The 140,854-nt window shown below is 47.4% G+C and overlaps 8 protein-coding genes across 29 annotated transcripts; 2 read left to right on the top strand and 6 right to left on the bottom strand.

Annotated features, from left to right (window-relative positions):
- The first annotated feature begins 33,942 nt into the window (after nt 1–33,942).
- Nucleotides 33,943–35,633, top strand: HES1 (hes family bHLH transcription factor 1). 2 transcript variants are annotated; one of them, XM_085513085.1, is made up of 5 exons: nt 33,943–34,013; nt 34,057–34,217; nt 34,293–34,388; nt 34,473–34,560; nt 34,885–35,633. In XM_085513085.1, the coding sequence occupies exons 2-5, from the start codon at nt 34,110–34,112 to the stop codon at nt 35,364–35,366; spliced, it is 774 nt and encodes a 257-aa protein (XP_085369211.1). In that variant the 5' UTR covers nt 33,943–34,013; nt 34,057–34,109; the 3' UTR covers nt 35,367–35,633. The 2 variants fall into 2 exon arrangements, with proteins under 2 accessions (XP_085369211.1, XP_015727422.1); XM_015871936.2 differs by having other exon boundaries at nt 33,943–34,217.
- Nucleotides 35,634–43,633: 8,000 nt separating this feature from the next.
- On the bottom strand, nt 43,634–50,763 carry LOC146758854 (uncharacterized). Of its 2 annotated transcripts, none has more exons than XM_085513068.1 (2): nt 50,077–50,763; nt 43,634–49,496 (listed from the first exon to the last, which is right to left on the bottom strand). In XM_085513068.1, the coding sequence occupies exon 2, from the start codon at nt 46,997–46,999 to the stop codon at nt 43,634–43,636; it is 3,366 nt and encodes a 1,121-aa protein (XP_085369194.1). In that variant the 5' UTR covers nt 47,000–49,496; nt 50,077–50,763. The 2 variants fall into 2 exon arrangements, with proteins under 2 accessions (XP_085369194.1, XP_085369195.1); XM_085513069.1 differs by having other exon boundaries at nt 50,147–50,763.
- Nucleotides 50,764–58,016: 7,253 nt separating this feature from the next.
- LOC107318254 (uncharacterized) lies at nt 58,017–61,351 on the bottom strand. The gene is made up of 2 exons (XM_032446600.2): nt 61,213–61,351; nt 58,017–60,906 (listed from the first exon to the last, which is right to left on the bottom strand). Exon 2 carries the CDS (start codon nt 60,903–60,905, stop codon nt 58,491–58,493), a length of 2,415 nt encoding a protein of 804 aa, XP_032302491.2. The 5' UTR covers nt 60,906; nt 61,213–61,351; the 3' UTR covers nt 58,017–58,490.
- A 20-nt stretch (nt 61,352–61,371) lies between these two features.
- On the top strand, nt 61,372–75,017 carry LOC146758853 (uncharacterized). 11 transcript variants are annotated; one of them, XR_014933239.1, is made up of 4 exons: nt 61,403–61,524; nt 61,818–62,232; nt 71,103–72,449; nt 73,835–75,017. XR_014933239.1 is itself a non-coding variant. In XM_085513080.1 (3 exons), the coding sequence occupies exons 1-3, from the start codon at nt 61,512–61,514 to the stop codon at nt 71,198–71,200; spliced, it is 684 nt and encodes a 227-aa protein (XP_085369206.1). In that variant the 5' UTR covers nt 61,372–61,511; the 3' UTR covers nt 71,201–75,000. The 11 variants fall into 11 exon arrangements, 9 of the variants coding, with proteins under 9 accessions (XP_085369206.1, XP_085369207.1, XP_085369209.1 ...); XR_014933238.1 differs by lacking the exon at nt 71,103–72,449 and having other exon boundaries at nt 73,835–74,639; nt 74,739–75,006; XM_085513080.1 differs by having other exon boundaries at nt 61,372–61,682; nt 71,103–75,000.
- On the bottom strand, nt 62,237–64,705 carry LOC107318252 (uncharacterized). Its single transcript, XM_015871868.3, has 2 exons — nt 64,430–64,705; nt 62,237–64,042 (listed from the first exon to the last, which is right to left on the bottom strand). The coding sequence occupies exons 1-2, from the start codon at nt 64,688–64,690 to the stop codon at nt 62,417–62,419; spliced, it is 1,887 nt and encodes a 628-aa protein (XP_015727354.2). The 5' UTR covers nt 64,691–64,705; the 3' UTR covers nt 62,237–62,416.
- LRRC15 (leucine rich repeat containing 15) lies at nt 65,249–69,271 on the bottom strand. Its single transcript, XM_015871869.3, has 2 exons — nt 69,133–69,271; nt 65,249–68,056 (listed from the first exon to the last, which is right to left on the bottom strand). Exons 1-2 carry the CDS (start codon nt 69,134–69,136, stop codon nt 66,357–66,359), a joined length of 1,704 nt encoding a protein of 567 aa, XP_015727355.2. The 5' UTR covers nt 69,137–69,271; the 3' UTR covers nt 65,249–66,356.
- Nucleotides 75,018–79,705: 4,688 nt separating the features above from the next.
- GP5 (glycoprotein V platelet) lies at nt 79,706–84,480 on the bottom strand. Of its 3 annotated transcripts, XM_085513070.1 has the most exons (3): nt 84,326–84,480; nt 83,747–83,893; nt 79,706–82,171 (listed from the first exon to the last, which is right to left on the bottom strand). In XM_085513070.1, exons 2-3 carry the CDS (start codon nt 83,781–83,783, stop codon nt 80,217–80,219), a joined length of 1,992 nt encoding a protein of 663 aa, XP_085369196.1. In that variant the 5' UTR covers nt 83,784–83,893; nt 84,326–84,480; the 3' UTR covers nt 79,706–80,216. The 3 variants fall into 3 exon arrangements, with proteins under 3 accessions (XP_085369196.1, XP_015727192.2, XP_085369197.1); XM_015871706.2 differs by lacking the exon at nt 83,747–83,893 and having other exon boundaries at nt 84,326–84,465; XM_085513071.1 differs by lacking the exon at nt 84,326–84,480 and having other exon boundaries at nt 83,711–83,849.
- ATP13A3 (ATPase 13A3) lies at nt 84,353–136,288 on the bottom strand. 8 transcript variants are annotated; one of them, XM_015871701.3, is made up of 35 exons: nt 136,071–136,156; nt 135,025–135,074; nt 131,985–132,157; nt 118,453–118,546; nt 116,759–116,932; nt 115,819–115,989; nt 115,441–115,511; nt 112,303–112,383; nt 111,134–111,203; nt 110,152–110,286; nt 109,082–109,154; nt 108,211–108,342; nt 107,191–107,370; nt 105,510–105,667; nt 104,690–104,878; nt 104,065–104,126; nt 103,341–103,491; nt 102,784–102,900; nt 101,833–101,850; nt 101,574–101,727; nt 101,360–101,480; nt 100,457–100,581; nt 99,510–99,688; nt 98,915–99,037; nt 98,752–98,831; nt 97,939–97,981; nt 97,736–97,845; nt 96,816–96,912; nt 96,433–96,505; nt 95,439–95,616; nt 94,608–94,795; nt 94,323–94,411; nt 93,830–93,910; nt 90,862–90,951; nt 85,051–89,346 (listed from the first exon to the last, which is right to left on the bottom strand). In XM_015871701.3, the coding sequence occupies exons 4-35, from the start codon at nt 118,501–118,503 to the stop codon at nt 89,149–89,151; spliced, it is 3,762 nt and encodes a 1,253-aa protein (XP_015727187.2). In that variant the 5' UTR covers nt 118,504–118,546; nt 131,985–132,157; nt 135,025–135,074; nt 136,071–136,156; the 3' UTR covers nt 85,051–89,148. The 8 variants fall into 8 exon arrangements, with proteins under 8 accessions (XP_015727189.2, XP_015727187.2, XP_015727186.2 ...); XM_015871700.3 differs by lacking the exon at nt 131,985–132,157 and having other exon boundaries at nt 136,071–136,288; XM_085513060.1 differs by lacking the exons at nt 135,025–135,074; nt 136,071–136,156 and adding an exon at nt 132,998–133,086.
- Nucleotides 136,289–140,854: the final 4,566 nt, after the last annotated feature.

The raw sequence follows: 140,854 nt of genomic DNA, 5'->3' as shown, positions 1-140,854 counted from the left end.
GGCTGGGTGTGGGAGGCCAGCATGGGACTAAGAGCATGTGGGCTGTGTGCAGAATGCAGTCCCAAAGTGGTGCTGCTGGCTTTGGTTGCTGATTTGTGCTTCTGTGCTATGGGGAGCCTGAGCTCACCATGAAGGCTCATTTTTCTATCAGCATCTAAATGTGGCATATAATTTCCCTTATCTGCATGCCGTGTTCAAAACAAACGCACTAATGTATTCTATGTTTCATGGTTCTGAGCTGCCCTGGGGATAATCAAATGCACCTGCATGAGATAAGGCCGCTGGCACTCCTTCCCACCCTTCTCCATTCTAGCTGCAAGTTTCACTGCAGCCACGTTCACCAGTTTATTACTCTCTTAGTTTCATCGCTGTTTCCTTAAAGATTGCTTTTCCATATGGATAGATTAAGTATAAGGTGTTTTTTTTAAAGCTATATGCTCTGAGGAAATATGACTGGCTGGAAAACCCAGCAGAGATAGATGCAATGCTGTGAGTTAGAAGCAGTGCAGGGAGCTGTGCTGAGGTGCCTGCTGCTCCCCACACCACCTGTCCCAGCCCTAATCAAGTTCTTGTGTCAGCCTGTGTCCTGTGGCCTCCCGGCTGCTTTCAATGAGGGGAAATTTGCAGACAAATTCCTGCCAGCAGGATGCTGCACAGTGGGATAAAGATCCCTGCAACCCCACGCAGGTCTGGGGCCGGCATCTCAGCATCCCCATCAGAACATGAAATAGGGCTGAGCTCCCAGCAGCTCTGCAGGCCGAGTGACCAAGGCAAATAAGTGTGTAAGTGGTCCCATATGCCAGCAGTGCCTCGGGAGGACATAAATTGTGCTTTGTGCTCCCAGTCATGGCACTTTGCCCTGCTCCAGAATTGCTCTCTTCTTGTGTTTTTTTAGAGGGGAGCTGCTTCCCAGAAGCCTCACAGCTCCGAGCACGGGACCATCCCCAGCTGTTCACCTGGAGACTGAGCTGCCCTAGTGCAGGGGAGATGGACAAGGTTTGGGGCATCGCTGCAGGTTGCAGCTCAGCCCTTGCAGCCGCCATCCCTTTAGCTGCTCCCCGTCTCCAAATGAAGACTGTAAGTGCAGGATAAACAAAGGATCTGTTCATACGAAGCAAGTTTTGGAGGCAGAAAGGGCTGAAAGGCTCAAGATACGGCAAGGCTTAATGCCGTAAATCTGATTAATCTACCTTGTGACAATCGTAACAAAACAGTGAGGCCCGGAGCCCGGCTGCGGCCTGACCTTTAGCTCGTGCTGAAAGGCAGCACAACGGGGCCCGGGGCTGTGCAGGGGAATGCCCCGGCCTTTTGCTGCTACCTGCTGCTTCCAACAATGCTGCCGAACACAGCTCTTGGGGCGATGAAAAACGCCTTCCTAACGAAGGCCCCTTTTTCTCCTGGCTCTGGATGGGGCCAGCCCCAGGGTGTTGGGCTGGGGCTGAGCCAGCAGTGCTCTTGGTGTCTGAATGGGCACGGAGCAGCCAGCCCCTCTGTCACCACTGTCAGCTTGCAGGGAACCTTGTCTGAGCTGCCCAGCATGGCACAGAGCTGGAACATCCTTTCTGCATCCCCTGAGAAGCACCTTCCGTGATGACCCAAAGAGCACAGGAGCCGACTGGTACCTCTGTCTGAACTGCAGTTTGCTGTTGCCCCATGTCTTCATCCTAGAGACCATTTGTGCTCGTGAGAAATGCCACAAGGGAAGGTTCCCCTGTGTTCTGTGCTCGCTGGAGAGAAATCACTGAGATCTGATGGATAGTGAATTCACTCCTTGACTTCTGCATGCAGACCCAAACCCTGCCCTTTGGCCATGCTGGAGGCACACACTCATGTCAGGATGTGCTTCCTGCTTTCACCTGCAGTCTGCCCACCCTAGTGGGCAGGACTAGCCATGTAGTTGGGTCCTTTAAATCCTGCCTCTAAACACATGGGCTGGTATCTCCTGATACACATCAAAAATAGTTAATAAAGGTATTTTGACTGGGACATCGGCTGCAATTCTTGGTTGGTGAGACCTAATTGCTGACTAAAGCTTCAAACATTGAGTCAGTTTGGAGACAGAGATTGATTGGGGTCACCAGGTTATTCAGAATAAAATCCCAGCCCTTATCTCTGAAATGCAGTGTCCAATTGATTTTCTCTGGGCCATTACACAGCACACAGTGCTGAGTAGCCCAGGCGGGGAGTGGCCAAGTACCCCACTTCTCAAAGTGAATCCTGTGTCCCTTTGAGGGCACTTTGGAAGCATGGCTCTTCTTGGTAAGGACAGAGGGACTGACAGTGAAACCAATGGGGCTGAGTCTCAGTCATTTTCCAAACTTGAGCTGTATCCAGCAGTGTTGCTACCTGCAGGACTGCACTTGCAAGGCACCCAGCCACGTAGGGCTGTGATTAAAAATGCCAACTGTTGCTCAGACATATCAAGCATTTCCATGCAAATTACTGAATTCTATTAATTCCGGCATTCCAGTCTGCAAAACTGGGAAAAGCTTCAGTCTGTGAGCAGAGGAGGCAGAGATGGGATGAGTGTGGTGGAATGCACTTAACAGGAAAATAAAGTTGAAGAGAGCTCTTTGCACCAAAGCTGTGGCTCGTGCTGATTACTCACCGACTCCCAGACAGCTAGAATTTGCCAATCAAATCATTTTTAACCAAATGGGCAAACATCAGCCCTGGCTGCCCTCTCCCACACCACCCAGCATTTTATTATCTATGGCGAAAGCTTCCTTTGGTGTCTCAGCTTCCTCCCCCTGCTGAAACTTGGGGGCATCCTGGCATCCTTTTCTGATGGACAAGTCATCCCCCTCTCCCCTGTCTCTCGTTGGGGCAGCCTTCATGGGGACAGTTTGATGCAGATTGGGGCTGGGAAAGGCTGGAACCACCCCCCTCACCCCTCCAGTGTGTTTTGTTCTGCAGCCCCTAATCCATCCTTGTGTGCTTCTTGCTTTTATGGTCTTCCATGCACTTCACTTTTGGGAAAAGCAGCTTTCCCTCGTGCCTCCATTGATTTACCAGCTCCAGGGTCTCGCTGTTGCCCTGGGTAATTGGCAGCAATGACATATTTGGGCTGGACTTTATTGTATGCATTAGGAAAAGTCAGCAAACAGAGTTGAGTGTGCTGTCAAGTATTGCCTTTCACTTTCTATTGCAGCCGTTTGGGGTCTGTTTTGTCCTTGGACTGAGAAGGCTTCTATTCTGGTGGGGGCTTTGTCTGAGATACGGGAGGTTAGTCTGAGGAGGGATGTCTAAGAGACCCTGCTAATCCCTTTTTACTTTTTGAACAAGAAAGTCAAGTGTTTTTTTTTATAATAATAATAATTTGAGCTAATAAGTAACATGCTGGCTGGAGCTGCAGCTGCCTGGGGTGGAGCAGATTTATTTTCTCCATCTAATTAGGAAGTCTTAGTTAACGTCACACACGTCTCCATTTGCAGTCTTTCTGGAGAGGTTTGGTGTCCTGCAGCTCAGTCTAGGCTCATGGTGCAGGTGTCAGTACTGCCTTGCACCAGCCCTGAGCTTCATCCATTCTCTCTGTTCAGGTTCAGCCCTTGCTAGGCACGATGAGGAGGATGAGGCTCTGGTGTGGCCCTGAGGCAGGACCCCCACCCAGGAACCAGCCCCAGGGCAGCTGGCAAGGGCAGGCTCCTCCTTCTGTGGGTAGAAATGATTGTTTCATTATTCCTTTCATTCCTCCTTGCTGCTTTTCTGCTTCATCAAAATGCATTAGCAAGCTAAATCTCCATCAGGTGGGAACACTGCACTTCCTCTCTGGGGTAACCACTCTTTGAGTCTGTGGGAACATTCAAAGCGTGGTACTAAGTGAAAAATCATACAGGCAAGGAAGGCAAATTCCCCTAACTGTGTCCATTAACAATATTGTGCATCATCTAAATGAAAGAAAAGCTTATAGGCGTAATGGTTTCCTCCTCGCTGATGGGTGCTGCTCAGTGCCAGCTCAGAAGATGAAGCCTAACCTGTTCTGCTCCTGCTCTGCTTTGATGGTTGTTTTGCCAGCACTTCTTTAGGAAAGTGTTCAAATTCCCATAAAATTGATTTCCGGTGGAAGCTGAAGGAAAAAGATCTTTTCTGTTGAGTGATTTTTTCAATAAGATTAACTTCACGAGACCTCAACTTTGGCCCTAACTGGCCTTGACAATGCCTCTCTTTTATGAAGGTGATGCAGCTCTCTATAATTAGCCACGGCTAGTTAATAACTCATCTGTTCATGTCCGAGCCCACAAATGGAAGGTTTCAATGTACAAGGAACCAAGGTTAGGCCAAAGAGGATAAAATCACATCTATTTAAGTTTAATGAATTCCATTTCCATTGTTGCTGCATTTTATTTGGACACTGGGATAGCTGAGTGCTGGGCCCACTTTCCAAAGGGTTCCTTCTTAAATACTCCCAGACCTCTGAGTTGATACAGGATGGCTGAATGTTGACTGGCTTTGAGTAATTATGATTCTTTTTGTATATAACCCATAGCAAGCAGCTGGCTTCATTCCTTGTGATAACCTGCATGTAAGCCAGGTGATGGCATCACAGGCAATCCCAGCCAGTGCTAGCACTGCTTCTAGCAAGCAGGGAGCAAAGGACCTTTCTCCTGGTAAAGCTTTCGTGGCCAGACCCATTTCTGATCATCAGTTTCTCGAACCATCTCAAACTATTACATTCAAAATGAACGTTTAGATTAGATAGCATTTTGAATGTTAATATTCTTGACCAGGATACTTTTGAACTATGTTCCTGTTTGCGTTGCAGTCATTTGACACCTGAAATATGCCTTTCCCATTTTAAAAACTGAAAGAAAAATCATGCTTCAAATTGTACCCAATTTGACCCTTCCCCCAATACTTTCTGCTTCGGCTTTTTGTTGAAAAATTCCCACTGGGCTTTAGTCGTGGGAAAGAATTTTCTCCTTAATGTTGTTTTGGTAAGAAAAAAAAAAATAAATCTTTGTTTGCATGACTAGGTCTCAGTCATGAAAAACTGACCCTAAGAAACACAGCCAAGAGTTTCCTCTGACCGTAGAGAATCACAGTGATGAGATGAGCTATTTGAGAAGATGCGTGCTTGAGCCGAGTGGGACACAGGGGGATCTGGGTGAGAAGGGACCCCTTGGAAGGATCTTGGGTCTTGAATGTGTTTTGTTTAATGTCGAGCACTTGAACCATGTGAGACCCCAAGGGCCGGCACTGTTTGCACGCTGCCCACATGCCCAAGTGCCCTGTGATGCTGCTGAGCAGGAGCTTTCCAAAACAAAACCTCTCCCAGCAGGAGCCAATACTGTCTCTGTACAGGCAGTTTGGGGTTCCTTGCAAATAACGTGCCACGCTTGTCCCATGTCCCCAGTGTCCAGCCCATCCCCAAGCCAGGCAGTCACTTATCAACAGTTTGGATGATTCCTTGTTATTACTCCAGAGCTCTTGGGCTTGCAAAGCTAGACAGGAAATCTTGTAGAAATGGTTTTTCCTGTCCGAAATGCAGCCAGGCCCTTTCTGAGGGCTACCTGGAAATAGCTGGAAGACAATCTTGGCAAAAAAACTCCCACAGCTTGAGCCCTGGATAGGAACTGGAAGTTGGGCAAAGATCTAACCTGGCCTCAGATCTTAGGAAGTTCTGGGGTATGCAACAGAAGCACAAGTACTGCCCCGCTGCTTTAAGCTGGCTTTTCTAGTGAACCTGAGTGACAGACTAACCCAGCTCCCCTTATATCTAGGACATGAGCCTGAGCCCCACTCACCTCGTCTGGAACCCCCCCACCCATGACCCTGGCCTTGTCCACTCCTGTCTTTCCTGCTCCTGTGGAAAACCAGTTTCATTTCCTCATGTAATTGTTCTTTCTCCATCCTGAACTCAGGCTTTTCAGCAGTTTGTTGTTCTGCTTCCCTTTCAGCTCCTCTCTCTGGATGTGAAGGTTTGTCTTTTTGCCCAATAAAACCAAAGCAGCCTTCAAATTGCTCCCCAAACTCCTGCCTATGGTCTGACACCAAGAGGTAAATCTTGTTCCAATTGCAGTCAGCCCTATGGAGGCTGCTGGTTGTTGCTGGCTTTCCCGCTGGAAAATGTTGCATGACTGATGAACAAAAGTCTTGGAGGTTTCAGCCATTTGGCTCCAGTACTGTACCAAGCATGCAAAATCACCCACTGCATTAAGTCCAACCTAAGCAAAGCAAACTGCAGCCTCCATGATTAATATTTGAAGCCACAGAGAGGAAGGAAAAAACAAGAGTTCCGACCTGAATGGTATCTGAACTTGAAAAACGCCCAGCATTCAGCCTTCAAGAGCACTTTTGAAACCTCCCGTAGAGAAAATAATTAAAGAGATGAAAGATACAGTGACTGATAGTAATAAATCACGTGCAGCTGTCTTTGCCCTCTCAGCAAACGTAAATCACTTTTGCCTTTAAAATATGGCAGCAAGCATTCTTCCCAGATTGCTTTGAATTTATTAGACAAGGTCATTAGAAATGTATTAGGGCAAAATCTGAATTTATTAACTGAGTTACTTAATAGCTTAATTGCTCAGCTAGCACCAGCTCTGCGCTGCCTGGTTGAGAGCAGAAGGGAAGAGGGAAGGTGTGTCACCCATCACCGCACCCCACTGCCCGGCCCTGCAGAGACCCTGTGTGCTCCACGGGGTCTGGTTTGACACTTCCTAATTAGCAGCAGGCAGATGTGTTTGTCTCCACAGTAATTGGCTTAACGTTGGCCAGGGTGTCTTTTGAGAAGGAAAAATTTTGTAGGGGCTGCAGCTGGACCATACCAGATCTTGACATGGGCTTTTTAGTGCATGAGTTTTTAGGGGTGGTCATGAAGAATCATAGAACTGTTTGAGTTGGAAGGGACCCTTAAAGGCCATCTGGTCCAACCCCATGCAATGAACAGGGACACCTACAGCTCCATCAGGTGCTCAGAGCCCCGTCCCCATTAACCCCAGGTGTTAACACAAGAAAGAGTGGAGATGACTCCTGCTGAAGTCACTGGGTATTTTGCATTGTAGCAGATGCCATCAGACCCCCAGATCTTTCACTGATGTATGCTTTCTCTTTCTCCCCAATGATAGGTAGCTCCAGAGTAAGGAAGAAAGTGAGAGGTGAAAACATGAAGGTAATGACTGCAGTGACAAACTTTACTGCAGCAACTTTATGGGGGGAAAAATATCTCGCAATCTTTGCTGCACAACAATGTCCCGACAGACATGATGTCATTGCGTCTTAAAAGGTGTTTGAGTTGGAAAATCCTTTCTGCGGTGTTTTAAGGAGCTGTTTAAATGATTAATAAGGTTTATGCGTGTGATTTATTATCTCAGAATAGAAATGTACAGTAGGTATAAAATGTATTTGAAAGGGACGACTGTGTTTATTCATGGTACAGGTGTTATATTCCCAGACATGTATCAAAATAAACATGCTTAGCTGGAAGAGAAGCATGAGGCATCTGGCAGCACATCTGCCTGCACGTGCCCTGACAGTCTGTGGCGGGAGGAAGGAGTGGGTGGGCAGAATGTTGGTTTGGACTCATGCAACTCATCAACTCATGCAAACATGAGATTTCACCTGCACTCGCTGCTCACTGTATCACCCAGAGTGTATTCAATGTGTCTTGTGATTAAGCACATGAATTAAAGCTATGTAAGTGTTGTTTATTATTGCACATCTGAGAACAGTTATCTAATGGACAGTACCTAAATATCCTCCAAACATGGCTTGTTAAAGTTAAATTCTTCTCCCCAGCAACTGCTGGGGGTGAGGCAGCCCTTAGCGGGTACCATTGGCCCCATCTGGCTGTGTGCAGCCCTTCTCTTGTTTCTCTTTCACATTCCTCTTTCCCACATGCAGAGTCTTCCTAGAGGCCGATTTATTCTTTCAGCAAAATCTTTCTGAGCTCGAGTCCTGCGTGTGTTTTGTTTGAGATACTCAAAGAGAAAGCACAGCTTCCTTCATTTCCAGTGGAAGTTTTGCTTATGTCGTTGTCTTCAATGGCAAAACGGACCTGCTCAAACACGGCTTATTTTGTACATCTCTGAATGGCAGGAAATTAGTGGAGATGATTAGCGGTGAGATCAGGACCTCACACGCCGGCTGCGAGATGACTCCTTTGGCTCTTCCCTCACTGAGGCTGCAATCCCCTGCAGCTATATGGATGCTCAGACACTGGCTTAATCCTGCTGCTGCCACCATCTCTCTCAGGGTTCCACATGCCCCATCTCCTCCCCAGGACATACACATGACCCTCAGTGGCGTGCCTCCTGTCCTCCCCTTCATCCCTCATGCCCCAGCCCTGCTTACCACACAGCCCTGTGCAGCGAGTCCTGCACATAACAGCTGCCAGGGCAGCAGAGACTGTAACAGAGGCTGTATTCCTATGAAACCATTCCCTTCTGATGTTTTCCATCCCATCCCTTGAGCATGCACACCAAGCGGCAAAGGGCAAGGGTGAGTGTCCTGGGGGCTGTGGTGCCTCCCTGTGCCCCAGCACTGCTGTGCCCCAGCACTGCTCTGCTCCAGCACTGCTGTTTGGGCATTGCCTGGCATTTCCAACTTTTATTAAAATCAGCCCAAATGGAAATTGCATTCTGCCTCCTCTGGGGTTTCCATGGAGCAGATCTAATTATCTTTCTTTAATAGCGCTAATTGGTGGGCTTAGAGCTGGCTGCTCACCCGCTCCTCTGTTCCCTTTATCCCTCATGCTGCCACGGCCCCTCATGCCGCCTGGGATTTACGCATGGTCTGATGGTTTGAGAAACCACTTTGACTTCTTGCCCTCAATTCGCTCGTGCTACCTGAGCTCCCCAACCTGTTGACAGAGGAGCTTTCCTTTGTCTTTGCAAATTGACACAGCTGCACACTGGGCAAATAGATTCAGACGTTGAGCTTTGGGCTGAATGGATCCTCCAGATTAGCGTGGGGCAGAATCAGCTTTAGAAGGGCTAAGCTGGAGCCAGAGGCAGGAGAATGGAGTGAAGCTCTTTATCAGGATTCACTGCCATAGAAAGGGGCTTCCCGCTCTCCCGGAGATATTTACTTCCCTTCGGGGACAGCATTCCTGGAGCCGATAGCTCATCGTGACCCTGTCCTGGAGTTAATTAGACTACTGTATAATGGGGAGATTCACCCGGAGATTACATGCGGCGATCTCTCACCACACACGCTGTTTGCTGAGCGCTTTGGGGCTCTTGGCAAGCACAAAAGCACAAATGCAAGCAGTGGTGAATTGGGCAGGGAGCAGGGGCTGAGTCCTCCAGCATCCCAGCCAGGCACGCACCAGAGAGTGCAGATTTGGCCACAGAGGTGAAATTAGAAAAGCCAGAGCAATGAAGCAGAACAGACAGGCGATGGTCACTGGTTTTCACTGCAAACTGATGTCTCAGCTCAACACATGGCACAAAGATCAGGCACACAGCCATCACCCGGTGTCTTTTAGGGCTACTTCTTGTGTACCCCGGAGCATATCCTAGGCCTTTTCCTGGTACCAGAGGTCCAAGCTCTGCCATGAATTAAAGCCAGACTGTGCGTGCAAGGGGGAAGGCATCCCTGCCAGGCTGGGGGGCCATCTGCCTGCCCTGCACACTGGGACGGGATCGCCTGGGAGGCAATTAATGCTGAACAACTTGTTAATGATTTTATAGCAGGTTAAAGAAAATGCCCCAAATAAAACTACGGGAGACCCTCTATAACTCTACACGGCTGTAAATATGTATTAACTTAATTACTATCAGCAATTACAACTCAGTTTGGGAACATTTAAAGTAGGTGCACACAAAAAGGGATTATTATCCTTAGAAAATGAGAGTGGAGATGAAAGGGATTTATTTCTCTCTAGCTAATGAGCAGAGGCAGAGGTGCAGGGCAGCATCCCCCTCTTGGTGGTGCTCACGGGGGGGCTCACAAAGCATATGGAGGTGAGAGGAGTGTGGGAGGTCAGGGTGAGGTGCAGGTGTGCCCCCCTGCTCACACTCCCTCTGCCATCAGGGCATCCATCCCAGAATGTTCAGCTACAGCACCACTGTACTGGAGCCAAAGCCTTCCAAGCTGTTGCTTTTACACCACATACTTTGGTTGCACTCTTTCTTCCTGGACATGTAACATGAATGGAGAAGTCCCATCGTTCACCACCGCTGTCTGCCCAGCTCTGTGCCATGTGCGGCTCCCGCTCCAAGCCCAGAGCTGCCTTCTAGGATGGCATCAAGGGTCTCCAGGGTGCCATGGGCTGAGCCTGAAGCTGCTCCCGCTCTTTGGAGATGCAAAGTTCTAACAGTCCCCACCTTTTGAGACCGGGGAACATAGAGGGAGACCTGGTGAGATAAGGTTCTTTGTGATTTCCAGCACTTTTGTCATGCACCGAGGCCTCCAATACAATTGCAATATCCTTTATGGAGCACTCAGGCCAGCCTGGAGCTGGGGGGCAGGAGACTGATCTGGAAAGCATGGGGAGGTGGATAAGGCTAACCGCAGCCCCAAAATGGATAAGTATGACTTCAGATACCTTCTTATTGCTTTGCAAAACACATTTATCTCCAGAGATTATGGCTTTTTCACATATGATCTGCTTTCATTTTCCAATCTACTCATGAGTGCTGAGCTCACACACGTGCAGCCCAGCTTTGCTCTTCATTATTCCTGCAAACTACAGCCTTTCCTAAGGCTCCTGCACTACCTTCAGTAAGAAACTTATCCAAGGAGGAGCCTGGGCTCTGGAGCAGTAGCAACGTATGGATGTGATGGCATTTCCTTCCGAGCCAATAAAAGAAGGACACTTTCCATTCTTTTCTCTCCTTCACACCCCCCTCCTGGAGGAGATATTGGCTAAGACACACAGATGGGATCGTTTACAGTTTATTTTGGAGCTGCCCTGGACCTTTCAGGTTTTGTTTAAATGAGCTGGGTTGTCAGAAAGGCCAGGAGGGGACAGAGGGGATATCTCCCCACCATCCCATCCCATCCCATCCCATCCCATCCCATCCCATCCCATCCCATCCCATCCCCACCAGAACTGGGCTGCTCAAGCTCCCATCTGTAGAGCTGATGGATGGAATGGGACTGATGGCCTTTATGGCCCTACTGGCAGACCAATGGGCACAGCACCCTAAGCACAGAGTAACAGTGGGAAAATCCCCTCGGAAGGGTGGGATGTCTGGAGGGACTCTTGGATTGTTATGCTTTGCTTGTGTAAATACATGCACATGAGCTGAATCAAATTGTGCTTTAAAAATGAAGGTTTGGAGAGGATGGAGAAACCTGCAGCAGGAAACAGCCTGGGAAGCTGCTGAAAGAGACAGGAGGCACAACCCAGGAAGAGGCCATTTCTATTTGCATGGTTTTGGTAAGTCTCCCAGCAAGAAGCACTGATGGAGAGCATGAAATCAGCTGGCAACCATGCAGATCTCTGCTGCTATCTGAAATCTCTGTTATTCTTCAGGAGGGGTGTATGAGAGGTGAGGAGCTGCAGAGTTGTGCCAGGCAGGGATGCCCATGCCCACACTGTAGCTATGGGGTCACCAGCTTCTCCTTTTTGAACAGAGTCCAGCTGGCACCAAGTGGCACTGCTTGTGTGTTGCTGCCACCACACAGAGCCATCCTGGCATCATCCCTGCTGAGCTGTTGAGTGCACAGCGTAGGCTGGGCCCCCAAAGCATCTAAACTGGGGATCTAACCAAACTGTGAGAACAAGTTAGGAGAAAGCAGACAGGGGTGAAGCAGGGCCATGGTTTGGGTGCTCAGGAGGAACTGCTCTGTCAGACTGCCTGGCTGTGGGGCCTGCAATGAGGAGGGGATTTCCCCTCCCTTTGCCTGCTCTGCTGGTCTCAATCCAAACACAACAGAGCAGCAGATACGCATTCCCACCCAGCAGCTGCTGGCTGACCTGTGCGCAGTATGTTGAGGAGCCCTGGCAGCACAGCTCGCACGCAGGGCAGCACGGGGACCTCAGCTGGGTTCTGCTTTGGGGATGCAATGGGACATGAGTGAGCTCTGCAGTGCTCTGCACAGCCTGGGTTGCAGTGCTGGCAGCCAGCTCTCCAGCTCCAAGGAGAACTTAAACAAAGAGAAACCCACACTGGAGAAGCAGCAGCCCTGCAGCCCTCCATCTGGTAACAGAAGTGCAGACAGGGCTATGTTCCCTCTGCATTGGCTGCACAGCGAGAGCAGCTTAGATGAACTCTCCTGGCTGGTAATAAAATGATTTTACATATGTAGGAAGCAGGATGTGCAAAGCCCAGGAGTCTGATCTTGTTTCTGAGATCAAACAGAGTCTTATTGTACAGGGGTGTGGAGCTGATGTAACTGTCTGCTGTGCCGGACACAATCGCCGTGGTTACGCAGCTGGACCGGAATAAAGCAAGTCTGTATCTGAACTCATTAATTTTTACAACCAACTGAACGGCGCTGCTTTTCTTTTGGGGCTTTTTGGTGGCTGTGGGCAGAGGGGTGCCCCCACCACATGGGATGGGGCCGGGCCCCACAGCCTGGGATGTTCCGCAGCCACGCGCCCATCTGTGGCCAGCAGGGAGTGACAGTGTTGGTATGAGCGTGTGGAGCTGCAGCTCTGCCAGCCAAGGGTTATATCAATGTTTCCATTGGAAACCCCCATTTTTCAGGTTTATAGCTTGGCTGTGAATTTGCCCTCCAGGCTGGGCTCTAGCAAGCAAGGAAAACCCGTGGTTTCCTTGTGCAGTATTCCATCTGGCTGGATGCACGCTGCTTCCCAACCTGGTTTGCATGGTGCCCTTCACCCGCAGGCACACCAGGGTGCTTACTGAGCACACAGTGCTCGATGGCAGACCTTTCAGCACACAGCACTGTCAATTGACCAGGATGGTAAATTCTTCCCTAAGAGCTGCCCCTGCCTTCTAACGCAGTAATTGGTGCCATCATCCCATTAAGAAGGCACCCCTTGGAATGACTTCAATTAAGCAAGCTACATAAAATGATTTACATTCCCTCCCTCAGCCACAGCCCTGACCCCAACCTGGCAGTGACTTGCAGGGCATCTCTGCAGCCTCCGCATCCCTGTCTGTGTGCCCCCAGGCCCCACATCCTCCTGCAGTACAGGTGCCCGAAGCCTTGGGTGTCCCAGGCCAGCCCGGCCCAATGGGGCTCTAATACTGCCCCAAACTACTCCCCAGCAGCCCTCAGAGATTGAAGGAGAAGCAGCCCAGCTCCACACTGCCTTCCCAGCGTGTTGGAGTTACCATGGCTAGTTTTCCACTGTTCCCCTTGACCCCTGCAGATTTCCCTTATGAGTTAGTGTCCTGGAATGCCTCTTTATTAGGTGTCTCGAGAAGGAAAGCTGACCTGATGCCAGTGCCCCCACACTGAGGACTTTATTAGTTTTTTAATTTTCTGTCCGGGTGCTCTTGCTGCCTCAAACTTTCCACAGCTGCGAGGATTTATTAACGAAGGAGGCTCATTTGTGTCCTGCCTCCCCTTCCCTTCTACTTCACAAACCCACAGCTCTGAGGCTCCAGGGGGACTTTGTCCTGCGGGGCACAGTGCTGCCCACAGAAAGGGACCTTTGTGCAGCTCCATGGGGAGCAGAGCCCTGCTCATCCCCATTGCCACTGTGCAGGAGGTGCTGCAGGACCCGGGTGGGACATGGCTTCACCATTGTGTGGGGACAAGGGCAGGTACAGTGGAAAAAGCAGAGCAGGACAAGCATTTGTCCATTAATTCAGGGGATAAGGACAATTTAGACCCAGTCAGACTCCCCAGCTGCAGCTGGAAGCAGTGGAGGAGGACACAGCAGGCAGGATGCCTTTAACCCTCCCCACCCAAAACCTAAAATGCACCAATGTGGGAACATGACAGCAGGCTGGTGGGGAGAGTGAGGAAGAGGGGGCTGAGAAGAAAGATGTGAGAAGACACGCTGCATGGGTAGGATGAGTGAGGCTGAAGGAGCAGAGACCCTGCAATATAAACATGCCGCAGGGATGCAGGAGGAGAGGAGATGGACATTTATGGCAAGAGAAAAAAGCAGCAAATATTTATTTGTAGAACAAGTCTCCATGGCAATGACGTGCCTCCCAGCAACTTCCCAGACACGCACAGCCACGCAGCTCAGGCTGTGCTGGGGTCAGCATTTCCACCCATGGTGGCACATCCCAGGGTGCCCAGGGCAGGGGTGGGACCTGGCACACAGAGGGTTTGACCCAACACCTCTAAGGGAAAGACACCGACATCAGGTCCCTCAGATAAATGTCACCGCAGCTAATCTGGCTCTGAACCTGCAGGGCCATAAATCCCATTCTTTTGCTGCCAGATGAAGGATTTGTTCCTGTAACAAGGTGCTTTAACCTCGCTGCGTGCTCATTGTTCTGCCCTCTTTGATTTTACTGTAAATGACTGAATTCACTTTTGATGCGCTGCCAGTGCTCATCGATCGTGGCACCGCGAGGGCTGTGCAATGCATGCCCTGCTGGGGAGGGCTGAAACCCCACACCCCTCTGAGCCCAGCAGAACAGGGGGGCTGCCCCTTCCCATTAACTCCACCAGCAGCTGGACCCCACTCCTGTTTTCCAGCCCGTGTCGCCACCCACTTTTTGTTCCCCATTGCTGGAGCGCTTCCCGGTGCCCAGCAGAGGGTTGTGCCTGCATCCCGCTGCGCAGCTTTGTTCCTACAACCACCTGCCCTGGAAGCACAGGGGATACTTGGGCAGGAAGCTGCAGCCCCACCGGCAGCAAACAATGGGAGGAAACGCACCCTGCATCCCAGCCTGGGAGGGCAGCGTGATGCAGACACAGAGCTCTGCGGGGACAGAGCAGCCCTGCTCGGCGTGTGCTGCCCCTCCTATGGGAAGGGTTGGGTTGAAAGAGTGGGGGGAATGTGGCGCAGCGCCTCTCGTGCATGGCACAGTGCAGGCAGCGTGCTGCAAGGTGCGGTGTGTGCGTGATGCTCGGCGTGGCGCACGGCGTGCAGCACGCTTTGCAGAGCGCACGCTGCGTGTGTGCAGCGCCGTGACCTCTCGCTGCCTCTGGCCCCGAGCGGGGGCCGGGAAGGGAAGCGCTGCCGGTCGCGCTGCTTTCATCGGAGATTTGGAGAGCAGGAGCCTGCCCAGATCCTAATCAGTGTGGGAAAGAAGCGGCCGGACCCGCTCTGGCTGCAGCCTGCTGGAGACGCCTTTTATTTCCATAAACTTTATCGCAGCCCGCAGCCCCTGATACACCGCCCTCCAGGCGGGCGGCCAGCAGCCGCTCACAGCCGCACGCGTTGCCGGTGCTCCCATGGGACGCGCGGCCGCACGCCAGCAGCTCCATCCCCGTGGGAAGGGCCGCGTTGTGCTCCGTGCCTCCCCCGGGGGCAGCGCTGCTGTTGGGTTTGAGGCTTGCTGGGCTTTGCCACAAATGAGTGGTTTGGGCTGCTTTCAGTTTGCTTGTTTCATTTTCTTTTTCTTTTTTTTTTTTTTTACTTTGCTAAAGCAGTTTGGGTTTAGTTTCTGAAGGTTTACATTCTTCTCGAAGCACGGAAAAACCAGGATCTGGGGGTTGTTTGCACGCTCGTTCTGCAGACTGGGAAAGACAAGTTTCCATTTCTGCTTTGCAGTGTCTGGGAGTGAGATCTGTGTCCCTGTGCCACATCCCCCAGCACCTTCCTGCTGCGTGCAGGGGCTGAGGGCACACATCGCTTTTGTACCATCTTGCAGTGATTTATGGCAGCTGTCGTAGCGGTGGCCGCCCATCACCTGGGCTTGGCCAGGATTGGGGACATCTCCCCTTCCATATCCAGCTCTGCTGAGGATACCCAGCCACACACTGTCCCCGCTCCCCTCCAGCCCGTCCCCTGCCCCTCCTGGTGGCTTTTCACCCCATCCCTCCTGCTGCCACAATCCCTGTTCTGTCTGCAGCCTCGTGGCATGCCAACGTGATAAATGCGTTCTCTGTTCTCCGGCACTGGCTGCTCATCAGAGCGCTGGGGAGTAGTTCACAGAGAGCCATTGAGTGCTGTCACCCATCCCACAGCATCGCTGCTGCTGGCATGGGCAGAGCCATGAGACCTCCTAGCACTGCTGTGTGCTGCTGCTGGAAGGGACGAGGTTGGCCCAACGTGTTCGTTCTTGACAAACACGTGTCAGATTGAGTCATCTCTGCTTGCTCGCTGCTCCAAACTCCATCTGGGCACAGCTCCTGCTGCAGCAAAGCCCTGCCCTGGTTGCTGCTGAGCGCTGGTGAAAGCTGCTCACCTTTTGGCCACAGGTAGTCGTGGTATAAGTACTGCGTTTTTTATATAACACTTCATAGCAGTAAGTGTTAGAATCATAGAATGGTTTGAGTTGGAAGGGATCCTCAAGGGCCATCTAGTCCAAGTCCCCTGCAATGGACAGGGACACCTACAGCTCCATCAAGTGCTCAGAGCCCCATCCAGCCTGACCTTGAGTACTGAGGGGCTGTTTCTCCTACTTCTACTTTACTTTTCCTCTTATAGAAGTGTGTTGGGGCTGGGAGTGAACTACGCAGCTGTTACAAACGAGAACCATTCTCTCTTCCAGGCTCAGCAGAAGAGAAGCTTGCAAAGACAAGCCATGACTTCCTGCCCCAGCTCTTGGAAGAACACCCACTTCTTTCAGCAGGAATGCTTTGGTGTTGGATGTTCCAGTAGTGTTCCATATCACCTTTCACATGCAGATCTCTGGGTGCTCTGCTCCTCCTTGTGTAAGACCTTGGCTCTGGGTCCTCACTGTGTTGAAACTGATGGAATTGAAGGGCCCTTTAGGCTGGGAGGATCAGGCCCATGGGAGTGCAAAGGGAAACACCCTGAGTTGAGACTGATTGTGCAAGTCCTTGGAGGGATGCCCAATGTCTGCGTTACTCACCTTGGGTTGCTGGAACACAAGCATGAGGGACTGATGTCTCAAAGCAGAGCTGAGGGCTCACCCAGAGCCTTTCTGGGGTGGTGAGCACTTCTCTGCAGTGATAGTGCTTGCCAAGGTCGTGCCTGTGGCATGAGCTGCCTCCATGTCCCCACCCTGTGGGACATCTCTGGTGTCCTGCTGGCCCCAGGGACACTCTGTGGTTTATGCCTCGTGACCAAGGAGCGTCCTTGAGCCTTCCTCCTGAGGGTTGTATTCTTTAAGATGCTGGCAATGAGAAAACGTTCTCTGTGCCCTTCCCCCAGCTCAAAGCATCCTGTACAAAAATAAAGCACCCAAAATAGCCCTAGACAGTGCTTGACATTTGCCAGACAGCTGCTCGCAGGAGTGCTGCAAAGATTATGGATTGCTGTGAGCTTCCCTCCCGCCGCCCGCGTGTGCCTTGCAACGGGGCCAGCTTCGACCGGACTCTCATGGCCTGAAAAAGGCAGCACAGGGGCAGGGTTGTGGGGACAGGCACTCACCAGGTATGGGCTTGCTTTTCAAAGCACAGCAGCCCCAGTGCAGCCAGGACCTGTCACCCTATGGTAGGCTGCCAAAAAAGTCATCAGGTCAACCCAGGAGCCCTGCAGGGAAGTTGTGGCACAGAGGGGACCTGGGAGGTGACTCAGGTTAGAGCCTTGGCTCAAGCCCTCAGGAGCAGGGCAGGGAGTGGAGGGGAGGGTGGGAGGGAAGCAGCAAGGATGTGCCAAAATCAGCACCTGGGGAAGTATATGACACAGCAGAGTGAGGCCACGGGGAGGGCACGGCATGGCAAGGATTGGAGAAAGGGGCAGAGCATGGCAGGAGGAGGCCTGGAGGCAATTCCAGTACCTTCAATTCAGGTGGACCCATCCTTCAACAGAGTCTGATCTTGGAAGGAGAGAGCACAAGGCATGAGATGAGATGAAATAAGTAGGGGCTTCATGATCTGAAAGTGAGATTTCAGCAAGGCATGAACCAGTGGTTTTATCAGAAACTTCTTAAATGAACACATGTGTTTACAGCCAATGACTCAAAGGCCTTTAAATAGGATAAAAGCATACATGCAAGAAGGAAATGTATTGTTTAGGATTCTTCTTGCATTCTGAGCCCAGTGGTGTTTCCCTAACTCAAGGGATGGATCTCCGCTCATAGCCTTGAGCCTCACACACAACCTCATTATTATTATTTTCCATTTTCATGTTGACCAAATCAAGGTTTCCACGGCGGTGCTGGGAGTTCTCTGCAGGAACCGTCTCGTTCCCTGGGCCATGAGACTAAAGGCTTTTCAGATCTCTGAGAACAGGCATTTTCAAGCTGTTTTCCCGTGCCTGCTGATCCAGTCTGTGCACAGACCCATCCCTGCTGCTCCATCAGCCCACAGCTTTGATGTCGGCAGCCCGGCATGCTCACCTCCAAAGCATTTCCCAGCACATGTCTGGCTGTTTATACCTTCGAGGCATGCAGCCGTTCTCTTCTGTTTAAGGACCGTCTTGACCACATCAGTAGAGTAAGAACTGCTAAAAATAGACGAGCTGGCAAACTTCACGATATGGAAAATGACATGCTTTTGAAATCTCTGGAAAAGAATGGATTCCTTAAAGGATAGTTTACAAATACTGATTTCATTATTTATGGTAGCTGTAAAACAGAGTGCATGAGGAAAGCATCGTCCCATTGAAGCCGGGTGTTACTCATTACATTGGTGTTCGCATTCCAGTGGGTTCCTCTGTTTTCTCCCCTCGCCCTGCCAACGTGTTGTCCCTTACCTTCTCCAACTTTTTCATTCCTGAAGCCTCTGGTAGCCAAGGGAACGTGTTCCTTTCTGTGCCAGCTGTCCTGGTCTTATTGTTTCTTTTAAAAGATTTATTGCATCATTGCTCCCTGCTCCTCTCACTCTTTCCATTGGGGTATTTGTGGACACAGGTCCTGCACCTGTTCCTCAGTCCTCTTCTCCTCCCTGTTCTGCCCTTCCTTGGGGCTCTCCTGCAGGAACGCCGTGGGTTTGTGTTTCACCCCCAGGCCGTACCTTGGGAACACTGAAGCCGTGCCCTGCAGTCTTGGCACAGCAAAAGCAAGAGGTTTCTCAGGAATGTTCTTTAGGGCTCTGGGATCTGCTTCAACTGTTACAGACATGTATAGATGTAGGGCTGTATGTACCCGGACAGAATGTCTGACAGCTCACTGTGACGGCAAGCAAGACCTGTACATTTGAGGCAGAGCTCCCTATGGACAGGGCTGCTGCCCGCGTCTCCTTTGACATTTGCTCCATTCCAGCTGCCCTGGGGTCGTCCCTCTGGGGTTAAGCAGTGCTCCTGGTGCAGGGTTAACGCTGTGCTCATGCGCTCCCCGATGTATTTATAACTTTTACATCCCTCTGACATTTTATGGCCAGACAGCATTACAAGGGATGAGTGCTTTCCATTACGCACTGGGACGAGCTCCCGCTCGCGCCTCGCAGCTCTTATGACATAATGCACAGCCCAGTGGGGCACAGCCTGGGATGCCCCAGCATCAGCATGGTGTGCAGCCAGCCTGCCCTGCTGCTTGTCCTTGGCCCTGTTGTGAGAAATGCCACCTGGATTAAAATATCCATGGAGGGGAAGGTGCACGTGGCCCTGTGGTTGCCCTGGCTTCAATTTCAGCCCTAGGCTCAGCTGACACAGAGACAGCAGAGACTTTGCTCCATCTGGGCACGGGGGAAGTGTGACCAAGGGACAAATGCCACTGTGTGCACACAGACAGCCTGACTGCTGCTCTGGCATGGGTGAAAGAGGTAAAAAGAGGTAAAAGGACAGCACTTGCAGCTCTGCACAGGTCACTGCCTTGGCAGCTACCCCTTGGGAAACATTTTACTCCCGTCTTGTTCCTGCTGGGCAGGGAGCAGAGGTGGAAGCGGGACAAGACCAGTGGCCACCAGGACAGGCAGCCATGGGGACACACACTGCTGAGAGCACACAGCCCCAGACACTGCACCCCGCTCTTCTTTGTAAAGGCTTTTGCAAGCAATGCCCTGGAGCAGAATGAATTAAAGCCTAATAAAGCACTGGTAATTTGCAAACTGGAAATGCTCCAGAGTGCCCAGGACTAATTCATTAAAACCTTCCTCTACCCCTCCCATCCCCTGGCAGGCTCTGGGCGAAGGCTCCAAGCTGTGGCCCCACTGCCCCACACTTCCTTGAGCCACAGCCCCATGCTGTGTGTGGTGGTGCAGGGACTGGCCCCACTGCTGGAACCAAAGCAGGCACCACTTGGCTGAGCTCCTCTGGAGGCAGCAGGTGCCATGAATTCGAGCCTGGTGTCTGAGGGCTCAGGGCAGCTCTGCCATCCCAGCAATGTGCCCACTAAGCAGGGATCGGCAGCGAGCAGAAACGCTATCCAGAGCCATCCAGGGTGGGTGGACAGAAGCTGCCCAAGTCCAGCCCAGCTCCAAGACCCACTGGCATTTTTCGTGCATTGCCAGCCACGCTGTCTGCCTCTCAGCTGACTTCTGCCACAGCTCAGACTGAGGGAGTGGCTGGGCTTCCATTTCCTCACCCCTAATTTCTGAGCCTTCATCTCCTTGTAGGCTTCTCCCTGAAAAACACACACACACTCAGCCCTCATCGCCTTTCTCATGGGATTGCAGAGCTAACTTGCCTTCCCCACATTTGCATCCCACAAATGATGCCCAGCAGATAACCCAGCACGTAAACACAGTCGTTAGTATTTAGGTACATGTACACATGCACACATACACGTTGAGAGGAGAGGTTCTTCCAGTGCAGCTCAACCTCTGCAAAGTGTCCATCAGACCAACTCTCATTTGAAACTGAGCCTCAAAACCTTGGGAGGATTTAGCTGATTCTCATTGAAAATTTGACTGATGTGTTTGGAAAGTGCAACAAAACCCAGATCAGAGGAGGGCTGCACGAGCTGTTTGCTTTTTCTTGTTCATTTCTGGCAAGCAGGAACTGCTGACCCTGAGCTCCTAAGCTTGATTCCTTCACTAAAGGAAATCCAGCAGGAGCTGCAGGACCACCTCTCCGATGCCAAAGCACCAGGCAGCACCTATTGCTGATCAGCATTGAGCTGCAGTGGGATGGCCACACACCTCGGAGATCGGGAGACCTCAGGACTGTCCGCACCCTTCTCTGCTCGGCCATGCTTATGGAGAGCTGGAAGCACTGCAGCAAAGGGCAGGGAACCTAAGAAGCTTTATTTTAATTGATCTGAGTTCACTGAGCCTGCCAAGTTAATGAGTCCCCAGCAAGCAGCTTTAACGAGAGCCCGTGGCAGGCTTAAAGGAACAAGATGAAAATGAGGGCAGAAATAGATGCTTGTCTGCAGAGCCTGATCTGCTGGGGCCAGCGAGGCGAGGAAGAGCCGGCGAGGGCTGGCGGCAGACGCGGGGGCACAAGGCGAATGTGCTGCTTCAGCGCTTTGCATTTCTGCCCTCCCGTCAAGCACAAACCCTGCTCTGCCGGTCCCCTGCCGACCATTAATCCTCAGGGCAGAAGGAAGCGTTGCTCCCACCCTCTGAACCCTTCGGTCCTGCCCAAGTGACAGTTCAGTGCTGGGGGCTGTGGAGAATCCCCCCGTGGGTGGTGAGCGACAGGGATGCTGCTGACCCAATGCCCATCTCCTGCCCGCCCTTATCATCTTTCTCCTGCCCATATCCATCGCTCTTTTCCTGCCCACCCATTGCCCTTCTCCTGCCCACATCGCAGCCCAGCTGAGCACGCGGCTCAGCCCAAGCCGGGCTGACCAGGGCCGGCTCCAGGCACTGAAAGAGACCATTGTCTGCCTGAGGCTTTGAAGATGAAGGCTGTTGTACAAGTGCCAGGTGGCGGTGGGGTGGCCGCGGCCGGTGCTGGGACAGCTCTTGGCTTGTGGGATCCTGCTGTCAGCACCCCACACCCAGCGAGAAAAAAAAAAAAAAAACAAAAAAAACCAAAACAGAACAAAAAAGCGAGTGTGTTTTCTCAAGCCAAACAGGGCTGCAGCCCCCACCCCTCCCGCAGGGCCGTGGTCCCCGTGAGCCCAGCGGGGCTGCAGGCACCGGGGGTGGGGATGTCCCGTGCCACCCGCAGGGCCGGGGCTGGCAGCGGGGCTGTGCGGAAGCGTTGGGAGAAAACACATCGGGGAGGGCGGTGAGCCCGGCTGCTGTTCCTCCCGCCGCACGGCCGGGCCGGGGCAGGGCAGCTGCTGTGAGTTCACTGGAGCAGCACTTTCCCACAGTCTGGAGGAGTGACACATGGCTCTCACACATTCCTGTGCCGGCAGGCTCGGCCGGGCTTGGCGAGGAGTCAAGGCAGACGGAGGGCTGCCGCTGGGAGCTGCTGATTAGCAGGTTCCGACTTTGGCACCAGCCCGGCCCTTGGAGCTCCGGGCGGCTTCGTGCGAGCGCTTAACCCTTCCGACGGCCGGGAGCGATGCCTCCCTCCCGATAGCGTTGATTTCCCAACCCTAGGGAGGCTGCTGAGCGCAGTCCCAGCAAACACCCGCAGCCGCGGGTGGGGGATGTGGGTGCACCACGAGCAATGGTTACGTTTCCCATTCGTCCTCCAGATAGAGGAGCTGGTTCCGTGCCTTCCTCTGCCTGCTGGCTGTGCCTGCTTCCAGCCCAGCCGTGACCTCCCGTAAGGCTGCAAAGAGCTTTCTGCCAAACAGCCGGAGGCGAGCCCGGGATGTCTGGGGGAATGCAGACAATGCAAACGCTCTCTTTTATCTCACCTAGGTTTTTTTTTCCGCTCCTTGCAATTAGCTGCCTGCTCTGTCTGCTCCCCATTTCCCTGCGGTTCCTCCCAGCAGCCCTGCCTCTGAAATGTGTGGAAGGAAAGCCACATCCCCGTGTGCCCTTCGGTTCTTCCAACAGCTCTCCGGTGGCTGTAGGCACTATGTTGGCTGCTGTGGGCTCGGTGGGGCTCAGCAGCACCAGGACCACCCGCACCCTTCCTCCTGCCCTTGTCCCCAGGTGGGGAAACCACAATGCACGGGGCCACAGTTTCAGTCCTTCTGAAACAGCACAGGAAGCAGCACAGCCTAAAACCCTTAAGATATTTGCTTTGACAAGAAACCAGATAGCTGGATCCGTGCGGTGCAAGTACTGCCGACCCACCCTCTTCCCGCACTCAGCCGGTACGTGGCCATCCCAAATATTATTCTTTGGAAACCACTTCCATAGATCAACAGAGGCGTTGCGGCAGAGCCGTGCAGCCGGGGAACCAGAGCGCTGCCACTCGCTGGAGCAGAACAAGCCAGCGAGTCTGCACAGAGCGGGATTAATGAAAGCCAGACCACAAAGCCCATAAAAAACATATTTCTTGCTTTTATTAGACCGATGCAATTGTATGGAAAGAGCAGACAGCCCTGAGAAGCTCAGATCCACTATCATGGACGTTGCCACCACCAACCATGGCATGGGGACACTGCTGCTCATCCCCATTGGTTTGGCCTCATTGGGACAAGATGAACATAAAATATCCCGATGGGGAGGGGAAATGCTCTTCCTGCTATAGGAGACACTCCTGAGTGAGCATCGGCAAAAAAAGGCATCTTGTTTGGGGGGCTCTGCAAGGCAAGATGAAAGGGACAACCTACATATTTCAGCCCAGCCTGCTCCTGATGTGGGAGAAAAGCACAGATGAGAACAGACAGCTTGTTGGCCCATTTTTTTTCCTTAGCAGATTATCTGTGTGAATGCACCATGCTAAGCCAGGAGTGAGGCCGGGATGCCCCCTCCCAGCCCTGCCCCCGGGCACCCTGAGCTGCAGGAGCTCAGCACACTGTGACCGTGGAGATGGCTCTGCTGTGTGCAGGTCCCCAAGCTGGAGGTGAAAGTGCCGTGCTGAGTTTTGCCCCCTGGAGATATGGGACACTGCCTGATGTGGGTCACTGCGTTGGTGACAGACACGGTGCCGTGTGTAGGACAGTGGCAGGGCCATGGCAGCTCCTGTATATGAGTGGATCCCTGCTGAAGGGCAGAATTTGGTGCTGGGTTACCCAGCCCCAGGCACGCACACCAAAAGGAGGCCAGGAGCAGCATGCTGCCTTCAAACAATGCAATTAGAGTATTGTGTTTGGGGTCGCTTTTGTCCCTTTTCGAACCATTTGGGGGCATGTTGTCAAGTCAGAGGCTAAAAGACCCAGAAACGTGCTTAAGCGACCACTCCCCATTCTCACAGAGCCTCAGTGTGACCGTCAGCCCCATCCCCCCCCATACACACACACACACATCCCAACCCCCCCAGCAAGGTCTGCAGGTCAGCACCATCACCGCCCGCCCGGAGCCACCAGGTGAGGCGCGGCCGCGCGTGTGCATGCACCGGGAGCTGTTTGCATATGAAAGTGGCCGTGCGCTCGGCGGGGCTGTATCATTTATTGTATGATCTTATCTGGCGCGTGCCTCAGCCGCCCTTTCCCACACTCTGCATGCTCGGCTGCCAAGGCCCCGGGCTTAGCCTGTCAGCATTACCCGAGCTCAGCAGGCAGGCAGTAATTCCCTGAATAAAGAAAACATTTTAAGGTTTGACAAGTCCAGCATTTGCATGTCTGTTTTCAGAGAAATAACCATCTCGGGGGATTAAGTCCTTCTTTTTCTTTTTTTCTTTCTTTTTTTTTTTTTCTTTTTTTTCTTCCCATCCAGCCCAAAGTATGAAAACATTCTTGACATAGTTGCTTGAAAAAAGGATTTCTATAGAGCAAAATACCTTGCGTCCTGTGTGAGCGCAGCGATTTGCTTTGAAAGAAAAGAAAGGGGGGAAAAAAAAAGAAAGAAAAAGAGCCGCTGCAGCCCAGCGCCGTGTTGGTTTAGGGCGGGTGAAACAGCACCCGAGAGAGGGAGGGTTTGTGCCCCCAGCGCTGCTCCATCCACGCCCCCACCCCAAAGGGAATCCGGGATTTGGGATGTGCCCCGTGTCGCACGTATCCAGAGGGATGGGGATGGAGACCCAGTGCTGGGCACCCCCGGCAGCGCTGCCCCTCGGGTGCCGGCCACGTGCCCGTAGTGCCCAGCTGCCTCCCCCCACCGCCCCCCCGACAAACAGGGCTTTATACTGGGGGATAATGCAGCCTGAGCGCAGGGAGGCTTAAAAAGCAAAAGTGAATCATTTCTCAGTTCTCCTTCCCGTAATCTCTCCTGGTAACATTAATTATGAGTTTGTGCAGCGTGCCCTGAGGCAAGTGCCGCTTTCCCAGGACAATTAAAGTTACTTAATTATTAAAAACCGTGTGTGCTGTTCCTGTGCTCCCCCAGCCCCGCGAGGCGGGCGGGCCGGCTGGCTCACACGCTTTCTCAGCGCTGCGATTGGAGCTTCTGTGGGAAAGTCTGCTCCATTGTAATCCCTCCGGCATAATCCCACAAATCCCAGCCCGGCCCTGAGGGGTGAGCACAGCCCTGGACCGCGGCTCAGACACTCCCCTGGCCTCTCACCCTGTCCCCCGGCACACAGCCCGGTGTTTTGGACTTCCCTACCCAAAGCTGAACCCGAAACCAAGCTCTGCCCCAGCGCTGCGGGCGGTCGGTTGGACTCCTTGAAGTGATGGCTGTAACTGACCCTTGCAGGCGCTGAACGCCAAGGGACCGCAGCCATCCATCAGCCTGACGGGGCGTGAAAGCCATAAACTCTTTGGTGGAGCTGCTCGGGCCCGCTGGGCTGCACTGCGCTCCTGAAATGAGCCCTGTATTTGGGGGCTGGGGTGGGTGCCCACATGGGCACGGTGGCCCTGGGGTGCTGAGGGTCCCCATGCTGTGTAGGATGCCGGGCAGCCAATGTTTCCCCCAAAGCAGCTGTGTGCGTAGGGGCTTGTGATGTGGATCCTGCAGCCCCCAGCACCACAGGGTGATATCATTTCACTGTCCCTTCTGTTCCACCCGCACCCAGCCTGGGGCAACCGCCCTTCAGCACCCTGGGCACAGAGCACATGGGTGGGTGTCATGTCCTTTAGGTGAGGAGCTTCCTCAGGGCGTGGGCTGACGGGCGAGGTGACAAACACAACACAAACCACACGCAAGTCTGGCTGTCCCTCCCTGTCATACACTCGCAGTGAGGCGTGAGTTTGTGGCACCAAGCGAGCTGTGTTGAAAGGGGCCCACAGGGACATGGCACACACAGTGCCCATCCATCACCATCCCTTCCCTTGCATCCCCACAGCCCATCCCCACCATTCATGGCTCTGGCTGCAGCTGTGCAACCCTCTGCCCATCCCACACCCCTGTGCTGTGGTTGACACTGAGAATCCAAGCACACAAGCTGCCTCTGCTGCTCTGTGCCAAAGGTGTGGGCTCTGTGCTCTGTCCCCAAGAGGCCGCTGTCCCTGTCCTCCAGAGGCCGTTTGCTTTATGATCTGTGAACATCAGGAAGAAATGAAGCAGTGGTAGAGAATTCCCTTCAGCAAAGCTTTGATGGTGAAAAATGTGCTGCTGGGCTGTCTGTTCTGCAGCAAGGGGGAAAAAAAAAAGAGAGAATAAAGAAGGAAGGAGGAGGGAGGATGGAGAGAAACCATCTGCTTTTTTCAGAAGATCCTCACACAGCTCCAGCACTGCTCCAGGAAAGCCGCTCCTCTGCCCTGCACTCCTGTGCAACTGTATAGCGCCTGCTGCCCCTGGGTTAACTGGGACCAGGCGCCGTGCTTACGTCCACTGTCACTGGCACAGAGGGCTGTAGGAGTTCTGCACAGGGCACTGTGCATGGAGTGGGCAGTGAACACATCGCTGACAGCCACAGCAGTGCCCGCAGCCCCTGCTCCACGGGGAGAAAAAAGGGGAGTTTTGTCAAGAAGCCGCTGGAGCACAAGGTGGCTGAGTGTGCCCCCATGGGAAGCAGCAGGTGATACCGTGTGCCATGCCTGCCTTGGAAGTACAGACAACTCCTCTCGCCCCAACGAGCCCGGCGTTGTGCCATGGCTATCAGCAGCCCCCTGCGCTTTCATGTCCCTGGCACAGCCCCAGCACAGTGCAGGGGTTATCCGGGCTGCGGTGCGTTCCCACGGGAATAGCAGCGTGCGCTCCCTGCCCTGGTGTCTGTGGGGTGGCACAGGGCACGTGTCACCATACCCCCACCATTGATGATGTGCTTTGAATTGCTGGGCTGGCATGCAGAGCCCACACTGCCAAACGTGCCGGGTGAGCTGCAGTCAAGATGCTGCCCCAGCTCCGATGCAGGGACACCTCTCCCATTGGCGTCAAGGGCAACCCTGGAGGAGCTGCTGTGATTTAAGATGTGAGAAGGTCAAAAGTTTTCTCAAGCGGAGCTGCTATCGTGGAGCCGAACACTTCATCCCCCCTTTTTATCTGCCCCAGTATTTATTGTCCATGAGCAAATACTTGTGTTTTTATAAATTCCTTTAGAATGAATCACCCTCCTCCTGTTTAAACCAGTAAAGACCACATCAAACACTATCACTCCATCTAGAATTAATCATTAATTTGAAGCATTTGACAACATTTTGCCAGCATGATTTTGCTCCCTCCCCAATTAATAGCTATGAATTGCTATACTTCAGTGCTATACTTCAGCACTAACACCTTTGCGGGAAACCCTGGGCATCTCTTCACCTCTCGCCGTGCCCAGAGCTGCCCATGTGCAGCCTCACACCACTGCCCACCCTATGGCCAGGATGGAGTCAGTGGGACATGGCCATGCTCAGCTTCCCTGACCCACAGGCCGAGGGGTTTCCCTGTGGGGAAGCACCAGGCTGCTCAGGACTCTCCTCTCTCATCCCAGCCTCAGCAAACAAAGTTTGAAATCAGGCTGGAATCTGTTCCCAGATGCATGCATGGGGCTTCTACCGACTTCAGACTCCATCCAGCCTCAAAATGCCACATGTAGTACTTTGGTTTTGTTTTCTGCGTGAGGCATGTGTATTGCTAGGACACTGCATTTCATTTAAAAATCACTGCTGACAGCCCTTCTGTTTCCTCAGTTCTTGCACGCTGGGTCCTGCAACACGTCTTCGCTGCCTCTTTGGAGTCAACAGATCAGTGTGGTTTTGCTTCCTTCTCACAAACAAGCCATGAAACGACCTTGATTTTTTCCAATGGCTGTACTTGGACATTTCTTACACTCACTCTGCCGCTGCTTTGCACCCGGTGATGCTTTGTGATCCCACTCACTGTTGCTGCTTTGCGATCCCACTTGCTGTTGCTGCTTTGTGTTTTATGGCAGGGCAATAGCTGGGGCAGTGGGACAATCACAGTCTGTAACAATGTGCCGGGACACCCACATCCCCTCTGCGAGCATCCGTGCCCACTCCTGGCACCTCTCCACTGCCTTTATCACCTTATCAGCCCCTTGAATACACCTTCTTTATGGCGTGTGCCTTTCAGTGGCCCTCCTGCAAGACAATGATGTGCCTTTGATGGTTTGGCCGATCCTGTTTCCTGTATGCTCCGGAGCCTTGTATACATTTAAATTCGACTTGTTAACTTTATAAGGATACTTCAGGCTCGTATTGTACTGAAATTGGCTGGGATCTCTGCATCTCCCTTATTCCCACGTACCTTTTCTTAGAAACGCTTTGTAGTGGCGTTATTGCTGTTGGGAGGTTTGCCTTTAACAGCCTCCAATAAAGATATGAGGCTGCGTGCGGGCAGCAGCTCAGCAACAGTACAGGTGCCTGCAGCATGCTGGGCTGCGGGGGCAGCGGGTGGCCGGGATGTCCCCCAGGTGCATCCCTATGTGCTCTCAGTGCATTTTCTAGCAGTGCTGCCCTGTGGCTGGGCTCGCCACTTGGCTCTCAGTGCTGCTTGTAGGAGGTTTCTGCCTTCTCCCTGTGTTCCCACACTACAGCAGCACAAGAGCAATTTGAAGGTGACTGATGAGCACAGCACCCTTCGCTGCCCAGCAGGACTGTGCCCTTGGAGCCCAATTTCAGGATGTTTCGGGGTTTGGATGTCACTCCATACTGTGTTCCAGATTGCTTATCAAAAACTGCCTCTCACTGCTGGAATCAACGCAAAGTAAAGATTGTACTTGCAAATGTATTTATTCATTATGCTCAGCAATTAACTCTTGGTGTAGGTAATTAAGCTGTCAATTATCCCTTGTTTATAAAATAACAACATCCTTCGAGGGATAATATTTCTATTACAGTAATTAGTAACACATCAGTTCTGCACCAGCACGTAAAGGATTCTCACCTTTTTCTCCTGGCATTGGCTGCCTCAAGAAAAGCAGTTCTGCAGCACAATGTCACTCATCTGGGGATGCATTCGCACGCATGGAGATGGGGCCACCAACCTACACACCATGCGGCCATCCTGATGCTGGCATGGCTGAAGGGCTGCTTTCAGTCCTGCTGTCACTTTGAATAGTTGATATTGATTTTGGGAGTGCAGCACTCCCATTATGCACACATGCAGATATTAGTTAGACAGGCTTATTCTCTCCATGACAGTGCCAAGCTCAAACAAAATTGCTGCTGAGGCTTTATGCCCACACGCAGCTCACACGCTAACTCACCCCTGTGCTGACTCACAGCATCGTAAATAAGAAAGGAGGACCAGCGGGTGGATGCAGTGGGAGCTGCAGGCAGCATGAGTTCAGCCTCCTTTCTTGGGCTGATTGATGGCAAGGAGAGGGAAGTGTGCTGGAAAGCAGGATTGATGGCTGCAGAGGAGCACGGAGCTGTGGGCAGGAGGATTTCAGCGCCCAGAGGAAGGCTGTGTCACCCAGGGCAGGCCCAGGGCAGGGGCTGTGTGCCGCACATGGAGCCATGCTGGCATGCTGGGGGCAGTTCCTCACCACACTGCAGCCCGCCTCCTCCCAGCACAGCACTGTGGATTCCAGCTGCTCGCAGCTGGCTGCAAACCGCACTGTGTGCTGATAGTCCTCCTGGGACGTGGCCCTCTGGGACAGCTTCACAGCTCAGAAACACAACGAACAGTCTCCAGGAAGGGGTGTTTGACATGCAGCCACCCCCCCCCCCAAGCAGATCTGCCCCACAGGCACCGTGACAGCAGCCTCAGGCAGCAGCACAGCGGGATCCCTATAAATAAATACATCTGCTCTTGCTGCCAACACCTTCCACCCACATGGGGAGAACAACAACTGAGAGGTGCTCCTCCATGTGTTTATTTCTGGTTCTCGGTGGGACACGGGTTAACACGGATGTGCTGCCAGCTGGGGCTGCTATGTCTTGCAAAAGGCACTGACTTGTGCTGGAGCAGGGCTGCCCTGGCACGGCCAGCAGGCTGCAAAGTCACGCTCCAGTGAATTCAGGTCATGTCCCAAGGAAAGAGCATCATGGAGTGAAGGATATAAGGCGGCTCACAGACTCTGGCTGGCAATGGCAGTGATAGAGATTCAAGCCCTGCAAATAGGCTGGGGACAAGGGGAAAAGCTGGGGCTGCACCATCTGGTGCCCATTAACACATGCGGCTGCTCCAGAACAACCAGCATTGCGGATATCGCGATGGTTATCGGGGCAGGAAGGGAATTCCCATCCACATGGGTGGCATTTCACAGCTGCCAAAACGCCACCCCCAGCTCCCAGGGCAGCATTTCCCCGGTTCAGCAGGATAGGAGCCTGCCAAGAGAAATCAGCTTGGAAAGAGATCCAGGTACCCTGGCTCTTGTCCCAGAGCCCTCCCCAGGGTAGAGCCACGCAGCAGCCTGTGCCGGGATGGGGAGATGGGAATTGTTTGCTCCCTGCCTGCAGTGACAGAGGAATTTCTCAGGAAAAGACCTGGGGAATGGGCCCTGGTGTCCAGGAGGGAAGGATCTGCTGTGATTCGGGACTGCTGTCTACCCAGGGAGCTGCTCCTGTTGCAATGCTTCTGATGGAAGTGGCTCTGCCCTTTTCACCTTGAGGACCTGCAGCAACACCCCCGAAAGCCTTGCTTTCTCTAGGAGGCTCCATCACGAAGTCAGTTGAAAAGTAACCTTGTCCCAGAGATCTGGAGGTTAAAAAATCCCTGAGACATTCCCCGAAGCTACCAGAGGGCTTTTCTCCCCATGGACTACTGCTGTGAAGTCCCACACTCTGCTCCTGGGCTGGGAGCATGGCATGTGTGCAGGGCTGCCCAGAGGAGAAATGTGCACCAGTGGCAGCTGTCCCCGAGCTGCAGCACTTGTTTTCCAGCCTTTGGGGTGGTGACAACTTCCAATTGTGACCGGGCTAGAATTTCAGCCTGTGACCTGAAGGTGAAAGGGTTGGTATTCCTGGGCTACAACTTGTGTCAGGGCTCTTCCTGTAATACCCCAGCTCTTACAAGCAATTTGCTTTCTATACTTCTTGTAAGCTTTGGATATTAGAGCTCTGGTTCTTCAGACACACGCTTTGTTCTGGTTTGGGTTACACCTCCCAGACCTAAAGGACAGGCGCAGCCAGCTCTGCCACCTTCTCACCTCCCATTGTGCCACACCAGCAGCATGACCCATCTTTATTCCACCTCCCTGCCCCTGAGCCCAGGATCAGCCTAAATTTTCCTGCCAACGCATTTTCCCTTCAAGATGTTCTACGAGTCAGTAATGTCCCAATGAGCCATCCAAAGGTTCTCTCCAAAGACGCTTTGGACAATCCCCAGTTTGTAACCCAAGATTACTGCATGAGCAAAGAGTATGTAAGTGCCAGAGGATCAGAGAACAGGGAACACCCTGTTGCACAAGCAGCCCTTTATCTGGGGATATCTTTCCCTGCTTGATAGCCTTCATGCAGAGCTGGAGAAGCCCTGAGGAGCTGTTCCAGATCCCCCAGCGGTTTCAAGCCTCTTGGACACCTCCTTCCAGCTGGAGCACGGCCTTGGCCACTTCATTTCCAGAAACATCCTCCCATGTAAATCCTCCCCTTCCTCTCCTGATCCCCGGGGAATTCACACGCAGACACGCTTCCGCTGCGGGATCACAGCCCTCGCACGTGCGCGGCGTTTTGCAGCAGGCAGAGACAGGGACTCAGAGCAGGAACACCCGACAGGATGCCCTATAGGACGCGACCTTTCCAAGGCCCCAGCTGGGCTTCCAACAAGCTAAAGCCTCCTCTGGGCCTGTGGCAGGCAGGGACACAGCCTCACAGCCCCCACTTGCAGACTGGGAGCTGTTGCCGGTGGCCAGGGTGCTCCCCAGCTGCCCGACCGGACAAGATTTGGCCTCCCGTAATTACAGCCTGTGATCCCCGCCTGCCCTGCTCCATCCCCATGAGAAACCGACCTGCTGCCAGCAATTAGAGGTGGTTAGCAGCTCCTGGGCTGCCATAAACATGGAGGTAATTGCAGCCTGTTCTCACTCCCAGCCCAGGAGGGACCAGGCTGCCCGGCTTCGCATTTCCTTTGCAAATCCCCATAGGAGGGAGAGCACAAGCTCGAGAATTGCAGTGACCTTCTCATTGTTGTTTTTGTTTCCACAAGTATTAAAAAATATTATCCCATCAGAGAACACCTTCGGCACATCACAAACGTCCTGCAGCTTTCACACTAAGCAGCCGTCTCATATGGAGAGACGACCAAAAGGTGCTCCCCCACCTTTTCCTCCCTTGAGTTTGCCCGCAGCTAATGGAAGCTCACATCAAATATTGCTCATCTGAAGTGAAATCGTGAAGGCCGCTCTTTGTTTTTCCACTCAAAAGACTTGCGACTTTGACGGAGGAGCTGAAAGCAAGCCGGGATTTGTGCTTTTCTGTAGTTTTAAACGTGACACTCTCTTTTATTTATCTTCCTCTTTTAAAACTCCGGTGGCCGTGCAGGAAAAGCCTCTGAGGAGACGAGGGCTTTGCGCCGCTGAGATCTGCAAACATGGCTCTTCTTTCCTGAACTTTATTTTTCTCACGGTCTCTGAAAAGGCGAGATCAGGTGATACGTGTGGGATTGGCCCCGTACAGGTGCAGATCAGGTACTGGAGGAGGTGGAAAAACATCGCTGTGTGTACTCAAAGAGAAGAGAAAAAAAAAAAAGGAAGAAAGAAAAGACAGAGGAGAAAGAGCGAGCACATTTCTGAATAGGCCAGGTCTAGTTCTTGGCAGGATGACTCAGGCTTAGCTGGCAGGCGATGGGAATAGGAGTGTGAGAAAGTCAGTCAAGCGGAGGGAAAAGAAAGATTCAAGTCCCCAGGCAAAATGCTTTTTTTTTCCTTTGCTTTTTTTTTATCTTAACTTTTAAAGTAACCCCACAAACCGTCCTGCCCAGCCGTGGTGGTGCAGGCACAGCTGTGCCAGGGCAGAGCAGCAACACTGAGCTGTGGTTTAGTGCTCGGCTGGGTGCTGGGAGCAGGGCACACACCTGCAGCCACACCAACAGCCAGGGGTGTGCACGGAGCAGTGTGACTGCAGTGCTGTGACCGCAGTGCTGTGACTGCAGCGCTGTGACAACACCTCAGGGCACCAGGCTGGCACCTGGGCACGGCCCTACAGGGTCCTGACCCTAGTGACAGGGCTTACACACAGAATCACAGACTGACCCGGGTTGGAAGGGACCTCAAGGATCATGTAGTTCCAACCCCCCTGCCTGGCAGGGCCACCAAACATACACCTTTACTAGATCAGGTTGCCCAGGGCCCCGTCCAACCTGGCCTTGAACACCTCCAAGGACGGGGCATCCACAACCTCCCTGGGCAGCCTGTTCCAGGGCCTCCCCACCCTCCTAGGGGCTTAGGAACCATTAAAGGCTACGGGCCGCTGTGACAGCGACTGGGCCACCTCGGGATCCGGGCACCAGCACAGGGACAGAGCCCAGCGCACCGTGACAGCCCAGCGGCTGCTGCTGGGACCCGGCCCGTCCCGGCATCCACAGCCGCTTCCTGGCCCCACACCCGGTCCCGATACCCCTCAGGCCGCGGCCCCCCACCGCGCGACTCCCCCACTTCCCGTCCCTCTGCCCCCCGAGGTTAGCGGGCGGGGCCCGGCTGCCACGGGCTCCAATTAACCCGGTAATTAGCGCAGCGCTCCCGTCCCTCTCCTCCGCTCCGCTCCCCTCCCTGTGGCGGCGCCCTGGGGGTTAAGAACCGCGGGCTCCCTCCCTCCCGCCATTGGCCTCCGTCCGCCGCGCGGCCCGCAGCCAATGGGCGGGCGGCGTCCACGAGCGGGGCCGCGTGCGGGCGGCGCCCATTGGCTGGGCGCGAGTGTGGGAACGGCGGCGGGGGACGTTTCACACGAGCCGCGCGCGTGCGGCGCGCGCTATAAGTAGGGGCGGCCAAAGGCGCGCGGCACCGCACGGCGCCGCATCACCGCGCACACAGCGCTGCCACGAACGGGCGCCGAGCCCGCCCGCCCCGCGGGGCCGCCCTCCCTCCCTTCCCCTCCCTTCCCTTCCCCTCCTCCCGTCCCGTCCCGTTGTCGTGCCGCCTCGCGGCCGGCGCTGCCGCAGCACGCACCATGCCCGCCGACCTGATGGAGAAGAGCAGCGCCTCGCCCGTGGCCGCCACCCCCGCCAGCATCAACGCGACGCCCGATAAACCCAAAACGGCGGCGGAGCATCGGAAGGTACGAGCGGGAGGGTCGGGCTGGGCTGCGCTGAGCTGAGCCGGGCCGGGCGCTGACCGCCGCCTCTCTTTGCAGTCATCCAAACCCATCATGGAGAAGCGGCGGCGGGCGCGTATCAATGAGAGCCTGGGGCAGCTGAAGACGCTGATCCTGGACGCGCTGAAGAAGGATGTAAGCGGAGGGGGGGATGCGGGGCGGGGGGAGCGGGGCCGGCCGGCAGGGCAGTGCCGGTGTGAGCCCCGCATGTGCCCGCAGAGCTCGCGGCACTCCAAGCTGGAGAAGGCCGATATCCTGGAGATGACCGTCAAACACCTGCGGAGCTTACAGCGGGCACAGATGACCGGTGAGAATCGGGGGGGGACGGCGGTGATGCTGGGCTGTGCTGTGCTGGGGTTTCCTGCTCTGCTCTGTTGTCTCGGGTGCGCTCCGTGCTTCCCACCTGTGTCTGTGGTGCTGGGTTGGAGCCCTCTGTCAGTGGGCACAAGGGGTGCTGGGTGCTCTGTCCTGGGGGGATCTCTGTTACCTGCCTGGGTCCTCAGTGTTGGGATGCACAGTGCGCTCTGCCCACATCCTCAGCACCCAGGAGCATCCTGCCCGCTCACGGGGCTGTGGGAGCATTGGGCAGCTCGCTGTGTCCCCACTGACGGCCCCGTGACTCTCCCCACAGCTGCGCTGAGCACAGACCCTACAGTGCTGGGCAAGTACCGCGCCGGCTTCAGCGAGTGCATGAACGAAGTGACGCGGTTCCTCTCCACCTGCGAAGGTGTCAACACTGAGGTGCGCACCCGGCTCCTGGGCCACCTGGCCAGCTGCATGACCCAGATCAACGCCATCAACTACCCCGTGCCGCCCCCGCCGCTGCCACCGCCACCCGCAGCCTTCGGGCCACCCCTGGTGCCGCCGGGTGGAGGTGCGGGGCCGCTCCCGGCCGTACCCTGCAAGCCAGGTACTGATGCAGCCAAGGTGTACGGTGGCTTCCAGCTGCTGCCTGCCTCTGATGGGCAGTTCGCCTTCCTCATCCCCAGCGCTGCCTTTGCTCCCGGTGGGGCTGTGCTGCCCCTCTATGGCGGTCCTCCTACGGCTGCCACCACCGCCTCACCCTCCGGCCCCTCACCCGGCTCTGCTGACTCAGTCTGGAGGCCCTGGTGAGGGTGCCAAGCACCGGACTGGACTGAGCACCGCGCCCCGTGCTGCTGGCACGACTGTACATAGGTTATACGTTCATATTGGATTGTGCCTTTGTACCATAGCACTCCCTCCAACAGTGTTTCGTGTTTTACACGAGATCTTTTTTTTCTCCCTTCCTTCCCCTTCCTTATGTGACACCAAAGATTGGGATTTTTTTTTTTAATTTTTTTTTTTTTTTGAATGCTCTTAAAATAAAAAGAGTCTCTTCTGTTTTGGAAGGCCTTTGGAGATACCTGGAGTGCTGCCTGTGTGCTCGGAGGGAGCCCAAGGACTGTGCTGCTGTGGGGCTGGAGCTGTGTGTGGCAGACCCCTGTCCCCTTTGTGTCTTGGGAAATCGACTGGCCCTTTCCATGCCCCTGGGCAGATGTAATTCCTGCTTCCCTGGGAGCAGCCTGGCTGATCTGACCTGCTCAAAGTGTTGTGTTTGCAGAGCTGCTGTGTGCACTGGAGGAGGCACCTCTCAGCTGCTCACGTGCAGTGAAACAGATTGAGCATGGAGCCTCCAGCCCAGACCCCAGGGCCCTGTCCCTGGTGTAAATCACCGGTGCCTGCAGCCTGGTGATTTACAGGAGTGCCTGCCAGTGTCTCGTGTTACAACTGTGGGACAGGCCGGACGCAGTGCTGTGTCTCAGGGCTGACAGGCTGCAGCAGGCGGTGCTGGGTACCACCTCCACCTGGAGCTGAAGGCACGGAGCACGAGTCAGGCTGTGCCGGATGATTAATGCTCTGCATGTGGTTTTGATAGAGTTGGGCATTTCCTCTGCTTTAATATGGAAAACACATGTTGGGGGAGTGAGGTGGGGCTGTGTGGGCTGCCTGCCTCTGTAACTGTGAGCTGCAGCTGACCCTCCTGACTTGGTCATGCCCCATTTCCAGGCAAGATGTGAGCCCTAGATAGGGGCAAGTGGTGGTCTCGGGTTACAGCTCACATCGCCCTTCCTAACAAGTCCTAACTCAGAACGGACAGCTTTAAACCGAGCCAAGATCCATCGGGGATTTCTTCCAAATCCCCCACAGAAGCGTGTCAGGTTCTGCCTGGCTCAGCCAGGTGCTTGGCTGCATCCAGGTGCTGGGGAAGTGCGAGCTGTGAAGTGTGAGAGCAGGCAGGGTCTGAGGGCTCCCCTCTCTGCAGCTTCCTGATCTGAGAGCGCTTCTTGGGATGGATTTTGGAGGGGGAGAGATGTCTGCAGTCTCTGTCTCCACAGGGCTTACAGATGAGGATGTGCTTGGTGATGGCTGTCTTCTGAAAGCAGCTGCAGAGGATGATCTCCCAAGCATCCGGGTGATGACCAGCATTCTCCTCTCCTTTTTGTATGTAGATTCCCCTGCATCTCCCAGTGCCTTTGCTTTTACTACTGCCTTCACTGTGGCATCCAGCAGCCGGGCTTTGTGTATCTGGGGCTGCCTGCCCTTGTGTCACCTCTGCACTGCTGCTGGTGACATGGCAGGACCAAGCCAGCCGTGCTCTCAAGGGGCATTTGCAGGACCTGCCTGCTCGGGATCCGTGTTGCCTGGTGCAGGTGGGAGCTGCATGCTTCACCTCTGGGAACTGTTGCTACTCCAGCTGGACAGGGCTCTCCTGCTGGGAAAGCACATAAAGAGGAGGCTATACAGTGGGCTAATGGACAGTGTATAGATCTGGGAGTGAAAGGAAAGACAAAGTGATCTGCTAATGGAGTTCAGATTGCACATGTAGCCTATCTGCTGTATGCTAGGCTCTGGCTTCTCCAAAGCTTTGTGTTTGCTCAGTCCCACAGCATGTTGACGTGAGAGATCTGCTTGAGTCTGTGTGATTTGAAGGGATCAGAGCCATTCCCAGGAGCTGTGCTCTTGATGCTAATTCACTTAAACCGTGACAAATTTGGATGACAAATGTGGGCCGGGGGTCTGTGGGCCTTTACGTGTAAGAGCTGCCCTTTGGGTACAGCAAACACCTTCATGTGTGTAGGCAGCCCCGTGCCTGGCTCCATCCCACACTGACGATGGCACGTGGGGCTGCTGGTGCTGCACACCTGCCTATGGCCCCCACCGTGCCCTGCTCACCTCCTGCCCACCGCAGCCCTGTCCTCCACCAGGCGCTGCCTGCCGCCCTGGAAACCTGTCATTAAAGTCAATTAACTTTTCCCACACTCCTCACAAGCGGTGTGCAACCCCTCCTCGCTTCCTCCTTGGCTCTTAAGTGCTACCATATGGCACGGGCCCCGCCCCCCCCCCTCCACCCTCCGCGCCCGCCCTGCCTTTGATTCCAGTCAGACAGCCAGAGCTTTATGATTTAAGCCGAGAGAGCCCTCGTACCAAGCCCTGAGCCGCGCTGCGGCCAAGGTGGTTTTTTTAGCAGGCGAGGCTGTTTTCTGGCAGGAAATGAATAGCTCCCAGATGAGCTCAGGAACCTGAGAGGTCGTGAGAAAGGAGCGAACCCCCGGCGCGGTGGCGGCCTGCCAGGCTGCAGGGAGGGGAGGGAGCGCACCCGCGGCACACGAACCCGCTCCGGCCCCTGCTGCCGGCAGCCGCCGCAGCCCCATGCCGGCCGGCCGCCTCCAAGCACTGCCCAATGGCCCCGGGCCTCAGCATCGCTCGTGCCAGGGACCGCCGGCTCTGGGCCTTGGGCTGCTGGCCAGGCCTGTGGCCATGGGGGTTGCGGAGCAGCAGCCTGGCCCGGCAGCGCCATGTGGGGGTGAGGGATCCACAGTGAGGGAGTGGGTGCTCGGGGCTGGGATGTGGCAGCCCCATGGAGGGGCATCCAGGACTGCACGGCCCCACACGGCAGCCTGCTCCTTCCCAGCCCCATGGAGAGGGCTGGGCCTGATCCTGCCCAGCCCCCTGCCATCACTCAGCAAGCCCGAAGCCTGGGCTTACCCCCAGCACCTGTAGGTGGGTGCCCTAGGGTAGGGTGGGGAAGAGGACCTGTGATTTACAGAGGTGACATGTGTTTTACTTAAAACAAGTCAAACAAAAGCCATGGTTTGTTTTGTGGAGCGCAGACTTCCTGGTGGGGTCAGCCCAGACAAATGACTCCACTCCGTTTCATTAAACATTTGTGGCCATCCCCACCATCAGCTGGTGCTGGGGGCCATGTTCCCAGCTGAGCTGGGGCATGGGGGAAGCTGTACATCTGGATGTAAGGGTGCCTGTCCTTGCAGCCCCTGCAGCAGGGAGTGAGGTCAAGATGGGGCTCTGGGAGGATGGAGCTGCTTCTCTGAACTGTCCTGCACACAGATGGGGCTTAGGACAGCCTGGCTGTGTGACAGGGACACACAGTGCCCTGGTACTGGAACAGGGCCACCCCACAGGTCTCCCACCCCCAACAAACACCATCTGACTCTGATGCTGCTGCCAGAACCTTACGCAAAGTCAACCCTGGGCCAGCCCCAAAGCAAAAACTCTGCGGGGTCCTTCCAGTAGGACCTGGGGACAGAGCTACCAGGTCTCAGAGCAAATCCTGCCTTGTTATGCATACGGTGCACTCATACCCTTTCTGAAGACACCCAGCATTTGTTTGGTGCTTTTGGCTGCCATGAGCTGACAAGGTTGGAGGGCTGTCGGCAACGACTTGGGGCTGCAGAAGCTTTTCCTGCTCCAGAAGATGGGCTGCAGTCCTACTCTCTGGAAAACATTATAAGTTCTTGAAACTGTAAAACAATCTGGCTGGTCTCACTGCTGCTGACGTTGAAAATCTGGACAGTGTTTGTACCAAGAGAGGCAGCAGGATGTGAGAACGCATGCCGAATCCTGCAGCTATGTGCCGTGCCTGGCTCAGCTCCGCAGCCCCACTGCAGCCCCGGCTTCTTGGCAGCACCAACACATGCTGGTGCCAGAGGGGAGCCCGTGTGGGCTGGAGCCTGCTGCCATTCCACACCATCTTCCTTTCTCCCACAGTCAAGCTTGCTCCTTGCTGTGGAGTTCTGCACATCCCTTCCCCCAGGGCTGCCTGCTCCTGGCTCCCCCCAAGCTGTCGTTGTGCTGGGAGCAGCAGGGCTGGCAGCCACACAGCTCAGGCTGGTGTTTCTGAGCGGGCTCCAAGCAGCTGTGTCACGGTTTGAACTAAAAATCCACCTGCGTCCGTGACAGGGGGCCGTAGGCCCCGGAGGGGCCCTAGGCCGAAAGGAAAAAATTAATTAGGAAAAGAAAACAGCGGCAACGATCTAAGGAGGCACACTTATTTACTAAATACTATATCGAAATACAGGATAACACAATATAATACAATATAATTGAAATTGAGCTAACGAATCAAGCAAAATAGGAGAGAGAATGAGTCCCGTAACCGAGAGGCCTACTGTAAATCTAGGCGAACGGCTGAAGGCTCCCACACACTCCCCTGAACGCCAGAACTCGAAAGACGTCAGTCTGTTCTGCGACAGAGTTAATATAGAGTCCAGGTCCCGTGACCTATCGTGTTGTTCCCTGGGAGATGTAGTCTTCTTCTGTAAGTTGCAGATTCAGTAAAATTATTCATGCTTAATATGATGTTATGATGTGGAATACTGATAGCAAAAATTACAAAATTATTAAACCATGACATTCCACCCCTTATTCTACATCATTACATTATATTTATACATACTTACACACTTATATGTATAATTGTGAATAATCAGCAACCTTATTTTTTCTCAACAATCTATATTTATTCCATACAAATCCCTAAGTTGAGAACAAAACTCTATAACCTAATTTACTATTTATTAATTTTGAGAAAATGGCAAAACTGCCAGAAAAAGGAAAACATGTCAGCGGTAGAGGGGAAAGGCAGCGCTAGTAGGGCGTCCCCCACATCAAGGTGCACTCATCCTTTCCCAGCCACCACAGCAGATTTCCTTTTGACTTATACTTCTTTCCATGTGTGCTCTACACATGCATGGCCAGTGCAGGATATAGAGTCCAGATGGAAAACTTGCTTACAGAATGCCTAATTAAGGTATATAGAGAAAAAGTGTTTCCTTAACATTAATCCACTCTATCTTAAGTCCTATACCTAATTGAACTATTCTGTACCTAATTGAAATATTTTCTGAGACTCTACCTATATATCTACAGGAAAATCATTGGCTGCACTCCCCCAACATCAAATTCCCTTGTGGTACACATTGAACATTCCCATTTTTGTCCATCACCCACCATGTGCACCCAGGTCCCTGGGCAAAGACAGTACCCCGGAGAGGTTTGCCCTTTCCAGACGCTGGAAGGACCCAAACTGTTTTTCCCAACACACTCTTTATGTGTACTACAGGAACCTTATCTCCCTCCACGGTACGTAGGGAGCTGGATTGGTTAGGACCATTACGATTACTAGATCCTCGAGTGTTGACCAACCAGGTGGCTTCTGCTAAATGGTTCTCCCAATTTTTATACGTTCCGCCACCCATTGCTTTCAACATAGTTTTCAATAACCCATTGAATCGTTCAATCTTACCAGAAGCTGGTGCATGATAGGGAATATGGTAAATCCACTCAATGCCATGATTTTTGGCCCAAGTGGTTACAAGGGAATTTTTAAAATGGGTCCCATTATCTGATTCAATTCTTTCCGGAGTGCCATGCCGCCACAGGATTTGCTTTTCCAACCCTAATATGGTGTTTCGGGCGGTAGCATGGGGTACTGCGTATGTTTCGAGCCACCCAGTGGTTGCCTCCACCATGGTGAGTACATAACGCTTACCATTGCGAGATCGTGGCAAGGTGATATAATCAACCTGCCATGCCTCTCCATATTTATACTTTTGCCATCGCCCTTCCCCCCAAATAGGTTTCATCCTCTTGGCTTGTTTAATTATGGCGCATGTTTCACAATCATGAATAACTTGAGCAATAGCGTCCATAGTTAAGTCCACCCCTCGGTCTCTAGCCCACTTATATGTTGCATCCCTTCCTTGATGACCTGAAGTCTCATGGGCCCACCGAGCTAGGAATAATTCACCCTTGTTCTGCCAGTCCAAGTCTATTTGAGCCACCTCAATTTTGGCAGCTCGATCAACCTGATGGTTATTTTTATGTTCTTCAGTAGCCTTACTTTTAGGCACATGAGCATCTACATGGCGCACCTTTACAACAATGTTCCTTATTCGGGCAGCAATGTCTTTCCACAGTTCAGCAGCCCAAACAGGTTTACCCTTTCGTTGCCAATTATCATTTTCCCACTGTTGCAACCACCCCCATAAGGCATTTGCCACCATCCATGAATCAGTATAAAGATGAAGCATTGGCCACCTCTCCCGTTCAGCCACATCTAAAGCCAGCTGAACAGCCTTTACCTCTGCGAATTGACTTGATTCTCCTTTACCTTCGGTGGCTTCTGCAACTTGTCGTGTGGGGCTCCATACAGCAGCTTTCCATCTGCGATGCTTCCCTACAATACGACATGATCCGTCTGTGAACAGGGCAAATTTCTTTTCGTTTTCTGGTAGCTCATTGTATGGTGGTGCCTCTTTAGCACGTGATACCTCTTCTGTAGGTGGTGTTTCAATTTTTTTACTCTCAGGCCAGTCCATGATCACTTCTAGAATTCCAGGACGGCTGAGTTTTCCCATTCGAGCTCGTTGAGTAATTAATGAAATCCACTTACTCCAAGTGGCATCAGTAGCATGATGGGTGGAGGGAACCTGTCCTTTAAACATCCAGTTTATTACTGGCAAGCGAGGTGCTAGAAGAAGCTGAACCTCTGTCCCAACTACTTCAGAAGCAGCCCGAACCCCCTCATACACGGCTAAGATCTCCTTCTCAGTTGGAGTGTAGCGCTCCTCAGACCCTTTATATGCTCGACTCCAAAATCCTAGGGGTCGGCCTCGGGTCTCTCCTGAGGCTCTTTGCCACAAACTCCAGGTGGGACCTTTCTCTCCAGCAGCAGTGTAGAGGATGTTCTTCACATCCTGTCCCGTCCGTACTGGCCCCAAGGCCACGGCACGGGCTATTTCTTGTTTTATCTGCTCAAAAGCCTGCTGCTGCTCAGGACCCCATGAGAAATTATTCTTCTTCCGTGTTACCTGATAGAGAGGGCTCACTATGTGGCTGTAGTTTGGGACATGCATTCTCCAAAAGCCCACTACTCCCAGAAAAGATTGGGTCTCTGTTTTATTTGTGGGCGGAGACATAGCAGTGATTTTGTCAATCACATCTGCTGGGATGTGACGACGTCCATCTTGCCATTTTATGCCTAAGAACTGGATTTCCTGGGCAGGCCCCTTCACCTTGCTGCTCTTAATGGCAAAACCAGCTTTCAAAAGAATTTGGATTATCTGTTTCCCTTTCTTGAAAACCTCTGCTGCTGTATGGCCCCACACCACAATGTCATCAATATACTGCAAGTGCTCAGGAGCATTACCCTGTTCCAAAACAGCTTGGATCAATCCATGGCAAATTGTTGGGCTGTGCTTCCACCCCTGGGGTAAACGGTTCCAGGTATACTGAATACCTCTCCAGGTAAAAGCAAACTGTGGCCTACATTTTGCAGCCAATGGGATGGAAAAGAAGGCATTAGCAATATCAATGGTGGCATACCACCTAGCTTCTTTTGACTCCAATTCATACTGGAGTTCTAGCATGTCTGGTACAGCAGCACTTAATGGAGGTGTAACTTCATTCAGGCCACGGTAATCTACCGTCAGCCTCCATTCCCCACTGGTTTTACGCACTGGCCATATGGGGCTGTTAAAAGGCGAGTGCGTTTTGCTAATCACTCCCTGATTTTCTAATTGGCGAATTAGCTTTTGAATGGGGAGCAATGAGTCCCTATTGGTGCGGTACTGCCGTCTGTGAACCACTTTGGTGGCAATTGGTACCTCTTGGTCTTTTACCTGGAGCAACCCCACAGCAGAAGGATCATCTGACAGACCAGGTAAAGTTGACAGCTGCTTAACACCATTTGTGTTTACAGCAGCTATCCCAAAGGCCCATCGATACCCCTTGGAATCCTTGAAATATCCCATCCTAAGGTAATCGATTCCCAGTATACATGGAGCCTCTGGACCAGTCACAATAGGGTGCATTCGCCAGTTTTTACCAGTGAGGCTTATTTCGGCCTCCAACATAGTCAATTCTTGGGAACCCCCAGTCACTCCATGGATATAAATTGGTTGTGTCCCTTGGTGACTTGAGGGCATTAGGGTGCATTGTGCACCAGTGTCCACCAAGGCTTTATATTTCTGTGGTTGAGATGTGCCAGGCCACTTAATCCACACAGTCCAGTATACTCTGTTGTCCCTTTCCCCCCCCTGGCTGGGGGCAGGGCCCCTCTATTGTTTACCTCGTTGACTTGCAGCAACTGGAACTCTCCCCCGTTTGGAAGAGTTCACCTTGGTGGTTGTTTTGGATTGTAATTCTTTCACTCGTGCCTGAAGTGCAGAAGTGGATGAGTTATACCACTTCTTTATATCCTCCCCATGATTACTCAAGAAATACAACAAAGCAAAACGTATGGTCTTATCATTGTCGTTTGCTTGAATACGAGGTGTCTTATCGTTGTCATTTGCTTGAATACGAGGACGTCTCTTTTTTATGGTTGAGATTTTCGATGATACAGGTCGAGAGGAACTCATGTTGTTTAGCTCTCTCAATAGGCGATCGTGGAAATCCTGGTTTCCATCATCTGGTACCACCGTGGATTCATCTACATCAGGCACATTAGCCAATTTGTCAATAATATCACTTTGTGTTTCCTCCACTTTGTCTAACCTTTCCACTATTTTTTTTCCCATTTGGACAATGGCTGAAGTATAAAGCTTAACTTCTGTAGCGCTTATAAATAATTCAAGCTCCTGAAGTCTGCTAATTAGCTCATTTACAAGGGGCTTTCTTTCCCCTTTGCCATATACCAATGCAAGTGCACTGGCATGCTTTTCTGGAGCTGCCTTTGTAAAGTCACGCCACATTTGTCGTGGAACGTGGACTGCTTCGGGATCATGTAATTGGTTTGGATTGTTACGATTGAACTGGGGGCTGTAGAGCATTTCCACCAGAGCCCTTTCTCTCAAAAATTGGATACCTTTCTCCATATCAGTCCATTTCTTTTTCTCAGGCTCCAAGTCCCGTTTAAAGGGGAATCTATCTCTTACCGCTATCAACATCCGCTTCCAGAGGGTGTAGGACCGATTTTGGCATGTGCCTATACCTCTGTCCACACGTGAGTCCCTGGAAATGCTACCCAGTTGGCGAGCTTCACTGCCATCGAGCCACGCACTATTGGCACCATTGTCCCAGCAGCGAAGTAACCAAGTGACCATATTTTCTTTTGGCTGACGTGTGAAATCCTTTCTCAGATCTCGAATTTCACTCAGTTTAAAAGATCGATCAATAATGGTCGTAATACTTTGCTCACCTTTTGCTCTATCAGGAGTCCCAGGTGTTAATGTTGGCAGCTGTGTTGATGAGGCTGCCCCATCTATAAGTTTGGACTCGAGAAATTCTCGTAAAGAAAATCTAGCTTTTGGCTCCTCGTCTGACTCTGACCCTGACTCTGACGCTTGTGTTATTTCCTCCAGGCGACCTTCCTCCTTTTTCCTCTCTCCTAACTTTCTCTCTCTTAACTTTCCCTGCTCCTCTGACTTCTTCTCCTCCTCTAACATCTTCTTATACTGCTCTAACAACCTCTGCTCTGCCGACTTCCTCTGGTCTTCTGACTCCTCCTGCTCTCCTGAGTCCCCCTGACCTCCTGAGTCCCCCTGCTCTCCTGAGTCCCCCTGCTCTCCTGAGTCCTGCTCTCCTAACTCCCTCCGCTCTTCTAACTCCTTCTGCATTTTCTCTATCTGAGTTGAAACTCGTTTTGTTTTTCGCCCTCTTACAGGGGCAACCAACATTGTATCTGGTGCCCCCGGTGGTTGGTTAAGTTGGAGTACATACGGTTCAGACTTGAGGGTGTCGCATTCTGCCCTGAGGACGTTATAACTAGACTGGAGGGCGTCGTGCTCAGACTGGAGAGCGTCGTAGTCAGACAGGAGCTCGTCGTACACAGACCGGAGGGTGCTGCGACTGGCTTTGAGGGCGTTGTAGTCGGCCTTGAGGTCAGTGTACAACGAGTCAATAGAGTCATGTTTGACCTGGAGATCGACGCACTTACACAGGAGGGCGCTGTGCTCGGACTGGAGAGTGTCGTGCTCGGACCGGAGGGCATCGCGCTCAGTCTGGAGAGTGTCATGCTCGGACCGGAGGGCATCGCGCTCAGTCTGGAGAGTGTTGAGCTTGGTCTGGAGGGCATTGTGCTCGGTCTGAAGAGTGTTATGCTCGGACTGAAGAGTGTTGTGCTCGGTCCGAAGGGCATTGTGCTCAGTCTGAAGAGCGTTATGCTCGGACCGGAGGGCATTATGCTCGGACTGAAGAGTGTTGTGCTCGGTCTGGAGGGCATTGTGCTCAGTCTGAAGAGCGTTATGCTCGGACTGGAGGGCATTATGCACAGACTGAAGAGTGTTGTGCTCGGACTGGAGGGTGTCGCAGTTGGATTGGAAGGCATCATGCTCAGTCTGGAGAGTGTCATGCTCGGACCGGAGGGCGCTGTGCTCGGACTGGAGAGCGTCGTGCTCGGACCGGAGGGCGCCGTGCTCGGACTGGAGAGCGTCGTGCTCGGACCGGAGGGCGCTGTACTCGGACTGGAGAGTGTTGAGTTGGGATTGCAGGGAGCTTTTCTCATCCCAAAGTTTTTCTGCGTCAGCTCTAAGACTCTCTTTCTCGTACCAGATTGAGTCTCGTTGGTACAGGAGATCTTTTCTCTCAGCTTCAAAAGCTTTTTCTCTCTCTACCTTCTCAGTCCAAAGTTTTTCTGCGTCAGCTCTAAGACTCTCTTTCTCGTACCAGATTGAGTCTCGTTGGTACAGGAGATCTTTTCTCTCAGCTTCAAAAGCTTTTTCTCTCTCTACCTTCTCAGTCCAAAGTTTTTCTGCGTCAGCTCTAAGACTCTCTTTCTCGTACCAGATTGAGTCTCGTTGGTACAGGAGATCTTTTCTCTCAGCTTCAAAAGCTTTTTCTCTCTCTACCTTCTCAGTCCAAAGTTTTTCTGCCTCAGCTCTAAGACTCTCTCTCTCAGGAATGGTATTGACTAAGGCCCAATAAGCATTAGCTAGGCCCAAAATCATTTGTGCCTCCTGAGATCTGCCTGAGCCACAACATTCCTGCCTCAAATATGCAATCAAACTCTCAGGATTCTTCAAGTGTTCAGGAGTGAAGCTCCATAACACTGAAGATGTCTGTCCTTTGAGAATCTCTTCAATTCCCTGCCACTCAGTATTCTCTGGTTCTAGGGAAGACTTCCTCCGGATGTTATAAATCCAGATACTGAGTGAGATTATTACAATAATCAACAATAAGATCAGGGAGAATAAGAGTGTGACCCACTGATCATTCAAAAACTGCATAAAGGATTCATAGAAAGAAAGAGGAGCACGCTTAAAAATCACCATTTCTGTATAATTAGTTGCATTAGTTGCTCCCTCTGGAGCTGTATACAGATACGAAGTGAGCATTGCTAACCATGCTTTCAATTCATTATACAATTGTATAGCTCCATAAGAAAAAGTGGCTAGCTTAAACATGGCCCAATATGTTCGGAGCGTCTCAAAAAAGGAACCAATGGCACACAGTCCCTGGTAAAACAAATTTAGTAGAGAAAACATCTTTTTTCCTCCAATAGAGAGAAAAAAGTAAAAGAAAACAAAGCTCAGCAGTGTTTATAAAATATACCGGAGTATTGGCAGTCCGCCTGGACTTTCAAGGTCAAGCTCGCAGGTGCAGAATCCCAAACACGAGATAGCTCCTTAACAGGGAAAAAAACTCGTAGCTCTGTTAAAAGCTAAAAGAGCAACAGAAGAAAACACAGAAAAACAGCAACTCAATTTGCCCGCATTCTCCACCAAAATCTGTCACGGTTTGAACTAAAAATCCACCTGCGTCCGTGACAGGGGGCCGTAGGCCCCGGAGGGGCCCTAGGCCGAAAGGAAAAAATTAATTAGGAAAAGAAAACAGCGGCAACGATCTAAGGAGGCACACTTATTTACTAAATACTATATCGAAATACAGGATAACACAATATAATACAATATAATTGAAATTGAGCTAACGAATCAAGCAAAATAGGAGAGAGAATGAGTCCCGTAACCGAGAGGCCTACTGTAAATCTAGGCGAACGGCTGAAGGCTCCCACACACTCCCCTGAACGCCAGAACTCGAAAGACGTCAGTCTGTTCTGCGACAGAGTTAATATAGAGTCCAGGTCCCGTGACCTATCGTGTTGTTCCCTGGGAGATGTAGTCTTCTTCTGTAAGTTGCAGATTCAGTAAAATTATTCATGCTTAATATGATGTTATGATGTGGAATACTGATAGCAAAAATTACAAAATTATTAAACCATGACAAGCTGTTAGCACTCGCAGGCAGTGCTGGCACGGGCTGGCTCCCTGCTGGGCCCAGCTGTGTGGGCAGGGGATGCAGGGACAGCCCCAGCAGGACTGGGCCCCCGTGGCCTTTGGACACTGAGTGCATCCCATGCTGCACAGAGCTGCCAGAGCTGGATTGTTGCCTTTTCAGGAGCACAATGAGGTTTATCTGGAGGTGCTGTGGCCCCGGCAGGCTGCGTGCATTGTGTTTGCTCAGCCAGCGGCACGGCCAGAGCGAGGCCGGGTCACGGTGTGCCTCTCCCTGCCCAGCAGCCCCCTCCTTGCAGGATGCCTTGTACAGAGAGTGAGGGCTCCTCATCGCTCTGGAGGAGCTCACAAGCTGGGTCACCATCACCTGCTGCTCTTCCACATTTTACCGAGGGATGGTTTGCAACCAGCCCCTCGTGGCCACCCGTGTCCCTGTCCATAGTGACCACATGTGGGTCACCAGAGCCAGGCTGCAGACAGATGGGTGGTAAGCTGCTCCTTGCTCATCCCTCCTGGCTGCCTGCAGCATTCCCATGCAGGGAGGCTGAGCACACAGCAGTGTGTTCCGCTTATCAGGATCAAGAGGCGGCTTGATTACAGCCAGAAGGGCCTGGCTGCATGAGTACCATGGCAGAAATAACAGGGCAGGTACTTCAGAGCTCTTTAATCTAGCAGGGAGAAGCAAAACACGAGCCGGTTGCTGCACATCTCTCACAGCCTGGGTGATTAGCTCCCCAAGGAGAGGCAGGAAAGCAGAACACCCTCCCATGGGCACTGTATTCTCCACTGGATCATCACCTGCAGCAGTGTATTTTACCTTAAATCTTCACCTCGCTCCAAAATGCTGTTTTATGAGCACATACCTCCTGATGTGATCACTGCTGTCTAAGGGGCCAGACTGGCCCCATCTTCCCCCCACACCTGGCTGCAGGGATCTTTATCCCGCTGCGCAGCAGAGCTCCAGTGTCCTGCTGGCAGAAATTTGTCTGCAAATTTCCTCTCATTGAGAGCAGCTGGGGGGGTGGGGGTGGGGGTGGGACACAGGCTGATACGGGAACTTGATTAGGGTCGGGGCAAGCAGTGTAGGGAGACAGAGGCGGCTGGCAGGGAGCAATGCTCCAGCCCTTAACCTCTCCTCAGGAGCCCGCAAATTATATCTGTTAATGGATCAGCCCCCTGGTATCCTACAAATAAGTCATCTGGCTAAGTGCGTGGCAGGCATTTGTTACATTTTCATCACATTTAATTTATCTTGTGATGAGCGTTAACTCAATGAGTCCCAGGGACAGCAGGTAAAGAGCCATACCAGCACAGCTGGGCAGGAGGCTCCGGCTGCAGAAACATTTTTTCCTGCTTCCTTGTGGAAATGGAAAACCCTCTATGGAATGGGAATGGGAGCCTTTGTGTGTGAGGGACCAAACACCCCCACAGCACAGTGATGTAGTCCTAAGCCCAAGGCTGCAGAGCCCTTTCCCAAAGCTCTGTGAAGGATGTGGCAGCCCTCTCCTGCTGCCTGTGCAGAGCTGGGCATGCACAGAGCTGTGCCATCATACCGTAGCACTGCACTGGTCACCACATCACTGCACTGTGTCACTGTGCCCGCCAGGGAGGCAATGCTGCCGTGGGTCTGGGGCACGCCGGGCAGCTCCCTCGGTGCCAGGAGTGATTTACACAGTGCACCCGGCAGCAGAGTCAATTAAGGTCACATTTCTGTGTCGCTAAACAACAGGCAGCTCTGGGTTCGGTCCCGCTGAAAAGAAAACAAAAGCCACCCCTTGAAATGGGGTCTTTGAGGAGGTTCAAAGGAGCACAGCACAAAGGGCGGGCTTTGTGGTCACCCCTCATCCCGCGCTGCTTCCAGGGCCCTTCCCGACCAGAGACACTGCTAATGTGGCAAGTGGGAGTTTTTAATTGTCCGGCACAAACAATGCTGGCATATTTAGGCCGGCCTCATTACAGAACCATCCAAAAAGCTTGAGAAGCATTCCCACCACTTAGCATAAATAGCAGAAACGCTCTTTCACAAACGGAGCAGGTCCCATCTGCTCCCAGACCATCCTCACCTTGACTCCCAGTGGCACATCCCTGCCCACCACCGCTGCTGGCCCCACTGCTGACACTATTGCTCGTCCCATTGCTTCTGCTACTCCTGGCCCCGCTGCTGTTCCCACTGCCACTCTTCCTGCAGTCCCACTGCTGGCCCCGCTGATGTCCCACTACAGTCCCACCACAGCCCAAGCGGTGCCCCCAGTCCTGCCAGGCTCCTCGCATTGCTTCCACCCTGCACACATCCCTAGGACACAGGCACTGGGGGGGGGAATCCTGTTTACCTGGGGTGGGCCCTGGCAAGAAGCCCCATCGGCACACAGGGATCAAAGCGTGGCGGCTCCTGGTTGATACCTGATCCCGGAGCTGGATGGGAGCCGGGAGGCTGCCGGGTGCCTCCTGCATGCACGGCGGTGTTCGGCTCTCCCTCTTCCCCTCTGCCTCCCTCTGCTTGGAGCCAGTGCACTCCCCACGCCTCACAGTTTATTAAAAATCCGAGGTACCTTGGAAGAGACAACACAATGGTAAACTCGATACAGCTGCCTTGTATTAATGGACTGCCCCTTTTGATTTTCGAGTGGAACTTTTGGCAGAACACCAGAGTCAAAAAGGGAAAATGGTTGTAAAACTCAGCAAAAGGGGGGGGATAAAAAGGGGCTTTGATCAGAAGGGCTTGAAGGTGAACGGCGGCGGTGCTGGCGGTGTGCTGGGGGTGAAGCACGGTGCTGCAGAGGAAGCGGGGCTGAGGGCTGAACGGGTTCAAAGGGCTCCGAGTGAGGAGCAGCACCGGAGGATTATTCACTTTCTATATTTTCACTCCTGCAGCACACATGGGAATCTAATTGGCCGGGACAAGAAATACAGCCAGACAGCTTACAAGCAGGCTGGAGAAGACAGAAAAATATTTGCAGCTGCAAGCCATTAAAGGCAAACCCGGCCTCTCTCCTCCACTTTAATTACCCTTCTGTACGCTTTCCTCTGTGTACCAGTGCTAACGTCAGTTCAAAAACCTTTCTGATCTTAAAAGGCCGAGAGCAGCACCTCGCTGCTCCCAGTGCTGGGCTGTACACAGCAACACAGCATGACATGGCACAGCACGGCACCCCCTGTACCAGAGCCTCTGCATGGGGTGCTCTGAGCTCCATGGGTGCCTGGTGCACCAGTGCCAGCATGGCCAGAACTGCCTGCATTGAGCAGCAAAGAGGGATTTTCTGTCCTTGAATAGCAGTGTGCTGCTCCAGCCCTGTTACTGCTCATTTCCCTTTCCACCAGCAGCAGTGGCACCGCAGATGTTATTGCAGGTGCCTGCTTGTGGCTCAGCACCACCCTGCTGAAACTTAAGCATGGGGCTCGCTCTGTGCCTCTCCTTGTCAGTGCTGAGAGCTGACTTTGCAGCATTTTTAGTCCAACTACAAACATGGGAGAGGTGCACGTTGGCTGAATGGGGCAATTCTTGGTTATTCTGAACCTTCGGTGCAATCCCTCTTCAAATGCATGGAAAGGGATGCTTGTGTCTGGAGAGATTTTACATTTGAGGTTAAAGCCCAACTGTGTCCCTATAGATGAGTGGCACAGAGTGCAGGGATCTGGAGGAACAGCAGAGCTCATCCAGCTCAGCCCCACTTGGCCACTTCCCGGCCCTGCTGAGCCCGGGGCTGGGTCTCCAGATTGGAACCACATTGAAGCACATTTGCAACGAATTAGGCCGGCAGCCAGCAGCTCTTGCTTGGCCGTGTGTGCAGCCAGTCTTTGGGGATTGTCAGCTCCTCCCAGGTTTCCACAGCGGATGTTCCCCGGCCAGAGTGCAGCTGGGCTTTGTGCGGAGCCCAGGAGGAGGGAAGTGCGGGTGGGGATGCACTGTGCTGCAGGGAGGCATGGAATGGGGGTATCACCTCTTCCCTCAAGGTGCATCCAATGTGAATTTGCATCTGGGGGGTACCTGAGAGCAGGGCTGCTGGGAGGCAGTGGGTCAGGGGCAGCGGGTCTGGGGCACAGGACTGCTGTGGGTGTCCATGGCAAGGAGCAGTGCTGGCAACTTGCGTGACAACCTGCCAGGAAAACTGTTCAGATCCTAATTCACATCGTGTTTGTATCGTGTTCTCTTCCTGCTTAAAGAGGCAATATGGGAACCTTGTGAGAGTTGTGTGCTGGTTTGCTGGTTGCTTTCCTGGTCACGCACATCCCCTTAGGAAGCGATGCCACAGTGACAGACACTGGTTCTAAAAATAGCTCCACCTCATCTCCAGTGCCATTTTTTCTAATAACACATTCCCACTTAAATAATAATGCTTAGTGATTAGTGGTGGGTGCATATTAAGCCAAAGGCGGATCAGGAAATTGGGCAGCTTCCTACACACTGCAGCACCACCTTTCTGCCTGCTGTGCCATGATGTGCCGTGCCATGACATACCATGCCGTGCCATGCAGTGCTGACAGCAAGCACATGGAGGGGACACCGCTTGCCCTGCCCAGCTCGGGTGCACCAGCCCTCACACCCAAGGCTTTTCACCAGCCCAGCCTCTGCCATGCCCAGGGGACACCCTGGGGTGCAGCTGAAGCGCTGATGCATGCACAACCATGGCATAGTCCTTAGCCACAGCTGTATGCAGGGGGCCCCAGCAGCACTGTGGCTTTGTGATAAGGCCATGTCTGCTGTGAAATGACCTCGTGTTTCGTGAGCAGGGATATTTATGAAATGACAGACAGCTGTGCTAATCTCTCTCTGGCAAGCAAGGCTCACCCTGCTCTCTTGGGGATCATGCCAGCAGGGCAGTGCCTGGGCACAGACAGGGCAGGCAGGCAGCGGGGGCAGCTGGCAGAGTCCTCTGCTGCAGTGGGGCTCAGTGCCCAGACCCCAAACTCATGTGCTCAGTCGCAAGGCTGTGACACAGCACCGGTGCTTGGCACAGCCCCACTCTGTGATGCCCACACCTTGCTGCTACACAGAGGGGACGGGGGATGCTGCAGCCCCCTGGACAGTTCCATCTGGGGGGTCTGAGCCACCCCTGGTGTGGCACAGCCCCCAGCTCGCTGCCACTCACAACCACTCAGCAGCAGCCTTCCCAACACGGCTCCCCTCGGGTTTTTATCACCCGCATAGCACTGGTGAGGGGAGGGAGGCCACCGCCGGGGAACATCTGGGCTCCATTGCTCATTGTCTGGCAATTAATGTCAGCGCTGAAGACAGAAGGGACGTCAGATATTAAATAAACACGACCGCACTCTGCAGACCAAAACAATCCCACCGGGGGGAAGCACACATGCGCACGCACCAGCGCTGCTGCGGCACAGCACGACCGGGCTGCTGGCTGCACACGTGTGTGCATGGCCCTGCACGCTCACAGACTCCCACACAGCTCAGGTTTCACCTCGACAAGGGCCAGCGGGACAAAAAAAACCCAAAAAAACCCTTTTCCTTTCTTTTTATTTTAGTTTATTTCTTATTTTTTGTTTTTCAGCGAATCGCAGCTGCAAGTGCAGAGACCTCAAAGCTGCTCCTGTGGGGGGTTCTGTGCATCCAATGGCTGGGACAGGATGGTTCCCCCAACTCACCGGGCTGCCTAAGGGCTGCCATCCCCCCGCGGTGCTCCCCACATTCTGCTCCTGCATGGATGCGGATGCATTAGCTCAGGGTCAGACTGGTTTGGGCTCTGGGAGCTTTTGTTCCCCTGCAGAAGCCCCTCTCTCCTCTGCCCTCAGCCCCTTTTCATATGAAGGTCAATGGGCTGATGATTAAGCAGGAAAAGGGCATGAAGAATCAACCAAATTAAATCTTGTGTGCAAACAGGTGGGTGTGAAATTTCACTCAATGGATGGTGTTAGCGGGGACCCCCGGGATCCCGATTTCCCAGGGGAAGGCTGGGCAGCCTGAGGGGGGATTTGCTACAAAAACCCCAGACATGGGAGAATAGAAAAAGCCTTCTCAAAAACCAATATTGACAAGGTCCCTGTGTTTGCACCCCGGCTTTCCCTGGGAGCACAATGGGAGGTGATTGTTCCGGGCGCAGCGGGGAGGGGACGCGGGGAGCTCAAAGGTGAGCGGCCCCCCCTGGCCCCCCAGCCTCAGCCCCTCTGCTTAATCCCCTGCTCGCCAGAGCTTTGAAGTTGCCAGAGGTCGAATATGGGATGGAAATCACGTTATCCGCGCTGCGTGATCACAACGCACTGTGACACAATGCTGCGTCCCCCCGGCGCCACGCACCCAGTGAGCACTGAGATGCACCAGGATCCACAGGGACACGCTGGGACACACTGGGACACGGCAGTTCAGCCCACTCCTATGGCACTCAGCGTGGTGCCTCCAGCACCAGCACATAAGGGAGGACAGGGAGCAGCCTGATAGCAGGAGGTTCATCCCTGGGATTAATTAGCCAAGGCTGCAGTGCACAGCGATGTAAAACACGAGTCCTTTGCTGTGGTGTGGGGCACTGGGGCCATCCTGCAGCGCTGCACATCTTGTAGGCATTAGCATCACGTCAGAGCAGCCTGCACAGAAGGATGTGGGGTTTATGGGGTTGTAAAGTGCCTTGTTCCTGGTGTAGGAACGGCAGGGCTGTTCAGAAATGTGCTCTTGGTGCATGAGGCTCAGGGACCCAAGCAGGGACGAAACATGGGGCTTGAAGGCTCATAGGGATAACATGTTTGTAGTTGTCCTTTTGCAGCCCGGCACAACACCCAGCATTGCATCACTACTGCCTGTCCCAGGTCAGAAGGAAGCTGGGGAAGGTGACTTTGTGGTGGGACAGAAATGTTTAACCATAGATCCAGAGAGCTGAACCAGTTGTGTCACTGAGTCTTCTTCCCATGCAGCTGGTGTCTCACAATGTGAAATATCAGCATGGCATGTGGAAAATAATCTAGTGCAGTTCTATCAGCTGATACAGCTATTTGGTATCACCATGTTTAGAGATCTCAGTCAGGCCCTTCATTCCCATGATTATTCAATAGAAGTGAACCTGTTACCTTCAGCTCTTTGCCTTCAGTGGAACAGCTTTCCAAATGGAGAACTACATCACCAGGAGATGTCTGGGGAGGTCTGACAGGCATTTCCCACTGCAGTCCCAACAAGCAGCCTTATGAGAAGACACTGCCAGGGTGCACAGTGTTCACCAGCTGCAGCTGCTGAGCATCTGTGGGCTCAGAGCCACAACGGCTCTCCTTGCCTGGGGCTGGTGAAGTGGGCACTCATCCCACTGCATGACATGGCATGGCACGATGCAGCATGGCACAGCACGGCATGATGCAGCATGTCACGGCACAGCTGCAGCACAGCCATGTTCTGCATGGCTTTTCCCTTCCAAGCAGCCTTCTGAGAATGCAACTGCTGTGCCCCCATCCTGCAACGGAGCTGAAGATCTAAATAAAGAACTTTTGTCTTTTTATTAAGCATCTTAGGAAACGTGACTATTACATTCATATTATATTTCCCTGTTTTGTACAAACACGTTGAAGTCAGCACTAAGAGGATTACATTTATGGTGCACCAATCTCTGCCCAAATGGGCTGACTAAAGAAGCTCTTGTTAAACAGTATTTTCTCTAATGCCTGTTGCTTTTCTTCCCTGCCACAGTGCTCTGACATCCATGCGGGCTCCCTAAATCCACCCTCCTCGTGAGCTTTCAGATCAGGACTCTTCCTCCCTCTGCCCCCTCCGGATCCTTTAATACAGCTGAAGATGAACATTAGCGCTTGGTTCAACTGCACTGGAAAGGGAAAGGGCAGATTCATCAAAATCTTTATACCTCCATAGAAAAATGTAGCCTTTTGCCTTTCCTCGAGTGAATGCCTTTTCTAGAGGGTATTCATTAGGGCTTGGGTCTGTTTTTGCAGACAGCTCCACAGATGTTGACATTTTTTTTCTTTGCTGGGTTAAGACGCCTTCTATAGGCTTTCATTCTTCATTTGTTACTTCTTTATTATCCAAGGGGGGGTCGGGGGGGCTTTTTTTTTTCCTTTTTTTTTTTTCTTCTTCCTTTCTCCCCGAGGAGTTGACTCGGCTCTCTGAAGAGAGCAGTGCTCCCAGCCTCATTATGCTCCCAGCCCTTTCTCACTGCCACGGGGCCATTGTGGTGAGCAGCAGGTAGTGGTGGCACTGCAGGGTCAGTGCTGCTTTGTGTGCCTGCAATGGGAAGGGTTGGGCGCATGGCCGTACCTGGGCTCCTGTGCCCAGATACTGGGGAAGGATTTGGTAGAGGGCCATTGCCCGGCATAGGGGAGGAAATAACAGTGGAATATAATAAAGGAGGGAGTGATGTGTTGGGACTGCTGGGTATGGTGGGTCCCTGTGGTGACACCGTTGCCTGTAAACTGAGCTGGGATGTGCCCAAACCCCAGTTCCCTAAGGAAATGTGCTGTGTTTCTGGAGATATTTGCCCCAAAATATTGCCAGGAGGGACACATGCATTGGCAAAGGCATCACAGTCCAAGTGGCACTTCAGGGCCCGCGCTAAGGAGCACAGAGGTAATGGTCCCAGCCATTCACAGATGGGCTCATTGTGCCACTGTGCATTATCTTGGGGAAAAGAATAGCTCCAGCTCTGAGAACCTCCTGCCCCGTTCCCACACTGCCCCACATGACAGCCCTAGCTCTGCAGGGCTGCATGGGGCAGCAGCGATCTTTATCCCTCCACGCAGCAGAGCCCCAGCGTCCTGCTGGCAGAAATTTGTCTGCAAATTCCCCCACATTGAAAGCAGCCTCAGACACAGGCTGGAGCGAGGACTTGATTAGGGCAGGGGCAGGCAGCGTGGGGAGCAATGCTCCGGCCCTTAACCTCTCCTTGGGAGCCCACGGAGCTGATGCTGTCACTGCTTCAGGGGCTCTGCTGGAGCACAGCATCTCTGGTCTGGTCGCACTGGAGCAGAGCTGTGAGCACCGGGGTTTACAGCCCAGAAAATCCAGGCTCCAAAGGGCTCTCCCTGACGGGGGAAGGAGGCGTTCCGCCCTGCCCAAGGCCACTTTTATGCCATTGTGCCTTTTCAGCATTGCATTAAGGCGGCCAAAGAAGAGGGATTTTTAATGGTTCCGCGGGAACAAAGCGGGAACATTGGGCCCAACTTCATTACAGAATCATCTGAAACGCTTGAGGAGCGTTTCCCACTAATTATCATAAATAGCCGAAAAAAATCTTTCACTCCCAAAGCAGGTTCCATCTGCCCCGCCGTGTTTTCTCACCTCCACTTCAAACAGCACGGCTGTGCCCCCGCACAAAGGGGAGACCCCATCCCTGCTCCCCTCACACACGGGCACTCTGAAGAAATACAAACAGCCCGCAGATTAACATCACTCCTTTGCACCTTAAACAAACAGGCAGCTTCCGCTCCTCTGGGAGAACCCTGGGAGGATGTGCTGAGCTCTCCCTGCCCAAAGCACGCATGCAGCTCCTGGTGCCCAGCTGTCAGAGGTGTGCTGGGTGCCTGGGAAGGCACAGTCCTGCTGGGATGTTACAGGGCACAGGCTGTAGGGCTGTAGGGCTGTAGGGGTGCTGCTGTCGGACCCACGGACCTGTGGGCAAACACCTCCAGCCTGACCCCATCTTCATGGATAACAATAATTAATAGAGGAGCAGACATGCCTTGTGTCTCCGAAGACCTTTTAAGATGTGATTATGTTGTGCTAATCTCGCCCCCAAGCACTTCCATGTTTAGGCTGCACCAGGCCATTAAATATCGCCAAACCCAAGGAGCCCCCCTGCCATCCCCAGAAGCCGGCCCTTCTTTCAAACCCTCTAAATCAAGCACAGTGTAGAGCCCATATGGGCTGCCAGGAAACATGCTCCCTTCCCTCATCTGCGTCTCATTAGCACAGTGCCAGGCTCCGGGGCTGCACGCTCTGTCCCGCACAGATGTGCTGCCCTGCACTTTCCTCCTGTATTTCACAGCCGTCGTCAAGACTTCAAGGAGCAGCTGAGCAGCAGTAACACTGCACAGGCTCAGCAGAGCGGATATCCAAGTCCCTGGTGCACAGCCACAGGTATGCGTCTTAATGCAAAGCACCATGCTTTGCTCTGGCACAGTGTCAGCAAGAAGCTGCCCCGGGGTCTGGAACACAAGATTTACAATTGCATCTCTATTTTCTCACCATGCTGCTGCCTGCAGGGCATTGCACAGTCCTGTTACTGCCCCATCCTCTGACCACTGGCACCGGCTGGTGACCCCACGCTGCAGTGGGGGATGGAAAACCTCCACTGAAGTGACAATGAGGACAGACCTGGGATGAAAACATTGCTTTGGTTCTGTGCAGTAGAGCTGCTGGGGAGGCTTTAATATTTGCGAACGTGAAGCTGAGAGTGCAGGGAAGATGTCAGAGTATTGTGTGCAGCACTGTTGGCATGTCCTGTGGTGCTGGGCAAAGAAGAAGCTGGGATGCCTTGCACCACACAGGAACCTGCCAGCAATGCGGAGATTCAGCAGGATCCCCACCGGCCTCCAGCCCGTGCCCCGCAGTGGGCACCCCATGGCAGACCCACGGACGGCCCCAGCTGGCCAGGAGCAGGGTCTGCAGCACCTCAGTGCGATGCCTTCTGGCCCTGGTGGTCCCGGACGGCCGTGGGCAAGTGGTGGCAGCCACTGCCTGTGTCGGGATGCCACCTAGTGTCGCTTGGCAGAAGGTCTTATCGGGACGTGACACCGCGCTGACTCCCCAGGCTCACAGCATCTCCAGGCACCGCCTGGGAGGGATTCCTAAACCTCCTGGATCCTGCTATGCCCGCCCCTGGGGGACTGTACCGCTGAGATACGGCTCAGCAGCCCGGCCTGGGTGTGCGGCATCCAGCACTTGGACACTCAGCAGCCTCACTGGTGGCACTGAGTGGTTGTGGTCATGGGCAGCACGGTAGAGGAGGAGGGTGAGCTTCACCCCCAGCAGCACAGCACCCACCTGCAGCACCAGCACTGCCAGCCCGAGGGCAAGGGAGATGCGGCAGTGCCGTGGGTTTGCCCACAGGGAGAAGTCTCTGTGGTGATGCCCACCTGGAGCCATGGATGGGGAGGCTGGATGGGGGCTCGTGTGGCCTTGTAGTGAAGGAACATGGGATGCTGGATTCTCTGTGAGTGATGGAAGAGCAGGAGGCACTTGTTGGGTGGTCGCTGGCCACATGGGGATTGGAATTGGTGAGATGGTGGGAGCTAGAGTGGATAGAGCATGCTCTGAGTTGGTGATGGAGATCTTGGGCAGCACTGCTGGTGATGGGGTGATGGTGGACATCTTGGGTAGCATGGATGGTGATGAGGAAACAGTGGAGGTCTTGGGCAGTCCAGTTGGTGATGAGATGGTAATGGAGATCTTGGGCAGCACAGATGATGATGGGGCAGTAATAGAAGTCCTAGGCAGCACAGCTGGTGATGGAGTAGTAGTGGAGATCTTGGACAACACTACTGGTGATGGGGTGGTGATAGAGATCTCAGGCAGCACAGATGGTGATGGGGTGGTGATGGAGGCCTTGTGCAGTGATGGAGCAGTGGTAGAAATCTTGAGCAGTATGGTTGATGGTGATATGGTGATGGAGTCTTTAGACAGCACTGTAGGTGAAGGAGCAGTGATGAAGCTCTCTGTTGGCATGGTTGGGAACATGAAGGAGGTGGCCACAGGCAGTGGCATGGTAGGCAGTGCCATAATGGGAAAGGCCACTGATGACAGTGTAGTCTGTGCTAGAGCAGTGGGCACATCTTCAGGTGGCAGCAAGGGTGGTACCCCTTGTGATGATGTGAAGTTGAATAGTAGAGATGGGGTGAAAGAAACTGAAGGAGGCAGAGTAGCTGGGCAAATCAACTGGTTTTCCCTCAGTGATGTCACTGTTTGCCCTGCCAGGTGAGGTGGAGTCTTACAGGACACTTGGGAGGACAGTTTAACTTTCTCACTGTTGCCCTGGATCCAGCTGTGCAGGTAACAGAGATTACAGTCACATCTCCACAGGTTCCCACTCAGATACAGTGAACTGAGCCTCTTCAGGGGGTTCAAGAGTCCTCGGGGGATACTCTCTAGCTGGTTCATTCGGAGATTGAGGGTTTTTAGACTTGGGAGAGGAGCAAAGACCTCGGCATCCAGAGCAGAGAGCTGGTTTGTGTCCAGCTGGAGGTCTGAGAGCTTGTTGAGCCCAGTGAAGACCCCCCTTGGCAGGGCTGCTAGCTGGTTGTGGGACAAGATGAGTTTGCCAAGAGATGTGAGGTTAACAAAGATGCCCTCGGGAAGTGCAGCTAAACTGTTGCTGCCCAGGTCCAGCTCCCTGAGGTGTGGCATGGTGTCAAAAAGGCAGCAGGGGAGCTGTGTAATGCGGTTTGAACCTAGGGTCAGCAGCTTCAATCTGTTTAAACCAAAGAAGCTCTGAGGCGGGAGAACCCCGATGAGGTTGTTGTCCAGGAGGAGCTTTTCCAGGTAGGTCAGGTTCCTCAGGAGCGTGGGTGGCAGCACCCTGAGCCTGTTCCTCTGCAGGCTGAGCTCCAGCAGCCCCTGCTGAGCATCCAGCAGCCCCTCTGGCAGGTCCTGCAGCTCGTTCTCATACAGCCGGAGGACTTGCAGCTGGGGCAGTTTGCTGAAGACATCCGCAGGCAGAACGGTGATCCTGTTTCTAGCCAGATCCAAAAATGTTAGATTGGCAAGAGAATCAAAAATACCTTCTGGAAGAGAAGGAATAGCATTGATGTGCAGGGACAGCTCTCCCAGATTCTCCAGCCCTTCAAACAGGCCTTTGGGGATGTGTCTGATGCGACTGTCTCTCAGCTCCAGCCTTTGCAAGCTTGGAAGGTTCTGGAAAGTGCCCACAGCTGGTTCTTCTAAGGAGGCACCAGAGATCTCCAAATCCCTCAGCTTCTCCAAACCATCAAAGGCCCCAGATTCAACTGTCTCAATATTGTTGCCAATGAATAAAATCTTGGTCAGGTTGGGCATGTACCTGAAGGCGCCTTTCCTGATGGCAGTGATGCTGGTTTGCACAAAAATCATCTCAGAAATGAAGGACTTTGCAATCTTTGGAACCTCCTTGACATCATTTTTGGACCCTCTGTAGACCTCCTGGTAATCCTTGGGCGTTTCATATGGATCTGCACCCAGGGTTTGACTTTGGCATTTGTGGGGATGGAAGCAGAGGAAGAAAAGGAAAAGGAAATGCTGGTTCATCATCCTGGAAAAAGGGTTCCAAAAGATGGTTATAAAGAACAACAAAATGTGTGTCCACAGTTCATGAGCCGTGGCACCACCCTGTTGTTCAGCTCTCAGGACCCTTCTATCATGTATCATAATAATAGAAGAAAGAGACCAGCGCTCAGCAGGGCAGTAGCTCACCCATGCAGCGGCAGTGCCAGCTACTTGCAAGCCTTCATGAATAAGCCTTCAGAGACCAGAAGTGGTCCCAGGATCAGAGACACAGGGAAGCGGATCCCCATTACTGCCCCTCCCAGCACATTTTCAAGCATTTCACGTCACATACCTGAGCGCTCCCAGACAAGTCCAGCTGCCGACACACTGCGCTATGCAGGGAGTGAGGCACAGGGCTAAGGGTCCCCTCACCTGGGGGGAAGCTCCTTATCCATGGCCAGGCACGAGGCTTGGCTTTGGGGCTGCTGGGGGAGATAACACCCAGCACAGCACGGGGAGCAGCCCAGGCACTGCTGGTGAGGATGCAGCTTGCTCCCAGGCGTTATCTGCCTGCACCACTTGGCCATTCACATCCAGGGAAACACAAAGTTCTCCAGACCGGCACGGTTTTCCTTCCTCAAGGAGCAGCTGATGTTGCTAACAGGTGCTGCTCCAAAGCCATTTGTTTCAGCCAATAAGAGCGATGAGACCTGTGGTCCTGCAGGGTTCCAGGGCTCTAGGTCCTGGCAGCTAGTTGTGGGGTTGGTGCTGGCTGGAAGCATGAGGAGGGGCCCTGATGGGGACACCGGGGGCTCCTGGCAGGTACAGGGGGGGGCTTGTAGAGGAAGTGCCCTGCTTGATTCGGGCAATTGCTTGTAACGACAAGCAAAGCAATGCTTCTTAGGGTGAACTGCATTTAAACATTTCCTTTTTGGTTTTTGCTTTGCTCTTATTTAGGTTCACTACTGCTTTGCCTGGCTCTGTTTCCAGGCAAATGGCAAAGCACTCCACGTTCTCCCACGCGCCTCACCGCGTTCCGGAGCCGACCCCGATCCACGGTGCCAGGATCGGGGCACGCGAGCAGCCTCCAGCCGGGTTGAGCGTCGCCTTCCTCGGGCTCACCCCGTACTGCCCGCACCCGGACCGCCCCTGCCCGTCGGCCACGAGGTGGAGCCGCAGCACCGCTCGTCTCGGTACAGCCACAGCGCCGTCGGGGCGAAGGGCTCAGCTGGGACCGGGCGCCCGACAGACGCCGGCGGCAGCGCCCGCATGTGCCCAGGCAGCGGGACATCGGGGCACACAGACACGTCCCCACGCAATCGCAGCCGCTTTACTTTATTCGCACTCTGCTCCGGGAAATGGCTGCACACGGGTAATTAATTAATATCTACTTTTTAATGATACTTGAAATACACGGGGAGCGCGTGGCTGGGTGAATAAATACCGGCAGTGCCGCTCCTGGGGCTGGTGACCACGGTGGGGATATCAAAGCAGAACACGTCGTCATTCCCCTGCCTGAAGTGGCTGCACCGTCCCGCTGAGCAGAGTGCCGTGCCCTAGGGCGCAGCAGGGACACCAGGTGACACGTCCTTCTCTCCATCCCACGCCGTGACCAGGACGCTGACCCGCAGCGTGCCGCAGGAGGAGCGCAGCACCCAGTCACCCTGGTGCTCGGGCCCCAGCCGCGCTGCCTCCCCACGAGGAGGAGGAGGGAGGCGAAGGCTGAGCTGCTGGCAGCTCGTGGCGTTGCAGGATACATGCAGGGTGCCCTCAGGGTCGCTGTAGGTGCATTGCCCTGGTGTGTCCTCCCCAGGTGCTGCGTCCCAGCCCTGCTGGCGAGCACACACCTGCGGCTGGAGGGTCACCTCCAGGAGGGGCCGTCCCTCGAGGGCAGCAGGGCCAGTGCAGGAGGCCTGCAGGTGGATTAGGGGCTCGGCAAACACCTGCAGCCAGCTCAGCAGGTAGGCGAGGCGGCAGTCACACACCCAGGGGTTGCTCTCCAGCCCCACACGCACCAGCTCCTCATTGGCATCGAAGAAGCCCGTGGGCAGGTGGGACAGGCGGTTGTGCTCAAGTCCCAGTGATGTCAGGCGGGGCAGCTCATCCAGCAGCCTAGCAGGCAGCGTGGAGAGGTTGTTGTGTCCCAGCTGCAGTGCTGTCAGCTCTGTCAGCCCGTGAAAGGCTGCAGTGGGAAGGTGGGACAGGGCATTGTGCTGCAGCACCAGGCTCTGCAGCGCTGACAGGTTGGCAAAAAGGCCCCTGGGCAGCGTCTGCAGGCGGTTACGGGCCAGTGAGAGGTGCAGGAGGGATGGGGTGCCCTGGAGGAGGGTGGCAGGCAGCTGGGTAAGGCGGTTCCCCTCCAGGCTGAGGGAGGTGAGGTTGGTAAGGCCAGAGAAGGTGTCAGGGGCCAGGCTGCCCAAGGTATTGTGCTGCAGCTGCAGCCGCCGCAGCCCCGCCAGCCCAGTGAAAGCACCAGGTGGCAGCTTTGCCAGCTGGTTGCCATCCAGGTGCAGCTCAGCCAAGTGGATTAGTGTTACAAAGGCACGGGGTGGCAGCTGTGCTAGCATGTTGTCGCTCAGCTTCAGGATGCGCAGAGCAGTGAGTGGGGCCAGCAGCCCTTCGGGCAGCTCAGCCAGCACGTTCTGAGAGAGGTCCAAGGCCTGGAGGCGTTGCAGCGGGTGGAAGATGTTGTGAGGCAGTGCCTCGATCCTATTTCCCCGCAGGCGTAGGTCCTGCAGGCTGCCCACAGCAGTGAAGAGTTCTGGGTGCAGTGAGTGGAGGGCGTTGGAGCTGAGGGACAGCACAGTGAGGCTGGGAAGCCCCTTCAACAGCTCTGGGTGGATGGATTGCAGTGGGTTGCCCGACAGCTCCAGCTCAGCAAGGCCGGGCAGCCCACGGAAGGCGCCAGGCTCCAGCTCCTGTATGCGGTTGTTGATGAACACCAGTTTGGTGAGGACGGTGCTGGGGCCCAGCACACCGCTCCGGATGCGGCTCAGGGCCGTCTCCACAAAGAAGAGCTGTGTGGCATTGCCAGGCAGGCCCTCCGGGATCTCCCTCATCCTCTCCTCTGAGCAGAAGACGCTGGCGAGGCCGTAGCACTGGCAAGGCAGGGAGCAGGGCAGGGGCAGCCCCCAGGCCAGCAGGGCTCCCAGCCCCAGCACAGCAGGGAGCAGCACGCTGCACTGCAGGAGGAGTGCAGCCTCAGCCCCTGCTGCAGGGCAGCTGAGCTGTTGCGCTCCTAATTGCCCATCCAAAGCTTCCTTTTGCATTAAAATTCTGGAGCCTGAGCTCCTGCTAAAGGCACGTGCCTCTAGATGTGCAGGGGCTGAGCTGGAACACCCCACGATGCTGTGCTCATCCTGAGCAGCACAGTGCTGTGATGGGGACACTGCCACACCACAGTGACATCCACCCGGAGATGCCTGCAGCTGGGAGGGTTCTGGCTTTATGGCAGTGCTGCAGGGCAGCGTTGGGCCCAGCCATCCCTCCCAACACCCAACGCATTTCCAGCACTCCCCACCTGCCTTACAGCCCTGTCCTCAGCCCCACAGCCTACAGCTGCCACTTACCGAGAGCGGCATCATGGGGACCACCACAGCAGGGAGCACACAGCCTGCTGCCAGGAGTGAAACTCTCTGAGAAGGGAAGATGTGTCCTGGGGCGGATGTGGAGGCAGCTGACAACATGTTCCTGCTGGGGTGGAGCTGCCCCTTTCTGCTTATCAGCAACAACAACAACCCGTGTCCTTGGAGCGCTCCAAAAGACAGCCCGGCCCTGGGGAACAGAGGTGAATGCACACGTGGTGCAGGGCAGCAGCTACAAGCAGGCATCCCAATGGGGAATCATGGTCATGGTCCCAGCTGTGCCCTGAGGTGGTGGCATCAGGCCCACACAGCATGCCTGCCTTCAGCAGCCCAACAGGAGAGTCCTTGGGCTCTATTGGACTCACTGAGGCATGAGACCAGCAAGAGTTGCCCAGGAGAGGGGACTGGCATGGCACAGTGAAGCAGAGCAGCACCTGGTGAAGGGGAAAAACCTCAGGGCCATCATGGTATGGTTCAGGGGGGCAGGGCCACCGGTGAAGGCACTCTTAGAAGCCCTGCTCTGTGCAGAGGGCTGCAAGGATCTTAGCATTTCTGTCAGGAAGCTTGCCAAGGTCCCTATTAGCCCTCCAAGAGCCATTGTGCTGCCATGGGATGGCTAAGCCCTCCCTCACCCCAGCCCAGCTGGGCTGTGCAGCCATGACACACTCACAGTGTCCCAGCAGCCTGCATGGGCTTATTCTCACTATGAAAGAATTGCTAGAGAGAGGCAGGAAATCAGAGCTCCTCTCCCTGCTGGCTCATACCGAGGGTGCCTCTCACCACAGAGAAGCAAGCAAACAGCTCTTAGATTTGGACAACTGTGCTTTAATGGTCACAGAGTGGTACCGAACAGCCCCAAGGCAGAATCCTGCTTGCAGTTGTTGTGCAGGTCTCAGCGCAGAAGAGCATCCATCCCATCACATACACACAACTGCATCTTTGCTTGTGCCAACACTGGTTTCTGGAGTGGAACAAGCAGCACCACCCACTGAAACTCTTGTCCCATAGTACCATACCCCATACGGCCCAGTGCCACACATGGAGCTGTGGCTGTGCCTTGCTGGTTGGAGGAGGCACAGTAGCTGCTGGGGCAATGCAGTCCCACCTGCCCACAGCCAGACCTTGCAGAGCAGGGCTTTACCCTCCTGCCCTATGCCACCAGCAGCATTCAGGCTGGGAGAAGGCAGCAGGAGCAGGCACAGAGTGGGTACTCTCAGGGCTGGGAACAAGGAGAGGAGAGGGTGCGGCTGTGCTGGGCAGGGCTGCAGTTGGTGGATGCCCAGGGCACACGCAGTCCCGCAGTGCTGCTGGCATGGGAAACACAGGCGTGTGAGAACAAGGACTCTGCTGGGGGCAGAGGAAGATGCTCCGCTCTCGCCGTGCTGCCTGCAGGCAGGGAGGGCAGCGTGGATGCAGCCAAGTCACTGGGGTGTGCCACCATGGAGCGCATCAGGCTCAGAGCCAAGCAGAGGCAGCCCAGCCTTGCAGGGCTGAGCTGCAAAGGCACACACAGCCCTTCTTGGGATGAGGGTGTGTGCTTAGATCCTGGCCCTGTGTGATGGCTTCACACCTCAGCACAGGCTGTGGCTGAGGGCATGGGGCTGGGGACAGCTCAAGGGGATGATGTGAGGTGAGGGAGGGGGAGTCCCAGCACTCTGTGGCCAGGCTGCTGCTCCCTGCTCTGCTACTCAGCACCCCGTACTCTGGCTGCTGGCCCTAAGAAGGGATTGTACATGGAGGCAGGAGGGGCTGGGGACAGGGCAGCCAAGGGGACAGCAGTGGTTGACACCCTGCTTGCAGAGCACGGGCTCAGTGAAGCAGAGCAGCACAGCGGACGTGGCACATGGAGTGATGCTGTCCATCCAGCTCTGGGTCCCTCAGCAGCACCACTGTCCCCAGAGCTCATGGGGAATCAGGCTTCATTGGGTGCTTTCATCCTCATCAGCACCACGTGGCTCTTCTTTCTACAGCCGTACACCACCAGTGCCACAAGGGCACAGAGCAGGGCCACGCACACCAGAACAATGATGGCCCCCACCACTGTGCTCTGCGTGCGCGTCAGCCCCCACCACCCCCTGCCTTCCTCCTCCTCCTCCTCCTCCTGAGACACAGCAGTGGCCGTCAGCGTGGTGGGGGGCCCTGATGGCAGTGTTTCCTGGGAGGGGCGGGCAGGCAGCGGGGTGCTGGGCCGGGCAGTGGGTATCTGGTCCTGCCGCAGCCCGGCAATGGGTGTTCCCCGCAGCGGGGCCGGCTGGGCACACACTGGGGCGCTGTCACCCACCTTGCTGGGGTTGGCCTCCAGCCAGGCGCGCAGGGGCAGGATGGCCTGATCACAACGCCACGAGTTGTTGTGCAGCTTCACCTCCCGCACGGCGGCCAGCGGGGAGAAGATGCCTGCGGGCAGGCTCTCCAAGTTGTTGGCGTGCAGCTGGATGTGCTGCAGCCTCGGAGTGGCAGCGAAGAAGCCGCGGGGCAGCGTCTGCAGGCGGTTGTTCTGCAGGGAGATGTTCTGCAGCTTGGGCATTCCCCCCAGCACTCCAGCATCCAGCCGGCGCAGGGCGTTGGAGTGCAGCGAGAGCTCCAGCAGCTCACCTAGCCCCCGGAAAGCCCCCGGAGCCAGCGATCGGAGCTGGTTCTTGCTGAGCACCAGGAGCTGCAGTTGGGTGAGGTTGCTGAAGACGGCAGCGGGGAGAGCAGCCAACTCATTCTCATAGAGCCACAGCTCCCGCAGGTTGGGCATGGGGCCGAAGGCGGCCGGGGAGATGTCACGCAGGCGGTTGACATGCAGGGTGATCTTGGAGAGGGCACGCAGCGGCAGGAAGATGCCGGCAGGCAGCGCAGTGAGGAGGTTGTTGGAGAGGTAGAGCTTCTGCAGGTTCCCATTGTGCACGAAGAGCTCCGGGGACAGCGTCTCCAGCTGGTTCTGGTGCAGGCCCAGCTCCTGCAGCTCGGGCAGTGCATCAAAGGCACCTGCCGGGATGTGCCGCAGCTGGTTCTCATAGAGCCGCAGCACCTGCAGCTGAGGCAGCCGCTCGAAGGCGCGGGGTGGCAGGCGGTCGAGGTTGTTGCGGGCCAGGTTGAGCTTGGTGAGGCTGGCGAGCTGGTCAAACAGCCCCTCCGTCAGCTCCCGCAGGTTGTTCCCGTGCAGCTGCAGCTCCTTCAGGTTGCTCAGGTGGGCGAAGTGGTCGGGCTCCACGCGGAGCAGCTGATTGCTGGAGAGGAGCAGCGACTCCAGCTTGCCCAAGGGCTGAAAGACCTGCACCGGGAGCTCCTGCAGCTTGTTGCTGGCCAGGCTGAGGTAGCGCAGGTCGGGCAGGTGCTGGAAGGCGTCGGGGCTGACGCGCTGCAGGTCGTTCTTCTCGATTCGCAGCCCAATGAGCAGGGAGGCGTTGCCAAAGGATGCCTCACCCAGCTCGGTGATGCGCGTGTTGATGATCTGCAGGGTCATCGCATTGGCAGGGATGGGGCTGGGCACAGCGGTGATGCCGGCGCCGGAGCACTCCACCTGGGCAGTGCGGACGCACTGGCACTGCTCCGGGCACTGCCCGCAGGCCGGGTGGAAGCCCAGCAGCAGCAGCAGCAGCAGCCACCAACCTCCCTGCTCCATGAGGCCTGCAGTGAAAAGAAAGGAGGAGGATCAGCACCCACCCCAGGATGGGTGCTGCCTTCCCAGGGCCAGGCACACTCCTTCCCAGGAGTTCTAGGCCAGGCAGGGCAGAGCCGGCTGCAGCGCCTTGCTGCCACACCACAGCTATTAGTGGCATCCCTGGCGTGTCCCGCTCCTCCAGCAGCTGCAAGTGTGGTTTCCTGTTTTGCAGTGAGTTTGGTGAGCTGGTCCTGATGCTGCCAGCATCTCCAAAAGGTGGAGAGCCCCAAACCAGCAGTCACCAGCACCAGAAGAGCCCAGGGCTGCCACAGGAGCTACTGGAGGAAAAGGGCTTTGCTATGCCATCATGTATTTGCACACACCAAGGTCATCTCCCCTCCTTCCTGCCCTGGGAGCCCACCCATGGGTACAACCGCAGTCTGTGCCCAGCTGGCAGCTCCCAGTGGCACACGACAGGAGGAAACCTGCGCTTCCCAGGCACAAAGCAGGGCTCAGCTGGGCATGGCTGGGACTACACAGGAGTGCAGGGAAGAGCCTGTTGCTGGAGGGTAGGGAGGAGCCCTCTGCAACCAGCACAGCTTATGGCTCACATATGGAAACAATCTGCATCCCAGAACAGTTTTGTTTATAGCAAGCAGCTTATAAACTCCACCAAACGCTTTGCACATCAAAAGCACAGCTCATGTAACTCCCTGTAAGTAAGCTCACGAAGCATCCAACTGGAGGGCAGTTCAGGAAAGACAGCTGAAAGCAATTTACCTCCCTTTCTCTTTTTAGGGACAAAAAATTGCAGACCAAGGGGATGAACAACCAACCCCTCAGCATCCAAGCGATACTAACCTCAGCCCCCCTCAGCTTCTGTCCCCCCATTTCTCATTCTTTATGGGTTATCAATTAAGAAACTTCGCCCACCTAAATTCAGTTTGTTGAAGAACCCTTGTAGGACAAAAACCTCCTGCTCACCAAAAGGTGCTCAGTGTGCACACCACCCAACAACTCTCCCACCCCTTGGTGATGCTCTGAGGGTCCCTGGGGGTCTCAAGGCCGCGCTGGAGGGGGTTACAGCAGAAGGGAGACTTACCCATGTCCTGCAGCCGCGAGCACTGAGAGAGCACAGCTCCGTGCTGGCAGGAGCGCCGAGTGCGGTTCACGCTTCCCCTCCCAGTATATAACCCGTCCAAATCAATGAATCAGCACAGGGGCAGCAGCAGGGTTACGGAAATCACTGCAGCAGAGCGGCTTCCAGCTCACACTTCCTCAGCAAACACAGTGACTGACTGGGAGATGGAGTGGCTGGGATCTTGCTTGTGAACCCTCTCACTTGAAGACAAGCAGTCGGCCCTGAGAACACGCCGTGCACGTCAGCCAGCACGTTGCGTGCAGCTCAGCCCTGCAGCCCCCCAGCACACAGCCAGGGACTGTGACTCACTGGAGCACCATCCTGCCCCGCTGCTGCCAGCATCACCTCGGTACATCACAGCACCCACCTCACCCACTGCAGTCCCTTTAGGACCTGCAGCTGTGCACAGCCCCCTCACAGCACTGTGCAGAGGGTCTCCAGCCACAGCAGGCAGGGGTGTGTTATGCCTCTGGATTCTGCACAGCTTTGAGGCGCCCCCGGCATCGCTCACCCATGAGGTGTTGGCCAGTGAGGATTGGTGCCCACAAGCACAGCCCCTCTGAGCCGTGGCACATGGTGATGGAGCCCAGCACCACAGAGAGTGGGGAGTGGGGCACAAAACCCTACACCCAGCCCCACTCTTCCTTCAGCCTTACCACCCGCCTGGCTGCCCTGTGTCTACCTCTCCCAGGCAGCCTGATCCAGCAGCAGCCACAAGCAGAAGTTTGAGAGATATCAGCATGGGAAAACCAGCACATGGTGCCTTGTTCTGAGCCAGCAGCAGCCCTGTGCTAACCACGGGGCAGTGGGACTTCCCGGCTGCCTCTAATCTCATCTCAGCCCACCCACGTTTCCGCAGCAGCTCAGGTCCCAGACACCCTAATGAGCTGCCTGAGATGGGAACAGCACAGCGTTGCCTCTGAACACACTCTTCAGCACAACACGGGTGCAGAGTCACTTGTTCTCTGCCTCTCTGTGCAGTGTGCCATGCCAGCTGGGCTGGTGGCACGCAGGGCAAGGAGACCCTGCAGGCTGCAGAGATGAAGAGAGCAGTTTGCAGCTGGACTTGGACTGTGAGAAGAGTGTGGGAGACCTTTCCAGCAGCTACTGCCACATCACATCTAGTGGGTGTTCCCAGGGGGATAAGCATGGGGTCTGGCTGCTGTGGGACATGCTGGGGGTGCAGGCCCCCTCTGTGCCAGGGGGAGCACCCAGCCTGGCTCTGCCCACACAGCATCCTCTGCTGCTCGGCTGCCTGCACCCAGGAGAAAAGCTGGGATGGAAAATAGGCATTTTGAAAACACTGTCCCCAACTGCTTTACTTCTCATGCCTTTGATGCAGCAGATTTTCCCAGAGATGCCATTCCCAAAATAGACTCCCTGCTTCCATGAGTGATGCACTGGGAGGTCAGGCAGTGGCTGGGAGCTGTCTTGCACCCTGGTACAGAGTGGGGCTGGCCCGGCCTTATCGCCCCTTTTCTGCCAGCTCTGGCTGCCCACTGCTAGAACGGCTGGGCTGCTGCCTGCACTGAGTCACCCTCCAGGCACACAGCTTCCAGAGAGGCACATAGAAATCTAAACCCAGTGCGGCTGGAAAAGCACCACCCCGGACCCGGTCTGACAGAGGAATGTCACACTCAGCACCTTCCAAGCAGCGCGGCCCCAGCAGGGGCAGATGCAGCACATGGGGCTGGGGCAGAATGTGACAGCACCCCCCAAACCCTTCTGGCAGAAATGATGCATGCAGGGCATGGTGCACAGGGAACAGCCCTAGGGCACTTCTGCAGGGAAAGCATGGGCAGAGGCTGGCATGGCTGTGCACCCCCTAGCTATAAGCAAGGGAGAAAAGCAGAGGCAGGCAGGGAAGGAGTGCTCAACACCTGGTACCTCCAAGTCCCAACAATGTGATGTCACCATGTTTTGTCTCACAGCCCAGAACTGGGACAGTCCCGGCTGCATCCGTGCTGGCCCCATCCCAACACATTCACACAGCTGGGGCTGCTGGTGCAGCAAAGCTGAGCAGCTCTGAATCACCGAGGGACTCGAGACAGCTTGGAAAAATACAACTCACCGCTAAACTTAGCAGCTTGTGGGCTTGGCTGGAGGAGAGCATTACTCATCTGCCTACCAGCTGACTGCACCATGCTCAGCACCACCGCACAGTGACAGCCCCACCACAGTGCACCCCCCAGCCATGGGGTCCCCCTGGGCTGCAGGAGTTTGCAGAGATGTGCTGCTGACAAGCAGAACCCACAGGAACCTCCTGCTCTGAGCTGCATTTGGTGGAGGGAGTGGACTCCTTCATGCTTCCCACTCTCTCCAGTGCAGGTCTGGGACAGCCCCAGGTATTTTTAACTCTTGCAAACCACCCTCCCTGCTCTGAAAAGCACCCATCTGCCCCCAGGGACTCAGGGTGTGGGGCCAAACCCAGCTGTGTGAAGGAAGGGGAGCAGGGTGGAGAGAAGCAGAGGTCGCAGAATCATAAGACAATTTGAATTGGAAAGGACTCTTAGGTGCCATCTGGTCCAACCCTCTGCACTGAACAGGGACACCTACAGCACCATCAGATGCTCAGAGCCCCATCCAGCCTGACCTTGGGTGTCTTCATGTTTGGGGCATCCACTGCCTCTCTGGGCAGCCTGTACCAGTGCCTCACCACCCTTTGTGCAAACAGCTTCTTCTTCACATCTAGTCTAAACCTCCCCTCTTTTAGTTTGAAACCATTTCCTCTTGTTCTATCCAGACAGCAACCCTGCAATCAATGCATCATGCCAGGAGGGATGCTCTCTTGGGACAGAGAACTGAAGGTCCTCAACACACAGGAGCAGGATGATATAAAGGGGCAGGAGAAGAGCAGTGGGGATGAAGAATATTTCTGCAGAGTGGGATCTGCTTGGGTGCAAGGTGGAAGAAATCAGGCATTAGAGCTGCTGCCTGAAAACAGAGTTCTTGAAAAGGCAGCAGGAACAGGAGGTGCTGGGACAACAAAACACACAGGTTACCACCAAACTAAGCTGCATGAGCTGAAAGTAAAGCTGGAAAAGTCCACAGAGGAGAAAGCTAAACTAATGGTGTATCTGAGTCATGGCCTGAAGCAATGATGGAGCACCTGGTGGGAAGGCAGGGCGAACCCAGGGAGCTCAGCTGAATGCAATGTGCCTGAGTGAATGGAAGAGGTGGAGTCAGGATCCATCCCTTCCCAGACCTCATTTAAGGGTTGGCAGGGGGAAGGTGAGAACAACTCACTGGTGATCTCTGCCTATCTGAGGTTTCTGAAGGTAAGCATCTCTTTTTCATTTCTGTATCTGCTGCATTTGGGCCTTGTTTTCATTTGCTGTAGCCAAGCACCTTGCCACACTACTATTACTGCAGTACTTTCTACCCTATTCTACCCTACCATGCATTACACATGGTGAGCCAGGTTGATACTTATTTATGATGTAGAACCTTAGAAAGGTTACATGTCAGGTAGTCACTGGGACCCTGAATACACCAAAAGAGGAACTCCTGGGGAAGCCCTGGGATTCCTGGATCCCTGTGGCTAAGTGCTGCACAGATTATTGAAGAATGAGGACCTATAAGGGACAATGGTCCCCTTATAATATCTCCTTCAATAATGTTGAGTTAATTAGGACAAAACTTTTTGACAACCAAGGAAAGCAGAGTAGCAGCAGTGGGAAGAGATCTGTAGAATGGTTCAGGAGCTAGAAAAAGGAGGGTAAGACCTGAACATAGCCCATATAATTCCCTTGGATGGCACATGGTGAATGGCAGTGGATTAGAAAACTGGATTAGGTCATGCTGCCCATTTGTGCAGCTGTACCCAATGTTTCCTCACTGATGGACACATTGAATTGGGAGGTAGAAACCTCCTATTGTGCCCATTGTGTCCTAGATTTGGCAAGTGCATTCTTTACTATTCCAGTTCATGAAGAATCACAAGACCAGTTTGCATTTATGTGGGGAGGCAGGCAGTGGACCTTTCAGGTCCTGCTGCAAAGGTACTTGTGTTCACCAATGTGTTGTCATAACTTAGTGGTGAGTGGTGCATGACTTAGCAGAGTGGCATAATCCTTATAACATCACACTGTACTGCTATATTGATGATCTCGTGTTGATGTCTGACTCAATGGAGGCATTAGGAAAGGCAGTAGACTCATTAACTACTTATTTACAAGAGAAAGGGTGGGTTATAAACCCACAAAAAGTGCAAGGACCAGGTTTGTGGTGAAATTCTTGGGTGTAGTTTGGTCAGGAAAGTGCAATAATAGACAAGGTTCAGGTGTTCCCAGTCCCTGCTGTGCTGGGGCAGCTGCAAGAGTTTAGGGGTGTGCTGGGATACTGGTGTTCCTTTATACCCCACCTCATGCAGCTGAGGCCTTTGAATCAACTCACAAAGACCAAAGATGGGACTAGGGGAGAACAGAACAAGTGGCATTGCAGCAAGCAAAGCTGGCTGATAAACAGGCCCAGGCACTGGGGATATTTGATCCTACCCTTCCAGATGTCCATGCAGCTCAGGATGGGTTTGGCTGGAGCTTATGGCAGCACCAAAATGCTTTTTGAACTCCAGTTGCATTCTGGTCTCAGGTTTAGTGTGGAGCAGAGGAAAGGAACAGTGTGACTGAGGAAAAAGTTAATGGGTGCCTACTCTGCATTACAGGTGGAGCCAATAACCCAAACATCTGAACTCATAGCTAAGACCACTTTGCCAGTTCAGGAGTGTGTGAAAGATCTGACCCACCTTCCTAAGACAATGGCACGATGGGTCACCTATCTCAGCCAGAAGAGTAGTTTGTCTTCTTCACCATTGGAAGAAAATCTCCAGAAGATTGTAGCCCCGGTGTTGTGTCACAGCGATGTGCCAGAAGAGACAAAGGTCACTCCATTGGAGAAGAGTCCTGTTCAGGAAAAGAAATATCCCATTCCTGAAGATGCCTGGTATACAGATGGTCCAGCAAGGGTAACCTGAGCAAACACAGAGCAGTAGCACACCATCCCTCCACTGAGACAATCTGGTTTGAAAAGGCCTCCCCCCAACCCACTTTGATACTTGGTATGGTTATGCAGCCTCAGATACCAGGCCAAAGGGTATGGTACAGATGGCTGGGATGTGCCCCAGTACAAGCTGAAGTGTTGATCCAGGACAGGAACACAGCCTGTATCTTGCCATGGAGGGTGGGCCTACCCTTTACTCTGAAACATCTGTGCCTGTATGGGAAACTGTTAATCACAGCCTGAACCTCTGATTAAACCATCTGAAGCAAGTGCTGGGTCAGCTGTGGGAGCACAGGTGAAGGTAATTCAGCTGTGCTCTGGGACGGGGTGCAGCTTGACTCCATCTCTCCTAGATCCCATTTAAGGGCTGACCACCACTAAGGCAGCATCTCCTTTATGAGATTTCTCCTTTGTGGAGTTCTGGTGGTGAGCCTCAGCATTTTCTATCTTGACTGAAGGCCTCAGAGTTGGTGAGTTTTTCCCATAGATACCCTCTGGCATCTATTTACAACTATTCTTGTATTATTCTAACTATATATAACTATTCTTGTGTTATTCTGACTGTACAGTGCCACTCCCTGTGAGTCTCTCTCAGTCCACAGGATTACTGTGAGGAGCAACATGACATCAAGATGCTCCAGTGTTACTAGAAGATCAGTGTGGCACCCCACAGTGGCCTACATGGCACTGATGAATGTGAGCTGAACCTTCCCTGGTCCAAGCAATGATGTGCCTCTGGACAGCCATCAAGTACTGGCCCACAAAGAAACATGAACCTCAACCAAGAACTAATCATTAATCCTCTAATATTTCATCAATTTGCTGCATTAGGCCAATTGTATGTAATGTGAGAGTATACCAGATCACTGTAATGGAAAGGGCTTACCTTCAACCTGCTCAGTTCATGCCATGGTGGGGTGGAGTGTAGCAAAAATGTAAGTCATGGACTGATGATGGTGACTGAGCACCTGGTGGGAAGGCAGGGCCATCTCGGGGAGCTCAGGTGCATGCAGTGTACCTAAGCGACCAGAAAGCAGGATGCACCCCTTCCCAGACCTCATTTAAAGGTTGGCAGTGGAGGCGAGAGCATCTCTTACTGATATCCCTGCCTATCTGATGCCTTCCAAAGGTAAGCAGCTCTTTTCCTTCAGTTCTGTGTCTGCTGTATTTGGGCCTGTTCTCATTTGCTGTAGCCAAAGGCTTTGCTACTCTGCTATTATTGCAGTGCTTTGCATCCTATTATAGCACTACAGATGGACTCCAGGACCCAGAGGCTCAGAGATGCTCCAGGACACAAGGATTTCTGGCAGGGGCCCGAAAGGAGTCACAGCATTACAGAGAGATTTAACAACCTATGCATGAATGTGAGCCAGCTTCTCTCACTCATCATCCCCAACTTGGAACTCCAGCAGATCCACTTCAAGTTGAATCAGGTGGATGATGTCTTGCAGATGATACTGGAGAAAGAACATATGTTGCGATAGTCACATCCCTCCTGCCTCTGTGTCTTTCACACAGTGTTGCTGAAAAATACCTGGTATCTAAAATAATTGGTTTTCCTAATATTGAAAGAAAATATCCTGTCCTGGCTCTGGTGTTCTTCAAAGACCTGGACTGTGGGATAGCACCACTTTACTGATAGCACCAAGCAAAGTGCTGCAGCTTGAAGGAAGAAATGACACCCAGAGAAAGGCCATGAAGATGACCATAGGGCTGGAGCATCTTCCCCTATGCAGAGAGGAAGAGGGAGATGGGTTTCAGCCTGCAGAAGAGAAGGCTACTGGCAGATCTTACTACAGCCCTCTAATACCTGAAAGGAGCTTACAAGGAGGAATAAACTTATTACACTTTTGAAAGTGAATGTTTTTGTTTGTTTTAATTAAAGAGGGGAAGTGTAGGTTAAAAACTAGGAAGAAATTCTTTACTAAAAAGGTGGTATGGGTGTCCCTTCCAACCCAAGTCATTCTGACACTGAGGGCTGAGAACTGGGCTCTCAGAAGAGAGCCTGGAGTTACACAGCTGGGCTAGCAGCAGGACTTGTAGGCTAGAGTGTGTACCAAGGAGTGGAGGAAAGTGCATTTGGCCCTTGGGGATGAATACCGAGTTTCCCTCCCTCCTAACAGAGAAGCACCCACAGCCCTCTCCATAACCCCCACCTGCCCTTTGTGAAATAACCTAGCCAGGACTCAGGCTCTGCAACTGGTTCAGCTCAAGCATGAAGGGCCAGGGCTGTTCACAGGTTCTGACAGTCCATCTGCATCTGCCCCAGGTGTTGGGCAGAGGTTCTACCATCTGAGAACTCATGGGCACTGCAATGAGGGGTATAGCCAGGAAATGGATCTCTCCAGGATGGCACACAGAAGGGGCTGCCCCCAGAGCAGGACTCAAAGCCCCTCAAAGCCAACATTTCTGCATACAAGCTCCAGTGGGGTTGGCAAAGCTGCACAGCACTGCTCCAGGCTGCTTCAAGCGATAGCAGCAAGGCTTGGCCCAGGCCCAGGGTAGTGCTAGCCTGGAAGGAATGCATGGACTGCAGCCAAATCCGCTGTGAGCAGCAACAACTGAATCAGAAAGAACTTGTCCAAGTGGGGTGTGGGTGCTGGGGCAGGACAGGCTGGAGCAGGGCTGAGGGGTGCTCAGTCTGTACCAGCCCCATCCCCAGCCTGGGAAAAAGGCTGTGGAGCTGCTCCCTGCTCCAGGTTTTTATCTTCTAAGAGAAACAAAGAAGGTACAAAACACGAGGATCCTGCAGCAGCAACTGCTCAAGAGAGGCCCAACCTGGTGGCAGCATCCCCAGCTGCAGCTGGGATCATCCTTCCCTGCAGCAAAGCAGGGCTGTGACAGTGCATCCCACACACATGAGGCTGTGTCACATGAGGTTGTGTGAAGGCTCATTGCTCAGAAACACCCAGCCAGGGGATGCAAATTCAGGTTTTGGTTGAGAAAACTGAGACCATTTGCCCATCTCTTGGATGAAGCTTCTGGCCCCTTCCTCTCTTTGAGTTTGTAGATATTTGCAGCCCCAGCACTCATCCCATGTGCACATGGGTTTAGCTCCATCTCTCCTCCTATTCTGTAATCCCTAGGAAATGCTGCATGCTGATATCACAGCTGCTGAATCAGCTGCCCCGGGTGAGATGTGCTGTCCATGGGCTGTGGGGGAGACACGGCCAACTCCCCATCATGTCATCCAGAGGATCCCACGCTCCTGCCTCTCAGCCAGCTCCCACACATGCTCCCACAGCAGAGCACTCCACTGGAGGTCCTGTGGCCAAAGCCTCACAGCATGTTTGCCACCACCCAGCTGCTCCTTGCCCCGGGGACAGGGAGGAGCAGGATGCGAGATGCAGCTCCTGAAGGTGCCAGAGGGCTGGGATGGGAGAGGTACAGCCGTGCTCCGAGTTAGCGGTTGATGATGGTAATGCACCAAGCTTCCAAACAAGCTGCATTCAGTGGGACTCAGTCAATCAGTCACTGCTGCAAGTGGTAACAAAAGTCCTCAAACAGCCACTACATCATGTGGCAGAGGTGAGGTGGGAAGGGCAGAGCACACAAAGGGTCACAGGTGCAGCACACGAGGTGCAGGCAGTGAGCCCAGCAGGAGGAAAAGCAGGACACAGGCAGACGCTGTGTGCACCCAACATCATCAGCCACCCCAATGGTTTAGATGGGATGTAATGAAGAAGCAGCAGGGCTGGGGAAAGCCTTCCCATGTGCTTTTCCTGAGGAGCCCTTGCTGCTGGGAAGACCTCGTCATGTGCTTTTCCTCGCTGCTATCTGGCACTTGCTGCATTTGTTGGACAATGACCTGGAGCTCCCTTTCGCTGGGGTGAATGGAGGTGGGATCTAAATAAGGATTTCCTCTGTTCTTCCAGGCAAGAGATTTCCAGAAAGGGCTGAGCTATACTGGGCAACAAGCAATGAATCAGTGGCAGAACAAAACATGACATCTCCATCAGAGGGAAGAAAGGAAAACTCGATGAAACACTCCATGCCTGCATTGCTCCAGCCTTTTGTTGTCTGCTGACTTCACTTCCCTGTCTGGCTCAGGAATGGGGAAAGCCCGATGACAGCATGCAAAGACAGATCATCCTCCTTGTGCCTCACCGTACACAGCAACGTGCCAAAGCCCCCACGTGCCAGAGTGCAGCAATTGCAGCTAGTGAGCCATGGGAGACATGCCAAGAGCTGGCCTGGTTTTGGGCTGGGGTGGCCAATGGAAGGATCAATAGATAGATAGCAGCTGCTGCTCTGCACCCTGCCCACACAGCAGACTGGACATGCAGAGAGCCAGCTCTAAGTCAATACCACTGCTATACGCCAATTTAACTGCTGCTTTTTCTTAGAAATCAGTGTGCATTCAAGTGTGAGCCCATTTCCTCTGTGCCACACCAAGGGAGGCAGTGAGCAGCGCAGCCGTGCAGTGTCCTTGCTCACCCACTGCTTACTCATCCCCTGCCTGCTGTACAGATGTGTGCGTGGCACTGACATGACAGCCCTGCAGCTGGCAGACACTGCGTGGTCAGTGCAATTATCCAACAAGAACTAAATTGGGACTAAGTGCCTCTTTGCAAGCACTAGCAACAACCCAGAACCACCACTCATAAAGCATTCATGTTGTTTCTGTGCTTCTCATTTAACTACATTGCAGTAAACTGGTGATACTGTTCATGAATTCCATCCAGCCTGCTTCACACATTGCTTCTCCCTTAGAGATGGCTTTAGCTACTGCCTGGCTCACTCTACAGCAGCACACTGCCTTCTTTCACAGCCTACAAGAGGAATTCTGCACCAGCAGCAGTTTATTCCTGTCAAACACCATCTTCAGGCTGCCCAGGAACATCCCTGCTTCAAAAAACCCGGCTCCAAAAGGACTCCCAGAGCACTGGGTCTCACACGCAGGGGCTCATTAATCCAGTCCCAGCTTCTGAGAAAAGGGAAGAGCTTTCAAGTCACACAGCTACCAAATGAGTACCCGCCGTCTGACAGCGACCAGCCTACCTGCAAACTAGAATATTCATCTCATTCAAAATACTTGTAAGTATTTCAGTATGAGGATCAAAAGCCATGCTATTACCTAGTAGTTGCCTTTACATATCAAAGGCTCGAAAGGGCTGGGAATCTGGGAGCAAGCCTGGGTAATGAGAATGATGTATTGACATGGAACGTGGCTTTCTCACACCTGCACACTGGGGGTGAAAGCATCGACTACAAAGCTGAATCTTTAGGAATGAGATGAAGTTTTAAAAACAAACAACAGAATACATCAAGAGTGTACATCTAGACCAGCATCTATCTTACCTTCCTCTAAGATAGAGACCCATTAAGCTTTATATGGTAATGGACATTACCTTCTTCCTCACACATCCTGCAGTGGGGCTGAGAATAGAAACCAAAAACAAAAACACTTGCATCATACCATTCCCTCCAGTCACTTCCACACCCCCCCTCCCTTCTGCCCTTTTTAAAAGCAATTTTCCAGCATATCCTCCCAAAAATACCATTTGTTTTCTCAATAAGGACACAAAACACTGCAGGCAGTATAAGGCATCATAATATTTGCAGTACTCCAGGCAACCTTTAAACAACAGTTAAAGCCGTGCTTCCATGTAAACCTCCCTGTGCTGTTCACATTTTTTCCTTGCCCACGGATTGCTCTCCCACAAGCCAGTCACATGGAGGGGTCACAACCACGGCACAGCAGCCAGCAGTGCCCTGCCCAGGACAGGGCTGCAGCCCAATGCAGGAAGGCGGCTCCGTGCTGACTGAAGGGCAGGGCTGCGTGTGGAGGTGGACATGGATTTTCTTTCAGCTTCCCATCTGCGTTTTGTAAACCAAGTGCCATCGCTGTGTGCAATGACTACAGTCACTTTTGGCCAACACTAAGGTATATAAAAGCACGTTTTGGTTATTCTGTAGAGACAAGGCGCTTGTGGTCCTTGCTGTGGAGATTTGTAAGCCATATCTGAACCAAACAAACAGTCCAAATGCTCAAAATGCTTTCAGACGTTTCTAACGTTTCTAATCCTTTCTTCAACTGGTAATCTCTATTGTCTTATATATTTTATGAGAACTACAGGCTGAGCAGGAACGTTTCTGGAGTACAAGAGTTGCCTGGTTTTAACCACCACATACAGACTGAGCACAATGGTGACGGTCTGAAATGCTAAAACCAAACTGTGAAGGCACAAGAATAGCTGACAACAAACACCTTTGGTATTATAATAGGGCTCGGTTCTCCTGTAAGCAGGTAATTCATCCCACTGGGCAGGAGTAGTCAGAACTGTTCCTCTGATGCTGTTTGTTTCTATGACGCTGGGAGAAGTTTGGGTTGGACCATCTAAGAAATGAGAGCCAGAGCCTTCAACGTCTTGAATGTGTGAATAGGTAAAACCTGGAGTTGTTCTTGCAACTGGAACTGCTGTAGGTGTGCTGGTATCAATGTCAGACACTGCTGGTACAGTCGTCTCCCAGGATGATTTCAATTGCTCCATTGTAAGAGAAGTCAAAGTCGGGGAACAAGTCGACTTAAACACCTGGTACGTAATGGCTGTGGTTGGCAGGCACTGCAGGTGGTGATCTGTTAGAGCCAGGAGTGAAATGTTCCTTAAGGAGGGTGGGCTGTCACACATTAGAGACTGTGCTTCTTTCACTACCTCTGTGCTCTTCCGGAGCCACTCTCGGAAGCCAAGAATTTGGCAATCACACTTCCAAGGGTTGTCACCAAGGAAGACTTCTTGCAGCTCAGGTAAAGTGGCAAATAGATCTTCAGGAAGAGACTGCAGCTCAGTACTATTGAGGTAAACCTTCTGGAGGTGCTTGAGATTATAGAAGAGCCTTCTGGGAAGAACCTGAAGCCTGGAACTGAAAAGAGAAACGTTCTGCAGTTTCTGAAGGCTCTGGAAGATGCCCTCTGGAAGACTGGAAATGTTGTTTGTATGCAGAGAAAGGCCCCGCAGTTCTTTCAGACCACTGAACACGTTCTCGGGAAGAGCACTAAGCTCCGGATTAAAACTCAGCACAAGCAGCTCCAAATTGGTCAAGTTACTGAACACAAAATCCGGTATCGTTGAGAGCTTTGTGTGATACAGCCACAGGCTACCAAGATTCCTCATCTCTCCAAACAACACTTCTGGAAGAGACTTCAGTGGGTTCCCATATAAGGTCAGTTTAGACAGATCACGCAAGTGCAGAAAGAGCCCAGGGGGTAAAATCTCAAGCTTGTTTCTGGAGAGCGTTAGGCTTCTAAGTTTATGAAGGTGATGAAATACATCAGGGGCAATAGACTGAATGCCATTGGAATGCAGGAAGAGTTCCAGCAGCTCCCTCAGGCTATCAAATATACCAGACTCTATTGAAGAGAGCCTGTTAAAGTACAACATCAGCTTCTCGAGCTTAGTTAATGCACTAAATATATTTCTAGGCAGCGCTGCCAAAGAATTTCTTGACAAATTCAGTACTTTGAGTTTGGCAAGTTTCTTCAGCACACCACTGGGAAGTGCTCTTAGTTCGTTTTTGTTCAAGAAAAGCTCCTCCAAACTGCCTAGTCTGTCAAACAGATTCTCTTGGATGGATTTCAGCCTGTTATTTTCAATGATCAATTGCTGAAGATGTACCGTGTCACTGAACACTTCTGGAGGAAGTTCAACCAGTTTGTTATCCAGCAGTTTGAGGACTTTCAGGCTTCTCAAGCCTTTAAATGCCACCGGTGAAATCAGATCGATATTGTTTGAAGACAAGATGAGATGTTGCAGTTCTTCCATCCCAGAAAAAACATCCTGCACGTATGTTACATTAGTGTTTGTTATGAGAATTTTGGTCATATTGCAAGGAAGATTTAATGATTCCAGGTCTTTTATGTGAGGACCGGAGCAATGAATCGCGTTTTTGAACGAGCAGTCGCATTTCTCGGGACAAACAGATGCATCCAGCTGGAAGAAAAGCTTGATCACCACTGACAAACGAAGCACCAACATTCTTGCTGAAGCACCAGAAACATGAGCTGTTACAAGAGATGAGAGAGCATCAGGATTTGATCTCAGGTAGCCAGTAACACAGCAGACAAAGCTGTATGAATATAACACAACATCTGAAATTTCTCTTGGCTTGAAAACCAACTTCAGAATCTATTTCTGCTGACTGCAAACATTTCGAAGGAGTTCAGCTCACACTGAGAAGTACAGATAAAGCTCTTCTGTAAATCAAGCACTCCTTATTAACATTGGTACTAGCCAAGGATGACTAAAGCATACGACAATCACAATGAAACAGCTTAAATAGCCCAAAGATGTATTTATTTGAAGTGAAAAGTATCATACTAAGTGATACTGAGAAAGTCTTAAGAGATCAGACAGCCCTGCACCAATAACAATTTATTGTAGGTTATCTACAAGTATAGTTTTAGCATGCAAAAAGAGATAACGGAGGTAAAAAGGGCATTCTACAACTCCTGCAATATTCTATGGCCAAACTCAACACACCACACAGCTCTGCAAAACCATTTCTCAGCACTTGGAAGCGATTGCTTCTTGGAAAAGTTCAAGAACACACAAGAAGCAACAGGCTATTTTTGAAAACAACACACAAGAGCTTATCTAACAAAGGACAGCAATAAGCCTCTGATAACAGCAAGTCAACAACTTCACACTACTCTACATTACCAGAAGCATTGTAAATAATGAAAGGAACGAAGTGTTATGACCTCAGCTAGAAAGCTGTACCAATAAAGGTTGATATGCATGAAACGTTCCCAAATTCAGAAAGTTGCATCAATTCCCAAACAAAAAAAGGAACAGGAAAGCGATCATTAAACCACTGCAGCTGTAATGATAATATCTGAAAGTCCAAGCCAAACATAAACCCTTCACAGTTTACATCTACTTCCATAGTGAAATCAACAAGTCCAAGTGCATCAGACACCTGAATGTCAAGGGGCTGGCTGAAGCACAGGAGAAGCAGCTGCTGAGGTTGCCATAGACATAACTGGAATTGCTGTTAACTATGGCAGCCTTCATCACTAGGAAGACTACGATGGGAGAACACCATCCCAGCACACCCACATCTTATTTTTGTGTTTTAATGGATCTGGATGTAGCTCCCTCAAACCAACCTGACAGCCAGACATGGGCACAAACCTGATCACTCCTTAAAAGGGAGTAAGTAGGGCCGAGGGAGGATAGTGGTCTCAAATTCTCATGTGCTTCTCTTGTGCCTGAACTGCTGACAAGAGCATAAAACTATCAATCAAAACCAGCTGCTGCGTCAAAGGAAAAGTAACAGGGAGAATTCAAAAACATAATAATACTTGGTTTAGTTCGGGGAATTGAAGACTGGTAAAATTAGCATCTCTTCCTAGAGAAGGAAAGCAAATGGCACACAGCGTTATCAACCGGCAACGTGGTGCTGCAAAGCTCGCTCTCATTGGGCTTTTCAGACCTTCTGAATGACACAGTAAGACAGGAAAAAAAAGCCTCAAGATACTAAACTTCCAAAGTTCTTTTTAAGTCAAACAAGAAGCTTCCATACAATCTGGGAATCGTACCTCACCTAGGAACTGCCATCATTCATAACTGCTTACCATGGTGAGTAACTTTCTTGCTCATCCTCAAATTCATTTGGAAACTTGCAAGAAAGCAGTTCTGATCAGGGCATCAGAAACTTCTTTGCTTTTTAGAGGAACTTGTTAGGAGCACAGCAGGCAATCAGGCTTCACCATGACTCTGCTCTTGAAATGGAAAGTAAAACGGCAAAATGCATCCTCTAGATAACAGAGCTTCACTCACATCTGCTGACTGCTGTGAACAGCAAACGAACATTTCAAGCTTCAGAGCAGATTTTGCCTACACTGAGCTGTGGAAGCAACTAGTTTCTGCAGCTTGTATACAACTCCTAATGGAGAAATTGAGACCATTAAGGAAACAGGAGAAAAAGTGAAGACTTAACAAATCCAACAACACAAGGTGCTTGTGACAGCAGAACGTGTACGTAAACACAGTACAAATTTAATTAGTCAGAAACATGAATTTCAACATGAATTACGATTTGAAAGAGATTTCAAACTTGTTAGGCACTTCACAGCAGTCTACTAAACAGACCCATTAGATGCTGTAGGAATAAATGCAGCCATCTCAAACAATCAAGTGCAATTGATACATACCTTCACAATGCTGCTTTTACCTTCACACAGGATTGAAGTCAAAGCAATGTGAGGAATGCTTTGGCTAAGCAAACCAGAGCCGTCCCATTTGGCTTCCGTTCTTCCTTTGGGTCTTCTGCAGTCATAGACCAACAAAACCTAAAGCCTGAAAGATTCTGAAGAGAGAAAAGCTGTAAGTTACCAAAATCTTTGCTTGAAATTGAAAGTTTTTGTAATCAAGTCCTTTGATAACCAGGCATTTGAAACACCTGGTCCTCAAACTGGAAATAACATGTGCAGTCAATAAATGTTTAGACAGAGGATGAGCTGCAAGATGGAAAAGATACCTTCGCTTCAGCATGGTTCTTCTGAAGATGACTGTTAAAACAGCAAGAGCTCACAACTAGGAACATCCATGCAAGAGTCTTTTTAAGATAATTCTTCTCATACTTCAAGGGATAGAGAGGGTAGGAATAAAATCTCTCACCTCTAGGTCTGGCTTTTAAATGGCTTTCATAAGCCACCAGGTGAAACTGAGATCACCATTACCCCATCACACACAGCAGCACTATCACACGCACCGCCAGCACATGGCACACTTACTTCACTGCTCCCCACTTCAAGAACATAAAGGCACTGGATAGGATAATTCATGACATCAGCAGGAGTTAAGCCTACATTCATGCCCCTGCATTAGATCCAACTGTATAATGAGTAATAAAAAATAATTTCAAGAAACTAATGAAAAGAGTTAAAATATCTGTTTGTTTTAATTTTATTTTCAAAGAGTTTCAGTCACAAAAATGATTTACAAGACTATTTACAGTTCTATTATACAGTTATTTATGTATGCCTCTTGACAGGGTACCATTCTAGAGCAGCAATACATATTTTAAATACAAAGATGCAGAATCGTTTCAGATTTAAAAATAAAAAGGAAGCTGAGCTTCTCAAGAGAGCTGTGATGATGATTCGTTTAATCTCTATTAGGACTGAGCAATTCATGATGAACTGAGTAATTTCCGGATCACGTAATTATCAAAGAAGATGCAGCTTGTTGAAAACAGATCTAAAAACCTGAACTGTATAAAATCAACATATCCAAGACTTAAAAACCTGTCAAAACCCCACAGCTTTCCCTCAGACATACAAAAACTTAAGTTTACAATTCAGAACGTCATGGGAGAAATCCTACACAACTTCAGCTCTTGCGATGATGACCAACATAAGCAGTAAACACTTGCAGCATAAAAAAGAAAGGGCTCTGTATCTGCTTAGTATTATACTGTATACACATACGCAGTACAGGAGTATTTACCCTGTTTGATGACTGCTCAGCGCGACCTTCACAAAGGAAAAAAATAAAAATAAATAGAACTAAAAATTCAACAACTTCTTAAAAGTGCAACAGGAAAAGTTCCCAATTTAAAGTTACGATGAATGTGGACAGTCAGATCTGTGGGTTTGAGCTGCTTCTACTCAAGCTCTGTTCGCAGCACTTTCTTGCTACAGTAGATTTAGCTCTAAGATTATGTGAAACGAGTTACTGCTAATTAAGTCCAAAGGGAAGAAAAGAAACCTTTACAAATAACCCTGAGGGAGATACGATTTCATGATCTTGCAATTTATTTCTAAAAGGTAACATTTATTACTTAGCAATTGCTTGTCTGGGTAGACCAGTCCTTTAAGTATGTGTATAAATAATATTTAAAAATCAGTTTATTTACAAATCCTAATACATCAAAGTAAAATACGTACAGATTAAAGTCTGCGTACACAAATAATTTAATAATAAATCAAACTCCTCAACATAAGGCCCAAATATACAGCAGGAAGAAAATTTCTACTAAATATCTACGGGAGCTCACTAAATTGGTCAGTTCGCCCGAATTTAGACTTCCAAGATGAACACTAGGAGAGATTTTTCACTACAACATGAATTCCATCTGACTTCAGAGCAGCTACTTGTGTTTCTGAAAACCAGAGAAACTAAACTGCTCAAAATGAGAAAAATTATAGGTGGCCAAATTCAGCTCTTGGGCAGAAAGGCATCGATCCCAGTAATTGCAGAGGATGCAAATACTTATTTTGTGGCTGACGTTACAACAAGAGAAGTTCGAGGAAAAGCTGATTTATTACCCTTGAGTAGATGGCAGAAGAAATAAGTCAGAGCTCAAGCATGCAACCTCAAGAACATTTACTGATTCTGAATGCAAACCTTGACAAAACAAGCTTCCATTTGCAAAATGTTCAAGTGTAATAGGCTCGTGCCCCATTAACCACTCAACTAAGTAGAGAAAACATAGCAATTTTGGTTTTATTAGTAAGAGCTCCCTAGAATGTTCTCCGGAAACAAGTCATTCCCTCCTCACTCCCTACGTACATCTAATAAATTAGAATGATTTCAATATTAGCTTCATAAACCAAATAAGCTGAGAGAAATCAGCAGATCAGAGAAAGCATTAAGCAAGAGCATATCAAAGGGAAAGACTTCTTATTCTTTCAATTCTGATGGAATAACCAATCTAAAATGATCAAGGAAATGGAGCACAGAAGCTTACGCGGTTAAGGGCTCCCAGGTCCAAGACACATAGATTCGCAAAATGGAGCTCTTTTAAATTTGAATACTACTTACGCAGCTTAGAATTATTCTTCATCGATTATTCCATGCTACAGAGATTTCATAACATCAGCACTGACAAAAATTGTCCAACTGACTCAAGTTCATGATTAACGAGTTTATCCACATCCATGATCTCAGACCCCTTAAAGCTACCAATGTTCTCCGATATTTATGACAGTGAGAGGCCAGGAAAATAAGACTTTTACATCTCTCTGTTGAATGAACACTAAGAAAACCACTTCCCCTTATTCTTACTCCACCCCCAAAAACAAACAAAAATACCAGGAAAAGAGTTGACAGCTGGACCGGAGGATAGCACACAAGGATACTATTTATGAGCACTAAGTGCTAATAACTTGAACCCCACCACGTTCCAGCAAAATTCATCCAAACCATTTAGCGCCACTTTAAATTCCCCATTGGCACAGTATATTCAACACTGCAGAAACCATAATGTGAGCAGTGGGGGGGATGCTGCCTATACTCCCCTGCAGCACAGCATGGGGAAATCAGGCACAACCTGAATTTTAAAAAAAAAATTAAAAAAATCTATTTATTAGAATGATTCTGGGGATCATATCAGCAGGAATTATTAAAAATCAAATCGGAATACACACAATTCAAACTAATGCCAGCCTGTCAGGGATATTCAGGGCCCTCCTTCCATTCTTCACAGATGCCCTCCAAAGGGCACGAGTTCCTTCTCTTAAAGCATCATGACTTCTCTGGATCTGAGGTCCCTTCCCAAAGGAAGGAGTATGAACCGGTCAGTTTCATCTGGCCAGGACAGACAGATCAAAGTCAGTGTTTTTATCATCTTCTCAAAGACACCACAGAGATTTTTCTGGAAGTTCAGCAAGCTGAAGATGGTTTGGAAATAACTACTTTGTCCATCATTAAAAAAAACACCATCAACAACAGAAAAACCCCACGCCTACTCCTCCTATGTTATCCAGATCTATTTTTCTAGTGGTCTTGTGTTTTGACACCACCTAACGGCAAAACGATGCATCGCTATACCGAGTGCTTAAGCAGCATTATTAGTGACACAAGGTTTAGGTATTTTTTTTAGTTGCTTTTTTTGTTTGTTTTTGGTTTTAATTTTTTGTTTGTTTTTTGAAATGATATCTATTATAAGCTTCATAGTTCTGCAGCAAGACAGATTTTAGCTCATCTATTTTCTCCTAATTTTGTTTCATACAGCTACATATAGTGCTTAAGTTACTTTAAGTCACTAGCAGCTTCTTTGAAATGCATATGTTCTGAACATGCACAAATCCAAGCATGGACATGTGAAAATATTCCTCCCTCCCACTCCATCCCACTTGCAGCAACAGCTCTGGCTTTACTACTTCAAGATACTTAAGAAAACTACTTTAAGATTTACAAATAAAACATGGTCCACAAAGTGATAATTCAGCCCATCTGCTGGAAAAAGCAAGGTCGGTGGAGAAATGCATAGCTAGAGACACTAAAATATGAGACAGCAGTATTAGATTCCCCAAAAACTTTGAGAGTACAGCCTAATGCCTCCTCCTCTGAAGTCCAATGAAGTCCTTCTCAAGGGTTAGCAAGGAAAGCAGCTAAGAACCCACCCAAAAGCAACACACTTTCTTCTTGAGGACAGAGCATATTGCTTCTGCAGCATCCCCAGTTCCTGCTGTGGTAGACTAAAGAACCAAACTTCAAATCCAAACACTTACAGCTGGAAACACACCTAAGGAGCAGGGACAAACTTAAAGGGTACACACATCAAAACTTTAGTACCCTTCCAGGCACAAAGCTTTTCAGCAGTGAATGTTTGAAAACAAAGAAGGGTATGACAAAGTTGTTACATGCCTCTAGTACTACCATGAAACCATTACATTATAGACCTTACAATTAACACGTGCCCCGGTAAGGAAGTCAGAACAACGACTGAGATACTTCAGGCAAATAAAATGAACCTCCTCAACTGCCCTGCAGTTTAAATCTTCAAATACATCTCATTAAGGAATAATGAAATTTGAAAGAAGGTGGAAGGAAACAATCATTTTTGTTCTGCCTAAGGTAGCCTACATTTTTAAAATGTACAGCCATAAGATGTCTGGCTTCAGAGAGATGAAACAGCTGGAAAAATTGGCATTAGAACTTAACGTTTAGGATACCGCAATTTCAGATGAAGCCTAAAAGTTACATTCTTCTCAATTCTACTAAAGACACGTGCCACTAAGATCCACTGTTACGTTAAAGTGATGATTTGATATGAGCCATTCTCTTGGGATGGTGCCTTAGCTTCTGTTGTTGTTCTGGGTTTTGGTGGCCATTCTGGATCAACCAGCAGTTCCTGAGCTAGATGCATATACTTGGCTTTTGGCGCCTTCTCTCTATAACCAAACAGGGAAGAAAGGAAACAGACTCCAAGACGATCCACAGCCTCCTGCAGAAGTGACCAGATTGTAAAATCAGAATAACCATACAACAAAATGAATGCAACAATACAGTACATCACTAAACAAAAAGCCATGAGTTTAATGTGCCACTGCTACAACGAGAAAGTATAGAACAGAAGCTCTTCTGCCAAGTCATCTCATACTACAGTAGCAATGACATGTTGAGCACATTAAGAAAAAACAATTGTTCTGCATTATAGTAACATTTATAGTCCACAGCAGCTTTCATGCATATTTTATAATTTTAATAAACATGGGTATAACAGTTATATTTAATGTAACTATTTAAAGATGTCACCACCACTATTTAATAAGCCTATAAAACTTAGTAAAATTACCAAAGGTTCTCCAAACACTTTTTGACAATTACTTGTTTAACTGAAGGCATCCAGCCAGCCACAAGAGGCAGAGTTTAATTCGCTGATACTGAGACCTAACAGTGCATTCAACAGGAGGAAAAAAGTCCTACAGACAGGTAAAATAGCTGCAGAAACAGACACAAATTACTGAGCTTGAGTTTTCTGTCCTTCACCTCCCAGTCCTTGACATACATAACTTAAGTAGCTAGAGAAAAGAAACACTACTCCACATTCTCAAGGCTCAATTCCTCTCAATTCTCAGCATCTAGAGTCTGTGTAGATGACTTTTCTATGGAGATATATTCTACATGGTTTTCTTCAGGCTTTCAATGACTATAAATTGGTGAACTGAATCTGAGTCTTACGGCACAACCTCCATTCCTCAGTGAGCACACAGCAATTTGTTCTCAAAGAACACAAGTTTGCCCCAGAAGGGCAAATGTAGTCCTGAACTGAATTCTTTAAGTAAAACTTAATGTTAAAAATAAACAGCTAATTCTTAGCAAGTACAACCAGCTAAAAGCAGTAAGTCAGAGGCTTAAAACACGAAAAGCTAGTTTCTACAGGATTCACACACATTTCTTTTGTGTATTAATGGCAAAGGGACAGACATGACTAAAACTCACAGCCACCTGAAAAGCAGAAGCTTTTTTCCCCCCTCAAGCCTACTAAACTATCTGCAGTAGTAATAACAGACTTCCACTTACTATTTTTTCCTCCATTTTTACATGCTATAAATTGCTCTTCTAAAGCCCTAAAATAAACTAATAAAGAACTGGATTGTGCTCAGAGTCAGCAGCAAAGCTTCCAAGCAAATCAAGACACTCCCAGACCTATCATGCTAATCTACGACAATGCCAATGAAATCTGCTCATAAGCAAACTGAGGACAAAGTGGGAATAGCCTTAAAAAGCAATTCTCATATGAGGTTTGCTTCTCAGTTCTTGCACAAAGAGCTAAGTTCTGTGTCAACAAGGAGAGAAACACAAAACCAGAAGCCTTTCCTTCTAAAATTCGAGTTAGAGAAATCTAAACAGTCTTAAGCTTAAGATAAGGCAACAGACACTTATAGACCATAGAAAAGACAAAACTGAGTTAATCTGCATGCACTCAAATGAAGACAGCAAAATACTGGTCTCCAACCTGAGGCGGCTGGGGTATGGTGAGGCGATATTCTCCTTGTTTGTCTCGACTGAACACAACCTTCCAAAGGATCATATCAAGGAGGACATTCTGTGAGACATTGCAGTGAGTAGGAAGAGTTAAGAAACTAATGATCACTGGTTATTAGTGTGCACATTTCAAATAAAACCTGAAATACTCTGTTAGACATAATTCAGTGCCAGGCAAAATGAAGAGCTTATGTTATCTGTCAGTACTTAAGTGATAAACATTTTCATTTCTGAAGTGCTCAGAGGAAAACTTAAAAATATGAACACATATTTTTAATCATCAATAAGTAGTAACGACCAAAACTGCATGCACTGATACAAACAAAAATACACATCCTTTATGTGTTTCAAGACTTAAAAAAAAAAAAAACAAAAATCCTGTGAAGCACCACAGACTTTACTGCTTGAAGCCATTTTGCCTCAAACCATCTTAAACACTGGAACATCTTAGCACTACAACAGGCTGCCCAAGGAGGCTGTTGATTCTCCTCTGCAGATATTCAAGACCCAAATGACGCCTACCTGTGCAGCCTGCTGCAGGGGGCCTGCTTTGCTGGGGGGACTAGACTAGATCTCTAGAGGTCCCCTACAACCCCTACAATTTTGTGATGCTGTAAACATTATAGCATTATAGATGTGATCTGTCTTTTTTAAACACCAATGGCCTGCACAGAAAAGCTTCCATATGGTGCCAAATCTGGGCCCCCAGCGGGAGCTGTTTCAGCTTTTGGAACAGGGGGCAGAAGGTGAGCACTCCACATTGTGTATCTAATGATTCCTATATGACCAAGCTCAGCTATGAAGGTGTGAACCCATGGCATTCAAAGCCTTAAGCCTATGACTCTCTGGTTTCTAGACAGAATCTGTGTTTAACAGTTGCCTAAGATCTGCCATTGAAAAAAAGGGAGCTGACTAATTGGACTTTTGTAATGGATTTTAATGCCTGGTACAAATAATGTGCAGCCTATAATACCTAGTCTGGAATCCACATGGAAGGAGCAGAAGTTTCACAAAGCATTTCAGAAAACAGGTGTGAGACAAGTACATTTTGAAACCATTCCTGCTTTAGAAACAATTAAATTACACAGGATCAGAGAGAAGAGCATCAAATAGGAAGCATGATAAGACAAAACAGATCCAGTCTTTCCCTGTACCTCATCACTATGAAGTATTTACGGGGCAGTTACCAAGGAATTAGTTTCAGTAGAATAAAGAACAGGTGACTAAAGGAACTATTCAGCTAACAGTGAAAGTGGAATAAATAGGCTTAGAAGTCAGGTGCAACACGTCCAAATAAAGTCAAGAAAACTAAATTCCATGATTCTATTCCACTACTGCTAAATGTGCAACAAGAAAAACAGAAAAATCCATTTTAAAGGAATTGTGATACATCATCTTAAGAAAAAGTTTTGCTAACAATAGTAACTATTAAAGATACCAACTAAAACTTGCCAAGGAAGAAGAGGAGGTGGGCTTTGAAATATTTGGTAAAAGCAAATGCTTTACAGGGAATACATTGCTTAGGTTGTGTTTACTAGAAACTCAGAGGTTTACAGACTTATGTGGCAACTGACAACACTCAGGAGAGGAACCTTATGAATGTTTTTCCTCAAGAGACACATACTGTGTGGAGGAACACACTGTGATAGATCAGTCTTTCTAACTGAGCTCTCATGAAATATCCATAGGCTGCACAGAAGTTGGAAAGATCTTCTGCAGAACAAAGTTTTCAGCTGTAAGGGTAAGTTTAATTTATTTTCTTCCATTAAGTTTATCATTGGGCTGAAAACTGTAACTACAACTTATTTCTATCTATCAATCAATCAACACAAAGCCCGGGTTCTTACCACTTATGCAAAAACAATGAAATCCATGTTCCAAAAGGGGAGAATATAATAATATACCTTGCAATTCTTATTTGGAACAATGTTCTGAACTCAAAGTCCTGACAAATTATTCCAAGAACTTTGGTTGATGTTACTTCTAATGTTGTGAACAGAAGGGAAAACTTAGTCAACTGGAAAGAATATTAATGCTGTAGTCATCTTCAAAGGCCAAAGCAGTCTGATCCTAGCAAACACTATTCTAGTTACCTTAATAGCACACCCTCACATAGTAATGGAAACACTGACTAGAAGCTGCAGAAAATGTTTTACAGTAAAAATGGATAATTGTAGCAGCTAAGATAATGTTTAAAGAAAAATAATAACTACTGTCTGCGACCAAAAACCAAATGTATTCAGGTTGGAAATAAGGAGTCATTTCAACAGGAAGAACTAACCATAGGAGTAAATGACTGGCTAAGAATCCAGACTAGCTATAGCAGATGTGCCTCTGTTAACACAGATTCTTAGAAACTACAGAAGGGGTACCTGGATGAAAGGCAGGGCCATTTTCTGACCACATTAACTATGGAATCAGAGCAGAGGAGGTAAAAATATCCAAAACTACCGATGCTGGACAAGCTCAGACTGAAAAGAGCAGATCTGCACAAACATCTCTACTTTTTCACTTAATGACATTATACAGGTAAGCAGACAGACCTGCATTATCCTGAGCAATAAAATGAACGAATGATGCATGTATGATGAGCTTCCCTAAGGATTTTATACAGCAATGGTATGTTATTTTGAGTTCCTTTCACACAGCAAATAAATATGAAATAGTTGAAACAATTTTTTCAGCTTTTCACTCTCCCCTCCCTGCTACTCTCCTTTTGTTTTTATTTTATTGATTCAGATGGGTTTTAATGTTATGCTTTTAACACAGAAGACATTTGACACATTAAGTCCAGCCTGGAAGGACACTTTTAGAAATGGAAGTTTAAAACTTATTGTTCCACTGGCATGTTGTGGATCCTAAACAAACCTAAACCAAAGACAAACCTACAGCCTCGGAGAAACACTGAACAGTAAGTATTTTCTGTTTGAATGCCTTACCTCCATCAGCACGGATACAATTGCATTGACAATAACAATGATGAGAATTCTCAGCCGCCACTCATATGGCACACATACGAGCTGTGAGAAGAAGTTGCCAGAGGTTAACACCACATATATGAAGTGGTCAAAACGTGCATTCAAAACTGGCTCCGAGTTATAAATTCACATGTACACGTGAATAAATACACAAGTGCATATGCCCATAAAATTGGATGCTATTAAGCATATTAATACGTATTGCAGAATCCTGCTTCTCGTGCTTTGTTGTCTGAGAACATTTTAAGGTCTTTCATCCAGTTGAAAATTCAACGTGAAATTTTCAGAAGAAAGAGAGATACTAATTTAAGTACTTCACTTCTGTCTCTGTACACAGGTTTCAAGGAAATTACCTCCCCTCCCCAAGATTAGAAGCTAAAAATCTCAGGGCTCAAGTTTCCCCAAGAGGCAGCCAGCGGCCCCAAGAAGTACAGATACATCTGCTCAATCTTACCTCAAAAGACATGTTGATAAGTTCAGAGGGATGCAACATGATGAAAAATAAGAAGACATAGAGAACTACCACGGAAGTAACAAACAGAACTGTGAATGAAAAAAAGAAAAAGTATTTTGAAGTATTTTATTCAGACAATCACTCAATCGGGGTTTTAGAGAGGTCTTGTATATACCATAGGTTTATTAATCTCTGGAAATATTATTGACCTATTATCTTCTCTGAGGTATATTTTTGCAATGATACCTTAAAATATATAACTGTATATAGTAAGAAAGGACTTACGATTTTTGTAGCACGGTTGTCTAAAGGGCTTTCCTTTTGAAAAGACAATTGCGACTATGAGGTACTGAAAGCTGGATATAAAAAACAAAGTTGTGTTTTCATAATTTTTAATGTTATGCTCATCATCAAGAGTCTCGTTCCCATAATGCGCAGAGCTGACGTTTGAGGCATCCAATACATTACATGCACTGCAACATAAACATTTAAGACTGAGTTAAGAAGAAAAGCCAAACAAGGCTGAATCCTATTTATTAGCAAGAGTAATGAAAGAAAATACTACAGTAGGTTAAAAAAGCATATCCTGAAAACCTACTACAGATAGTAAGAATTAGCTCAAGCCTGAGGAAGGGAGGTAGCAATTGTGAATTCTATGCTTCAATTTCTTTTGTGCTTTCAGCTTGTGAAATCCCTTCAGGAACTGCTTAGGGACTGTCACTTTATACAAACTCAGAAGACAGGTAAGAAAATACCGCAAAGTAATAAAATATGAAAATATTTCATTTTCAGAAATGTAATTTACTGGAACTCTAACAGGAAAACAAAAATGTATAAATACAAACAAGTTAAAATAGGCTTGAACCGTGGACTTCAAATTTTGATCTCAGATGTCCCAGACCTGAAGAATCTTCAGACCCTACAGTCTGGCTCTGACCCAGTTCTGCATTTCAGTCATTGGTCAGCACCAACGTATTAGGTACATGCTTTTAGCTACAGATTAATCAGTAGCCACAGAAAAGCTACACTTACAAAATGGTGGATAAATGCAACAGCATTACTGGTGATCCCTTTCTGATGATACCATATCCATTAAAATATCACTGAAACACTTACTCAGATTCTGGTGTCCAACGTTCAAACCAGGGCTGCTGCTTGACCCAAAGAAACCCGAATGTTTGGAAAACAAGGCAGATGATGATCTGAGACAAAACGGAACACAGAAGTGGACCTGAGATAAGACCTGATGGAGGCCTCCGTGCAACCAGCTCCTTCCAAGCAGGGTTCAGGCTCACTGCAAAAAGGACAAAAATACACACTATCTATTGCATCATTATGGTTTTCAAGAGTTACCCTGTTTATACTCTGCAGAACTGAAATGGCTTGCTTGTGACCTCTTAACGTGAAACCACCCAACAAAGGTTTTACCACCCTACATGAATGCCACAGTGCCGTTTATAAGCTAGTTACCTCTTGCAGCACAGGGCAGCTGGGGACAACACAGAAACCATGAGACAAGTAACTGGCAGCGTTCCCAGACAAATACTGGATAGGGCAATTGTAAGGTTCTACAGCAACTTCCCATTTATCTGGCACAAGCACTTACTAACTAGCTTCCTCAGTTGTAGTCCTCCATTACTTCAAAGAAGCAGCTCCATTGAGCTTAAAAAATAGAGTTCTAGTGTTAACCAGTAAACTGAGTGCTAGGGTCATAGGTGAAATTAAGAACTTCACTAGATGACAGTTTGCAAGTGCAACACTTTCAAGTTCAACTAATAAGGCAAGAAGACAAAACATTTGAGAAAGATCATGCAGGAACAAAGACTGTTTTGATTCTAACACCTTCCTCAGGCCAGACTTCTGACTTCCTGTACTGTGAAGAACTGCCTTTCTAAGCTCATGCCCATGATGTGCTTCTTGCATGAGGATATATCACAAACTACAGGTGAATCTTATTCAGCACAATGGTTATTGTTAATTTTCCAATACAGATATTGCAATAGTTGTAACGTCTTAACTTTCACATCACAGTGCTTATTCCAACCAGCAGTAAGTGGATGCAAAAACTGCTTCACAGAAGCCACCAGCAGTAGTTCAGCATAATACTTACTAGTGAATACAACCACCAAAATGATTGCCAAATCAATGAAGAGAAACTGGTGGTCTCCCAAATTGCTCAGGATCTAGAGAGAAATCACAAGTGAAACATCAGTAACTGCTTCCACGCCAACAAGATCTTACAGTGAAACTCTTACTGCACTATTTCCGTAAGTCCTTCTCTATAACAAATCAGCCTCTTTCCAAGCTGACTTCCTTTACCTGCAGATCTTGAGTACTGTACAATTTACAGATCGATTCCCGAAGTATGAATGTATGAAAATTCCAGACTTTTGAATGTGACTGTCGTGTACAAAGAGACTGGCAACAGTTCATAAGTATCAGCTTTCAAATCTGAATTACACTGACACTGCTTAATCACAACTAAATACTTACAGAATATAGCAGAGTAACGCTGATGTACTGGATAATGCTGTATAATGCCATGAATTTAAATACACAGAAGGAAGTTATTAAAGCAGCACGGCCTTCCCTGTCAAAACAAACACAATCATGTGACTAGAAAGCTTTTTTACAAGCAAGCAGAACCTTCAGTTTAATTAACTGCAATTAAATACATCAGCAAGCCTTTCGAGAGACACTAGGGTGAAGACAGAGTGCTCAGACACATGGAGTGAAAAGGAGGGTCAGAATGGCACACTTTCAGGTGCAGAGCTGTGAGTGTGCCCTCTGAACTGAGCCACCACCACACCACAGTGTTCTTTGACTGCATGTGGTTTTCCAGCAATGTTTTTAAAATGAAAGTCTGATGGCAAATGCTTCTTTATCACACAGGTTTACTATGTGGATTGAGTGAAAACACATTCAACAATTGCCAACCTCAGACATGCTTCTGCATATGCAAGACTTCGTCAGTTTCATACAGATTAAAATAGGTTTATCTCTGGCTGACCTATATCCAAAACTAGATTCCAACTCTAGAATAAAGACTGGTGAAACCCCACAGAAGAAACTTGTTTTCTACTTAATATGGTGCTGAGAAGCAAGGCTATCTCACAAATGTTAAATCTGCAATTATATACGCACTTCATGGAAACTTCAGTAGTAACTAAGACATTAAATTAAGTACTAAGCTGTAAAACCCTCCCTTGAACTTTACATAAACAGGATTTAAAACAAAATAATCATGCTATTCCAATTCCTTATTCAAACCACTTTCAGTAAAGAAGTAACTACTAAAAATGTATGGCTTGTCCTTTAATTCAGCTGGGCCTACAATAAACATCAAATATGTTATTAACATACAGTATGCAGAATGAGTTACATGGATACATTTACGGTCATGGCAGCATTACCTGATCAGCTTTGGCACGCAGGAAATACTAGGTGTCCTGGAAGTGAATGGTGATGCCACAGAAGCCTCGAGTTCAGACAAAGATATACCACCATGTGCCCTCTTTAGTGCCTGTCATTTCATATTGAAATACAGAATGTTTTAAAACATGCTTTCAGCTATAAAACCTGAGCAGTTCCATATGCAAAATAAAAATGTACTTACGCCACAGTCATTCGCACCATCTCCACACATGCCCACATAGTAACTATAGAAAACAAATAGATGTTAGGGTTCTGGACTGTTCCTCAATCACTGCCCGTTAAGTTGATTTCATTAAATGCTTTTTATATTATTTGATATATTCAGGGTTTGTACAAACCTAAGTAATCCAGGGTGCTAAAAGCATTTACTATTTACATTATACATATAAAGAAGCAGATAAAAGTAATGTAACTCAGCCAGTTCAATCAAATCAATAATAGTTATCAGCTATCATCCCAAGAAAGTCTAACGCATCTTTATCATAAGAAGTTAATGCTTCTCTACTGTTTTATATAGACACAACATTTTAATAAAGATAACCCTAAAAGTGTCAATGAAAAAACAAACACCAAACTTCTGAAAAAACACAAAGGTCAGAAACAGCCACATGAGCAACAGTCGCTAAGTTAATAGTTTGAGCCTTGACACTGACTGACAACATATTGACAGTAAGTGACCACAAGGCATCACACCAGTACTTCTTCAGTACACAGATGTCACTCAATAAATTTGTTTACTAAGCTAAGAAATCAGATTTATAGATAACGCTATTCAGCTACTCAACCCTTACAATTTCACAAAGCTCGTACAACTTACATATTCACACCTAGCCAGCAGATGGCAGTACTCTCATCCAGCTCAGCTTATTCACCAGCCCCAAGAAGTTATCTCAGCCCAACCTTTTGCATTTGGTATAACAGCTATCAGTTTTTTTTCTCATCACACAGACCATGTCAAGCTGCCACCCCCTTCTATACTTAAAGAAATACTTACTCTACATTTTGTAAAGCTTCCACCAACTGAGTTTTCTGATCAGGAGCCATGCGAGCAAACACAGTGCCATGTAATACAAGCTGAAAGAGAGAAACTTCTTAGTACTCAAAACACCCAGCCTGTTCTTCATTAAAAGTGCCCAGATTCAAAGTAAAATGCTCACCTTGGGTACCAGGTCCTGAAAATGCTCCAAAATCACTGCAAATGACTTTCCATTCATTGCAAAATGGTACTTGGTCATCTGAAGATCCTCAAGACTTTCATGGACCAATTTAACTGGAATATCCTATCAAAAGCAGTTTAATATTCTAGCTGTAGTGCATTGAACAAAGTATAATAATAATAATCTTAAGGATTGTTCACTGTAGTGAAGGCGTCTATGAGCTTCACTTGAAAGAAAAATCTCATTCTATTAAAGCATTTATTTAATATCAAGAACATATGGTTTAATGTTTCCACAACATGTGGCTAAAGCAGACTTAAATTGAAAACCAGGGGAAAAAACCCACATCTGCCCAGCTAAAACATCAAGTCTTGCAGAGAAGTTAAAAACAAGTTAAAAACTAGCTCCCAAAGATCTTTTACTGCTTTTCAATATTGTAAGGTTTGCAAAGTTAAATAGTACAGCAGTTTAGAGTTGCCATTTAATGGCAGGCAAACTTATTATTTAACAGAATAATAAAAAAGCTGGGGGACAAAGAAACCGAACAGCAAAATTAAGTGTTTATAAGCTAAAGGCACAACGCCAATTAAATTACCTCTGAGTTTATGGCTGGTGATGAACTAGTGCATCTTGCGAGGGTATCTGCATAATGCCAGTTGATTCTGGCAGCCTGCCCGTCCTTTGGAGGTAGTGCTTCAGCAATAATGACCTTATCCTGAGGTAGAATCATTCCACAATCTCTGGCCACGGAGATAGCAGTTAACATGTTATCTCCTGTGAAAGAGTTGCATTTTGAAAGGTTTGAGCTAAAGGATCAATACATCCATATTCAACATAAAAGATAAAGCTAACTAAGCCAGTTTTAAAGTAGGAGGAAAGATGTTTAATATACCTGTGGCATCCTTAGAGCCAAACAAATCCACAGGCAGATGTCATATTATATCCCTTACATTCCTCCACTCAATAGCATCACTCCCAGTTAAAAACGATTCATACAAGACAAACACAGAGTTCTGCTGCCACCCAATGACAATTCTATATTTGTCTATCCTGTATATTACAAGTTGTAATACTTGTGATTTACAAAATATCCACATTACACGGAAAACACAGCACAGACAAACCCAAGGCAGGTTAAGAAGACATTGTTATACATTAAATTGAAATAGCAGGGATTGACTCTCAGGAGGTCATGCAGTACAAACTCCTGCTAAAAGCCAGTCATGAGATTAGACCTAAACTTCTGCCTAGTCCAAGGACATTCAAGGTTTTTTATCCTTCAACTCAATAAGAAGCAACACGTTAATGTTAATTCCACAAAGTAGAATTAACCCCTTACTGATTTCAGACCCCTGACTTACCAAAGCACCCCTCAACCAAAAAGACATGTAGTTTCATAATAGCTTCTGAACTTCATTCTTGCATAAACGCAGGACAATCCCAGTGTATCAAATACTAGAACTTTTATTTCACACACTACATACAAAATAAATCTGTTCAAAAATAACTTTTTCTCTGTTATATGAATGTTTTCATGCTAACCTGTAACCATGACAGTGCGAATGTTGGCTTTATGCAAATCTTCAAGTACAGCAGGGGTTTCTTGCTTTAGCTTGTTTTGCATTATAATTAACCCCATAAAATCCATGTTACTTTCAATAGCATCTCTGTATGAAAGGAGGCAGGGAAAAGAACATCAGAAAAGTTACAATTACTTCACGTAGTTTAAAGAACCTGATTTTATGCTTATCAAATTAAAGAGATGTTTATTTTTACTGTGCAAAGCGTGAAGAATTCACTTTTTAAAAGCAATACAAGAGAATACCATCATCTCCATTCATTTATGCTCATTCCCTTTGTTTACTCTTAAAATAACAACAAAAACTAGAGTAAGAAAGTGTTGTTTCTTCTCATGCTCAACTGTAAGGGTTTTCAATCAGAACTCTGTCTAGAAGATCTCACATTCCCAATAAGAAAGGTTACTCTTGGAAAAAATGCTCTGGAACAGCATTCACAGACAAATGTTAAGCTGTTTAGAACGGATCTCTAATTTCTTTTCCCGATTACCTGAACCAGAGCATACAAACTACCACACTAAATTGCCAAAGATAGGGCGATTAATAGCCGTTAGTTAATTAAGGGACTTCTTAACTTCATTTCGCATAAAACTCAATGCATTTACAGGTCTTGTGTGTGCTACCGCCACTGTAAATTTTTGTAAGACTATTGGAGGAAGACTTCCTTAATTCCTATGTATTGCTCAGAGTTCAATTAATGAACATACGGAACTGCATAGCAAGACAAAAACAAGCTAAAGAAGATGAATAATTGGATTTAAACCAAAGTAAGCATAACGGGATTACTCCAAAGTATGCAGTTTTTAAAGCCTGTTGTTATTTAGCTAAAAGAAAAGAAAAGAAAAAAAAAAACCAAAGCCACTCTTACCTATTAATAGTCTGAACTTTGTGCCATGTAAGTTTAGACTCCAATTTTCTGTGAGCAAGCGCAATAACTCGGAAGCCCTGCTTGGTGTATTCTTCCAGGACACTCTCAAAGTCAACAGGAACTTTAAAATGGTCAAGTTAAGAGTTATTAAAATTAGTCGTATCACAGCTGAGCTGCACAAGAAAGAAAAAAAAAAATCAGGCTGTTCCCTTACCTGTTTCCTGCTTACACAAGCTTGCAATCACTTCAGGGGCACCTTTCATATAAGCATCCATTCTCTTCTCCCCAAGAATTCTCGCTATCACACACATGCGTTGCAAAACTGAAGAAAATGGAAACTGGCGCACGATCCCAATTTCATAAGTGGTCTGTGTAAGGTGGAACAGAAGAAGAAAAGGGTTACATCCACAAATTGTGAGAAATACGAAAAATAGGGAGATGATTTATTGAAGGAGAAAACAAAGACCACTTACCGAAAGCTCAAATAATTCCTAAACAAAAAAAGAACAAAAAAAAAAAAACTCCTGTAAATATTTCAGTATTTTTCCAGATAGAAAGCATTTAAACATAACATTGGTAACATCAATGGGTAAACCAATTTGTACAGCCCTCTCAGTCCCATTACATTCGCGATGGATTCCACAAACGCTGAATATGGATATACTATACTTATTCAGTACTTTTTACTTTAACTGAGATACATTAGATCTTGATTAGAATTTGCAAGTCTTTTCAGTCAAACCTGTGTGTACTTAAGCCACGTCAATTATTAAAGTTGCAAAGCATTTCAGAGTGATGTCGTTATTACAGAGTAACACAAAAGTCATGCAGTAAATTCCAAGAATGTTCTTAGTCAGATACTGCACACCAATAACTGCTGTGTGTGTGCACTCAGTTCTGAACAACAAAAAAGCTTCCAGCCACTGCAGAAGACTCACAGAGCAACCAACAGTATATCCTCCTGCTCCCTTACTCTGTGATATTCTGGGTAGAGGTCTTGCTTGCATTCCCTGTGTATAATAACATCCCAAGTATATTTTATTTAACTCAGCACTGACATTAAAGCACACATCTCTTAAGGTACAACGCTGGCAAGAACCAAGGTAAGCTCACCTAAGCAATTTATTAGCACACTAAGTATTTGGCACTGATACCAGTAAACCCAAAAAGTGTTATGGCACCCCATAACCAGTCTATTGGGGTAACAACACTGCCAATCAGTCTGTTTATCTACTACAGCACCATATGCTGAGCAACTTTTTGCAACAACGATTAAAACACATCTTCTCTATCTTTGCCAAGAAAAATCACGAAACAATTTCAATAATGTCTGAATGATATCAGCCAGGTCAGCATACACTGCAACATATTTCTGTAACTTAGAGGATTAGTTTCATTTGACAAAATGCTTTCAATCTTCCTACCATTTCTTGATTAGTTGCTTGCTTGGATTCTGGAAAAAGTTGTTTTGAAGGTCGCACCACCGTTGGCATGATTCGATTATGAAGTGCTGTTTCCTCTTCTGTTGCTTCTTCTAAAATCTGTAATGAATTAGTTGATTGTTTTTAATGCATTCATTAACTTCTATTTTTCCATAATTTTCTGGAAAATAAGTCTTGGAAATGAGCCCAAAGCGCAGTGATTCGCTGTGAAAGTTCATTCAGTGTCCAAATTCAGCAGTTAACTAAGGCTCATGTAGCTATTGTACAAGTTAATTGTATGCAGTAAAACTTTGCTGTAATCCTTTCATCATCAGAAAGCAGTAAATGAGCTGCTCATATTTTTTTCCATTTCTATGAATTGTTGCACAGTGTACATTTTAGAAACACTTTCAAATTAAGACCTCCTTTCCACATTGGCAGATAAGCATTATCCAAAGTCTACTTTTCCATTACAGTGTCACATAATACCACAGTTTGTATTTGACACTTAAAAACGAAGTTTTTAATGGTTACTTATTCTGAATCAAAGAAACACTTACCCAACCTATTGCTTCAAACATCTTCAGATCAAGTGGATCCCCAGAAAGCACCCCTCCAATTTTAGTAAGGGAATGACAAGTTGCCATGCAAGCAATAAACTCAGACTTCAGCAAGCTCTCACTGCAAGCCCTCTCTTCCGGCAAAAGGAAACTAAAACAATGAAGTTATAACATACTTAGCGCTGTAATTATTTACTATGAGCCAATTCAAAAGGTTTGTTTAGATTAACAGAGGATAATTGACTGCACAAGTTTCTTCACTTCTATTTTCACACATCACAGAAGATGAATCGAGACTCTGGGCTGGAACCTTTGGAAATAGTCAAAACTTCTGCCAGCTCATTCAAAAATATGAATTCATACTCTAGATTGATTCCCCTTCTACAGAGGCTTTGTCAATTTAAATGTAATTCAATTAGCTAAGCCAATTCATCTCAGCAGCCCAAAAAGTCATGACTAGGAGGGCAGGATTAAAGAAACATGATGGACTTAAACTACATTGTTTCTGCAGTATGAAGCTAATGAGATCTCAGATTTTAACTGATTAAATTCTCCCTCATCCTCCTCAGATTTATAACTTTCAGTACATCTAAAACATGTTTTCAGTTGCATTCCTACAGCTTCTCACAGAAATGCAAACATAGGAGCACAAAATAAATCTTCCTCTGCTGAAGCTGTTACAGAACAACTAAATATCAAATCTGCTATCAACTGTTATCCTTACCGAGCATTTTCCACCCGCTGAATTCCCCAAAGATCCAAGCCATCCTCAGTAAGTGTGCCAGTCTGTGAAAGAAACCAATGGGAGGTATAAGAAAAAAAGATTTCAGAATGAAGTTACCCTCAAGTACAGAAAAAAATCAGAGTTAATGAGCTATGTCACACCTGAAGAACTGATCTCATATCATCTTCACTTAAAAATTGAAACTACAAATGGTTACATATTAGCTTTTTGCTAATAACAAGGCTCCAGTTTTGTTATGAAACATTAAAGCGCATTGAAAGCAACCAGGGAGCAACTCAAGGACCAAAGTAACAAATCTTCAAAATCCTGACATGATAGCTCAGTGTTCTCTATATTTGGAGAGTAGAGGCAGCAGAAAACAGATACTGAACCCTAAGTACTCTTCTCCTATGTGATTAAAAGAGCAGTTGAAACACTAGATTTAGAGCAGATCTTAAATTGAGTGAGGTAACTGATGCTAAACATTGAATACCTGACAGTTAACAGGTGATCTACACTCATATGGAAGTAACATATTTCTCAGTAGTCACTAGTCTATACGAATTCCCTCTTATTACACACTGCCTCCTCAGGCACCACCACTAAGTTTCAAAGTTCAACCGACCTTATCAAAACACACAAGATTCAGCTGGCCACAAATATTTATCCTTTGAGGGCTGATGCAGAAGATGCCGATTTTTTTCAACCGTCTTTGTGCATAAACGATGCCAGCAGTCATGGCAGCAGGGAGAGCTGGAGGCACCGTGATAGTGATAATGTCAAGAGATTCAATGATGATGGTATGAGCTGGAACCTGCAGTAGAGCTCAAGGTTAGTGAACAAGAACTCAGTGTCACTATCTCATTGGACTGTCCTCCCACTCTCAGCAAAAGTAAAACCTGTGCTGTGCTTTCCCTAGGATAACAGGATTCAGAGTGCCTAGAAACTCAGCATAATCTTCACCCACCATAAACAGCCATGATAATCCAGACCTAATAGATCCTCAAGCCATAACTTCAAGTTTTCACTTTCCCCTGCAAAACTTTAAAGCACTGACTGAATAAATCAGAAATTTGGGAGAATATAATCAGAGCTATCAGTTAGTGAATTCTTAATAGGGATTTTTCACCCAAAGCACATTTTAGATTTATTGTATGAAATTTCCTCCAACTGAGAATCAGACAGATAGCAATCTTATGTCCAAAAGGTAAAAGAAGGTTGGCTCAGTAACCAACTCAAATACATAATAAGATATTCATATTCTGCTCTTTTACTGAATCTTATTCTCAGTAGGCCAGTTTTTCTTGTTCCTTTGATAGAAAATAAAGCAAGGACTTTTTCACTTAAAATTTAATTGTTTTTCACCATCCAAAGCGTAAATGATAATCAATGGTTTTCTAAATTAAGGTGGTTCTAGAGACAAATACAGTGAGATGACAGCATACCTCATTTAAGATGCTATTGACAATTGTGTAAATAAACCCAATGCCTGCCACCACCACCAGAGACAGGAGAAACCAGTAGGCATCTCTGTAGAGTTTAAAATCAGTTGGCTTTGGATACAGTATGGAACGAACAAGCTGTCCTTTAGCAGTATTAAAGCCTAGAAACAAAAAGGAGTGACTTATTAGATGCATACACAAGAACAAAGCTTTTCAAATATATTAAAAACCTCAATGAAACCCTTAAGCTATTCATTTCATTAAGACTGTTTCTCAATAGACATCAGCAGATGTTTTGCAATACTTTAATTACAATGCTCATACTAAGTGCTTCTCTTCTATGTCAAGAGCACAGAGCTGATTTAAATCTATCCCTCTCCTGCAAGGGCAGTAAACACTCAAAATGGTTTGTCCCAAAGGAGTTTGTTGTACTGTATTTAGTCTCTCACAGTGCAGACCTAGTGGGTGTATATATTAGCTGTCTGTGTCAATCATAAAAAGAAAATAAGTTATTCATAAAGTCCAACTTCAAGTACTTAAACGGTAAGTCTCCATAAGCTCCTTTAACAGTCAGGAAAAAAAAAAAAAGGGATTCACAAGAAAACTGCAGAGCACTGAGTTATCTTCCAGAGAAATCAACCTCTTGATCACATTTAGATGCTTAAGTTAGGAGAGCAGACTTGTGGCTTAGAGTCAGATGACCAGACACCCTGAGATTTTCTTTGATCTTCTGCCTCAAAATAAGGGAAGGCCAACACTGGTGCCAAGTTTTGTATGCCTGAAACATTCTGTACATGCTTAGACTTCAAAGTCTACTACTACAAACTCAATACAGTTGTTGGGTCCACTGGCTCCCTGATATCCTCCCTTAAGTCTGTGAGCATTACAGGAAACACTAAGCTCTCCATGCCAACATTTGGCATACAAAATTCTAGCAAAACAATGGAGCTATTTCAACAGTCCTGAAGAGGATGAGTTTATTACAAGATGAACAAGACTTGAAGCCTCTGGGCTTTGAATTTGTTACTGCAGGATAGAAATCATGGACCTGTTCAGAGTTCAGCATGCCATTATGTAACAGAGTATTTAATCACAAATGCTTTGTAATTCAAGACCACCTTCATAGAATAGAATGCCCAACTACTACAGTTGGTCCAGTTGTTGTGAATAGAAGAAGCTATCTATCAAAAGCTAAAGCTTTAAAATACTAGTATAAATAATCACTTCTGTAATAAATAAGTAAATAAATAAAATAAAATAAATGCTCAAGTTTCTTAAGCAGGTGTTACATGCATTGACAAACTATGGGCAAGAAAAGTATTCTGCGTTGCCAACAACTAAAATAAGTGATTCCCCACCGTCAACCCAATCCAACAGTACCCTAAAATCTCTGAAAAGAGGTGTACATACTGCAACACATTGTAAAAATATACATGAAGGGTTTGAAAATGCATACAACTAGGTTTTAAATTATTGATGAAGACTGATTCATTCTCTTGTGTGCCAATGGATTCTTACCATACCATTATCTAGCTCTGTTAGAATTGTAACAGGCATGTACCAAATTGGTTGGGGCATAATCATTTATCCATGCTTTAGCAATGCAATGAAATGAAATATCACTTGATGTGCAACCATAAAACTGAGTGTTATATTAATAAGTGATAAACTTAAGAGTCTATACCTGTTCTCACTACCAGAGCTTTGACTAATTCTCCAGTATAAAAGCGAGTTTGGATCACATTGGTTCCACAAAACAAGGTATGTCTCTTATGAGCTTCCGGACTGTATATTTCATCTCCTGTCGCTTTTGGATATTCTGAAGGATTTGGTAGATTAATCTTCGTGACAGGAACACTTTCACCTTAAATGGATAAACAGTACGTAAACAAAACCAAAAATGAATAGACGTTTTCCCTTTATGATTTCAAGTTCTATTCCCCAATACAGAATTTGTCCCTCTGACTTGAAGTCAGAGGTGTGCAAAATACAGTTCACAAAGAAAACAGGATGACCTTCCTTCTACTGCAATGCATTACCTCATCTTTGCTCAGAAAAACTAAAAGTTGAAAGAAAGTATTCTGATCTCCTTTAGTAATCGAATATATTCAGATCAGGGTAGCAAGCAATTTTATCTGTTGCTAGCAACAGCAAGAGGCTCAGATATATTCAAGGAACACACAATCTCTGAACTGCTATTTTCTAAATGCTGCCAGCTTGGCCATATTGTCCTAGGAACAACAAGACGGCCATACTATTCATTGAAGCTGTCTGACAATGACATCAGGTTGCTGGTTTAAGAACATGCAGGCACAAATTTATTGAGGTAATCACTTGTTTAAGAAACAAAGCAGAACATTCTACTCACTACCATCTTCCTGGAAGCAGTTAAAAAGTCTGTGCTAAATTATTTTTGAAGAAACATACTGTAGAATTCAGTCCGCACTGAGAACACCAAGAGGCAGGAGGACTCACTATTAAGACGGCTCTTCAAAAAGAAACTATTAATCATAGTTGCCAAGTTATACCAGGTATCTGTTGCATTAAGCGCGTAAGTACTTATGAGTGCAAGTAATAGCAGGAACATACACATCTGAAGCAAAATAAATACGCTCACTTATGTAAGAGCAAGCTGTAAGATAAGCATGCACACAGGTAAAAAAAAAACGTTTTCAGCAATAACAGCATAACAAGTTTACTTTACCTGTTAACATGCTTTCATTCACGATACAAGTACCACTGAGAAGTACTGCATCACAGGGCATAATTGTCCCATTAGATGGAATCAACATGATATCTCCAGGCACAAGATCGGTAGAAAGGATTTCTTCAATTTCTAAGTGTAAGAACAAAAGTTTACCTGAAAACAGGCATCACAGATCCACACAGCTCATATCCAGTTGGTGATATTTAACGCTGTAATCCATTTTATTAGTGGCACTTTGAAAATTCTTTGAAAAGAGGTAAAAAAACCCAAATACATTTGATAAAACCAGTGCCATTATAGATTAAGTCCTGGAGTATACGGGTGTAGTTCAGCTAACAAATGAAAATAGTCAAGCTCATACAGATTAAATAAAGGTCATTAAAAAGATAGTAGTACAACAGAAAAGTGTGTCTTACAAAACAATATCACACATTGTAACCTAATAATCTTCAGCTACTGTGCTATCCAAAAGAGCACAAGTCCAGAAACCAATTACAGCCTCTGCTGGTTAATAACATGCAATGGAAATCCAATGCATGCACCTCTTTAGATCAAGAAAGACATTATAATGATAACCACACACCCGAGAAGGTAGCAGATATGACCTGGAATGGTAGATGTGGTATGACAAAGAAAACTACCCTATAAAACACAAATCTGACACTTGCTAAAAATACCATCTAGAATAATCCTATGCAGATGACCACCACACCGCAATTCCACCTTGCAACTTCTCCTTTTCTCATGTAATTTTGCTAAGAAATGAAAACATTACAAGTAGGAGAAAGAACAAACATGCATCAAATTTAAGATCATATTTAATAAACTTTAATATAATTCAGCTGTCCAAAGAGATCATGAAATTTACCTTGATTTCTTCTGCAGACAGAAACCCTTACAATGCTGTGAGCTGCTACCATGTCATGTAACATAACATATTGCTGCAAAGAGGAGAAAACAGTTCAATATGGCAAAGCACAGCTTCTACTTTAAGCATATGTATCAAAATAGTTTAGGAAATTAATAGGCAAATAAAGTTCAAGTAAATGAGCCTGTACAGATTCCTAATTTTAATAGCATTCTTGGAAGAAAACACACACAGCCATGCAAATTATAAAACAGTTGCTCAGTAATGTACATAGCAATAGGACTACAGTGAATGGCCTCACACTGTGCTAAGTTCAGGTTCATTATTAGGAAAAATTTCTTCTCAGAAAAAGCAGTCGGGCACTGGAATGGTCTGCTCAGGGAGCTGGTTGAGTCACCATCCCTGGAGGTGTTCAAGAAACATTTAGATGTTGTGCAAAAAGAGACACTGTTAAATGGGTAAATATTGGTGGTAGGTGGGCAGTTGGACTGGGTGACCTTGGAGGTCTTTTCCAACCTTGGTGGTTTTATGATTCTATAAAATAGAACTCTATCAAAGTTCATATAAATAGTGAAGACTTTATTATTATTATTATTATTTAATTTCCTCCCTCTGGTATGAATTTAGAGACTGCAATTTAAGGATAATTACTACTTGATTTTCCATTCACTACAGCTAAGTCTACATAGAAAATGCATCACCAACTTAACAATCCACAAGTCTGGCTGGTCCTCAGTTACACTGAACTTTTTCAAAGAGGAGGAAACAATGCAAGAAAGAATCAGATTTCTCAATACGATCCAATACACGTGGTTGCATCTGAGTTTCATGTCAGGTGGCATTTCTGATATCTGAGAAGGAGGCAGGTCAATCTGATTCAAGAGTGCGGGAAGTCAGCAGAAAACTGTCTCCAAAAGAACTGTAGATCCAAATTCTTCCAATGCAACAAAGGAAAATCCATAACAAAATTCTATCTGTACACTTCTGAAATCTTAAAGATTTGTAGAATCCCCACATAAAAATAATCTGATAAATAAAAAGCTGAAGAAACAGGTTTACTTTGAACTTACCTTTCTAACAGTGTAGAGTGAGCTAACAATGGATATTACAGACATGATCACAATTGCTAATGCATAGTAGTGATATTCATCAGTGATCCACAATATTACACTGAACAACTGAAAAATGTAAAAAGGATTGAGAACCTGAAAGAGTGAAAGAACATTATAGTTAAACCAAAAGGTCAAATGCATTCTTATTCAGAAGAATCAGAATAATTCTCCTCTACAGAGGAGATAAAACTTTCAAATGTTCTTTTAAATGTGTTTTTAATGTAGTTTTTGTCTATTATGTCAATTTGCTCCCTCTTTTTCACAAATTCTTCAACCCTCCCAAAGTAGCTTTCATTACAACAGCAATGAGTATATATATATATGTATAAATATATATTAAAATGGTACACACTTTCCCCTACACCTCAAAGCAAAGATGATAGGCGTATCTGTTACATAATAAATTCTTATTTTCTAAGCTATCATCTCTTAATTAATAAACACTCTTATCCATTAGCTCAGGTTTGAGATCTCCATTGTTCAAAATGTTCCATCACCTACATGGGTAACAAATTAGCTACTCAAATTCATGCTATAAAAGGGAAAGAGAACAACCAAATCAAGTGTACATTCAAGAACACATTAGCTTTTATGAGCACGTTGTAATGTATAATACCCAGGATGATAAAACCATCGACTGTGTTCTCCATTAAGTTTGAAATGATCCATAAAAACAAGATGCATAGCCACTCAAAAATTCCTGGCATGCTTTTTCTATGCCCTTACTAGGGCACCACATTGTGAAATCCAGAGTTTGTAGCAAAGGCCTTGTAGATTTGGAGCTCTTAAAAATAAAATTCCCCATTATTTTTTCCTTATAAGTTCTGGGCTCTGTGAGGCTTTTAGTTCACATTATTATTTGAATATTAGCCTAAGAATCACTGTACTTAAAATAACTTTTAATGATATACATTTTTGTTCATTAAAAAAAAGGTCTTACCTCCTTAATCAGAAGCTTAAAAATGGAAGGCACTTTCACAGCAATTTCATTTATTCCAAAGAACATTTTCCTGCATTAAAACCAAAAAAATATACTTAAAATTCTTAGATCTTATTCATTTTGAATTTATTCCATTAGAAACAGAAAAATATAATCTAATCCATGGCCCCTTTTATCACATTTACTGTTTCAAAAGGCATTGATCATTATGCCAGTCCAATGAGATGTTAAATACTTCCAACGTGAAGATAATTCCTTTTTATTTCAATTTAAACTGTATTTTAGTTTTCTATAAGAACCATATTTAGGTCCAATTTCATAATAATCATATCATTCTGAAGCCCAGTATGTGGTTCTCACCAACTTAAGCTCTAACTCTGATTCTTAACCTTGCACTAAGATGCTGTTTTCATGGCTCTGTATCTTAGTTTAAAGCTCAGCATGAAGAATAGCGAACCATGAGAAGGAAAGCAAAAAACTAATCTCTGATGGGATCTAATCTGGTTTAATAAGATTGATATAATCACATTAAAAGCCACAAATCAATAGAAAATAGGAGTAAAAATATGTTTCTGTATTTTAAACTAAGAAGATCTGATATGGGGAAAAAAAAAAGCCAAGAGTGTAACAAAATGCAAAACTGTTCTAGTTTAGGTGATGTAGCAATAAATTAGAACACCAAAGCTTACAAACATACAAGTGCTTTGAAAATATATATCCTGTTTGGTTGGATTCAGATTCTACACATCAGATTCTTTTCTCACTGAGTATTCAAAGCTTTGTTCCTTGACAGGCATGCTTGCACAGTAAGTCTAAAATAGCTTACTACAGATAAAATAAACACTTTTTCCAGTTACTTCTTGCTAACTGGGACTTTAAGAAGTGGAGGTGTGTGCAGCTCCAACCAACCATCAGATCCATGCAGGTGGGACGTACCTCTAATACTAACTTAGCTTTTAAAATAAAAGCCAAGATCTTGATATCTGGGAAGCTTCACTTATATCTCTCTAAATTAAGAAACTAGGCACAGTTTAGGCCATGCCACATTTTACTGGTGTCTGATATTCCCTATTAGCTATGTAACACTCTCAGTTGTCTTCTAAATTGTGTTAATTTTATGAGGGACAATTGGATAAAAGCAGCTCTTCCCTCAAATATTATAACATTACCTATAATCATGCATCTCCTTTGTCAGTCCTCTGCTGTGTTCATTATGAATTGAAGAACAGAATGTAGAGTCATCTAATCCTCTAAGTAGAGGAAAAAGTCAATGAGTTATTTCAGAAACGTGATATTTAAAAATCAAGTATTCAGCAACACAAGAGAATTAAACCCTTAATTAATGCTTGCCTAGTTACTGTGTCATATAACTGTAGACACAAACACAATGTTAAAAAGCCACCTTCTTATTGACGTGTCTTACTCTGGAGGACAGTCATACCTTCATTTCAATCACAGTAGAGATACATTTGGAAAATGAACTAAAATACAAGCATAACTAATATTCAAATTCTCTGAAGCGTGAACAAGTTTTTGAAGTCATTATACATAGTAAATAGGTTTGCTATTCCTTCAAATTACCTGTTTCATTTGCCTCTAACAAGCACTGGAAGGATTTCAGAAGCAATTATCAATCACTTTATCTGATAACCCTATACTGAAGCAAACTCGGAGCATCTTGCTATCAAAACATTATCCAGGACTAGGTAAAATACAGTCTACATTTCAAGTGCTTCCTCAACACTGGAAGATTCATCTTCATAGAACTCCTATATGCTGTGAAAATAAATGCTGTAAATTAGATGACCCTCAGATATGAAAGAATGTGTGAAATATCATTGTTTATAGCTACAGGACTATTTCAACTAACAAACAAACTTAACTGAACATATCATGCCCAAAGTCCACATGCTTTTCTAGTAGACATAATTCAGATGCATAGGAAAGCACCATTACCTTTAAAAAGGCTTTCACAGGTGACATGAAAAATCGCACTTCCCAACACAAGTCTTTTATTATACTGGAAAACGTAAGTTATCTACAAAAGTTTTACTTACAAAAGTAAGTTTTTCTACAAAAGTGATTCAGAGTTTTGCCCCAGAGAAGAAATACCCCTTCTACTACGCATACATAGTAATAACTATTTCCATTCTCTAGAACACAGGGAAAGAAGTTTAATACCCTCACTGTTGCAAAGGCTGAGACCACGCTTCTATCAGCTTCTGGTGAAATCTTTATGAGAATATAAAAATGCTAATAAATAAACTTAATTGCAGGTTTACAAGTTTTCCCTAAATTGTGTCAGGTTCAAGGATTTTAAAGTATGATTTTTAGATCAGTATATAATTCTCCTCTAGTAGCTGTGCCTTGCTCCCCATTCTGTCCCAAACAATTCAGTTATTCACTCCCCCAGTAGAAAAGGAATACGCCATGGTGTTTAAGAAGGGCCCCTAAAACAAAGTGCTTTAAATGCAAATATGCCTGAATGTGCAATACTCGTGCAAAGGTAAAGCTTTCAGCAGGATGTTACCTGCATTTCAGATCAGCCACCTTAGCTGTAGTTCTCAGCATACACACAGTCTTCCACTCTCCCTTTCACTGTTTGATTTAGATCTAGAACAGCCTTCTACTCCATTTTCTCCTGTAATTTCCCCTCAGCAGCACTCCTCTCCCAGTTTTGCTCAGGAAAGGAACTTATTTTTAGTTTTCAGTCCACAATGAGAGAAATTAGCCTCACTCCACTTAAGTGTTACAGTACTGAATTCCCAAGACATTAAGAAAAACCCGGTATGCACATACTTTATTAGATGAAGTACTCATCAACTCACTCAAAGATTCATTTGACACTAGCTAAAACAAAACAGACACACAGGGTCAAAGGTGCATCCTCTTTGGCTACATGGCCAGGTCTGATTTAGTTTAAGAACAATTGCACTTGCATTTCCTGTGTTTAAACCAGGGATCTTAATGTTACATTATTATAAGAACAATGATAACGAAACTCAAGCTCTCACAACTGAATTTGCTGCCCAAGAAATCTTTATTTGCTTCCCTTCTACACTGTGATTAGCCTTTATGTAATCAAACTATTCTGTCTTCTGGATACTTGCATAACAGACTGCACAGACTGTCTTATGTTCATTATACAATATCATACATAGAACACAACTACAGCTTTGCTTACCTTAGGATCTTACTACGAAGCCCAAAGTCTAAAGTCCCACCTCTTTACAAACTGATTCTCTACCACGTTACTACAGAACAAACTGAACAGGAGCTTAAGAAATCCATTCCAGTGAAGGCAGAGAGTATGTTTAAAACTTCTTCAGACTTCTTTTCAGAATGCTTATATTCTTATGTTCAATTACTATTTCCCAGTTGATATTGAGAACTTCCCTACATGATCGTAACTAATTCACTACAGAGAGTAAAACCACCATAATCTCGCTGTTACTTGACTTTGCCCAAAAGTGACTCAGTACTCTGCTAGTCTCAGATGTGCCTCTTTCCCCACTTCAGTACCCAGCTGTTAAGCAGTGGATTCTAGTTCAGTTACAGTACCTGACTAAACAAGTGCTCAGCAGTCAGGCTGAGCAATTCCTAACATATCACAGCAGTGAAAATTTGGCGTATTAGCAAGAATGTGATTGAATAAATGCTCACAACTTCACAGGCATATCTGAGATTTTTCAGGGGCTTATATCTCGGCTGAGTTATCACAAGAACATCAAAAGGCACAGTCAAACAGCCAGCAAATACCAAATTTCGAGTCACCGCTTTCATGCTAAGGCACAACACTTATTTCTATGTGAAGCTGTAAAGAGACCTGACGTTGTTACTAAGAGCCACTGCTTCCAGTTCAGCTTGGCTAAACACAGCTGCACAAACCTACATAAAGGTGAGCCATGAGCAGTCAGTGAATTTCCCTCTTCCTAGGGACTCTTTCTGGGTCTAACTCAGCAGCAATGCAAAAAGCTTAAGTTATTCCAACAGAAGGAAAATATTTTACAAGTTTGTAGGAGAACTGCGATGCTCATGTTCTCAAATAACACACCTAGAACAGGCAAAAGCCTGCAATGGCACAAAGCACGTTACTCTATATAAATCATGCTCATTAAAGGTATGTTAAACAAAAATTCTCTTTCCAGAAGTCACACTGTGTTAAAATCTCCCTGCTCTCACAGTGGTTCAAAGGCTCATTGAGCTAAAACAGCTGGTCAGAATACAATATTATTTTTCACCATGCTTTCAGGCATGCGACAGTTACAAAAAAATGCAGCTTTAAGTAAAATAAGAAATATTCCTACCGTACAACATCAAAACTTTGAGCTGAATCATTCCAGAAATACTTCACGCTGTGATGTGTGAAATAACGAATCTGCAAGGGCAACAGACCAGGTATTAAACCAGCACCTCTCCCCACTGACTGTGTTTTGAACACTGATAGAAAATGAACTTCGAAAAGTTACTGAAAACTGAGTGGTTTTCTTTCAAAATACTATATCAAACATCCCACAATGCCCAGTAATGAGCTACTGTGGAAGAGATGTTTTCTACCTGAGAAGCCTGTTAGGCTTTCAGACAAATGAAATAACTGATGCGTTACTGCACTGTCTGTGTTGACACCAGGCACTACTTGGAGATGCTTTGAAAGTTAGCAAGTGAAGCACTGCAGCTCTACTTACAGGCAAATATTTTTTCAAATAATTTTTATTCTCTTCTGCAGCAGATTCACAGAAATGAACAGTGTGGCCATTTGAAACCTTGTGTACAACAGGGTCAGGATTCTGTAAAGGACTGGCTCCCAAAGAAGGCATAACGCGAACCTTTGCACAAAACCATATCTTGAATTCATCCTTATGGAAGAAAAAGAAAAGAAGGAAGTTATTACAACATTCCAACAGTATTTTACTACAGTAGCTGTAGCAACGAGTCAATAGATAACAGTCTAAACATAATTATAGAAGATTCAAATTAAAGTCAGATGCCTTAAGAATGCATTTAATTCCACAATTCTGAAATAATGTTTTCAACACTAAAAGGGTTTGTTGTTGGCTTTTTTCTTGAGCAATGAAATCTGGTACTTGAATTTTGACACATTCAGCCCTTTAGAAAACACTAGATTTGCTCTGTAGCAGGAAGAAGAGTAAGATTTCTATGTGCGCAGCTTCACCCACTCTGCCACTAAGAAGAAATGAAGATGTATCACAAAATCATACACAGATACTACACACACCAGTTGTAGAGTAAAAATATAATTTGATATCATACCACCCTTGGTTCTACATTTTCAGCTTAATTGAGCAAACTTAAAGCAGCTGATGAAGAGTCGAAAAACTGAAAACTGTGTATCAGGTAATAAGAACAAGGTATCTGATCTGCAGCTTTCAATGAAAATTGATGTATTTAATTCTTAAAATCCAAAAGCAAAGACTTTGTTTTCACTATGTCCTCTGCAAAGAGCTGCAAAGCTGTACACAGTACCTAGGAGCACAGTTCCTCAGCACCACAAAACAAAACTGTCTCTACCTGACAGACAAGAATCTGTATAATTCAGCAAGCAGCAAGAGGGATGAGAAACAACTCTTAACTTGCATAAGCACATCCCCCTATCCATAGACTTACAGTTGTTCTCAGCAGAACCACTTCACAGTCTTTAAGCGTAGTCTTTTTGCACGTTGCTTTCACACGCCACTGAGGCATCCAGTAGAGGAGGAGGAGTAGGAAGCCACCAGAACAGATCACTCCTACAGTAACTAGCACCAGCTTCCAACGACATAATTCATAACCATAGATCTCCTGCATGGAAACAGAGAAACAAACAAGCAATGACCCTTTTAATTCCTTTGGCTTGGGAAAGATAAGCAGTTGATTAGCTAACACACACAGCTTCAAATTACCAGTGCTGACATATTTTCATACTACTTTCTAAACATCTGTATAAAAATATTTGTAAAATACTACTATTAAGTAAAGGAATGATTAATTTGTCTGTTACTTAACAAGAAATTCTATTGTGAATCATTAGGGACTACAAGCAGCACTCTCTAAGATTATTAGGCAGCTAGAAAAATCTCAATAAAAATCCCATGAAGTATTAAATGTGCCTTAGTCAAAGGCATGTACCAACTTAACCTGATGTCAGCTGGGAACAGAACAGAATTCAGTGGCTTACCAGATGCAATGCTACATTCCTGAGTTTCGCATTACATCATTAGATTATATTTCCTGCTGCAAAACGGCAACGATGTTTCCCATTGAGTCCCATCAGCACCTTTCACATTAACACCAACTTTCTGCACAATTTGGGGGATGTTCATTAAACAACATTGCCTTTATTAAGAAAAGGTTTTTCAAGAGGTTTGTTTTGTAGACTTCTCAGCTCACAAAAAACAGATCAAACCCATTCTGTCACCCCTAAAATGCTGGAGCCAATATCCACTCCTTATCATGACAAACAAAGAGGTGAAGAATAGAAGGAAATACTATTGCCTCTTTTGAAGCAAAAAAAAAAAAAAAAAAAAAAAAAAAGCAATCCCCTTCAAAAAGCACTTATTTTAATGATCAGGCCATATGCAGGGCAGTTTGACTATTTGTTGTAAGGCGTATTTTGCCTATGTTCCACCTCTGAGGTGGTCTAATGAAGAGCAGCTTTTCCCAGCAGTGTGCTTAAGGAAAGAACAAGGAATTCAACATGCAGGATTTCACCATTAAAGAAAAACCCCTATCTGGCCCAAGTATTTTCAGCAGTCTTTAAGAAGGACTTGAAATGTAAAGATCAGCTGACATTATCTCTGTCAAATCTAGCTGCTGAATCTTCCCGGATGAACAGTAAGAGATATCTCTGCTTTAGTCAGAAACAAAGTTTAAATGCTACCAAACACCCACAAAGATGCTCTCCTTTTTTTTAGGGAGTGGAGTCTTAACTGCACAAACATGAATATACAAGAGTAAGCAGAGCCAAATTTGGGGTAATTAAACTGTTTTAACCAACAAGCAAAAAGCTTCAGGGTTGGGAGAAAAGAAAAAAACGACTGTGTTCTACTTCCATTTTCCTTTAAAATATTGTTAAATATCAGCATTGGCTGTTGTATTGCTGACCTCAACCCAGCACCTCTGCAAAGGCTTTCAGTAAAAAACATCACCTACCCCAAGGTTAGATTTCATAATTACACAAAGAATGATGAAGTACAACTTTATGAAAATCTTGTTTTAAATTGAGACAGGGCACTTCCTGATGGAACATTCCCTATATATACACAAAAATTATAAGAGCACATTTCATTCACGGTATAAGAACAGAATACACAACTAATTACCATCTCCTCCTCCTCTGCCTTATTGACAAACTTCTTTTCTTCCTTCTCCATGTTTAGTATGATATGGAACTTCTCAACGTGAGATATGGAAGACCTTTAAAACAAAATAATAAACACTTGAAGCAACATAACTGACAGTGAGTATTAGTTTGTCAAGAGGCTTGTTTTTAACTTTAAGTGCACACACGTGAAACACAGTGACAAAATATTAACACAGATCTTGAGTTTGCACTGCAGTAGTTTCCAGTAGCAATCCACCTTGATCTACCTTGGTTACACTCTACATGCAGCATACCAAGCTTTTTGTTCATTCTACAAACTTCATGAGGAAAACATGAATTAAAGCTGTAAACAAACAGACAAAAACTTATAAGTAAGTAAAGATTACATGCTGTTATCATTATATACTGTAATGGCTTTTATCAGATGCTGTCAGAAGCCAGGCTATCCTCCTGAAGGAAAGGCATTGTAGCCCTGGGAGGTGCATTTCTCAACTAAGCAGAAAAACTCATGTATAAATTAAAAAAACAGCAAAAAAGAAGGATAACATTAGAAAAATGAGTCTCTTCACATTCCCAGTCTAATGTTTCTAAATCAACTCGTGCTTATTGGTTAGGTAAGGCTTTTGTCTTCTTTACAATTCCTTCATCGCTACTTTGTGCAGCCTTACCTAGTTAAGGTGTCCCTGCCCACAGCAGGGGCACTGGAGTTTGGCCATTTTCAAGGCCCCTTCCAACCCAAGCCATTCTATAATTCTCTAACTTATATTGACAGCTTTGCCTCTTACAGTAAATTCATTATAATTGCAAATCTTTAGGGGTGCCCTGAGGACAGATTATTCATGAGTTACATGAACATGGAAAGCAAGAGTATGCCAAGATGCCAATGTGACAAACATAATTCAATAGTTTCCCGTTCCAATAGGGAAGAACTACAAACATAAAGTTGCCACCACTTACTATGAGGCTCACCAGAACTTTCAGCATCAGAAAGAAAGAAATGCCAAGTCCAAAAGCTAAATTTTGGAAATTAAAACTGCATCTAACTTTCATTGTAGTACCCTTGTACAAATTAACTATGTATTATTTATTATACATGAGCCCCTATCTTATTTTCACAGGACCACCTACCACCTAAAAATACCACACAGCTACTGCTTACCTGCCAAAGCATGGATTAGATATCATTCTCTGTATTGCCGTTAACCTTGTTTTCATTATTGCACATGCATCCACCTCTCTGAAGATAGCACTTATTAACATAACATAAAAATAGTCCTGAGAATTCACTTTCATAGCATAGCCAATATCAAAGTTATGGACATTGTCACTTTTCATACAAAAAGTAGTTCCAAATAAAAAACCCAAAAAGTCACATCAAAAGCCATCCGCTTAACCTCAGCTCAGATTGCCAATGAAGACTAGGAGGCAACTACTGCAAATACTTACATGAAGTATCATTATGACAGAAGCACAGCTATTACCAAGTTCCTTGCTATCATGAAGTCCTCAGCACTCGCACAAATCACATCACTAGACTCCAAGTCAGCTCCTCTCAAATCCACCTCCTGGACAGAGACAGTTGCATCCACCAACTTCAAAAGCTCCTTCCAATCCACTCCCCCAGTTTATCATCGTATCCTTGCACAGCTTTTGCAAGCTACTGCCATCTCTCTAGCTAAGCCAACAAGTGACAAAGGAATCCAACCAAATCCAAATCCAGGGCTCCTCAGAAACCTATTCTTACCTCTGAGAAAGGTTCTAGTGGAAGAAATACACACTCAGTGCTAAGGACTGCATGACATACAGCTCTGTCACAGGTGAGAAATGCAGCACTTCAGGAACTGAGCACTTGATTAAGCTTTTATTTTGTTCTGTATCACAGCAAACAAGGGGTTACCAGCAGTCCCCCTTGATTCAAACACCAGCTCACAACTGTTGTACTCTTAAACTGAACATATTCTATTACTGTCCAATACTGAACTACACCTTTTCCACTGCAGATTTATTTGGAATTAAAGCCGTAAGAAATGCACAACTGATACTTCCTTAACTGTTAGGTATGCCATGCAGGTTCTAAACCACATTTCTTTGTCTTAAACTGACACTTTTATTCATTGAGCAGCTTTTAATCAAGCAAAAAAACGCTCAAGGAAACCAGTTAATGAAGGCTGTCCTGGGTTAGGGGAGTGCACAAACCTCTAACACTACACTAGGTAATGAAGAAAATATTGTATCATTTCCTGAGATACTACGTTGGTAACAAAGTTGATCTTTGCTGACCAAACAAGCAAAATATTTATAAACAATAAACATTTGCAGCAACAGTGTAAAGATGGTAAAGGTGAATCTGTGACAGTATTGAGAAGAAATGATGTTAAAGAACTACATCAAGTTTCAGTCAGTACACCTGGAGGTATAAGGCCTCTTATTAAGCTTATCTGAAGTCACCTTTCCAATAGGCAGCATAATTAAAAAAGGAAGTTTACAAAAAGAAATCAACCGGTTCAAATATTACCCTTCAAGTTTGCTTTGTAAGGGAAGAAGTAGAGAGGTCCTCCCTGTGCTCTCCACAGCACTTGTCCCAGCCCATAATCCTTAAAAAACTAACTCAGCTCTAGTATTTGTAATTGCTAACAGTTCATTCTTCTAGTTTGTTGTTTTGTTTTTCTTTTCATTTCTACTGCTAATTTCACAATAGCAAGAGAAAAACATCCAGGGCTGTAAAGACTGCAGATATAAAAACAGAAGTGAGAGACCTCCTGCAGTTTCTGGGTAACTTAGAATAAGTTTTGGTGATAAAAATAAAACTTACTGACAGCTCAAGACTTAAGTACAATGCAAACATGCATACGAAAACACTTAAGTATTTACACACACATTTACAGTCTATCATCATTCATCTATTTAAAATACACCAGAAGCTGAACTTACAAACTTGTTTCTTACCTATCTCCTATTGTACTGTTCTCAGAGACCCGTACAAAACCCCAAGGCAAAGTAAAGTTTCCCTTACCACCAGGCAGTCCTGCAGCCGTCCCCTGCATTTGCTTTTGCCATCATGAGTAGCGAGGCCGTTCTTAATAACTGCGACCCTATCTAGAAGGGAAGTCCTGACAAATGAACTATTTTGTCTAAAATCTAAAAAAAGTCTCCAAGGGCTTTTCAAACTGTTATCAAAAGATTAACATATCAAAGAAAATTTGGCACTGCTTGGATTGTGCTTTTTTTCCCCCCCCCCTCTGCTGTGCACGAACAATTGCAATCCTGTAATTGGGCTCATAGAGAGGCAGTGCTTCCAGGCATCAGCCTGCCAGTACAGCTCATTCTATTCAAACCACAATTGCCTCACAAGGATCCTACAGACAGTTTCAGGTCTGTGCATGAGCCCTGATACTATCTGCATAGCTGAAAGCATATGTGCTTCTGACCAAACACTTCCTTGTATTTACAGCTGTCCCGAGTAAAGACAACAAAATTCATTTTAAGCTGAAAAACAGCGATGAAGAAAGCAGTTAAAAATACACACACGTTTCTCACTTTAAACATTCTGCAGTTCATCACAGTGCATAACAAAGTGATCGCACAAGCTAGAAGAGCTTTAGGAATCAAGCTCTATAAAGCTGAAGCAGGTAACTCGGTCACCACCTGAACACTGCAGAAATCAGCACTGGTGCTGTAAAACCATCACCTTCCAGTTTTCCTGGGGCCAAAAGGCTCCATTATGGTATTGCTAGAGACCATTGAAAGACTAAACATTCCTTTCCAGAACTCAATAACAACTAATACATTCTCCATTAAAACACCATTTTCAAGTTCATAGCTGTTAATTAAGTTTCTAAATAGCTTTATTTCAATATGGGTCTTTCAGATCTTTAACTTTTAAAAGTTTCTTGAACAGTCCTTAACTGTAGGCAGTACCTGTTACAGAGCAGACATCCAGCTGTACCCTGACCAGCTGTCAAAGCACAGAAAAACCCTGTTTTGTTCTGAAAATAGGAAGCTGAAGTCTTGGAAATTAAGAGCTTCTGCACTTTACAGACATTCTTCCAAATCCTTTACCAAGAGAAGGAATCACCAAACCAAGGTGGCAGACCTTACAAAGGCAACGTCCATTACCAGGCACTATTCTTCATCAGCAGCATGCCATTTGCACATTCACAGTAGTTACCAAAACAGTTCTGTGTGCATTACATCAAAGGCTTTCAGCATTCCATTTGATGGACCTACCGGTGGTAGTGACTGCCTTACATACCCAAGGCACCAGCTGATGCTCCATCTCTGCCATATTGGCAGCTATGAAATTCAAAACCAAAGAGAATGGCAGCAAGGTTTCCAAACCAGAAGTGAGTTCTTTTGGGCCTTCCACTGAAGTCAGCAATTTCAAAATCTGAATCTTATTGTATGCTCACACATACACCTCTTATGCAGCTACTAGCACTAAAGACAACAAAAATGATTCTTCGATATTATTTCAGGAAGATTATGAACCTTCACAACAGTCCACAGAAATATTTCTTCACTGGAGAAAAAAGCTGGTTCTCATCCCAAGGTCTCCTTTGCCATCCTGCTCCAGAGACTGCCAGGTCTACACACCACTTGGCAGCCCTCCCCGCACAAGGTTGCATTCAGCAAGTTGTTTCCAATGTGTGCATACTATTTAATCTGATGTCAGAATTGCTAGAAGTAGAGAAAAGAAGTTCTAGGTATAATTTAAAAGGCCATGCTCAAGAAAAAAGCACGCTTATAAATGGGGCCACAAAAATAGAAGGAAAAGTCTTATCAGCTATTACTGTGGGAGCCTGCAGCTCCTGCCTATGCCAATTGCCAGCGAGTTCCTCAAACAACATCCAAAAAGCTGAGTCTGAAACACTGAGTTCATTCAAAATGTGCTGTATGAATAAATAAATGGACAAGTACACCAGGTTAAGAGGTAAGAAAAGAAACGAAGTCAAATGATTAAGGAGCACGCTTCCCAAACTGCAACACGTGGTGTATTGCACACTAAAATAACTGAATAAAGAAAGTTTAAAGGGAACAGCTCAAGCTTTCGTGAGCTAAACCCAAGGCTTCAGTTCAGTGACTTGGAGGACAGTCCCATACTTACAGTCCAGTCCCCTCCCCTATAATAAATAAGAGGTGCTATTTTAATGTATACAAAAATAATGTACTATTTCCTAAAATTTCTCCAGTAGCTGCTTTTGAAAAGACTGACACAACCTGCAAGCCCTGAAAATGAATGAAGGGCAGTTCTTTTAAAAGCACACCTGGAATTACAAATGCTCGGAGTTATTTCTAAAGGCTATAAAATTGCCCAGCTAAAACCCACATTATGCCTCCTTGCCTCTAAACAGTTTGTCACCAGGACGCATCCATCCCTCACTCACGGCATCTCCTCCAAGGGAAGCTTCCAGAGCAACTTTTTACAGCTTCTCAGACTCCATGGAATTTCTGAACACAGATTTACCCACAGTAGTCATTCCTGCATCTCTGACGCACACTGTGACTGTCCTACCAACAGTGACAATTCCCACTTGGTTTCTATGACCAATGCGATGCTTTTTTGCAGACAAGATTATTCTACACGTTGGATCCACATCTGAGGCTAAAGGCTTCTCACACCAGCTGGCAAGAACAACAGCACGCACAAGATCCTGTCTTTGCCTGCCCCTGGAACACAAAGCCATGTCATTCAGTACCTTTTCAAAACTGACACAGATCACATACTTTATACGTGTTATACAACTTACTCAAATCCTGGGGATATCGCATTTTTACGACCACAAAAAACAAAGGTCACAACATTCTTCAACATACACTATTATGTCTTTAAATTAAAGTAATGCCAAAAGCCTTACAAATAAATTTAACATTTATTGTAAATCTGGAACCCAAATTATAGAAGCAAAAGACGCTCTCCTGAAGAGTACCTGAGGAATGCACCTCATACGAAGGGAAGCTCCTGCCATTTACAGATCTCTCACAGCTTGTAGTTGCACCTGTAAATATGGAATTAACCACATCATGTATAATAAACAGTTGGGTAAAACATTAGCTCAAAGAACTATGGAATACCAGAAATCCTCCAGCTATATTTTAAAGTGAGTTAAGGCTATAATTTGTACCACAAACAAAGCTTAACACTTTAGTCAACTAACCCAGCTCTAACAATAAGAATGACATAATAGTTTCATGAATACATGGAAATTTTACAAGTACACGAGCTAATTTTTAACAAAGCCCTCCACTCAATACCTATTTTATCACTTCCCATCTTGGGTTTTCTGTTATAATACAAGCTTTTGTTTCTGTGTTTAGGCTTAAGGAAGACCATTGTATCCAACAATCTCCAAACCAAAATTGTATTTACATTTGTAGAGTGTATTCTTTGTAAAGTATACTTTCTGCAGGCTGTAATAGCAATTGCAATGTTTATAGTAAAATACATGCTACATTAAGAAGAGATAATTCTACAAGTAACAATAATCTCAGTATAATAATACATCATAATAACAAAGTGCCACAGCCAATAGCATACTGAAAACTGGCTTTCTAACTGGTCCTCAAATCCTTCAGATACTTTCAGATCACATAAAAATTGGCTACCACTGCAGCACATGCACAGATTGAGAAGTTATATGAGGAATTATGAAACCAGTTGGTCACACACAGGACAGCACTTCACCATTCTGTCTTTGTGGAATCTCACTTCTCTTACTTTAAGCAGCAGCTACTCCCATTAATGAACATTTTCATCTGATAAATCAAGCACCAAAAGCAAACACTCTCCAGAGCTTGCTCCAACTCACAGACACACTGAAATATTATTGTTCCTTGTTTTCTTTTTAAATGTCAGGATCCCTTACCTGGCTGCCATACGGGAAAAAGGGTCTGATCCACAGCTCAGGAATCCAACACAACATACAATTACTTTAGACATGTATGTTTCTTTCCTCTTTTGGAAGAGTACACTAGATGGTAACATAATTCAGAGTTTTTTACAACAGGGACAAAACACATTTTATTTACTCTTGGAAAAGAAAGCTAAAACCATTTCAAATACCTTGAGTAAGGCATGGTGCCATTACATACACCGTTAACCTTCAATAGATGGGCACTGAAGCTGCTTCCAAAAAGACACTCCACTTTCAACAGACATGAACTCGTCAGTCCTTCTATTTGGTTGAACAAGACTACCATGGCTAGATAACAGATGGCAACGATGCCCTATCCGAGCACCAAGGGAACCACAAGCTCCAGAGGAGAACCAGAAGCCCAAAGACCCCAGTCCAACAACAATGGGTCCTTTCAAGGAAGCATTTCCCCTCAGGGGCTGTGCCAAGAGCCCAGCCTTTCCTGTGTGGCTGCCGCCTTATTGTGCCGCATGGAGTATCTGCTTCCTGGGATATATTTGCTTTTGCAGTATGGATGCTCAGTAAAAGGAGGCAATGACTTTTTTTCCGCTTCCTCTGAATTCTTGGAAAATATTTTTGAGGTTAACATCAGAACATCTGAATAAAATTACAAGGAGATCAGCAAGTAAAACCTGATCTATTACAAGGGTCGAAGTTGCTGCTAGAAGTTCAGACATTTAACCTTTGTTTCTTTAAAGGTGCATCTAGTTTGCACAGCCATGACAATGGCATACTTAGGGAACCAGCCACATTCGTTACCATCAAGCAAAGTGCTTGGGTGCCTTTATTTTCTCCCTCACCATAACATAGCCCAGTAGCACTTTCTGTTCTCTACTGACCATTCTGAATGAGGCAGAGCTGTTGCTGTTCCTACTTTTCTACAGCCATGACATAAAAGTTAATGCTTTTGAAGGACAGCTACGCAACTGCTAAATGCAACCTTCCAAATTAATTAAAAAAAAAAACAACTAAATTATATTTATTCCTAAAATTACTTCTATATAAAAATACATCCATACAAGTCTGCTAAATTTCAGCGCTTAAACCCTTATTTTCTGACATTTACTGAAATTACAATTCTTCTAAGAAAAGTCATAAATTGATACAAAGCATGAAGCTCACACCATTCACTTCAGCAGAAATGCTTCAGTGGAAAGACCTCGTATGCAATAGAAATACATTCATAACATTGATGAAGCTATAAATATCATATAACAGTGCTGCAGATTAAAGTTAAAAGGTCCATCAAAACATGATTCAAGACGTAAAGCAGAAAACTTGATGTCTTGTTTGAATTCTAATAACTAAAATAATAAAAATCTGCAAACAAGTTCCGTTCGGAGGCTCAGCTGCTGCGGATCAGTATTTTCTCATGCTTAGCAGTTTATATAGCCTGACAGTTTAGCTCCTGAAAATGATTAACCTACTCTCAAAACTACCATATGAGGTAAGATGAGAAAACAGAGGGGGAAGTTATACTCTCTGTCCATGACGTTAAGTTTGACAAAAGCAAGAACAGAACAGGAGTTCAGGACCGTAACTTACAACTTGAATCACTGGCCAACATTTATCTATCTAGTATGATGTCCCAGGCATTCAGAAGAGTCCTTAAGACCCAGAAGAGCTATTTAGTGAACAATCATCCCCTCAAGGAACTGCTATAATCAGTGAAATTAACTGAATTCACAAAAAACCTTCTACAGTACATTTTGTAGCTGTCCTTAAACAGCACAATCTAAAGGATACAATCTTAGGAAGAACTTGTACAGTATCAGCAGTGGGATACAACTCCTGTAGAACAGAAACAGACTGCAAATATCTGACACTCCATCTCCCTTCAACTGCTGCAGTCTCTCAGAACTGATTCTGACAGTCAGTGAAGGTCTTCTTCCAATAAACAATGACTTCTGACCACGACTCCATATACATTTAACGTTTAAGTTGCATAATTACCCCAAAGTAGAAATTCTCCTTAAATGTATTGCAACACTGATGTCAGTATTTGAGCTACCTTGCTCAGATTGATTTTCCTTCCCAATCTATAAACATATCCTAAAAGTTATCAGGAGATGCAACAGAATCAGTCTTCTGTGTTGTAAGGAGGATAGTTTATTTTCTTAATTACAACATTTCAGTCTTGGTTTTAAGTACATTAATTGTATCACTGACCTTTCTAAGTGGACTATCACTGCTACCTAGCCAAATACTCAGAAACAGCCCTGGCAGATTAACTCTGGTCCAGATGTTTTACTCAGATCTTCCCCATCAGCTTTTGTTTTCCAAAAATGTTATGTCAAAACAGAAGTCAGCTTTCTAAAGCACGGTAATGACTGCCACCATCCTCTGCAAACTTTGAATGCATAATCAGCTTCCAGTCTACATGCTGTATTCAATCAACACATGATAAAGCTTTCAAATTAAGGAATACAAACTTAGGTTTAAAAAATAGCATTAAAGGCATCAGGATATGTTCACTGATGGACTACAGCATAGATTAAAAAACCCACATTTCAGCAATCTAGAATAGGTAAGAGGTGAAGATACAGTGAAACACTAAGATGATACACCATAAAAACCCCATCACATGAATTTACCAACCAGCTGCCAAAGTGTGGCTTGCCATCTGCAATACTGAAGCATCTCCCGGAAAAACGAGCTTTTAAAAGAGGTGGCAACCATCCAGCAACAGGCCAACAGAAAGTACTTTTACAGCCTATGCACCAACATATTCCTAGCCAGATACAGACAGCTCCTCTTGAGAGCTGCTGGCAAACCAGCACAGTCACTGGCCAACTAACCTAAGTCCTCCCACCATATCTATGTTACAGCCAAGTGTTACTTGACTTCAGCTGGACAGTGGACCACAGCACTTAATACACCACTGCCTCCCACAGTTCTGTACAGTAATAGGAAGAGAAAGAAACAGAGGCATTCTGTATTTGTCTGTTGATGCAGACACAGCAAAACAAAGTTACTTAACGCTGAAAAATGAGAAAAAATAATACTGTGATCCCACTCTGCCAATGGAGTTACATAAACGAACAACTTCCAGCAGAAGCAGTAGCCACTCAATGCATCAGATAATCACTACCGAAAGCAGTACATGCTTAAAAACTGGTGTCAAAAATGCTACTAGCATAGCATAGTAATGCCTTGGGGCACCAACATTCTTCATAATGCATACACAGGATGCAATTACGCCAACAGTCTCATTGCTGACAACAGCTCTCTCTCAGGGGAAGCAGTTAGCTGGATAGAAGAATGAGTGTGACGTATGTTATTCTTCACCAAAGTCCCCCACAAAGAGCACACAAATTTGTGGTGAAACATTACTATAGCTAAGTCATTTCTACTGGAAAAAGACATGGCCATAAGCAATTTATACCGCAAATAAAAAACAAAATTTGTAGATGAAGTAACAAAACTTACCAAGGCGGGAGCCCAAGTATGGCTTCAGACAAAGGAGACTGCACAACGGTGGTTTTCCAAGTGCTTCTGCTCAGTCAGAGACACTCCACCTGTCCCTCCTCCAGACTGGAGCCCTCAGTCCAGACTGACCTTGCCAAGCACTAGTTAGCTCTCACTGCAGTACAATCAAACGGGACAACCAACAGGCAGAAGCCATGCTTCACACATTCGCTGCTGGACACCCAGGCTTTAAAAGCCAAACTGGAGTCAAAACCATTACTGCCTTTTCACATCACAGACCTTCAATATTGCCAGTACTGAGGCTCAATAGTTTGCTTCTGGCAATGAAACGTGCCTACGATGCAGGAAAGTATTGTCAAAACCCTCTCTTGAAAGAGTACCCAACCTTTTTGTAGCCCTTGCCAAGTGGACCAACTGAAGATAGCATTAATCCAAGGAATGCACTCTGCAAGACTGCACATTCAACAGCCCTTTTATGTACTTGTTTGAATTACCAGTTGGCCTTAAAAGAACTTTTTGCTGGCTTGACAGACCTGGATGACTGCTATAGTGACAGAAGTACTAGTTTTAGGCAGCAGCCAGACTGCTCAGTGCAAGGGAACAAACCTTTTGAATTTACTGGGCTTCTGATCAAACCTTTAACGTTATTTGCCATTGCCACAAAATTGTAAGGTTCCTCTGCTTCTTAAACAAATAGTTCTTCTATTTGAGAAGCAGAGATCAGAAAAACCATCCTTCTGCTCAAAGAAAATATTGAGCAATTCAAAGTAGGACTTAAGGAAATTCACCTGTGCCTAAAAGATGTACAGCTCAATAAATACTGTTATGGAGTGAACGAAAAGTCACATAGTTGATGCAATATAACTGCAAGATACTGTACAACCTCTCTTATTGGAAGCCAACCCTTATCTACATCACTGAACTTTCAGCTCCTGCTATCTACTGCTGCACTAAACGTATCCTCCCAAAGATAAGCTCCTGCTATTGTTGAATCTAATCGCTGTGGCAGATCTAAAGGACAGAGTTCCAACAGTAACCGTACTTCTCACTGATTCAGAAGTGCAGGATGACACCAAAATGCATAGAAACAAATTCATTTTTTCCCACACATCCCAATTGCCATGAAAATCAATCAAAGAAGGAATTCTGACAAAGAAGGAATACTCAGATCCTTTGTTTTGACAGACAATATATGCAAGCAATTGAAAGCAACTGTAAGAGTGCATGAAAATAATGATACATAAAATAGATTGGCTACACTGTCAATTTAGACTTTCCCCTTTGAAACCTCTTTGTGCTCATTCAGGCTGCCTGTACTGGTGCAGCTACAGAAGAACACACCCTTCAGTGATCTTCAAAGCCAACAGTGGACCCTTCTAAGTATGATTAGAAGCAATAGCACTAACATTGGAGTATAAAGCAATTACCAGAAACTACTGAAACTTCAAGAATAACTGAAAATTTCTCAAAGCTCTGCTGCCCTGAAGTTACTGACACACTCCTATCCTGTAGCACTTCCACAACTGAGATTCCTGACAGCACGAGGCAACTTGCCCTATTTGCAAATAGCAACACCAAGAACACAGTATTTCCAGACTAATACAAGAAGCGCAGTCCAGCCAGCTGAGGTTCTGCAAGGTCTAAACTCACTTGGTATGTCCAGATGATGGAAAAAAAAAGAATATTGTGCACTTTCTCCTCCATGTTCCAACACAAACTAAAACTAGTATCCACCAACTTGGGAGAAAAGGCACAGCCAAACAGAGCTTGGTCTTTTCCCCAAACTAAAGCAACTGTACTTGCCTTTCTCAACATACTAATTTCTTCTTAATGGACACCAATAAAAAAGACATCTTAGAATACTATTTTCGCTGTAAGAAAGTTGAAAGCATAACCAGTGCTTTCCTTAAGGAAATCTAATCCCATGTCAATCTGTCCACAATGGCAATGGAAAAGAGTATTTTCTTCTTACACATCTTAAATACTTTAAACCCATTACATTCCCCTTAACCTCATCTATTGCTAAAATGACTTGGATTTTCTTCCAGCTTTATGTAGTTGTTTCCTCAAACTCCAATCATCTGCATTTCTCTTCTCTGAACTCTTTCCTAGTGGTCCAAATTCCTCGTCCATTTTGGCACTCGGATACTGTCTGCTCATTGAAACGATACCAACGGTAAACAAAGCCAAAAGACGTAAACTTTACATGTCACAAACACTGCTCCTGTTTAAACAACCCAGCAAGATATTTGCCTTTTCTGAAAACAGCATGACAGTGACTCATGTTCAACTTGTGATCCACTACACCCCCTGGTCCTCACTCCCCATTTGCACAGCTACTAATTCCTGCCTTGTGCAGTTCTCTGCATCTGCCTGCAGGATTTCATTGTATTTTTCAGGCCATTTTAAACTCTCAGTGTGCCTTCCAACACTGCCTTTAACAAGCACATTTAATCAGCCATTTGACTGGTGCTTTCATGAAAGGTCAGCATATCCAGGACAGAAACGGTCAATATAACCTCATTTCAAAGCTGAATCATTAATTACTGTTCTCTGACCAGGATCACCTACCTAATTTTACATTTCTCAAAGTCCACTTTTCTCCCTACCTTGTCTCCCTATACTTACGAGTCCATTAAAATGTGAAAAATCTCAGTTTAAAAATAAAGAGGCAACACCACGACTGCCTCCACCATATCCACAAAGTCTTCTACTGTGAAATAAAACAATATTAGACTTCTGATGCAATTAGTTCCCGCACACAACAGTTCATGCTGCTGTTCCGCTGCTACTTATCTTCCAAAGCACTTGAAAATAGAATGTTTGCCTGTTTATCTCAGCTTTTTCCATCCGCTGGCATTGCGAACTGTCAGACATCAAGCTTCTCTTCAACTCACTTCAATCACAACTCTCTTAAGAGCTGCCCCTTATCGGTTTTCTAGTAGTTAGGTGTACTTCTAGTAACCTTTCAGCATTTTTTGAGCTTTTTAAAGCCTTTTTGAGAATTTTACATTGAAGCTCACCAGGACCAGCTGATGAAGATACATTTAATGTCATTACAATCCAGTGCAAAATCACAAGTATTCACACAAGCATTAATAAGATTAATCTGCATAGAACTACATTAGAGAGGACAAGCAAATTAGGTAACAAACATTTTTAATGGTCTGCATCTTCTGTAGATACATACTTTCTCCACTGAATAAAGAATATGTTTTTCAATCTTCCTTCTCCTACTAGTGAACTTTCACAGGAACCTTGTCACTTCTGTGCTCCTCGTTAGTTGCTACTTCATTTGCATTTCGACCGTGGATGCCCTGCCAACCTCACACACAGGGCTCCATGCAGACAGTGCTGAACTTCCTTGATTAAATCACAAAAGAGAGAGAGTGCTTCAAATTTTTATGTGGACAACATTCATAAATCCCAAACAATAACTACTAACCAATCCTTTGTTATTTAAGGCTGCCTTTCAGCTCCCAAACAGTGAAGTTTGCTGTGCTATTTCACTGAGGAATAAGGGTGTCAGACTTGAGGCCGTAATACAGCTACAGTTTACTACAAACTGAGCTTTTGTTCTTTGCTAAGCAGATTACTTAACAAAGGAAATAGCTTTTTTAATGAATGAAAAACTATTTTTAGTTCATTGTATAACAGTGAAAGGGAAACACTTCAGTATTACCATAACTTCAAATGTTCTCTAAAACATCTAATTAGGAAATTAGAATCCTTGAACTAGGATTTGTGCTGTATAGACTTCTCTACCATGCGAAATGTAACCACACTGAAGCACTAATCAAACCACGGGGTTTTGCTTCCTCACTGAAAAGCACCAGACATACTAAACAACACTGTGCCTACTACACTCCATGCTCAAACAAAAGCACACAGAAGTACCTACTCAATTCTCCTATGCAAATCTTTAAACAGTCCAAAGGATGAGTCCAACCAAATCAATGATGAAGTATTTTTCACGCGTTATGCTAACACTTTGCATACAGAGGAAATGAAATCTGAAAGTCCGTTTTTCTAGTTCCCGACGTGTAAAAGATCTACAAAAATTACTCAAAGAATGTTCTTCCACCGTGGCTTACAGGAAAGCAACTTCTTCTTTTCATGCCAACTGCAACCAAGTTCTTAACAAGCTGATGCTTAATGAGGAACGTGTTCTCCCCTTTCACTGACAAAGCTACCAGAGCTCACCTCTCAACTCAGAACCAGGAGCACTGCTTCCTACAAGGGATCCTAGACAAATCAAAGAGATCCACTGCTGGGATTCTTCAGAAATATGCTGAACAATATCTGAACAAGGAAGAAGGCAGAAGTCAATAGTTACTATGCACGATGAACATTTGGCCTTTCCATGCCAATTCCCAGTTCTCATACAAATTTCCTCTATGACACAGGCAACCCACTGCAAGATGGCTTTGACAATAAAAACTCCTTTCCATAGAATGCCCCTGGAATAACTGGAATTTGGCTCCTTGCCACTAAGAATATGGGCCATGTTGGCTGCCCTGTACTCCACACACAAGACAGTCATGCTACCACCTTAAGGCACAAGATTGAAATTAATCTTAGGGACCCACGTCAATGGGGGTTTTATTGTTTGTTTGATGTTTCTTAAGGTTTCCTTATATTCATAGGGATTCGTAGAAGAGTTTGCCTGATGCACAATGTCTGCCACATGGCATGCTAGCAGAAGAAGACTGAATCACAGTTTCTCAATCTCACTCAGCTACTATGATGTAACTTCCCCCTGTGCTACATGCCCGTCCTCCAACAGTAGGCACTGCACTCCAGCTGACCCAGCACAACTCGGTCTCTTCACTCCTCTCCCTTCAGCTAGAGATGAATTACTGCCTGCCCCAGCCATCAAACCGTCCTGAGGGGAAAAGATCAAACAAACAAAACATAAACCACAGAAACAAACATGTACTCTGGAAGACAGCTAACAAAGAGGATGAGAGCATGAGCTCGAGAAGTTTGTAGGACACTACTGCAAGAAACCAAGCGAAGAACCTAGAACAGTACCACTACTTCTAGAAGGCACTCAGGAAGTGACAGCTGCTGTCCAACAGCTCCACTGGAGCCTGAGTCTGCATAGTTCCTTGCAATCCTTTCACTAAGCTTCTTTCTCATGGTACAGTCAGCCTTAACCAAAATTAAAGTTGACAGGATCTCAGAGCTTTGTGGGATCTTGGACGGAAAAGGGATAAATGGAAAGGTGAATAAACATGGAGAGCCAAACCTCAGCAAGGGATTCTGAAGGAGATGGAAGAGGAGCAAATAAAGATCTAGAAATGCACACAGCTCACCATACTAAAATCAAATGTGATACCCTACGTGCATATGAAGTTGGACAGAGTTGCTCTAAAAGACTGAGACACTCAGTTACCATGGTAATAGTAGCACTGTAGGGATCCAAGCAACATCAAATCAAAAGGAGTAACTAGTAATAGCAACGCACAGAGGGCAATAAAAACATGCTGTTCAACAGTTTAGCCTACAAACTGCTTTTTAAACCAACAGACTCTAATCGAGCCTGGAAGGGGAGACATACTGAAAAAGAGAAGTAAGTAGCAGCAAATTATACACTAAATAGGAAGGTGGTTTTGATGACACTACGTCACCTGCAATTTACCTGAAGACACAAGTCTTCCAACTTTGTGTCTGGGCTGCACACTGCCCCAGGCCACAGAACACTTAAGCTGGCAGAGCACAGAGGCAGAAAAGCTGCCAGAGCAAGAGTTCACTTCCAGCAGCAGTACCAGCCTGAACCTGGGAGGCCTTCAGTCTGCACTCAGGTGTATCACTATAGGCCTTCTGAATCACCTATTCCATCATAACTGAAATGTTCACCCATTTTCTGAAAGGCTTCAAGTCATATTTGCAGTTAACTAAAAGAAAAAGCAGTTTACAGGAAAGGCAGGAGAGCCCTTATTGCCACACCACACACCAAGGCAAAAGTTTCCTCGTTGCACATGCAGTCAAAGGTCTATTACGGCCACCTATGACAGCAATATGTGTGGACACGAGGTTCAGCAGAGCACGACTCATAACATGGACTGTATTAAAATAACACCAAAAAGGTTCTTTAACCACAAGTTCAAGAAGTTTGGAGTTCAGCAGTAGAAATGTAGTACCTTACAACAGTCAGATTTATGTTAATGAAAAGTAGCAGCTCCTTCAAATATAGTGAAAACTGATGGCAGAAAAATACTGCTAACCTGTCTGAAGAGCCAGTGTGTGGACAAACCTCATCCAATGGCTGAGTCACCTGCAAAGTGAAAAACAAACCATCAAGAAAAAAAGCAGAGTCAGTGAAATGAACAGGACACATTAAATTTGATCATAACTGCACTAGCAAAGCAAATACTACATGGTTCTAGTCAGTGCATGAAGCAAAGAGAACATTCTGAAGAATTCTAAACCCAGAATGAAATTCTCAGTCACCACACGTGAAGAGGAAGCAGGCAGTGTGTACAGCCAGCAGCAGTGAGTGCATGAAGCAGTCTGGATGTCAAACAGCCCACACTGCTGGAGGATTTGCTATCTCAACTGAGGGGGACAACAGCCCCTGGGGCCCACTCTGGAAGCACATGGCTCTTCTGCCTCTTCCCCTGAGTATTTCAAAATCCCACCGTTGTAAAAAAAGGAACTGAGCTTTACCCAGTTAGCATCACGTTGGAACTGCTCTAAGCTCCAAAGCAAAGCAATCCTCATTTCTGCTGCCAGCTGCAGAGGTACCTGAAGCTGGAAGCGCTATCACTGATTATGGAAAATAAACAGTACAACGGGACGGTAAACCACAAATTCCACCAGGCAGGAGCACACAAATCCAACATGTGCCTTTATTACAGCTAAGTGCACCCCTGGTATTTTCTGGAACCGGGCAATGCCGCCCGATCGATGCTGCTGCTTTAAGGAGCGGCCTGGCAGCGCTTCCATCTCCCGCACTCATTGCAGGCTGCAGTTTCGCAGCGGCTCAAGGACGCGGCGGTGGCTGTCAGGGCCCGGACCTCCCCCGCCTCTCGCTCGGCCGGGATCTTTCCCTCCGGCTCCCGGTCACCGGCAGAAGAACCGCAGCGCCCGGGGGCCGGGCGGGATCCGGAGCCCAATGAAGGTCCCCCCGGGGCGGGTGCCGCCGTTAGGCCCCGCACGTGTCGCGGCCCATCCCGCCGCATTAGGAGCCGCGGGGCAGCACCTGCCGGCCGAGAGGCCGCTCCGCACCTGCCGGGCCGCACCCGCCGCACCCTGCGCAGCCCCCACTCACCGGCGTTGCCTCAGCTGAGCCCCATCCCGGCGGGTGGGCGCGGGACCGGCCCGGGACCGGCTCTCCCCCGCCCGACCCCCACCCCCGCCCGCTCGCCCGGCGGCGTGCGCGGGGCTGCCACGCCAAGCGCCACCGGATCCGCCGCCAACCGGCTCCACGCGCCGGCCGCGCTGGGCGGGGGCAGGGAGGGGCACGGAAGTGACGGGTGATCCGCCGGAACAGGGGGAAGGGGGCGGGGATGGAGGGGGGGAGGCCGGGGTCGGGATGCACGTGGTGGGTCGCCCTTAATGTCTGATCTGAAGCTGCCCTGGTGCAACGTGAGGCCATTACTTCTCAACCTAAATGACACCTTTCCTCCCAGGGAATGGGGGTAAGACAGAGACCACAGCACAGGCGGTTCATGCTCCTGCTGTGCCTGCCCTGCAGATGAAGCACTTCAAGCAGTACTGTTAGGCAAATGAAGCGATATTAACCTGGCACAAAGTGCCACATTGTCACTGTGCAGGCCTCTAAAACTGCCCGAGACAGTGTCATCACAGAATCACAGACTGACCCGTGTTGGAAGGGACCTCAAGGATCATGTAGTTCCAACCCCCTGCCTGGCAGGGCCACCAAACATACACCTTTACTAGATCAGGTTGCCCAGGGCTCCGTCCAACCTGGTCTTGAACACCTCCAAGGACGGGGCATCCACAACCTCCCTGGGCAGCCTGTTCCAGGGCCTAACCACTCTCCTAGTAAAGAACTTCCCCCTAACATCCAACCTAAATCTTCCCTCTTTTAACTTAAAACCATTTAAAGATTCTGAAGAGCACCGAAAGCCATTCAGGGGTCTGTAAGCCATAACAGAACTGTATTTATTATCAAATAATGTTTTCTTTCTAATAGTTCTGCCCCCTTCCAGATGAAGGGAATTGGTCAGGGTTAAATCCTACCACAAGGAACTGCAGTGGGTACAGGAAGGGGAACAGGCTGAGTGCACAACCACCATTGCCCCAGCTGCATGCTCACAGCTCTTCCCAGGCATCAGCTCCAGTGATCACACATCCATGAGTCAGGCAGCAAGGTGAGCCAACAGAAAGCTGTGCCAATATAATGTAGAAGAGGAGTAGTTTTCTCTTGGCCCAGTGAGTTGAGGTGATTCACCATGCAGGATCATGACCCCTGTATCAGGGAACAAGAGAAAAAGGAGAAACAAATCTGCCCCTTCTGGCAGCCACACACACAGATTAAATGTAATACCAAGCTTACTTAGATCAGAATGGTCCCCTTCCTCAACACAGTATGTGTTCTTACAAAAAAAACTTTATAACGCCATTTTCTGTTCATGTGTTAACACTACTAATGTCACAGTTTAATTATGTGCTTCATCAACTTCCTTACTGCTTTTGCCAAAGGTTGGGATCACATTAGCTGTGTTTTGGTAACTGCTTACCTGGGATGTAGCAGATACTGTTTCAGGATAAGGAATTAACAGTTATTCCCCTAGTTCTGCGTGCAAGATCTCTAGCTCTAGTTTTAAAGATGGTTATTAGCCAGTGCTTTTCATTCATCCTGGTTATATATGGAAAAGAAAAAATAAATAAATCCATTAAATACAGAAAAATTCACCGAATAATTTTGGTTGTTGTTTTTTTGCTTTCTTTTCCCCACTGTATTGTTGATGTCTGTGTCTGACAGCTCCATCACCACTGTGTTTTTCTTTCTGCCTTGTGGAAACACCACTGGATGGAGATCTAATCATATTGGTTATGTATAGTTTCACTACGTTTCCCTAATTAATTCCCCTTTTTCCCCATACTGTTGATTTACCCATTGCTGTCAGCTCTCTGAATTCTCATCTATACGCAGTTCTTCATTGTTGCCTATACCACCCCTTCTGAGCAGCACGTTTTATTTTCAGACCAGAAAAATCTCCTTTCGTGACACTGGAACTGTGTCACAAAATATCGCATTTGTGAAGCACTCTGCCAGTTTCCACTTGGTTTGCACTGGAGCATTTCCTCAGTCCTTCTTACCCATAATTGTTAGCACTTTGGCACTTTTATAGCACTAAATGCTCCAACACATGTTGCCTGGTGGAACTCATCACTCTGTGCATTGCACTGGATGAGGCGGTGGTAACTCCCAGTGACACACAGAGCAGCGCTGCCCTAAGCTTCTTGTCAGCCTATTTGTGCAGTTGGTTGCATTGCCTTTATAACTTACCTTAAAACTATTACACAGCTGTCGTTGCATCTCAGCACACTCAGACCACTTCTTCACAAAGTTCTGGCTGGTGAAAGAGTTTATCATGTGTTTCAAAGGAAAAACATGAAGTTATTACTGCTGTTAACCAGAAGCTCTTATTCTATCATTCCCTATTAAATAAGAGCAACAAGGTTTGCTTTGATACATGCTTATATACATCCACCAAAATTATTTTAGTCATTTTCAATTAAAGATCAACTTCTCATAATATATTTCAGCCCATTGCGTATTCCAGTATATTATCCTTATCTACCCTTGAAGGTTTCCCTTGCACCTAATTGCTCTTCTTTTTCAGTCCCCAGCAAATTTGAACATGTTTATTGCTTCACAAACCTCAAACCACGCAAGCTTTTATTAATTCAGAAATTAATTTTGTGGTTGGCATGTTCCCTCCACCCATCTCCTTAAGCTGCTTCAGCTGCTTTCCAGCTCTCTTGGCACAGCTCTGGTTTGTAGCACAGGAGATGACTGGCAGTCCTGGCACTCCCACAGCATTGCTAGCTATGCCTGTTCTAGGAAAGGGACAGGTCACAAGATGTAATGAATTATTGTCTTACCAAGAAATCCCTCTGTTCGGTACTTTTAAAGCATCAGGTCTTCAACCTGGTGGAAATAATAAATAAATAGCAGTTTTTTTCCCCTGTTCAGTTCTCCTTTGTGAGATTTGTTAACAAGGAACTGAGCCAGGGCACACACTCCAGTTCTGTCGCTGCTTTTGGAAACGTTACAGCCGTTTACAGCCAGTGTAATTAAAAGATGTGGGAACACAGCAGCAGCTTGGGGCTGGAGGACAGAAGTAGCTCTGACTGCCTGCTCAAATCAAGGCAGCATTTCTTAACAGGCTTCCCAGGAATATTTTGATTTCACAGCCATATATATTCCACCTGAATGTACTCTCCAGTGGATCTGAACTGAGCACAGGTCCCAATAAAGTTGGGTGTCACCGACTCCTTTATGACTTCCTTTGAGTAGAACAGTTTTTGTGTGTGACACTGAGTGCTCCCTTCCACAGCCTTTTCCTAGTACAGCAGGTTTGAACTCCTTTGTGACCCTGCACTTTCCCCTTGGAGGCACAGATGTGCTGAATGATGCCGATCAGGTAGGCAGCATTTAGCAAGTGCCCTTTCTCAAACTGCCTAACTGTATTTTGTATGTTTTTCCACTGTTATCTCTCATCTTCAGCTGTAGGTTCTTGAGGAACGTCTGTGTTACCTGCTGCATAGTTCCTAGCTGCCAGAGCCAAGGACTGTATGTGCTTCTGCAGTACATAGCACAAAAATCTTTTTGCTTTAAGAACCTTTGCAAGGCTTTTCTCCTTTGTACATGATTTCTAAATCAGCAAACACAAAAGCCTAACTGGAGATCACATTTGTGTACAAAATCCATCTTGTGCCAAAACTAAGATCTCCAAGTAGCAGAGAAAATAAATCAAAACCTACTGTTTATTTATTCGGTCTCCTTAATGTGTATATATTAGCGTGTTCCACCCTGCTTTTTCTGGTAGGGCTGTATAAATACGAGCCTTATCTCAGAGTAGGTTCAGAGGCCCACCTCTGTAATGCACAGGCACACAGCTGGCCACATCTGGCCCTCAAAGCCACAAACACACCTCTGCTAGCACTGTGCCACCCAATCCTCCCCAGGGATGACCACAGGGACTCCTGTGGGATGCAGGCTGGATCCAGCCCCATTTGTTTGACTTTCCCAGCAAGGAAAGTCTCTTCCTACCTTTCGTACCTTTGCTTTTCCTGACCTCAGCTGCTTGCAGGCTGGGGCTCACTGCCAGCAGGTCTGGCAAGAGCACTGGCATTGGGGCCACACACTGGGTGCTCCCACATATTACTGGCACCTGGATGGAACAGGGGCTCCTGAGCCAAGTGCCTGAGCTCCTGAGGGCACAGCCAGCTGTACAGAGTGCCCTGTGAAATGGTGGTGAACAATCTGCAATTGCAGTTTTACTGTTCTAGATGAGTCATACACAGCCACAAGCCTTTAAATGTCTCCTTTTAAAGCTTCTTAAACTACACTGGCAAGTCCAAGTCGTTAAACAATTTATTATCACTTCTCTGCCAGAGGAGCTTGTGAAACAACTTACAGAGCAGATTGTACGCAGTGCCCAAGATTGTCACAGCTGAAGCCTTTCTTTTCTCATGTCACCATATCTCTTTTCTCCTTCTTCCAGACATTCACTTCTTCTTGTTTTTAAATTATTTTGCTAGATATTTTCATTACAACAGCAGCATATTTAGTAAGACATGTCTTTACCAGCAGTTGCACTGAAAGGGGAATTCATTGCTCCATTTATGGGAGCAAGATCTTAAATACTCACATTTACAGTAGATAGAATAAATATCATGCTTTCCCATTCCTGTTGCTAGCCCCATGACTGCCATGCAAAGCAGCAAGGAGACTGTGCCTGCTTCCAGCTCACTGCTCAGGTAGGAACTGGTACAGCTACTGACTTCACTAAGTATCCCAGTAAAACCCAAGCCAACACAGATATACCATAATAAACAAACAAATAAATAAAATGC

This window comes from Coturnix japonica, chromosome 12 (assembly GCF_054131305.1).
Source record: "Coturnix japonica strain WE chromosome 12, WE-NBRP24, whole genome shotgun sequence".
Taxonomy (NCBI): Eukaryota; Metazoa; Chordata; class Aves; order Galliformes; family Phasianidae; genus Coturnix; species Coturnix japonica.
Note: the sequence above shows the minus strand (reverse complement) of the source record. Positions and strands in the feature narration are given on the sequence as shown.

Bases quoted from the DNA above. Each gene is read 5' to 3' on its own strand.
- GP5 (XM_085513070.1), bottom strand. From the start codon at position 83,783: ATGAATTTGAGGATGAGCAAGAAAGTTACTCACCATG. The intron at 82,172-83,746 runs GTAAGCAGTTAT...CTCTTGTAACAG, and splicing joins CAAGAAAGTTACTCACCATG to CTCATGTTTCTGGTGCTTCA.
- HES1 (XM_085513085.1), top strand. From the start codon at position 34,110: ATGCCCGCCGACCTGATGGAGAAGAGCAGCGCCTCGCCCGTGGCCGCC. The intron at 34,218-34,292 runs GTACGAGCGGGA...CTCTCTTTGCAG, and splicing joins CGGCGGCGGAGCATCGGAAG to TCATCCAAACCCATCATGGA. The intron at 34,561-34,884 runs GTGAGAATCGGG...CTCTCCCCACAG, and splicing joins ACAGCGGGCACAGATGACCG to CTGCGCTGAGCACAGACCCT.
- ATP13A3 (XM_015871699.2), bottom strand. From the start codon at position 121,514: ATGATGGCAAAAGCAAATGCAGGGGACGGCTGCAGGACTGCCTGGTG. The intron at 112,384-115,440 runs GTAGGAATATTT...TCCTCTACTTAG, and splicing joins CAAAGTTTTGATGTTGTACG to AGGATTAGATGACTCTACAT. The intron at 99,038-99,509 runs GTAATTTAATTG...TGCTTTTGATAG, and splicing joins CACCAGCCATAAACTCAGAG to GATATTCCAGTTAAATTGGT.
- LOC107318254 (XM_032446600.2), bottom strand. From the start codon at position 60,905: ATGATGAACCAGCATTTCCTTTTCCTTTTCTTCCTCTGCTTCCATCCC.
- LOC146758853 (XM_085513075.1), top strand. From the start codon at position 61,403: ATGCAGCTTGCTCCCAGGCGTTATCTGCCTGCACCACTTGGCCATTCA. The intron at 61,525-61,817 runs GTGCTGCTCCAA...GCTCTTATTTAG, and splicing joins GCAGCTGATGTTGCTAACAG to GTTCACTACTGCTTTGCCTG. The intron at 62,233-73,834 runs GTAATTAATTAA...TCTGCATTACAG, and splicing joins CGGGAAATGGCTGCACACGG to GTGGAGCCAATAACCCAAAC.
- LOC107318252 (XM_015871868.3), bottom strand. From the start codon at position 64,690: ATGCCTGCTTGTAGCTGCTGCCCTGCACCACGTGTGCATTCACCTCTG. The intron at 64,043-64,429 runs GTAAGTGGCAGC...CTCCTCCTGCAG, and splicing joins TCCCCATGATGCCGCTCTCG to TGCAGCGTGCTGCTCCCTGC.
- LOC146758854 (XM_085513068.1), bottom strand. From the start codon at position 46,999: ATGTTTTCTCTACTAAATTTGTTTTACCAGGGACTGTGTGCCATTGGT.